This window comes from Pseudonaja textilis, chromosome 1 (assembly GCF_049901715.1).
Source record: "Pseudonaja textilis isolate UNSWEBS1 chromosome 1, rPseTex1.2, whole genome shotgun sequence".
Taxonomy (NCBI): Eukaryota; Metazoa; Chordata; class Lepidosauria; order Squamata; family Elapidae; genus Pseudonaja; species Pseudonaja textilis.
The window spans coordinates 154,423,911-154,545,806 of NC_141990.1; the positions used below are offsets into that span (position 1 = coordinate 154,423,911).

Genomic DNA, 121,896 nt, shown 5'->3' on the forward strand with positions numbered 1-121,896 from the left:
CACCTATGTAAACAATGTAACTATTTTAAACAGAGGCTAAATATTATGGTTTGAAAGAACTTTCTCGAACTACCAGCCCTTGGGGTTGTAATTTGTAACTGGTTGGAAATTCTGAGGTTTGTAATCTGAAGGTCTTCGGAGGACACCAAGCTGAAGAAGGGCAGTTTAAAGTGTAAAGTTATTTTATGTTTGGATTTCTACAAATAGTCAATAAGCCATTTAATAATGTCATGAGAATATATGTGTATGGTAAATACACGCAATACACAGTTCTTTAAGTGTTTATTTCTCTAATGTTAATGAGCTTGATGAGTGTTTATAGGATTTGAGAATACCAAAAGACAGAAATAGACAGTAATAGATCAACTTCTGCAAATTATTTTGTTTGTACCTGCATAGATACTGATTTTCTAAAAAGAGCTATTGCAGATTTTATTCAGATCACTTGAGAAGTCATTAGTTTATATTGCATAATATCAGGGTGGATACTATGATATCTACCATAGTATAGTACACTATGGTATAAATCACCACATAGGAATATGACTGCTTGGTATAAAAGAAGATACTGTGTATTGTACAGATAGTCTGGTAGACAAGATATTAAAAAAACTCAATAGCTGTATCGTCAAGTGGAAAGCACATGTTCTGGAAGAAACATTTCAAGGCTAGTTTCTAAGGTAACATTTAAAAATAAGATCTGTTTTTCAGAGGACCAAGCTGAATAGCACAAGAAAACTAAATGGAAGAGAAGGTGGTTTGGCATAAAAGAATTTAGATTGGAAGCATTAAGACATTCTAGATTTGATATCCATTTCTTATTAATGTTTTGTCCATATATTCTACATTTTCAATAAATTCTGAAGTATTCAATACCATACTGCTGAGATAATGAAACAGTTAATGCTGAAAATGCTTGTGAATACATACAATATTTACTTTCTATTGCAAATGAATGCTATATAGCTTTTTTAAGATGACCACCTTTTGTTATAGTGTCTATAACTAGGTTTTGTGCTACAGAGATGGAAGATGTATTGTACCGTAATGCAACAGAATAGTTAATAACTAAAGAATTATTTCTAACATGGAATCTACAATTTCCCACAAGGTCCCAGAAAGAGAAGATGAAACTAAAATACACTGCTGTTTCATTTTCTTCAAGTAACAACACTTTCTGAACTGATGAAAATATGAAGCAAATAAGAAAGACAATTTTTTTTAATGGAATTCCCTCTCCTGGTTCTACAAATATACAGCAGCCATTGCTACAAATGGTTTTTCAGTGGCTGGATAAATAAATCACACAGTGATGTCAATAATGGAAAGGTGAATATATTTGCTCTTTTATTATACAAATTCTACATTTTTCTGGAGCAGTAGTTTCTTTCAATGAATCCAGCGATGTTCTTTTGTTTTAATATGTACATCAGTTTGAATGCCTCAGTTATATTTTTTCTTCTTCTTTGATCCCATATTTATAAGTTTTCAAATACTGCTGAAAGAACAGCATGATGTCCAGGATAATGTACACGTGTAACTAAGGCCAACCTTATGCATACACTGTATGAATCAAACACTGTTTTAACTGAAAAGTCAGGGTGCTTGGGTCAGAGAAATAATGCTGTCTTCAATCTCTGAAAGTTTCTTCAACATTTCATTCAATTCAGTCTCATCAAATTCCATGGTCAAAAGCTCAGATTCCTACAATAAAAAGGAAGAAAAACAATAGGTTTAGATACAGTAACTTTTTAACGTGAAAATGAAATCAACACTCTATTCAATTAATGATGTTCCCTGCCTAAAATCATATTTTGCATGCTTTTGTTTTATTATTAAATCTGTTTGCTGTCCATCTCGCTTTTATGGACATTAGAGTAATATACACACAACTACACTTTTATAGACTTCCTGAAGTTGCAGCACCTGGTTTCTCAACTAAATGGTACACTTGGTGCATCATGTGCTCTGCCAAGTAGCATCTTGAGTATCTTGCATTCTGAGAACAGAATGTCCTTATTTTTATACTTTCCACATTCAGCAATGCTTCTCTTAAGAATAAAAATATGATAAAAATGCTTGCATATTTGCCATAAACTCCTTGTTACGTTGCTATTCTTAGCCAGGCCTCCTAAACATAATTTTTGTTTTTGAAAATGTTATCGAAGTCCAGTAAACATCCCAACATTCTCCGCTTGAATATAAATTGTATAGCTTGACAACTTCCAAGATTTCTTTTAGGGAATGTGTTCTCTATTAGTATAATTTTACTTTAGTCAGCCTAGATAAATTTGCTATCAATCAAGTGCTAGTAGAACAGTCAAAAGTCAAACCAGAAAGCTTGCAAATTATTTCAGAATACGTTGTGTGATGGTTTGAATAATATGTGGAAGAAACAATTGATCTTTATATTGCCCAATATTTATTTCTTATTCTTACTAAGAGAGATAAATACATCTGTAACAATAGTTATAGAACTATTATGTACTGGTAGTTGATTATTTGTTTTTCTTTGAATAGTACTATTTTAATGGGTTTGGAATTTTTTTCCAAAATTCTTTTTTGTGTGTGTATTGTTCACCTCCGGAGTTATATACATAAGATGGGCAGTTGTATAAATTTTCTAAATAAGTGAACAAAGAATGTGCAAGTATCCTGGCCCATTCAAAACAAAATTTGTAGAAAGGCAAGAACAAGCTATTTGCGCATCAAATCTAAATGATACAAATATTGTGTCTGATCATAGAAATGTATAAATTTCTCTGGATGGACTTGTTTTCAGCTGTATAATATATAATGTATAGTCAAAATTTAACAAAGAGACAAAAACAACAAAACCCTGGGCTGCTTTTCTTTAGTAAACAAAAAAACCCCAAATCCTTTATAAATCACACACAAACCACTCAATCATAATGAGCATCTTCCTCAAATAATATGGTTGTTTGGTTTCAGTGGAGCATGCTTCATGAACCCAATTGTTGCGACTTATAAACAATGATTTATAGATTAATGTATTGTGTGAATCTGGCTAAGGCTTATTCAAAAGCCGATGGTTAAAAAACAATGATTTATAGTGCAACGATTTATACTGCAAGATGTGCAATAGCAAACATGAATTCTTGTTTATAGGGTTCATGACAGTGAGACCTTGCATGAGAATCCCTGAAGTGAGCTAGATAGGAAGCTGGATGGATTCACCTCTATCTCTTTATCCTTTTAAAGTCAGGGAAAATAGCTGAAACAATTCAAGCTTTATTTATTAGAGACAGAGAATGCTTTTGAAAGCTGCATGATGGACAGCAAAACAACAGTTGCAATTTCTTCCTTTACTTTCTTACAGGCTTAGGATGCTACATAACTAGCAAGAAGTATAAAAGACATAGGAGCTCTGCTGGAAAATAAAAGGAGGCAATGTTACAGAAGAATGCCATCAGAGCCACTGGGAATCAAGCAGCATACAAATTAAATACATATATACACACATACTGTACATCTACATTCATGCTGGTTACTGTGCTGACAGATCAATCTGCAGTTTGTACGATGCTATGAGAGTGGAAAACACTCTTGCTATTGCCCCTATTAGCTGCCTAGGTGTAAAGAATAAAAGAGGGAAGGAGGAAGTAGTAAACAACCTTTTTGTCAGGGGTATTAAGTGTATAGTTGGAACTGATAGGTAGTAGTTAGCAGTTTGGTGATTTTCCTGCACATTTGAGTCTCATCTTCTTGTAAAGACTGAAATCAGCTGCTCAGGCCAGGTAGAACTATTGTGTAAGATCAAATGAGGGGGTTGCAATCTCAATTTTGGGAAACAAGTGATGTAAAGTCCTTCTGCTGGAAGGAGCAGATGGAAAAGGTTTAGGATTTGACTCTGGGCAAACACACAAACATCATGCAATTTGATCACTAAGCAAAATGTGATGGTGATGGACTTAAGTCATTTTTGCTGCGGTTGTTGAGAGAATCACTTGAGGTTGGTTAAGTGAGACATTACACAACCGTAACCTACTTCTCCATTGACTCTGCTTGTTGGAATCAGGTATGAAGTTCACAAATAGCAATCATGTGACCATAAGATGCTGCAATGGTGATAAACACACACCAATTGTGAAGCACCTGAATGCCAATCATATGACTGGAATGATGGTTGTAAATGTGTGGACCAATTGTAAAGGTACTTTTTCAGTGGTGTCATAAATTCGAATGGTGATTAAATAGGTCAGTCATTAAACAAGGTCTATCTATAAGCAGATCTTGTGTGTGTGTGTGTGTGTGTGTGTGTGTATTCCTACATGTGCAAATAAAAATACCTTACAGTATCAAATTTGTGACACTTCTCCTGTTAAGTAGTCACTGATGTAAGGTTGAGTTTCAGTAGAATGAAGACTTATCACTGTCCCATAGGCTATAATTGGCTTTAAGGAAAAAATGTGTGTTCTATACTCGGTGGTTGCTCTAGGTTCAGAACAGATGAAACCAATGAGATGGTGTTTCTTAGTTGTCTACCGAGTTAAAAAATGCATAATGCCAATTGAATTCTTCATTTACTAGTTTTTATAGTATACTATATTGATAAGCCCTATCTGCTTCAGCAGAGTCAGGTATGTTTCTTATCAAAACCTTCAAAATGGAACTCTCTTGCCAAGTTTCTTACACTCCCATATTTTTCCAATGACATTTAACAGTTTTCAAAAAGAACAAAGACACCCTTTGGTTAATCCTATTTTAAAGACTGGTACTTCTCTATTCCTTGATGCTCCAATCCTACACAACAGTAGTTCCTCCACTTTGTAAGAGGCCCAGATTCACATTTAACAGAAAAAGTGTGAAATAACTTTCATTGCATCCTTTCTTTCATTTCTCATTTCCAAAATGTTCTTACTAATGTTGATAAAATAGCAACTAAGGTAGGGCATGTTTTAACATGTAATACCAATTCTGGATGATATTTATTTTGCTTGATCTTATTATGTTTTTTGTTACTAGAAATCCAAAAGGCTGCAATGTAGCTAAAATAATTTTCAGTACTTTGGTATGCCAGTGACAAAATCCACCTGCATTCTGTTCCAAACCTCTCTTTTCTTTGGTTTCCTAAGCTTCTCTGGATTAATCCTAAAGCTTGAACTGGTTACTAGCTTTCCTCCAAATGGTGAGAAATGCAAAGTCATCATGTGATCTGTGGGTTCTGAGATCTGGCAGCAGTACAGCTGGTATCTGGAAAATACTGCATCTAGAATTAGTAGCCTGGGGGAAGTCAGCTGCTGAGTTTCAATATGGTCATGTGTGATATTTTCATATTAATGCTAAAGAAAATAACGCTCAAGTTCTGTTATTTGAAATCCATATACTCAGTACCTCTAGAATTTAATAGCATAAAGTAGAGGTTGTATTACAAGAAGCCTGAAAGGTAACACTCCTAACTGGATTCTTTTAATGATGCAATTAAGTGGTAGAGTTTAGGACTGCATTGTATCATCTTGTAATGCGAGTATTTATAAACCTTAGGCAAACAATTGTTTAGGACGGTAGGCAATGAGGCACATGAAAGAGGATCTGCAGACATGATATTGGTATACATAGGGCTTCAGAAAGAAGTCCTGTTGATATAAATGCTTTTGTTGATAGCAGCTGAAATATATCTTGTAGGGGTACAAATCTAAGACAGTTAAGTTACTTTTCTCTGTCCTCTCTATAAAAGTGTTATGTATTTTAGCTTTAATTGCAGGGGTCTTTCTGATTATGTCCTATGACAAATTTGAAAAAAAAAAAAAAGGTAGTGTTCTACATTTTGGAAAATAGGTTGCTTTCCTTTAGGTGTAAAAAAATATCCAGCTATTTAAATAGGGCTTTAGGTAACTAGTTGCTGTTTAGCTAAGATTTTTTTCACCCTATAGGCTTGCCTAGAATCGATAAGCTATGGCTTTAAATCCACATGGATGACAAAAACAAATACATAACTATTAAAAATGATACAGTATCACCCCCTTTGTAATAAATACAAGAAATAAAGGATATGCAAGTAATCTTTGATGTATAACCACAATTGAGCCTGTAGTTTCTGTTATTAAGCGAGACAGTTGTTAAGTAAGTTTTGCCCCATTTTTCTTGCCACAATTAAATGAACCTGGCTCTCCTATTGACTTTGCTTGTCAGAAGGTTGCAAAAGGTGAGCATATGACTCTGGGACACTGCAACCATCATAAGTATGAGTCAGTTGACAAGTGTCCAAATGTTGACTACGCAACCATGGCAGCAGTGGGATCCTGCCTGTTCCACTACTGGTTCGGTGATCACGTGCACGGGCTCCTAACGTGCCCGTGCAGCTTTCTGCACACCAGCTGAGGCCTGCAGTGCCAATCAGCTGAGGGTGGGGGAATCCTGCACTTTTCTCTTCTTTCTCCTCTCAGCTGATTGTCAGGAGGCTTTTTTTACTCCTGGTTTGGCCGAACTGGTCACATACTGAACCATGGGGATGCTGCAACAGTCGTAAGTGTGAAAAATGGTCATTAGGTTACTGTTTTGAGTGCCATTGTAACTTCAAACAACCACTAAATGAATTGTTGTAAGTCTAAATGAATTGTTGTAGATGCTTTCTGACAATTTATTATTCTTGCTTTATCTTAAGTGATAGACTAATGAAGACAAACTAGAATCATCAATAACCCAGATTGAGTCTTTCATATGAAATCTCAAGTAAGAGAGATTAGTATGCATTAATTTCTTTAAAAATAATATTGCACCCACAACAACCCATTGCCTTTACAAGACACAAAGATACCTGAAAGTTGGTTACTATCTTAAACGTCTAAGTAATGTGTAATCACTACGTCCAAATATGATCGTCAAATAAGAAAATATCGGAAAGCACTGCAGTAATTCTATTTGCCCAATTGCCTGTATTTTTGGCAGCAACTTTTTCTTTCTGTCAATCTACCTATCTATGATAGTTTGTGCCTGTAATTTGGCACAAATATTGCAACATTTGAAATATCTAAAGTAATGCTTATTTCAACAATTCATTTTCATTGATGGAAAAATGAAAATATATACTTAATATGCCAAATATATTTGGTCTACATGTATTTGCTTTAGGGTATACAATCTGAAAGGCAGTATCATTTTTTGTGCCATATTATAAAGTGAGACAATAGTATTTTTTTCTTTAATTCTTTTTAATGAAATAGATGTCACTGGAAATTAAGTAGAAAAGATTGGAGCAAACCCAAGGAATACTTTCCATCTGGTATAGCGCAGCTGATTTAATTTCATTGCTTTTATAATATTAAGTTCTATTTTTTCAATCCATTTTTATCACACAAATCAAAGAAGGATTACTTTATGGAATAGAATCGAATAATTTATTGGCCAAGTGTGATTGGACACACAAGGAATTTGTCTTGGTGTAAATACTCTCAGTATACAGAAAGAAAAGGTACATTCATTAAGAATCAAGAATCATAACGTACAACACTTAATGATAGTCATAGGGTACAATCAACAATCAAATCATACTAGGAAACAGTAAAGTGGGAGGGGATGGGTGATAAGGAGTGGTGAGAAGATTAACAGTAATAGTAGTGTACACTTTGTAAATAGTTGAACAGTGTTGAGGGAATTATTTGTTTAGCAGAGTGATGGCTTTCGGGGGAAAAACTGTTCTTTAGCAGCTCTCAAAACAAGTTAACCTTTTTTTTTTTTTTTTGGACTTCGCTCCATATAGTACGTGCAAAGTATCAGATACACACATAATGGAAATTAACAGCAAAAATAATAAGAGTTTGGCTGTGTCCCTGAATAACTCTCAGTTAACAGCAGTTTTTCTGCCCTAACAATGAAAAAACATAACTGCACAGGAATAGCTTGTCAATAAAAGCTGTCAAATAAGCTTTATATTGTAATGAATGAAGGGAAATTTCCATTTGAAGAGGAATACTTTGAGATACTAAATGAGCTAAAGGAAAGTAGCTGACTTGTCAGTTCAAGTAAATGGAAGGCCAGGAAAATGAATGCTGAGAAGGCATTCAGGAGAGAGGGTTTCTCCTGGTAGGTATGCTTTTGCGAGAAGAGAGGAAAATCTCTATTTTGTCTTTGTGGTTTGGTTGTCCCGTTCCCCCACCCCCCTTGCTTTGAGCTTGGCTGAAAGGAAGAGAAAAGTAAACATTTCAACCAGCAGCAACTGGACTGGAATCTCATTAGGAGCAGATTCTTTAGAAAGCAATAGGTCATCTCTTCTTTACCTTTTCTTTTCTCCTTTCTTCTAAGCCTTTGACCTTGATATCTAAAATAAAGATTCTTTCTGTTGAACTATGGGGCAGAGAATTCCCTCTGGAGTAAAGTGGTTGGTAGCAGCACACAGCTGTCAGTTTTTCAAAAGTTGCACTAAGATGCAGCAGAGTTGTGGGAGAAGGCATTGGTGACTCCTCATAGGACCCATTGGGGTCCAAGCTACTATATCCTTTGCATGTTCACCCCTGCACCTTGTAACACCTATACATTTTTTCCTTACGTGTCTCTTAAGCACCTTCCTTTTGCTGTCAGCCTCTGCTTCACCTATTTAGGTCAGCACATTGTGTATTTCTTCATGGTGTTTGGCCTTGGACAAACACACTGTGACTGATGGATAGTTCCTTGTGTGAATTGTTTAGAGAAAACAGCATTAGGTAAGGCTAAGCAGATCATAACCTCCCATCACCTTTCCTGACTCATTAAAAGAAGCAATAACATTGGCAGGATAGCCATAATGATGTTTAGAAGGAAAGGTGATAACGAGAAGGGATCCTTGGAAGTGAGGAAGGTTGTGAGAAACAAGGGTAAGAGAGATCATGGGGAAAAAGTAAGACATTAACTGTTACCAATAAAGGAGAATATTGGTAGCTCAGGTTCGACATGAGGGATCCTTGGTGCTCTCTGAGCATTCTTGTTTTCTTGCAGATGCTTCATTACCCTAAGTAGGTAACATCGTCAGTACTCACAGCATTGATGATGTTGTCGAGTTTGGGTAATGAAAAGTCTGCAAGAAAACAAGCACGCTCAGAGAGCACTAAGGACCTCACATTAACTGTTATTCTACCATATCTTCTCTGTATTAATAAAATAATTGCCTCTGCAATCCCTCATTAAACTACTTTTAGCCTCCTGGATTATATATATACACTTTGATTTGCATAAATCTCTCCTGCTCTTTTTCAGATTTGCCACTGCAGCCTCTAAAACCAAAATAAACACAATTTGTATTTCTATCTGGGGCTTCTAGTTATTACTATTACTCATAAAGGATTTTTTTTTCTTACACTGTAAGAACTAATGATGCACATATTTAGTTTGCTACCTACATTTAAACATTATGCTATTTCTACTTTATGTATTCATTACTTTATAAAGATTTGGATATGAAAAACAACAAATACATATTTAAAATTAATAGTTTTACATTTTGATCTTCCACGTCACGTTTATCTACATGACTAAAAGGTGCTTTGTCATAATAACTGTGAAAAGTTCTTAGAGTTCCTAGGATACCGTTCATTCATAATTGATTTGGCTTCGTTTATTTTAAAGATAAATATTTCAGAACAAATAAAAACTGTTAAAGTACTCAGTTTAAAATTTCACAGACTTACTAATGATGACATGGAAAACTCATGAAATTTAAAGCAACTTCTGAATATGTCATTTATTTTTCTGGTAAACAGAGACTTACCACAAAAGATGGAATTTGGGAAAAGATAAATACATATGCATTTGGGGCTCCTTTGAAACACTTGCTAATAAACCTTAATACACTAGATCATGTTCTTTTGGTTTCAGAGTGCCAAGGTTATATTTGTTCATATTTCATAAAATATGAACTACTCATATATGTAAGTCTACCCTTGTTTATATCTGTAGTACCAAGAGTGTATGGCAGAGTTAAACCAGGGGTGTCTTATTCATGGCCTGTGGGTCAAATGCATCATGTGCTGGCTCCGCCCCTGCCTGGTTTAGCTAAGGGGAAAAAGTCCCAATACATCACGTGACACCACGAGTTTGACACGCCTGATTTAAACACATGGTAGCAACTCAACTAGGCATTTTGATAAAATATGTGTGTAAACCTAACAGGTTAATTCTTGAAGGCTTTCTGAGCAGGGTCATTTTCAAAGCTAACTTCTCAAAATAACTGAGATAAATTGCAACAATGTTTTACTGATCACATGTTTACTTTGGCTTAGAGGGCCTGATTCTTAGAACAAAATTTGAGCAGCTGTTCAAAGGCTCTATTGTCCTCTCTCTCATCTCCTTGAAGGACCTACTAAATGTTTTTGGCACAAAAGACGGGAAACATGTTCAATGAAATGTGATCCAATTCCTTTCTGAAATGTCCTTCCCACCAAGCAAGGGACTGGGACTATAAGGCCTAACAGGAAGAAGACACTATTCTTGCTGATATAAATCTCACATGAAAACAACTGAAATGTCAGGTTTCCTTCTTTTCAAATAATTTCAAACACTATTTAATGCTTAAAATGATTTAAAAATATTTAGCATTTACCACATGATGGCTGCTTTTAAGATTGTTATAGATATTTAGTTTTATCAGGAAGTGATTATAATATATAGCAAGGTGGTCCCCCAAAGTGATCATTATCAATCCCCAACAGAAAATGTCTGGGGGTCAATAAGTGGTTGATAAATGATGCTCAATTGTATCAATTAATCTTTTGGGGTCTCTGTAGAGCTCTACACCAGTCCCTAATCCTGAAGGTAAGTTGTTACCTGCAAGAGAATGTTACCTGGGCTTGAACCACCAGTGACAGCGGCCTTGAGTTGCCTTTATTATTATGCTTGGTCACACAGTTAGACAGATGTTTAGTCTGAATTTGGCATCTTTGTGCACCTATTGAGTCCTTCTCAAGGACCAGTGATAGGCAGATTTGTTTAATATTAAATTTATTGTTGCAAGATGTCAGCTATTCCAAGTAAAGCTGCCTGTTGCAATTGATTGATAGTTATTGTGTCAATGGCAATGTTGTTCAGGTGATACTGCAGATGTTTTGGAGCAGCACTCAAGGCACCTACAGGTAGTTCTCAATTTACAACCAAAATTAAGACCAGAATTTGTATTGCTAAGCAAGGTGGTTGCTAAGTGAGTTGCAACATATTTTATGACTTTTTTTCAGTGGTGTTTTAACTTTAAACAGTTGCTAAACAAATGGTTGTAAATTGAGGACTACATGTATTATCGTTAGTACTATCTTTGCTTTTGTTTGCCACAGTCATTCTATTTCTATTTGCAGGACTTTATATTTTACAATTTTACTCCATTTCTTTCTTTTTTATTCTGCTGTATCCCAGGTATTGTAGGGTCCACTATCCTCACTCTTATGTCTTATCAACAATTATCAAGTCGGGGTGGGGTACTGTGTGGCAGACACTTGTCTGTTTAATATTATTATAACATACACAACAATGTGAAATTACGGCTGCTAGTTCTTTAACTGGTGTCTGCAATCATACAAATCCATTTCTTCTAAAAAAAAACCTTGGATGTTGTAATGTATTGGCATAGAATATGTGCAGATCCAAGCAGCGTGGCCTTTTGTAACTGATTATGGAAACTTTGGCAACGTGCAGATTTTCTAACTTGTTCTTGGCTTTTATGTGCAGTAAGCATCCAAAACGTGTTTTTCTTCTTTGACAGTTTGTTTGACTTCTGTGGGCCACGTTTAATCTATCCATATTATTACAGGTATGTAAATGCATTGAGAACAGCTGTTAGCTTTGTTGTTTTTTGCTCCAAACTGTCCACTTCCGCTTGAGTCTAATAATTCCAGCAGGGTATCATATTACAGGTCTGGATGGCTTTGATGCTGCTTCCACCATTTTATTTTGTTTTTAGCATTTTTCTCCCTGTTTGGTTGTATTCTTTGCTAATCAAATCTTGTGGTGTTTTTTTTTTCCAAATGTAAAATGGCCAAATATGTGTAGCTTCATCCTGATTGCGCCTGATAGTTTGGCCATTCGGCATTTCAATCCCATTACTGTTCTTGATTTTACCCCGATTTATTGCTCCCGTAGCACATTTTTAGGCCAAAATCCATTGCTATATCTACATTAAAAATTATTATATTTGTCAATGGTTGAATTTTGATTTCTGATATTCCATAAAGTTTCACATCATTCATATAAAGCAGATGTGAATTTTTGGTAACCAATATTTGTTTTCTTCAAAATCACTGAAAGTGGGATCAGAGCAGAGGTCATATTCAGTCAGTTCTGCCAGGTTCTGGAGAACTGGTAGCAGAAATTTTGAGTAGTTCAGAGAACAGGCAAATCCCACCTCTGACTGGCCCCGCCCCCATCTATTCTCTGCCTCTCGAGTCCTAGCTGATCGGCTGGGTCTTCTTTTGTTGCCCTGCACAGAAGAACGGAGCTGGAAAGCAGGTTAGTGGGGTGGGGAGGGAATGGAGATTTTGCAGTATATCCTTCCTCTGGAGTGGGGTGGAAATGGAGATTTTACAATATCCTTCCCCTGCCATGCTCACCAAGCCACACCACACCCACCAAGCCATGCCCACAGAACTGGTACTAAAAAAACCTGACTACCACCACTGGATCAAAGTAATAACAAATAATAAGGGTTATGAGGCATTTTGGAAGATGCCTCTCCTAATGTTTGACAAGCATCTTCAACCACCAATTCTGTCTATCACTGCTTTGTTATTTTTTCTGTAACTATTCTAACTTGCATCTGATTTTAATTCCTTTCTCTTGGCTTCCAGCTTGATCCTCCTTTGTGGAATTGAGTATGATTTTGCTTTCATTTTTAAATTTTGATAATCCATTCTTCTGTAACCACTAGGGCTGTATTCTAGGGAAGCAGATTGTTCTGTTTAATATGGGGGTATCAAATTCAAGGCCTGCAGGCCAGATCCAGCCTGTGATATAGTCGGGCCTATCCTGGAAAATGTAAGGGGCTGGCTCATGTTGCTTCAGCCCGGTTTACCCACGTTGTTTTGGCATAGTCTATCCACGTTGCTTTGGCCTGGTCTATACCAATGCAAAGAGGAAACATCAGGCCAACATGGCTTCAGCCCAGTCTACCCAATGCAAAGAGGAAACATGCCAGCAGTTTGGGGATGGCGTCAAGCTGGCCACGCCTACCCAGCTGGTCACACCCACCCAGTTGGCCATGTCCCCAATGTCAACCACAGCCCTGATACAGCCCTCAATGAAATTGAGTTTGACACCTTTGGTTTAATAGATATTACTGTAATCCTTGCAAGTACCTTAGTCACATCCTTCATTATAGGTGCTAGTGTTACAAAGTTACTACTTTCAATACGGCAGCCTTTGTCTGTACTGGTAATTCTGCAATACTATTGTTGGTATTGTTGGAGGGTCACTTATAGGTTGTTTCAGTGCTGGCTTATATTGGCTCCCTTGTTATTACTAATTCTAAGTTATTTCTGTAGTTCAAGTCAAGTTTTTATTTTGTATTTGCAATTGTGGTTATCTGAAGTTCTTCTACTGTTCTATTGCTATTTTGGAGTCTTCAAAATATTGTTGTATCATTATTTGTAATATTATTTAAAGTAGCATTTATTATATACTTTCATATAATACATGTTTGGAGGCTGGTGAATAACTTAAACTTCATGATGGTGGGGGCGGTCAATGAACTAAAGAATTTGGATTACTTGATTTATACTATAACTGAATATAATTTTCTTCAATCTAATGTCCTCCAATCATCATGTCAATTGGGAGTAGCATATTTAAGAAAATTTGGGAATACTAATATAACAAATAGTATACAAATTTAACCACAAAGGATGAGACAGAGACTATGCTAAAATGACCACAATATGAAGACAAATACTGTAGAGAAACTATTGTTAAATTCTATGGAACATTCCCAAAGTAAGTTTATAAACAAGTACAGAAAGCACGAGGTCTGTAATTCTTTCTAACTCCTTGAAAATAACAATGCCTGAATATTGTGACCAGGAGGAAGAAGGACTTAGAAAGGGCAGGCAGAAATTGACCAGCTGCCTAACTGACTCTCCTGTAGAGATGCACTTTTTTTCGATTTTGCAACCTGTAGCCAGATAGAAGCTATTTCAACTTGAACTTTCTTTTGCTGAATTTCTTGCCATATCAAATTTGGTTGCTTACCCATAGTCCATTGGGCTAGAAAGAATAACAGTAACCATGTATAATAAAAAGCTATATTGACACATGATTTAATACTTTTCTGGGATTTTCTAATGTGTAAGGTGCTAAGGAACTGGTTATAATGACAGATAACTAGTAAGCTAGATGATGTATATTAGGCATAATAGTTGCCCTATTAGAGCTGAATGAATACTTGCTCAGTGCATTTTAAGTAAATGATGAATCATAAGGCAATTACCCCCCTTCATGACATCCTGTGGCATAGGAAAAACTATTATACTTTACATGAAGTTATCCACTGCTTCCTTGTGTCATATAAAAAAGCCCCGCATTGCTAATCAATATCATTGACATTATTCTTCCTGTTATTTTTCTCAAGTCTGCAACAAGCAGCACCTAATTTTACACATCCCACCATTAAACACCAACTTCATAATTGTAAGAAAAATCTTGCTGGATAGTTCCAAAATCTTTGCAAAAAAAGAGAGAGATTACAAAAGCTATGAGTGCTGAATGCCTTTCCTCCCTTTAATCTACTTTTATTTGCACTCTGAGGTTGAAACATTTTCTCCTCTTGCCTTGAAAAGGTTCCTCAAATTCTTCACTCTGTCATCAGTTATTTTTACTTTCTATATCTAGATACTGAATAGGTTTCTTCCACAGTACTATCATTTTACTACTCTCCGTAACTAAGTTGAAAGCCTTTTGTAAATTATACTCTGAAAAAATAGTTTGACACTTGAGACCTCCTTTCTGATTACACAGAAATAGCCAAAATAATAACAAACACACCAATATCTTCCAGGAAAAAAATTCTTTGCCTGAGATTTGAACACATATGTATGGGATGGGGGTTGTTGCACTATGCAGAAGAAGATACAGAACATAAAACCAAGTCATACTCAGCAAGGGTAGTTATTCTAAGGAGGAAAACTGCTTGCCCTCACCAATGGCTGGGCCTTCTTTCCTCTGTTACCCAGTTTTCTATCAAGATGCCATAAACAGGCGTTTGATTTAATATACAGTTTTCCTTGTCTGAAAAGGGCCATAGTTTTCCATGTTTTTACAGCCAAACAGCATGATTACATATTTTGTATAAGAAGGAAGACATCTAAAAATATATATGAATACAAAAAAAGCCATTAATTGACACATCTACAAAGGAAGCAAGCCTGTTGGCAACATATAAAGGTAGAATATTCAAAGCTAAAGTATTTGAAATACTACTCCCCTTTAATAAACAAACATACTATAGTTAAAATATTCATTGTTCTCTCAACAGTACTTCTTGAATTTGCCATGCTTTCTTTTCATTTGCTGTATTTTACTAAAAGTGCAAACTTATATATACATAAAGTAGAGACTTATTATTGGCCGCCATTACAACTGATTACAATTTTCCTCAGCTCAGCTAGTGTGACTAATGATGAGGAATGTTGGATTTTATATTTTAGCATCACCTCAACCCTGAATTAAGGTAGTCAGAAGCATACAGATTTGGGCATGTGGAACCTCTGCAATGAAAGCAGCTTTCTCTTGATCACTATAGCAGCAGCAATCTTGATCTAGCATTACTAACTTGATAATGATGCCAATACTCTAAGGAAAGAGCTTATTTATGCCATTTTACTAACTGCAATTTCACAACTCTATGCCAATGGACTGAACTGTGAAACTGACCACAGCGTTAGCTACTGGTCTAAGAGATAAAAGGACCTGTCGATTTTTGGTTATTTTCATTTATCATTTTTAAGCCAGTTCTAGCCTAAATTTAAAAGGAAAAATGCATGAACATGTTTATCCACAAGTACCCAATTCTGTAAGTACCTTATTATATGATATGGATTCATAAATGCATACTGTAACACTTTTAGAGCTGGAAAATATTTTAAATATTCACAGAAATCAAAAGACAACTGCATCCTGATCTGCCTGTTAAAGAAATCATATCAGGATGTGGGTTTTTAAAGTGGTTGTATAAAGAAAAAAAAACATTCAGTAGGATTATTCACTGAACAACAAAATATTTTAGTTTGAATTTTATAATTAGTTGTATGTGATGTTTTACAAAGACTTGAAGTAAGGAATAAACCGATTTTAAAATTGCTAAATTATTAAATAAAAATCTATAAAATCAATAGAATAATTTTATTTTATGTTACTTAAATATGAATCTATAGAAGTTTCACCTTGAGAATTGATTTTTGAACTTTATTTCTTTTTAACAATTTGCAATGTATTTTTCAACAGTTCATATTTGAGAATATGAATCAAGAAATGCATATTTAAATAACAATCCATATGTATATCTATATTTGTAAAGAAACATTTGGGGGCAGACTTTCAAAAATAGACATGAGAATATGCATGATATAAATGAGTAAATATAAGGAAAAGAAATTTTTTGGAAAAGTGAGGAAGTTACATTTTTCCTTGTTATATGTCTTGTTCTTTTGTATTCCATCTCCCAAACTAAACTAAAAATCACTTTTATATAGAATTATTTTAATTTTTTACACAGTACTTAGAATTTTGAGAGTTCAGTGAACAAATTATCATAATAACAACCATCAAGAATAGCACGCTTATATTAAAAATGAGAAAGGCATTTGATTAAAAGTGTCAAGAACCTGAAGTACAAATGAAGAAATAACAAGTGTAGGTACAGTATAGCAAAGCCAATTAAAATTTTACCATAATTCTTGGCCTATATTCTTAGCACTAAGCTAAATATAACTGAAGTATACATTTTTAATAGTGTTGGTCAAAATGATACTAAGCTGAATGATACTAAGCAGTTTAATATAGAGCAAGGGTGTCAAACTCATGAAGTCACGGCAGTATCACTTGAAGTATCGGGACTTTTCCCCCCTTCGCTACACTGGGTGGGGCATGGCCAGCATGTGATGTATCTGGCCCACGGGCTGGAAGTTTGACAGTCCTGATATAGATTACAGTGGTCCCCAACCTTTTTTGTGCCACGGCCCGGTACCGGCATCACAAAATCATCCTTGGCCTGGTACCGGCATCAGCACGCATGGCAAGGCGAGCCGAGTGACCGGCCAGCCAGCTGTCCCCCGCTTCTCCCCGCCACCTTTAACTCCTCCTTTGTACCTGTGTCAATCGGCTTCGCGATGGTCGCTCGGCTCGCCTTGCCATGCGTGCTGAAAGAATCCTCGTGCCTTAGTTTTGTTCGAAGCCCCCCCCCTCGATGAAACTAAGGCGCGAGGATTCTTTCAGCACCCAAATGCCGCTTTCTACCCGGAAAAGCTCACCGGAAGCACTTTTTCATCAAAACAAGATGGCGGCGCCCAGCAAACCGGTGGCCCGGTAGAAATTGTTCCACGGACCGGTACCGGTCCGGGGACCGGTGGTTGGGGACCCCTGGATTAGAGTATACAGTATAGAAAAATACCGCTGCAGCCAGTTGCCTACAATTTGGTTCAAATCCCACCAGGCTCAAGGTTGACTCAGCCTTCCATCCTTCTGAGGTGGGTAAAATGAGGACCCAAATTGTTGGGGGTAATATGCTGACTCTGTAAACTGCTTAGAGAGGGCTGGAAAACACTATGAAATGGTATATAAGTCTAAGTGCTATTGCTATATTTAGCTGTATGCAGGTACTGTTTACTGTTTCAATGTAGTTATAAACAAATGGATGGCTTATTTCAGTATAGTCATTTTTTTATTTCCTGCACTATTTTTGGAGTTGCAAATTGCTTATTCTCTAGCAACTACTGCATACCAAAGGCATATTTTTAATAAATCAAGATTGCCGAAAAATCCCAGTGACTAAACTCCTCCTAATCAACAGGAGTTGCCTTTACTTGTACAAATTTGCAATTATATTATAGGGATTCTAAAGGCCTTAATTAAGTCTATGACTATAGCCAGTGAGCAGTTTTTTTTTAATAGTAATATAATTATGCTACCAAATAAAGAAGGGATTAAATCAGAACTGGTTTCTATGCATCCCAACCACGTCATTTTATATTCTGAAAGCTTTATGGATTGAAGTGTTAATGCCTTACAACTAAACTGTCAGAGACCTTGAAAAAACATAATGATGGGAAATGTAGGTAAAAAAGAGTTCTGTGATCTAACAAAAATTAAGAGAATACTTCTACTAAATAGGCAAAGATACCATAAATTCTTTGGTTATGTTTCTAACTAACTAGGTTTTGCACATTTCTAAGTAGGTTTTGCTAAGTTTAATGAATGAATGGAACAAATTCTTTCAAACATAGTACAATCAAATGATAGATGTGTGCATAATGATGCAGCCATAAAAATAAGAGGTGGCTGTGTCTATCATTGTAGGTGAAGCATTTAAGAGTGTGGGGACCATTACTGAAAAAAAAGGTCATCTTGTCCACACCACATATATTTCTTTGGCAAGGGGAACAATCTCAATAGGCCTTCTCTTGATGGCTCACCCAGATCGTTATAAGAAAAACCTCAAGACTGTTCAACTTGATTCTTTTTATGCAGAAAGAGAGAGAAAATCTTTTAAGCTTTTAAGATTTTGTCATTATATTCTATAATTATTAGAATTCCAACAGTTCATAAGACTGTTTCTTCACTGGTCTATCTCAAATGGATGACAGATGGGCAGAACCCTTTTTGACATATTCCAATATATATACCAGCATCACACTGTACAGATCTTTTTAGACAATGACCAGTACTTTGAATTGAATCTGGAAGCCTTTTGAATTCAGTGACCTAATAGATGTAATCCTCTAATAGTAGGCTTCCTGAGCTAGCAGCCTTACTGCTGCATTCTGAATCTGTGGCAGTTCAGAGTCATCTTCCAAGGCAGACCCAAGTAGAGTGAATTGCGATAGGACAGTTATATGACACTCAATTCAGACTCCAAAGGGCATGACAGTGACTCAAGCCCATCAGAGTCCCAATCCGAGGAGGAAGACAAACAGCTGACAGGGAGCAGGAGTGTGGCTCTGTTGGCTGTGGAGGAAACTGGGGAAGGGCAAAGTCCGGCTGGGCAGAGGAGGGGAGAGGTAGAACAAGGGAGAGGGAATTCAGAGGAAGACCCAGGCCCACCCCCCTCTTCATCCTAGGGCACGCAGGGAGGAACGGAGAAGAGAGCAACGTGGGTTGCGTGGGAAGAAAGTTTAAAAGAGATGCAAGCTTTGGTTGTCTGTGTTCCTGGCATCCTCCCAACTGGGTTGAATTACTGCTGTTCCTTCATATCTGGAATTCCTGCTCTTGCCTTACCGGACTAATTACTTCATCTTGCCTTGATTGGATTTATAGTTACAGTTTTTGTTAATGTTTTGGACTTGAATCTCTGCAGCCAAAGGCTGTTCCCGGAAGAGTTTTTCTCCAGCCTAGAAGGTAACCAGGACATTGGGGGCAAAGTTGGAGCAAATAAAGGGACTCTTACTTATTATTTGACTGTATTGCCTTTGTGCCATGCCCTGGATCATCACAGTCACTATCACCAGAGCATCCTCATCCAGACAGTGCTATAATGGCCATGGCTTCCACCTGCTGTTCCAGCAAGACTCTTTAGTCCAGGAGAATCTCCAAATCATGGACCAGAGACAGAACCTATACTAGAGTGAATCTTATGCATTTCCCCAGGTTCCACAAACTCAGAACAATCCTATGTCATAATCCAAGATATTGCCCTTTGCCTCACTTGGAGCAGTCCAACTGAAATCTAAATAGAAGCGACTTGATCAATAAGAAAAACTGCAAAACTCTGCATTTCCCTAAAATGCTCATACTTTCAGTGAACAGGGAGTCCATGGATACAATAAGTGTTGATATGTCATCACTGTCAGGACACTTATTGAGAAGGATCCAACATGATCTTATACTTGCAATGCTCACTTTTGCTTTTTTTATCATTGTCAGTCTCATAATTTTTTCTGTCACTTAATTCCACATTTAATGAAAAACAAACAAACATGGAGTTACTTGGAATTGATGGTTAGAGAGATACTTCTATATTCCAGAAATTGAATAAATCAGCCCGTAAATCAGAGCTGCCAACTAAATTGTTGGAAAAATTACCAAGTACCTTCTGGATCCATCAAATCCTTGCAGAGGTCCAGAAGGCTACAATCCACAATTTAATCAGCAAAGCATCTAACAATGGTAAAAGGACATTTTAAAGTTCTGCTTCTCATGTCCAGATCCCATCTGATCTGTTCTGAAGTAAAGAAGATATCAAGCATCTGCTTATGTGGACCTAAGTTGCAATTGCTTCTGCTTAGGCCCATGGCTGTCATGGAGGCCATAAATTCATGAGCCATTCTAGAATTCCCTCCTGTAATGGCTTATCCAGTGCCCTTTGCCCTTGACTTTCCTACCCCACTACCAGTTTCTCTCTCTCTCTCTCTGTGTGCGTGCGTGTGTGTATATATGTGTGTATATGTGTGTGTGTGTGTGTGTGTGTGTGTGTATATATATATATTTGTTTTCTGAGGTTCTCGCGGGTATTTGCATGTGGATCTTTGGTTGTTCGGGTTTTCTCCCGCGTAAGATTCAAGTGTCTAGGCAACGCTTCGATGAAGTCTCATTCATCATCTTCAGGCTTCTGTCTCCGGCTCTGTGCTTCTCAGAGTAATTGAGATTGCAGCTGCTTCCTTCCTTTTAACTGCCAGTGGGGGTGGGTGGGGGGCTTGGCTGTGTTCTGATTGGGTGGGGGTGTGTTCTCATTGGTAGGGGGTTTGGCTGTGTTCTGATTGGTTGGGGGTTAGCCGTGTTCTGATTGGTTGGAGGCGTGTTCTGTTCAGGTGGGGGCTTGGTTGTGCTCAGGTTAGTCTTAGTTGCTGGGGATTTGAGCTGGTGAGCTGTGATCTTGCTGTTTGGCTTCGAGTTCGTGGTCGTGCTGCATCTTCATAGTGGGTGTCGGTTTGCTTCATGTATGGCTCGGAGGGGTTTGAAGTGGGTAGTGATGCAGCTGCAGTGCAGCTTCTGGTCCATGGTCGTGTCTCATCTTCTGAGTGGGTGTGAGTCTGTTTTCTACATGGAAGTGTGGTGGTGGCATCTTGTGTGGCTCTCATGGGTGTGGGTCTGGTGTCCTTCTTCATGTTAGGTACTCGCCTGTTCATGAGGGCGGGTTTCCAAATGGCTGGAAGGCGGGAGGTGTCATCTCGTTTGTTCATGCTGTGTGGGCGTTTTTCTATCTCTATGGCTTCTCTGATTATTCTGCTGTTGAAGTGTTCGGTTTTGGCGATGGTTCTGGTATTTTTAAAATCAATTTCATGTCCTGTGGCTTTGAGGTGTTGGACCAGGGAAGAGGTCGCTTCTTCTTTTTTGATTGAGTTCTTATGTTCTTCAATGCGTGCACTTATTCTTCTGTTAGTTTGTCCAATGTATGTGGTAGGGCAGGCAGTGCAGGGGATTTCAATACTCCTTGGTTTTCTAATTCGATTTTGTCTTTGGGGTTTCTTAGGATGGTGGATATTTTTTTGTTTGTTTGTGCAGAATGCTGTTTTGATGTTGTGTTTTTGGAGGATCTTGCTAATTTTGTCTGTAGTGCCTTTTATATATGGGAGGAGGGCTTTGCCGCTTTTCTTGTTCTCTGTCTTGGATTTTGGTTGGGGTTTCTTTTTGGATTAGGTGGGTAATCTTCTTTCTTTGGAATCCATTGGCTGTAAGTACGTTGGTGAGAGTGTGTAGTTCGGTTTTTGGTGGTGTTCATCGGCTAAGCATTTTGTTCTGGAGATGAGTGTCTTGGCTACTGGAATTGATCTGTGCTGGGTGGTGGTGTGAGAGTGCATGTAGATAGCGGTTTGTATGTGTTTTCTTCTGGTAGATGGTGTGTCCTAGGGAGCCATTGGATCTTTTGTATACCAAGACATCTAGGAAAGGAAGTTGATTGTTGGCTTCTGTTTCCATGGTGAATTGTATTTTGGGGTGTAGGCTGTTGAGGTGTGTGAGGAAGTTGTTCAGTTTTTCTTTCCCATGTGGCCAGATTATGAAGGTGTCATCTACGTATCTGAGCCAGAGTTTGGGTTTGTGGTCGTATTTTTCTAGAGCTTGTGTTTCAAAGTGTTCCATGTAGAGGTTTGCGATGACAGGTGAGAGGGGTGATCCCATGGGTGCTCCTTCTATTTGTTTGTATTTTTGTTCATTGTAGGTGAAGTATGTATTGGATAGGCAGTGGTTGGTCAGATCTAGGATGTGCTTGGGGGGGGTTGTATTTGTTTCGGATGGCTGTCAAGGCTTCTTTTATTGGCACTTGGGTGAAGAGGGATATGACATCGAAGCTTACTAGTAGGTCGTTAGGTTGTAAGTTTTGTTTCTTTATGATCTCGATGAACTGGAATGAGTTTCTTACGTGTGAGTTGATGGATTCTGCATAGGGTTGTAGTTGTTTGGCAAGAAATTTGGCCAGGTTTTGTAGGGGTGAGCCTATGGAGCTGACTATTGGTCTGAGTGGGGTTCCTTCTTTGTGTATCTTGGGAGACCATAAAGCTTGGGACATCTGGATGATTTCTCTCTGGGTATGATTCGTTGCTGGATTTCTTCACTGATGGGGGAGGCTTTATTTTGGATTTGGTAGTTTTTTCTAGGTAGGTGGTGGGGTCTGTCTTTAGGGGTTTGTATGCGGGGTCTTGGAGTAGGTTGGTTAACTTGGTTTCGTAGTCAGATGTGTTCATAACCACTGTCGCATTGCCCTTGTCTGCTGGTAGGATTATTATGCTGGTGTCTTCTTTCAGGTTAAGTAGTGCAGTTTGTTCTTCTTTGGATAAGTTGCTTTTGGGTGGTTTGCTAGTGCAGAGGATGTTGGTGATTTCAAGTCTGATTTTGTTAGCATCATCAGGGTTGGTTCTGGTCAGGCTGGTTTCAACTCCGCATATGATGGTTTCTGTGGGGATGTGTTTGGGAGCGACAGCAAAGTTGAATCCTTTTGAAAGGACCTTGGTTTCAGCTTCAGTGAGGATCTTGTCTGAGATGTTGTGCACTGTTTGTTTCATGTGTGGCTGTGGTGGGGGGAGGAGTTGGTTTCTGGCGTTGTTGTAGTTTCCTGAGTTTGTTGGTGTGTGTGTCTGTCTTGAGGGTGGTCTGTGTTTCAGCTCTCCAGACAGCGAGTTGTTTGGATTTGTCCCAAAGTAGGGGGTGAATCTTGTTGCTGAGTCTGAGGTGGAGTGTGAGGAAATCTTTGTTGATTTGGTCTAGGAGAAACCTTTTTGTGTGAAGTTCATTTCTAATTAGGGCCAGTTCTGTTCTTTTTAGGATGCGTTTGGTGGCTGCTGTGTTGGTGTGGAATTTCAATTGGAAGCTTGTGGGAATTAAATTTTGATCTCGGCAGTTGCATAGGAATGCAAGGTCACATAAAATTCGAAACTATGTTGAATTTGCTAACAAAGTTGACAAAAGGCCTAAGAATCCATCATCATGAACAGAATTTGTTATTTTCATTAAGTGCACAATTAATAGCACTAGTTGGGTAATGAAATGTCTGCAGGAATGAACCAAAAATGGAGCTGATGACCATGGCCGAATGAAAAGGGGGCAAGTAAGACTTTGTAATTCAAGAGGACTTGAAATCACCCTAAAATGCTCCATATGTTTGCTCCTTGGGAGAAGACCAGAAAAAGGACACTGAATATTAATGCCCAATATTCAAAGTCTCCTTTTATTAGTCTTCTCACAAGGAGAACCCATATTTGAGGGTGATCAGGGATTGAGAGAATCGCAAGCAACTAAAGTTCAGAATTAAAGGAGAAGAACACTTAAATTTGACATACTTTACAGAATGAAGCAAGATATTTTATTGAAAGATATTTTTAAATACTAGATGCAGAAGTTAATTTTAAGAGTGTTTGTTATTGTAGACAGACTGTGTTTAAAAAATGTTCTGGAAGAACATCTACTGGACCTTGGGCCAGTCACTCTAGTCCAACTCAGCTCATAGAATTGTTCAGAGGGAAATAGGAGGAGGGAATAATATTATGCATGTTTGCTACCTTGAATTACTTATAAAGTAAAAAAGGCAAGATAAAAATTTAATAATAATTTAATAAATAAATAAGTGTGAGCTTCATTTGAAAGCAGACTTAAAAATGACAGGCTATAAAATGATATGGACAAAGATGCTATACTGGACATACAAATGAAACTAGCTGATGTCTTAATAATTAAAAGTGACATACAAATAGCAAAATAAAAGAGTGACCTGGATAATATTCCTATATTGGATACGAAATTACAGAAGTGTTAAAGTGTTAACAATTTTGTGAAAAAGTACAAAAAAAAACTGAAAAGAAATAAAATTCTAGGATATTATTTGAAGGGACCAGAGAAGTTAATACTATTTTGACCCGGTTCTTTCTTCCTGTGTCCTCCCTTCAACTCATTCTCAATTCAGTTAGCTCTTTCAACTGCACTAATGGAGCCCGGCAAAAGCAATAGACTAGGATGTACCAACAAGAAAAGGATGCCTCTCCCTTATAGTCTTAATCTCTTCTTTTGTGCAACCTTATTAGAGCTCTCACTTTTTCTTGCAGTGAGTATTTTGGTAAAATGAGAAAAAAGCAGGAAAGCAAAGTTCAGAGAAATTAATGGCTATGGTGCCCTAGTTTTGCATACTGCATCTTGATGCATGAAGCAGATGTTAAAAAAGAACTCTACTATATTGCTTGCATAACTAATTGGGTCTTTATGAAAGAAGCATTTTAGAAAAACAAATAACATTAAATTGTGGATTAATGTTTTAATAATGATTAGCAGCCATGTGTTCATAACCATCTGGTAAAAATCTTTTTACATTTTGCTTTGGACCATTTTCTAATCTCTCCTAGTCGATAGCAGGGCAGTGTACTATTGATTTAAAATAAAGCATACTCCATTTAAAACTTTTCAGTGACAAATATTCTACTGAACAGCAGAACCTGTTTGATCGGTTAGTTTTCACTCCATTACTCTGGCATTAGGCAACTTTTCAATAATTGCCTTATCAAGTTTTATAAAAATGTATAGTTACAAAGCAGAACACATGCCTAAATTGCTGTACAGAAGAAATATAAACAGTTTTCCATCCTTATGTTGTCCTCTAAATGAAGTGATATTAAACCTGTTATCAAGTTTGGTGACTCTGTGACAAAAAAGTATAGAAACCTAGCATCTTTTGAGGGATCTGAATGCACACTTTTGTACTCCTATTTTTATGCTTTTTTATTATGCTTGTTACTTGTCACAATCCTGGCAGTTTGCAGAATAATCTAAAATATTAATTATCCATAATATGATAATATAAAAACAATCATATAACAAAATACATAAAAATTACAAAAACAATAAAAAATAAATGGGTAACAAAAATCACAATGCAAATACTCTTCTAAATAACTCAGTTTTAAGCATGCACAAGTCAAGAAACTACAGTACAGATATATAGATTGGCTCCAAGTTGCCAAAGGAGTGAGACAAGGATGTATATTTCCCACTTACTATTCAATATATATGTGGAATTCATATAGAAGGAAACTGGATTGGAAGATGAATGTAGTTTAAAACTGGAAGAAGCAATATCGAAGACCTGTGCTATGCCAATACTACTCTGATGGCTGAAAATGCAAATGGACTGCAAGCTGTAGTAATGAAAAGGTGCACAGTGAAAAATTGGGGTTAAAATTAAATACAAAGATCAAATTAATGACAATAGGTACAACAATTGGCCTTAGAATTGACAAGAACTTAAATCTTTTAGAATTGATTATAAAAGGAGCCAGCCATCAAAAAATATGCCACATAGTAGCCCTTGCTAGAAATAATAAAGACATTGAAAAAGGTATTTAGATGCCAGATACTTCGTCTATACTTACAAAGATCAGAATCAGTAAGGGATTGGTTTTCCCTGTGATACCACATAGAAGTGAAAATTGAAGTTTGAAGACTTTTGAATTTTGATGTTGGAGAAGACTCTTGAATATACCATAAATGGCCAAGAAAATATACCAATGGATCATAGAAAAAATAAACCATGTTGTTCACTCAAGGCATAAATGATGAGGCTCAAATTATCATATTTTGGATACATTATGAAAGGGAGTTTCTATTTCTGTAAGATGGATTTGGTCAGATGTCCTGTTGGCATAGTCAGCACTCTATTAAATAGGATGATAACTAACGTTGGCACATAGAGTAATTTGATTACACAAATACCTTATCTGATCTTGAGAAAGAAACGTGTTTTAGTTCAGATAAATATACTTTAGACTAGGCCTCCACAAACCTGTTGCCAGTAAAAGCTAGCCTTCTAATCAAACCTCACTTCCCATCCCTATGACTTTTATTTTAGAATATTTTAAACACGGCATTTCTCTTCCATGTTTGAAGGGGTCTATTACCAAGACACAATGAATTAAATTCTCAGAATATTTCAGTACCTAAATCATAATATAGTAATTCATACCAGTGCAAATCTTCAGCCATAATATTATGGTACTGCAACTGACAAGCAGAACAAAAGAATATATCAGTTCCATCTGAATGAGGTAGCCTCTTTTGTATATGCCACAGAATAGGATATGATATTCTGATATTTCTAATGATAACAAGAGGCTAGTTTTGTATCATCCAAGAGTCATCTGAAATGTATTCTGAGGCCCCTTCTTATTTTGATGAGTTTTTTAATGCTTTGTCGGATTGTTCACAATTTTAGCCAGCAGAAAATGTACTTTTATATATGCTGCCTATATGAAGACAGGTTTTTCCTCCTTATTTAAATAATAATTGAGGTTGTGCACATTTTATATAAGTTGAGAAGAATAGAAGATGCTACTGAAAACAAATGAAATGGAGTAAACTGATGAATGCAACTACTACTATTGGGAAAAGTGTGTTTTTGCATTGAAAGGATTGTTCTCTGAATTTTTTTTTTTTTTTTTTGTAAAAGTGAGAAGTGTTTGCTTTGGTTCCTCTTTTCTTGTTCAGGTCCATCCTATTTTCTATCTTACTCCCCTGCCATTTACTTCCCCTTTTTTAGTGTAGCTATTCCTTCCCTTCACCCTGTTTCCGTTCTATCACATTGACATATAAATAAATGCTGGTAACTCTTACTGCACTCATGCAGCTATAAATAAAAGTCCCACATGCGTTTTTAGTTGCTATGGGATTCTACAGAATGGTTTCTTCCAAAAAAATTTCAGGTACTTAAGAATCTATAACAAAGTTTACTGGTTATTTCTGGATCTTGCTTAATTTATTCCAAGTATTTCAGTTTGTAGAAGTGGTAATGATGCATCTTATGTACCAGAAAACTGTTCCCCAATCAAGAAAAATGGCTAGATTTCAGTCATTAAACATACATTCTGCCATGCCTAAATTTATTTTGTTTAAAATGTAGAATCACAGACCAAACATACAAAAAACAAACAAACAAAAGTAATGGAGATATTCCTTAGAAGCCTATTCATATCTAAACAAAACATACTTGGAAGAATAATTAAGTCCATAAATCTTTAACAGTCTAATTTCTACACTCGTGTCTTCTAAGCAACTGCATTATTTGGAATGACTTGCCTCAAAAAAAACAAAAAAAAAAACCCCACAGGCCCCGGGTTTCCTGCCTGAACAGAAGTTCTCCAAGGTCCCTTCCAACTCTGCTATTTATTCTGTTCTCTTTTATTTCCTTCGACACATTAACATTGGAGTTTGAATTGAATAGTGCATCATTAAATTTGTTTGAAACATATTGGAAGAATTTTTATACTTTTTATTCTCTTTGTGTTATTCTTTGGACTTAGCAACAAGAAAAGGAAAAATAAAGAGGCAGGTAGCCCTATGTTAGAAATATAATGCCAATTATTTCAGGCATCTTAAAACACCTAACTACCCCAGAGAGTAAAACAAACAGCTGCTGATGGAGCTTGTGATAAGGTTAAAGTGGTTGGTGTGGCTGGACGTTGAAGAAATTAATAACTGAATTCCAGAGAAAATAAAGTTGTTCTGCTTCATTAAACTTCGAAGTCACAGTACTAATTATTGTTATGAAAAAAAAAAACCAGTGAAATAGATACCAAATAAATAATACTAAAAGGAAAATGACCCTGAATTTAAGAAAGCATGTCCCTCCTAAAGGAAAAACAGCCAGAAACAACAACAAAACTCCACAAATGAATAGGGTTACTCTGGGCAGAGTACAACAGAAACAAGCAACCAACAAAGAAAAATAACCATACAACATGAAAAGGAACAACTCAAAATAAAACAGTGATCAAACAGGATAATTGGACTTTCTAAAGGTGACTCCACTCAGCTAGACCTAAAAGCCTGGGGAAAAAACAGGTCTCAATTACCTTTTTAAAGGTAAGCAGTGTTGGGGCCTGTTCTTTTGTGTGTGTGTGAGGGTTCAAGAGGCAGCCACTGATAAGGAATGCATTCTGCTGTAGGTCTCACAAGATGGCAGTATTAAAGTGAGGAAAACTGGAGCATGCCATCCATATGGGAATGCATGGGGCAGGCAGAGGTTGATGGAAGCAGGCAGTCCTGCAAGTAGCGCGATCCTATGGCATCTAAAGCTTTAAAGACAATAACCAGGAAACTTGAATTGCACGTGACAATCTGTTGGGAGCCAATGTAGCTTGTGGAATACTGGTATCACATGGGCACAATGAGCTAGTCTCGTAACTATCTGCACAGCTACATTCTGGACCAATGGAAGCTTCTGGATAGTTGAAGGGCAGCCCACATAAAGTGTTATTAGCCATGGCGAGTTCTCGTGTAGTGAGTTGGCCATGGTAAAATGGCCGTGAGGTGGCTGTGGAGAGCTGGCCATGGTGAGATGGCTGCAGCAACTAGGCCCTGGTGAATTGTCCCATTCCAGGCTTGGTAGAGTAGAACTACAGCTTGTTCTTTCCCCTTCAGATTCTCCCAGCCTCCAAACATTGGGAAAGAACCTCAATGGCTTCATTTGGACTTTCAACTGGCTTCACATATGGCAGATGTGTATGAGCAACAACAACATTAATTGAATAAATGCTGATTAAAAACATTTGCCTGTAAAATAATGTATCCTACATGTAAAATTAATTGACCTTCCATTTACAAGTACTTTGTAGTCAACAGTTTTCTCTCTCACAGAAACATCTCTGACAGAGGGAAACATGTTCTCCTGACATAAAAGCACATCCCCTCTCCTGTAATCTACAGAAGTAAAATCCACTAAAACAGGAAAGATGGGGTAAGAATGTAAAAGTAAATCATAAAATAGGAAAGGGAACTCCTAACATCTTATATATTTTTCTTTCAGAACAGTTAGTAAACATCCTTAGAGCAAATATGGATGCTTTTAAAATTAAAAAATGCACATGCAAAAATATACACACTTTACAACTAGAATTAGTTCAACTAATCTTACTAATAACTGAGCAATTCATATTGACTGAAGTTATTTGACAAATACTTATTAGCTTTAGCAAAATGGTATTTCATTGGAATGCAGATGGTTGATGAGAAATTTCAGCAACGTGGAGGAATTTTAAGTACCAACTTGATCTACTTGGAGAGATTGAAAGGACAACAACAAAAAATACTCTTGCAAGCTACTTTGGGAAAAGACAGGCTCAGTATTAAGTTACTTTCATGACAAGCTAGCCTGAAGGTCAAACTATATATTATATTAAAATGCTTTTCAATTTAATAGGACTACTTTAAAAACTAAAATAGTCAGCATGCACTGCAAAGGGAGTAGATTCAGAATCATCCCCACATGGCAGTTTCTTATCTCTCTTTTAAACTGCTATATCTTCAGAACAGAACACATCTTTGTCACTAATCAAGTCAGCCATGGAACTGCAGTCCACTTAGATTAATGGACCATCTTACAAAAGCAGATTTGGCATGGTTCTGCACATGCTGCTGATGGTTTCTGGAAATTAAAATTAATGACTTTTGTTAGTTTCTTACTGTTGAAAGTCTGGCACAGGTGCACTTTCTGTCCTTTGTTGCAATTATCCCCCCAGTATTGTAAGGATGATTGCTTGCAGCAGGAAGGCTGCTCCCATTTTATAAAAAGAATCTTCCCAACCTGACTTCTTAGATATTTAGACATAGAATAACAGAGCTGGAAGAGACCTTGGAGGTCATCTAGTCCAACCCCCTGCTCAAGAAGGAGAGTCTATTCCAAATATTAGTCTCTACCTAGGATCAACTCACAGCCTCCTGATTGTGAGGCGACCGTTGTGACTCCAGTTTCATAATTCTATGAATGTCCATTAATTCCAGTTGTCCTTCAATGTCATTTTTGGTACAAAATGGAAATGTCTGATGAAATTCTGTCCACTTATATAATACAATTTGGTGTGGTTTTTAAAATGCTGGACTAGAAAGCGCAGGGCTATAAGTTAAAAATGCCTGGTGGTTTGTTCCATATAATGGATTGGCTTCCTTGAAAAAGGAGAGCTATCCCTTCACTTTTGAAGAAGATTGTGGTGTGCCCTCCCCTCAAGAAGCAATTGCTATACTCAAGAGTTCTGGAGAATTTCCATCTAATGTCCATTAAATTCATTCAGCTAAGCTTATGCTTACAGTTGGCTCTATTGCTCTTCTGGTTAGCTATAATCTATTTTTAGTTTTGATTTTTATTTGTAAGCTGCCGATAACTGCTAAAGAATCAAGTGGCCTCAAAATTGGATGGATGCATGGATAGATAAATAAGAATTACAATCATTTTAGTAATAGTGAAATTATGTTATGAAAATATAATATGGAATATAAAATACAATAAATAAAAAGTAATAGCAAGCAACAATAATGTGATTGTGTAAAATATAGGAAACAATCTTATATTTAAAACTAAAATATGCATTGTAATATCATTAACATTCTTAGTTCAGCTACATTATCTGCAGGCAGGTTCTTATCTGCTTCCAGTAAAGAGTTACTAGCTACCACCTATTGGTTGTTACCACCTATTTTGGCAGCTCAGATGTCAAAAAGAGGTAACTTTATTGTAACAGTAACTTGGTTAAAGAGTTCAGAATACATTTATGGATACATTATTATGGAGCCATAAATTCTCTGTTAACCTGTACCTTATTGCTTCAACAAGGGAGGGCATTTTATTGTATGAGACAAAGGCAGAGAAAAGTTTGTATTATACTGTCATGTCTGAAAACCACTCTAACAGGAGAAGTAAATGACAGGAGTTGCCTCTTTTGAAATGCTAGCAGACTAAATTTCCCATTTCCTTGCAACCAACTTTGGACTCCTAAAGTTGGTCTGTGGGATTAAGAGAGCTTAATGGAGGGAAATAATGGGTTTAACATGAACTTAAGTCAGAGTTAAAGAATCTGCTCTTCAGACCAGTGAGAAAGCTCAGAAGTTGTTGTTCAAGACTATGAAAAATGGAATTCTAATCTCTATGGAAAATATTTGTGGTTGCCTTCATTTGGAAACTTATTGTAGTTGTTGTATCTTAGATTTTTTTTAAAAAAGTAAATAAAATCTGAGCATTAAGATTGATATACCTAAACATGAGGGTTGCCTAAAATGTTTGAACAAGAAGCTTCTCAAAGCACATTTTGTGAGAAAAGCACTTCTCTAATCCTTAAAGCAATCATGGCTGTTGGCTGCTGCAGAGGCACTGTTTGTGCATGCATAGATAGCCAGCAGTTCTGCCAAATTCTTCCAGAGGATGTGGCTTTGAGGAGGGGCAGTTTGCTTGTAAAAAAAAACCACCCTCTTCCAAATATTTTGTACCACCTAACCAAATCTTTAATGCCACCTCAGCTGGTTTTCATCAAATAAGGTGACTGGTCCAAATTACATGTCATTGGCCACAATGGCATATTCACTGATGAGCAATTTGGAAACATTAAGGTTTAATTTTGCACACATACACAAACACACACTGCATTTAAAAACAAAAATAACAGGTGAGATAGGTACATTAGTGAATACCAAAGGAAGTGAATTAATGGATATAAATGCCAGGTATTATCTTTAAGCATCATGTTGAAGATATCATCTTCAACATAGCATATGATACTATTCCATGTCATTAATGAAAACGTTGATGGATCCCTATGAACTGCTTATTGTAGATATTGGATAAACATAGTGGAATTCTATTGGGCGACAGCGGTCTGCCACCTCCAAGTGGTGTCCCCTGGATGCGCGAAGCCGTCAACGCTGACCGTAACTGAGAGCAGACCCTCCGGCGACAGGCCCACGCGACAGGCCGGCTGGAGTACTCAAATGCCGCATCAACATGATGGAAACGTCCACTACAAAACACACGTCCAATGCTACCGCGTTCGGGAACCCGACGGGCGCAGGAGACCATTGGCCTGCGCCAAAATCAACGAAATGGTCCACGCGGAAAGCACGGCCGTGTGAAAAACGCATAGCGGGAACAGAGGGACTGCCAGACGCTCAAGGTGGCCACCTGGGCGTGGATTCGCTGACTGGACGCCGACCGAGATCGTCAGGGCCATGCGGGACAGGAAGCTGGACATCTGCTGCCTCCAGGAAACTCGCTGGAAGGGCAACAAGGCTACGACTATAGACGGCTACAAGATCATATACACCAGCTGTAAGGAAAACCGCGGCGGTGTAGCTGTGGTTGTCAGTCCAAGCTGGCAAAGTTCCGTCGCAGAAGTTAAGCGCCTCACAGAACGACTGATGATAATCGTCGTAGCGACCGAGAGGCAGCGCCACACATCTTGTCCGCCTCTACGCCCCTCAGACCGGATGTCACGAGGAGAGAAGGATACCTTCTGGGAACTGCTCGACATCCAACTCAGGCAGATCCCACACGAAGACGACATCATCATCTCGGGCGACCTGAATGGTCATGTAGGGCGGGACAAAAACGGACACCAGTGCCACGGTGGGCACGGCACAGGCGATACGAATGAGAATGGCCAGAGGATCCTGGACTTTGCCGACTCCATGATATGACCATCACGAATACCTGCTTCATTAGGCGAGAATCTCAACTCCTCACCTACCATAGCAGAAACGGAGCCACCACACACAGATCGACTACATCATCGATACGACGAAGAGCCGCTAAAAACGTGCTCAACGCCAAGGCGTACCCGCACGAATCGAGCAGTCAGCACAGGCCGCTGATGGCGAAGATCAGGATCAGCAAGCCCAAGACCAGGATTGACAAAAGGAATGCAGACCAGCCACGAATCAAGTGGTGGAACCAGAAGAAGATGGCGGGACCCCTCATCAAACCGAGCAGTTCCTGCAGATGGTCGACGGGCCACAGGAAGCGTGGTCCATGCTGAAGAGCACTGTTCACACTGCCGGCTGCCAACAGCTTGGTTGCACCAAGCCAGGACGGAGACGCATCGAACGAGATACATGGCTCTGGACACCGGAAGTACAAGATGCCGTACACCTGAAGAAACGGCTCTACAAGGCCTTTCTTCAGGACAAGACCAGCAGAAGCTCTGCGATGAATACAAGGCGGCCAAAAAGGCAGCCAAGTAAGCAGTAGCGACAACCAGAAGCTCCCACTACGATGACATCTACGAGAAGCTGAACACGCGAGAAGCGAGAATGAGATCTACCGCCTAGCCAAAAGCAGACACAGGAAGACCCTGGACATTGACCAGTTTCATGGGATCAACGACGAAAGGGGAAATTTGATCGTCAACCCCAGAGACGCTGCAGAGAGGTGGCGGCAATACTTGAGAAGATCTCCACCGAGGAGTTCCCACACCCACGAACCCCGCGAGGTGACCCAGTTGAAGGCCCAGTCTCAGGCATTTATGCCAGCGAGGTCGCCGACGCCATCAAGGCCATGAAAAACGGTAAGGCAACAGGACCAGACGACATCCCTGCCGACTTCTGGAAAAAGGCACTACCGGGCTCGGCATTGTGGCTGTGCGAGCTGTTCAACAACATCGTCTCCACGGGAAAAGTGCCACACGACTGGTACCGCAGCACCACTGTTCCGATCTGGAAGAGAAAGGGCAGCCCAGCGGACTGCTCCAACTACAGACCGGTCAGGTTACTGTCACACTACTATGAAGATCTTTGAACGCGTCCTTGATAAGCGCATTCGGGACATCGTCGACATCAGCGTCAACCAGGCTGGATTCATCAAGAACTGCGGCACCACCGACGCCATCTTCGGTGTGCGGATGCTGATGGAGGCTCACAGAGAGAAGAAAATCCCGCCCCACACCGCCTTCCTAGACTTGGAAAAGGCCTTCGACCGAGTCCCGCACGATCTCATCTGGTACGCACTGCGGGGCCCACGGCGTGCCTGAGCTGCTCAGTACAATGGGTCCAACTCCTATACAGATGTCACAAAAGCCGTGTAAAAGCGGCAGCTGGGATATCAGAGGAGTTTAATATTACCGTCCGGCGTACACCAGGGCTCTGCTCTCTCACCACTGCTGTTCATTCTGGTGATGGACACAATTACACACGACCTGTACACGCCCGCCCCATGGACGCTGCTCTCACGCCGATGATGTGTTCCTGGCCAACCTGTGCAAGGCTGAACTAGAGCACCGAGTCCAACAGTGGCACGACCGCCTCGAGCAGTTCGGGCTCCGGCTGAACCTAAAGAAGTCCGAATACCTGACCACTGACAATGAAATGACAGGCTCCATCCACGTGAACGGGCAGGAGCTACCGCGCGCCTCCACCATCAAGTACCTGGGAACTACTCTTGGGGAAGAAGGCCTACTACAAACTGAGGTGGCAGCCAGGATCAATGCAGCGTGGGGCAAATGGAAGTCCGTCACGGCGTCCCTGTGACAAGAAGATGCCGATGCGCCTGAAGGCGAAAATCTATAACTCTGTGGTGCGCCCGTGGCCATATACGGCGCAGAGTGCTGGCCGACGACCAAAGAAGTCGAAAGCAGACTCCAGATAATGGAGATGCGAATGTTCCGATGGTCGGTAGGCCTCACCCTACTCGATCGCGTCAGGAACGAAGAAGTGCGTGACGGTTCAACGTCGTGCCCATCCCCACGGTCATGAGGCAGTCCGGCTACGATGGTTCGGCCACGTGAGCCGCGCCAAGGAAGAATCCATCATCAAATCTGTAATGAAGGTGACTGTCGGAGGAGCGAGACCGCGTGGTAGACCTAAACAACGCTGGATGGACACGATCAAGGCCGATCTAGAGATCGCGAAGGCAGACCCGACACACGTGGCAGACAGAGAGGTGTGGAAGCAGTACTCAAGGACATTAGCGGACCTCGCCCGAGCGCGAGACAAACGCTGAAAAGAAAAAGAAGAAGAAGAAGATAGTGGAATTCTATCACTTTTAACTGTTTACAAAATTAGTGGTGTGGGAATTTTTTTCATATGCAAAAGAAAATCTAGGAGTTCTCCATTCTTAATTTTAATAATTTCTAGAATGTATTTTCACAGAAAACAGGATCTAGGACAACAGAAAACAAGATTCAGAGAATTTCAAATAATGTATATTATACTTGTGCATAGCATTTTAGTTTATCAAGTTGCTGTCATGGTCCAGTTTCAAATTATGAATCAAGGCCACAAATAATTGACAATACTGATCTGCTGGTTTAAGGAAATAATATATTGTTTTTTATTTTCCCAACAATCTAATTTGGTATGAACCCCACTTACGGGAAATTAGTGGACAGCTTATCAAAATTATACAGAGTACTAAAAAGATGCACGTGGTGAACAAAACTTAGAAATGAGTTATTTGGCATCAAAAACCAAAATGTCAACCATATTACAGTATAATAGTCCAAAATAGCCATCTTAAAAACATAGCAGAAAACAAGAAAATAAAGAATCATTACAATTAAAATTATTTTTATTATATTTGTGATTAAAAGGCAAAGTATACAAAGCAAAACTAAGATACCACATATGTGAAAAGACAGAAGAATAAGTAAAAAGCATTTTAGAAATTAATGTGAAATAATTTAGAAAAAAAAGATCAGGGCTGCTAGACAATTAATCATCTTGCAGTAACATAGTAGTGACAGCAAGAAATTTGGCAGTCCTCCTACAAATGTTTCCTGAGTTGTCAGCTAAAAGGAAGCAAGTGATCTCCCCATCTAATCCCTGACTTTGAATCAGATGAAGGTTATTAATTCAATGTGCCATCTCCTGTAAAAATGGCACAGCAAGAAAATATACTATGTTTTTAAAAAATTTCTCTAGGGTTCATGGGCAAATTCATGCTGCAACATTTCAAAGTATAATGGGAGAAAGGCATATTATAATATTGGGCCAGGGTAATGGATCTTATTTGGGATAGAAAAAAATGGTACTTTCTAAGTATTTTGCATAAGATAGTTGTCCAAAACAGATCTCTGGCATACCAACTGTTGTAGATGTATACATTGTAGTTGTATACATCCTGCATAGCTGAACTCTAAGTTTTAGAAATCAATTCTGCATGGCTATATTCTAAGTCTCAAAAATCAAGACTTAGCTCAAGAACCATGGACTTTCTGTGCAAAGGAAAACAAAATGATCCATTTGATCATCTTTAGTGATGAGTCTATTCATCTTATTTCCTCTGTTACACATTGCCAACCTTTCTAGATATGGCATCTTATATCTAAGGTGCAGATATTGATGCAGCGTAAGAAATTATTCAAGAAACTTTGTTAGTTGAAAAACTTTGGAACATTTAAATACATCTATCACTATTTAAACATAAGCAGTCCCACATGACAGTTTGAATGACAATTAATCACCAACTAATATTTCTGAGAATGATCTAACTATACTGTAACAAAATTAGTGTAATTAATGTAAAAGAGGTTCATATGCAAAATTAGGATAATTTTTCCCCCTTTGTGCACTAGAAATATACATGTTCTTATTTACTATCCATAAACTACAACCTTGGTTTTCCTTTTCATGCATCATACTCCTCCGCCCCCAGCTAAAAAGAACAGAGAGCATTCTCTGTTTGCACCAATCCATTAATAAATACACAGTTGCAAAACTGAGGCACATATTTTTCTACTGTACTAATAGTAAGAACTGTTTTTCAGTCAATTTCAAATTTTATAACACGGTGGGCAGATTTGGTTTGTGAAAGCTGATTGATTTTTGCTGACTGATGTCTAATGGACGTTGTTACAAATTCTCTACCCAATACTCATTATCACAGAGCAGATAAATAAAAATCAGTCTGATAAAATCCAGACTAACTATAATTATGAAAACTAATAATGAAAAAGTCATTAATTTGGACAAGTCAAGTTATAATTGATATGCATTGGTGGGATAATAAAATGAAGCATGGAGTAGACTAAGAAAATATCTAGCCACATTATGGGCACTAATGCAGTGTCAGTGACTCAACAATGAATCCAAAGGGGGAAAAATACATACCAATAGGAATTCAGTTGCGAAGACAAAATCACAGGTTAAATATCACAGATATTTGGCATTTAGTACTAGAGTTAGTCCTTGTTTAATGACCACAACTGGGATCAGCAAGCTAGTCATTAAGCAGTGTAGCTAAGAGAAATGTTGTTATCTAATTTCAGATTTCCATTTCCTTTACAGACCTGCGAATGTTGTAAATACAAGGTAGCAAAGTTACGTTCTCATGATAATTGCACATGGTCATTTAATGAGGTAGTTGGTAGGCAAGGGTTCATTTCATTCAATTCCATTCTTCAGATGAGTTGATGGAGATAAGTAAAAATAGAACTTACCTGCTACTTTATTATATAAAAGATATAATATAAAAAGAAACTGGACGAAAAGTATATATAAATCTGCCTCTAAATGTAGATAACTATGGCCTGTACTCCAACCAACTGGAATGGAGATAATTCAAAGCAATGGTTGACAACATTTTTGGGGGGTGGGTGGGGTGGGGGCTGATAACACATTGTACTCATGGATTTTCTCACAAATATTTTTCCCTGAGAGAAGGATGTGTATACTTGTCAGTGGCTGCAGTGGAGGAGGTAACTTTAAGCAATTACATTGGAAGAATGTTCCCTGCCAATGTTCAACTTTCTGAATGGATGTTTTCTATCCACTCTATTAATCTTTGTCTTTGTTTCTGTGTGGATTAGAATTCTTTCAAACTGGTCTGTAATCATTAAGTTTTTTTTAAGGTTACTGAACCATTTTTGGAACCAAGAAATATTCTTGGGTGTGAAAATTTTGCTGACATTCCAACTATATTTTTAAACTTGTGCAACAAAATGATAATTATGTAACTAGAAGGTCCGAGGGAATGTTTATGACAACTATTATTAATTAATAATAGTTAATTAATTAATTAATCTTCTCATCACTCCTTATCACCCATCCCCTCCCACTTGTGACTGTATGACAGTAACTTTGCTGCTTGTATCCTTACGATTTATATTGACTGTTTCCTAGTATGATTTGATTGCTTATTGTACCCTATGATTATTAATAAGTGTTGTACCTATAATTCTTGACTCTTGATGAATGTATCTTTTCTTTTATGTACACTGAGAGCATTTGCACCAAGACAAATTCCTTGTATGTCCTATCACATTTGGCCAATAAAGAATTCTATTTTCTTCTATTCTTGTGGTCCTCATTCAAGGAAATGTAGGCAAAGGGAGAGGCAGAACAACTGTAAATAGAATTAATCTGGCAGCAGAGCAGTCAGAGTACTTTGATCTCTTCCTCAGCTTGTACCTTAATGAAATGACTAATATGCAAAAAAATTGGTACAGGAAGGATTAATGATTAGTAATATATTTATAGTTTTATGTATTGAAAAATGCATTCTTCTCACTGAGAGTATAGAGACAGCTTACCTAAGCAAGCTAGCAAATCAATGATTCAGCAATTACAGCCAATTCAAAACCTCAGTGTTTTGAAATAGAAAAAGCAAAAACAGACAAGCAATAGCACTCCAGTTATTTTTCCTATCCTTAGGGGAGAAAAAGTTTGCTGAGGTATTGAAACCGCATGAGGTATATTCACTGAAATGTTGCCAGAAGAAAATAGGATTAAATTTCAAGAGAAAACCAACAGACTCTTCTTTCATGGTATTATCTTCTCCTAAGAGAAAGAGCAAATTTGGTTGAAAAATTCAAAAGTAATGTCAGTTTATTTAACAAGTAGAAAATATTTAGCAACTAGTTGCATTCATATATAGTAAAAAATAGGCCAGTATGAATGTTACGCTGATCCTCTGTTATCAGTGAAAAGAACTTGTTGACAAAAATCTGTTATAAACTATTAAAGTTACAAAAACTAGTGTCATTATATAATAAGAAAATGTCCTTTTAATTACATTAAAAGGTTGATGTTTGAAAACAAGACAATAGTCAGCATTTTATAGGAGAGAAACAGCTGACAGGAAAAAAATGGCTAACATGCCAATATTTATTAATGAAGTCAAGAGAACAATAGACTTCAGAAGGATATAGTTTCCAATGCTCAGAAGAAAGCTTTAATATGGATAAAAAGATAATTGCAACTGAAAAACATAAACTGGAATTTGAAATTGAATGTACAAAGAACAAATAATAGCAAAAAAGTATAAACTTTTGTTAAGATTTAAAACAGAAGAAGAACATGTCTGCAATGCCAAATGGCTATTAATTTTGGACATAATATACAGATGGGCACTTGGGAGAAAATGTGGGTCACTGGTGTTAAATTTACACTGTGTCAGGAACCTAAGATAAATATTGTGAAGAAACCAAAATCTTTTTTACTATGACTTACAGACAATGAATCTGAACAGAATGAAAGAAAGGAACATTGATTTATGGGTTTGAAGATTTTAAAAGAGATTGATTAAGTGAGGGGTTGAAGGGATTTATATAACATCTAAGAGGAATGGGGAATCGTAAGTTTTTAATTATCTGCTGAAAAGATGGTCAGAAGCTATTATATATCATAACTTAGTTTCTTTTCCTTCCTTCATTTCTTTGCATTTATCTTTATATTAAATTACACACACATTACAAACACACTCACAAGCACACACTTCTCGGATCCACTCTAAAGCGAGAGATCTGTTTAAGCCTTGGTAATTTAAATGGTATTAGCTAGACTTGCTTAACTTGCTCTGGTTTTATGTATTCTAGTTATTTTTATAATATAAAGTAAATATATATTCTCTTGTCTTTTTCTTTAAATAGCTGAACTTTTTAAGTCTAGGCTAACAGATTTCCACTGTATGATGTTCTTATTTTAAGGATTTTATATTTTTGTATAATAATTCTTTAGCTAACAGCTGTAAATATATTTGAATAAGACATAAGTACCCAGGAAAAGCAGATGAGCTTAATAACTATTATTCTTTATCCACACAATTAACTAAGAGAACATATCATGAGTATTATTGGTCAACATTCATAAATCTCTACCATTTCAGTGTATCCGAGATGTATGTACTGAGATTTTTCCAAGCAAAAGAACTTAAGTGAATTGGTTTGCAGGCAAGATTTGCAGAGTAAACAACGGCATACTCTTAAGCATTTCCTACATGGGCAGCATAGAAAGTGTACTATTGTTATGTACCTTTATCAGCAACTACAGATGAAATACCCAATGACTATCAGAATACATACTATATAAAGAGGCAATCATTCTATCAAACTATCCATCAAAGGCTGACCTAGCTTTTTTTTAATCTAAAAGAAGCACTGTACTATCTATTTTTTTCTCTATCACTAAATCTCAATGGTAATTTAGAATATGAAGTCCCGTGTTTTCCAAAAATATCTGTACTAAACAGAGTGGGAAAAACTAAAAATAAGATTTATAATTTTGCAAGATTTAGAAAAAAATAATGGTCTTGCATTTCTAATAATAAACGATATTACACTGCCTGTCTTTCAGAATATATACAATACCTAAAGAGTAGGCCATTAATTATAGAAGGAGCTGGTACAGCTGATGGACTTCACAGGTAACTATGGTATAAGGAAATGAAAGAAAGAATGTGAAAGGATGTATTATAAAACAAACTTTGATTATAAATATGAAATCCTTTAAAAACAAGAAATCAGGTGAGTCACCATAAGCTTCAACATCAAATGCATTTTACTTCAGGAACAATCTTAAGAAAGAATCATTATATGCCAATATCGTACTTCTAGACTCAAGAAAAAGGCTAAACACACAGCAAGAGCTGCTCAATAAAGATATTTAAAATTTCTAGAAATAGAAAAAGTAATCTCACAAGAAATATCACAATTTACTAACCTACATGTTGACAGCTGCAAAAACACATTTGGCACAACACTGGAAAAGATGAACTTTGTCAATGATTTCAGATCTAGAGAGCAAAATTGGACACAAAGGCAAAATTGACAGTATATATTCCTAATAGTCGAACCACATTAAAGCAGGAATAGCTTTATATATGTAGTATAATATGTAGTGTGCAGTATATTTAAGCTCCATATACTGTACACTACATATTTAGACATTTGGAATATAGTTGAAATAAGACCAATAAAATAGATGAAAGGATTTAAAAAGATTCTAGCAATAAACTTTAATTTTTAATGTAAAGTATAAATACCTAGGTTTTGGTCAGCAGTATGGCATATAAATAGAAGAGAAATGAATATGTGTTATTACAAAGTTTTGCCCTAATATTTTTTTTACTAAATTTTATAGTTAGTAAATTGTTTTTGTGTGTGTATTATTCAACTGATACTATCTATTGTAGACCTTTTTTCTCCACTCGTACTTCATCATTCTTTTTTTTTTTTGTAAATTTTATTTGAGTTTTCACAAAGAAATACAAATAAAACATCTTTTTTGAAAGTAGCGTAATCCCACGTTACATTTCTTCGTACAGACACAAATTCAATTTCATGCTCATTTTTATGTTCTATTCCATATCTTATTACTGTTTTACATTTTCTACATAGCTTCTCACCTCTTTTAATTTTCTCAATTTTATTTTAATTATCTCATCTCAATTCAAGTCATTATATTTATACTTTTTGTCTGTCCTGTTTCAATTTCATATTATCTTTTCTCATTAAACAAAGTTTCTCCTGTAATTGCTGACTGGAGTATGACACCTTTATATTTTTTAATTTTATCCATTTAACTCTTATCTAAGCTTCAATATATACCTTAAAGTTATAACATTCAATATAATACATAACTTCCATTTGGGTTCTGCTTGGTACATTCTTAAAATACACACTATATTCTTAAAAAAAAAAAGATTATAAATGTATGTAGTTAAAACAACACATTCCATTCCAATTCAATTCTATCATTAATGTTAATATTCATTAAAATCTTAACTGCTTTAACATTACTTTTCAATTAAATATCATACTTCTTTGGGAACAGTTATAAGCTTTCCATAATTAATTCCCCCCATCACTTATATTTTATAAAACATTAACTAATTAATCCAATTCTCCTAATCCAATTCTCCCATTTATTTTATTTCATTTGTTTTGTTAACAAACATTTCACTAGAATACAATAACTATTTTATCCCTCATTTTAATTATACATTGTTTCCAATTTTCTAAAAATTATTTCTATTACTAATATAACAATACAATCTTATGTATCTTTACAGAATCCCTTTTTCAGTTAAATTTTCACTAAATAGGCCCTGTTTCTCTATATCTTGTGTCTGTCCTTTGTAACTTCTTTTCCCTTCCTTCTTCCCTCTCTTCTTCTCTCTCCCCTTTTTACCCCCTTGTCTCTCTGCCTCTATTTCTCTCTTCTGTATTCCCCTCTTCTGTTGCTTTCCAATATTATACTTACTTTTCGAACTATTTTTCTTTTCTTTGGTTGTTTTTTTAAGTTTTAAATTCTCCATTCTCTTTCCCCCCTTTCCTTTTTTCCCCTCACATAGAATTACTTGTTCATTAAAGATGGCTTCTTCTTTGTCCCAGTCTTCTTGTTTTGCAGGCGTTCCTTGTTGTTTCTCATAGTTCCAAATCTCCATTTCTAAGAATTGAAAAACGAAGCCAAAAGAACCTCTCCCTTCTTGTGCATCTTCTTTATACTTTTTAAGTTCATTTTCAATTCATGCAGAAGTAGTGCCATTGTATAAATTTTTAAACAACCACCTGATTGATATTAGTCATTCAAATGCAATAACCAAGAATCGAAAGATCACCAAGTAATCCAAATACACGCAAGCTGTTTCTTTTTGCTTTTTTTCACTTTCTCTTCCTGGGGTTCTACAATTTAGTTGCCAGGTTTCAGTTAAAATGTAACTTTTAGAAGTCTTATTGAAGTTTTACTGTAAATTCCTTTTAATTCCAGGCAATCTCCTCCCTTTTTTCCAGATTCTGCCATTTTATTCTTTTTCTCTCCTTTCCTGCTTTTAAAAGCTTTTAAGTATCCAGAAATCTTTATTATCCCTTTGACATTTTATTTTCAGCTTCAATGCCTATTGATGTCAAAGTTGATTTTTTCCCCAATTTCTTGCTTAAATCTCTTAGCTGTCAATATAGGGAAAGGGAGAAGAAAAAAACCCCCAAATCCTTTCCCTTCTCTCTCCTTCGCTGCTTCAAAGTCTTCTTTGGGAATGTAACGTTTTTTTTTTTAGTTTAAATTCCGGGGTACCTTAGTTGTTGCTTTTACAATTTAACCCGGTCAGCCAGAACTTTCAATTCTCATCCTCCTCTTGCACATTCTTTTCTGGTCGAGTTCTTCTTTGAGGTGGCCATTTCTGACCACCGCTGCAACCGCCTTTGGGAAAGGGAGTAATGGCCAGCTGAGGAGGAGAGATGCAGCTCTCCTCAACCCTGCTGGCAGTCTCCCCCCTCTTCACCACCACTACGAACCAGCCAGCTTGGGGCGCTCCAGCAGCGAGCCCAGACAGAAACCGCGCATGATCGCGGATTTCTGTCTGTCGCCGAAGACGCTCAAACCGGAAGTCCTCGTACTTCATCATTCTAATAATCTTTTTAAAAACAGCATATGCATTGGTCAACTTCTATTCTTAATGATGTCTTGCTGCCATTATCATTATCATAATCAAACCTGATTTAACAAGTAAGTTTTTATTGCCTCCCCAACACTTCCTCTATCAACATAGAAAATATGTATTAGTCATCAAGTACAGTGCCTATTTCTGTCTAGGCACCAAATATCTAAGATTCCGTAAAATATTGAAAATAAAGATATTGGGAATCATAATTTTAATTCATTTTATTTAAATGTTTAATTAGGGATGAAAGTACATTTTGTGAAAAAAAAACAAGATCAGAAATATAAGAGCCTGCCTTATAGGACAATAAGCCCACTGGGTCGTGAAGGTTGAGATTGTCTATCTGAAACCCAGTGGTTGTCCTGGATATGAGACATGATTTTGCTTGCTTAACAGTTAAATCATTGTCATTTCATGACATGTAACTTTCCTTATAAAGCTCTTACGGATGAAGAATATTTATCCTGGGAAAAGTTTATCAACCCTTTCAACATCAATTCTTTCTAGATCTCTCATCCTATTCCTTTGAGTTCTTGATCAATGCAATTTCAGAAAACACTTTCCAAAATAATAAGAACATTTTTAAAAATGGTCTTTTATACAATCGGATTATGGTATTAAACGGATTGGGAATTAATGTATTTTGAATCACTTAGCAAAAGTTATTTGCCTAAACTAAATTCATCCACTATGCTTCTATTTAATGATTGAAAACTGAAAAATATAGGAGAAAAAAGTATTAACCAGAGTTTTTCAATATTTTCAATTTTTCAATATTATTTTTATAATAGGGGTACATAGAAAAGAATTAACCAGGCCTAACTTTCTAAACAAAGGGATGGAATGTATATAACATTCTATATGAGTGCATAGTTGATGTACAAGATAACCAGTTCAAAGGTGCATATAATTCAAGTGCACAAAAATACTTTAAAATAGAGGTGACTGGATATGAAAATAATGTATTTCAGTGAGGATCTGTTGTGTTTCATTATTTCATCCAGGCTCAGACGTTTCAGGTCACTTTGATGTGGTATGAAATGTAAGACAGGAATTCTCCTTGAATCAAATCTTTTAAGATACTATTTCGTTCAATATGCTTGTTTTGTTCAAATGCTATATTCTATTTGCAAGCAGAGACTGAAATACCTAGAATAATGGACCAAATCAACCTCTGCGTAGCTAGTTACTTTCAGTTTGATGGACAAATATATTAAAAAAATTAGACTTAAAATTAGCAATTCAAAACATCAGAAAGATGACAGACTGCCTGTACAATCTCTTCCAAAAAAATGGATACCTACACAACTTTATCCAAAAGTGCCTGGCCATTCAACGTGCTACAGCATGATCAACATAAGCTATGAAAAGGATAACACTGCCACACATCAGAAACATGTCAGAAACTATCAACAGACTATTACAACTACTTGGTATTACTATAGCACACAAACCAACTAGAGCCCTTCAAAACATACTAAAGACCATTAATCCAAGAAGAAAGAAAACAAGAGTAATCTGCAAAGTAGATTGTAAACACTGCAACAATCATTATGTAGAACAGACAGGCAGAAGTCCAGCTTAGTGCATCCATGCACATCAACAAATCAAGCATGATGAAAACTCCTTAATCTAACAATGACGGACAAACTCAACCATAATTTCAACCATGAAAATCCTAGATCAAGCTACATTGAATAACACTAGAGAATTCCTGGAAGCTTGGCACTCAGACAAATCAGCTATCTAAAGACACATAGAGATAAACCTCATTTATACACCATTCAAAAGAGACAATAAAAAAACCTAAGAAGGAAACAAAAAGACTAGAACACATCTTCTACCTGACTCTGTGGTTTCTTCCCCAAACCCCAAAAACTTTATCCTTAGACTGTCTACTGTTGACCTCACCCCTTTCCTAAGAGGTCTGTAGGGGGCGTGCATAAGCGCACCAACGTGCCTACCGTCCATGTCCTATTGTTTCTTTTATTTTTCTTATGTGTATCCATGTATTCATAGCTATGTTTATACTTATACCTATTATCTTGTAAGCAATTGACAAATCAAATCAATCAAATAAAAAATAAAATAAAATAAATAAAATCCTCCTTGGAAGCCTATACCCAGATAAGCAGGGATTTATTACCAGGCAAGCAACCAAGCAGAAAATCATACTCCCATCAACACTGACAGGGCAAGATACTGTATATAAAGAGGGAGCAACTCCACAATCACTAGCATGGATGATATTATCTAGTCAGATAATAAAATGATTGCCACCAAACAACCAAGCTCAGAGAGCACCAAGGACTCCATAAGAAAGCAACTGCTTAGAAATAAATGGCAATATAACATATTAAAGATGTTTTTGCTCTCACATATTTATTGTGAATATATTATTTTTATACTTTTATACTTTATACTTTTTATACTTATATAATATGTCTACGTATATATACATGTTTTCTTAAGTTTTTGCAGGTATTTATATGTATGGTATTCAGCTTTATGTGTATGGTATTCTTATATGTATGGTATTCAGCTGACTCACAGACAAACACTATACAGAAGCCTGATGATGGCAGGTGAGATTCTGACGAAACGTTGCTACAACTTTAAAAGCACAACTATAATGACATGGGAAAATACCCGAACAAAGCTGAATACCATACATATATATACATATATATATGTATATACACCCACATGCACACACAAACACATATATACATACATACATACATGAATATATGAATGAAGAATTGATAAAAATAATGCCTGACAGGGAACAACTGTATTTTTAAAATGTTTGGAATTCTAAATCAGTTCTTTTCCTCATTTCTCCCTGAGCTATATAAACCTTGTCCTTTCGGGTTTTTTTCTTTTTGTTCACAGGTCACTTTTTCCAGTTACATAACTGTTCTATTCAGTATTTATGCCTTCAAGGTGAACAATAGTCATGTGATTGCATTTGTCCTAGTCACCAAAATGACCAATGCTAATATTTTTTTTCCCTTTGGAGAATGATACTTTTAATAACTTGCTGGATATATGCTAGTCACCTAACTCAGCTGCAAATTATTTTTACAGGAATCTCATTTTTGTTAAGTAAGATAAACAATGAAACAATGATTAAGCTAGATTAAAATACATGATAATAAGAAACTATTTTAAAGCTTTAATATTAATATATTGATGAGTCACACTTATTTTTAATTAAATGAGGCCTAAATTAAAGTATGCATGAAAAAACTCTTTAAAACTTCACTGGCTACAGCAAATCTCCTTCCCAGGCAGAAGGAAATCAACAACTAGCAGATATCCTGAATGTGTTTTACTGCAGGTCTGAAAGGAAATGACAGCCACCTATCTCTACAACCACCATCTCAAACACACCAACAACAGCCAAGCCTCCTACAACTGACCACAACCCATTGGATTCACAACCTCTGGTGATCACAGAAAAAGAAGTGCAAGATCTATTGCACAGACAAAGGCCAGGAAAAGCACCAGGGCCAGACAAGATAACACCTTCTTGCTTAAAAGTCTGTGCTGACCAATTGGCCCCCATCTTAACCCAAATTTTCAATAAATCACTAGAGATGTGTTATGTTCTTTCTTGCTTCAAATGCTCTACTATCATCCTGGTGCCAAAGAAGTTCTCCATCAAGGAATTGAATGACTACAGACCAGTTGCTCTAACATCGGTAGTTATTAAAATCTTTGAAAGGCTAGTGCTATCCCACCTGAAAACCATCACGGATCTGCTGTTAGATCCCATGCAATTTGCATACCGAGAAAATAGATCGACAGATGATGCTGTTAATATGGCTCTGCACTACATCCTACAACAACTTGAATCTCCAAAGACCTATGCAAGGGTCCTCTTTGTAGGCTTCAGTTCTGCATTCAATACCATCATTCGAGATATTCTTCTAACTAAACTAAATCAGCTAGCTGTACCTGACCACACTTGCAAGTGGATCAAAAGCTTCCTAACAGACAGGAAGCAGCAGGTGAAGCTAGGGAGAATCACATCTGATTCTGATACTGTACAATTAGCACAGCCCCCCCCCCCCCCAAGGCTGTGTGCTTTCTCCACTTCTCCCTATATACCAATGACTGCATCTTAAACAACCCATCTGTTAAAATACTGAAGTTTGTAGATGACACAACAGTGATTGGTCTCATTCGAGACAATGACAAATCTGCATACAGACAGGAGGTTGTACAACTTGCCTCATGGTGTAACCGGAACAATCTGGAACTGAACACACTCAAAACCGTAGAAATGGTGGTAGATTTTACAAGAAACCCTCCCATACTACCACCTCTTACAATACTAGACCACACAGTATCAACAGTAAATACCTTCAAATTTCTATGTTCTACTATATCACATGACCTAAAATGGACACCTAACATCAAAAACACCATCAAAAAAGCACAACAAAGAATGTTCTTTCTACACCAACTCGGAAAGCTCAAACTGCCCAAGGAGCTGCTGATCCAGTTCTACAGAGGAATTATTGAGTCTATCATCTGCACCTCTATAACTGTCTGGTTTGGTTCTGCAACCCAACAGGACAGACACAGACTTCAGAGGATAATTAGGACTACAGAAAAAACAATTACTACCAACCTGCCTTCAATCGAGGACTTGTATACTGCACGAGTCAAAAAGAGGGCTGTGAAAATATTTACAGACCCCTCACATCCTGGACATAAACTGTTTCAACTCCTTCCCTCAAAATGATGCTATAGAGCACTACACACCAGAACAACTAGACACAAGAATAGTTTTTCCCCCGAACACCATCACTCTGCTAAACAAATAATTCCCTCAACATTGTCCAACTATTTACGAAGTCTGCACTACTATTACTATTAATCTTCTCATCACTCCTTATCACCCATCCCCTCCCACTTGTGACTGTATGACTGTAACTTTGTTGCTCGTATCCTTACGATGTATATTGAGACAGCATAAAAATCATTAAAAAAAACCCTATGTGCCACTTCCTATCATTTATCTCTACCTCATTTGCTTCCAAATTGTGGCTGACTTTTTTCTTTTATTTAAGTCTTTTTCTTATAACATTGTTTTTACACAGGTAAGACAATGATGTCCTCTCATGTATCCCATTCTCTCTTTTCTCTATATCAAATACAGTATATATAAAAGGTCTATTTTGTAGTATGTTGCTTTTTTAAAATAGTTGTGATTACTGGAGAATAAACACATCATTTCACTTCTCAAATCACTATGTAGGTTAATCTTTTTCAAAGTTATTGGGAGATTAAAAATGTTCTTCTCAATTCCTTGGGTGAAAAAGTTGAGTACCAGTATGAATTTGGGCAACTTTTTTAAAAAAAGTTCTCTTTGCATCTATTAATATTCTATTACAGATAGATTAAAGAATCCATTGGTATATTATAGCATGGATTATTACTAATAATATAATTATTAATAACTATAATTGTTATCTAATAGAGTTATTAATAATGTCATTATTATTAATAAGTTATATTATTATAACTTTCTACTTGAATTGAGGCATTAACTATTTTATTAATGGAATCTTTTTTATAGAGTCTTTAACTTATTAAAGAACTGCTCAAGCCTACTTATACAATATCTTTTAAAAATAACCTCATTCTGTTTTTAGATTCATCCTAATTACAGATTACTTTTATATTCTCTGCTCCTCTCAACAGTTACATCATCATAAGTAACTTCTTTCAATTTTTTTTAGATTAGGATAGGCAATCTAAATTGTCAGGTTAAGAATCAAAAGCTGTCCATGTGCACATTATTTCTCTACCTTATTAACATACAAGCATATGCATGTTCATTCCTTCTATCCTAAACAACAAGCAACAGTCCGACTCAGGATAAGTGGTTTATTCAGTTTTTTCTAGGTCTCATGGATGTTCTATAAAATCTTTCCTGCATAATTTTCAATACAGAAATACAGTTAAATGTATTAAATTGAAACTCAAATTTTATTTGGTCAAGAACCAGTATAGAAATAATTTACTGAATGAATTGCATGGGTGGTGGGCAAATGAAAAGATGTTATAATCCAATTTATTTTTTATTTACTGCACAAATTCTGTGCAGCCATGTATTCTTTCCAGCAAAGTTCTTCAGGAGACTGTCCAGGCTGAAAATAGAGTCAGGAGGGCTGCAAGTGCCGCCCCACCCGTAGCCCATTTTGGCCAGCAGGGTGCTGCAGGAGGCATCCATCCCATCTTCCCCACAGCTGGCCCGTGGAGAACTATAATGCTGATTCGGCCCGTGAAGAAATCCAGTTTGACACCCCAGCCTAGAAGATCTACAAGGTCCCTTCCAACTCTATTATTTGGTTAAGTGTGTAATATGTGTAAGATTTTCTGTTTCCTAATTTCAGTATGTTGAATCCATAGCAATTCATGATTTTGTCAAAATAGCAACATGTGCATTGCAACATCATAATGCAACTTCTACCACCTGAGTGCAATTTTGTGACACACAGAGAAAAATAAGCTTATAAATCATAACAAAATTTTACCTTTTGCACCCTCCATGCCACCCATGTTTTTAAATATCTTTTTCCATATTAAATCTTAATCCTATTAAAATTGCCCCCCTTTCTCTCTGTGCTCACATACAATTGTCATCATGTGTTTTGTATTCTGCTTTGTTCAGGGACGCAGCTCTACGAAAGAGTTTCTGCTTTTTAAAAAAATGTTTGGGGTTCAAATGCAAAATATCTCCTCTTCCCATCTAATCCTTTCCATTTTCTCCACAAAATCTTATTACACACAACAATCTTTTTGAAGAATAATGAGAATTTGGAGATCAGAAACAAAATGAATCTTTCTTCTTTAAGACTGATCAAAGTAGAAAGGATACAATCCTGAATTTGTGTTGCTTCAAACAGGAAACTGTTTATATTGTTGCTTTATTTTTGTGCCCTCCCCCCATTCTTCCACTCCTGGGGAAGGCCATGGTGTATTTGGATATTTTCAGAAGTGGTTTGCCACTGCCTATTTCCTAGGGCTAACCTGGTGACTTAAACCATTACGTCAAATTGGCTTTCATTGTTCATTTAAATGTTCTTCTGCAAAGCAACAATGACTGTTATATTTTGTTAGTTATGTTGTGTTTCATCGACTGCCAGCAGTGATGGCAGATGAGTGGAAGGAGATAGAAGGGATGCCTGGGCTACCATCAGAGCTGGCAGAAGGCTCTGAGGAATAGGAAGTCTCAGAGCCAGAGGCAGAGCAGGGCCCATCAACTAACGCAGCTGTTTTCGGGGGCCTGAGATGAGCAAGGGGGAGAACAGCTGGGCCCTGTCCCAGATGTGCATATGAAGTGCAGGACTGAGGGCCAGCTATCCAGGAAAAGAAGACATTAACAAGCCCCACCCTGGATGGGATATAAGGAGGAGGAATGTGGGAGGCTTGGTTGTCGGAGACTTCCATTTAGAGTTCACTCCGGCGGATTCCTTGCCAGATTTCCTTGCCACCAGATTGGTCAGGACTCTTTGTGTTGGGATTGAAGTGCTAACTGACACCCCCTGCAGGGAACTCAGAGACTGCCTATGGCTTGTGAATCACCTTCGGTTGCGTGATCTGGACCTTTGTCAGTTAATGCTGTGTATTCCTGCCTTTCTGGCTTGTGAAGACTGGGTTAGAACAAGTTACAGTTGGTTAAAGTTAGAAGCAGATGATGGGAAATACTTTTTCTTGTAATCCTCTACAATCTGAGTTGCCAATGCTAGGTTGTATTAGTCATTAATACATAGGAAGATATAAATTCCCATTATATAAATCCCCCTCTTGTAATGACACAAATCTCAACAGACACGACAGTCCAGCTAAATTCACACAATCATTTGAGTCATAATCTGCTTTACTTTTTGTTGTGAATAGCTGGATTTACACATGAAGCTAAGCTTTAACCTGCAGGTTACCAACCACAACACCAGGCGAACAATGTAATAAATATTAGAGTGATGTAATAAAAGTTAATGGAATGGAGAATATTCTTATAAATGTCAGATGCCTCAGAGGATTCATGGTTTTATTGGTCTATAGAAAATTTGTAGAAAGAGCTTTGCAAACATAGTGAACACGTGTTTGAGAAAACAGATCAGTCTGGGACACGTTTATTGCAATCACGTGTTATTTTCCATAACTATTTAATTTAGTTTAAATATTTCTCTTCTGAAGAAGTAATCGTAATTTGCAATGAGAAAAAAATGGATGTCATAACTTGTTTTCTTTCTCTGAACTTTTTCTTTCTCTTATTTTTCTTTTGTTTTTTTCCATATTTTTATTTTATAATGAAACTTAATAAACATTTTATAAATCAAAGAGAAGCAGTGCCTTGTTAAATGCTTAGAACTGAATGTTCTCTACCAAGTTAACTGCTGCTACTACTCAATCAGTGCACAAATTTACAAATGCTTTATGCAAACTAAAAATAGAAGTTCATATGATCTGAGATCATGCCTTTCTGCTGATAGTTCAGTAAAGCTTTAAATGTATATTTTCTGCAAGTTAACAAGAATAATTTCCTTTTGGGGGAGGGGTGGAATCAGCATTCTGTAGGAAGAGAAGTAAAACATCTTTTAATAAATTATGGAAAATAATATTTTGCTATGTGGGCTTCTGTAGGAATCAGAATAATCACTTTGATTAGATTTACCATATCAACAGTAACATATAAATCAAACAATGAATAAAGGGCTATAATTTTTCTTTTTGTTCTTGCAGTTTTAAGACATCTCTTCAGATCATGCAGGAGTTTCCATCTGAATAATATAAGTTACTCTGCTTTGGAGACAATCTACATCTTGACTGGCTTCCTGAAGTTTATACGCCCATATTTTGAAAAACATTGCCCCGAAGAACCATGGCCAATGATCCAAGCTTGAGATATTAAACTTAAAGAAATCTGCATTATAGTGATTTGTAATAGTATAAGCTGTAATCTGCAGAATTCCTTTTCTTTTCCTTCATCTTTAGGAAGCAAACACTAACACATAACATTCACATTGGTAAAATAAGATAAAATGTTCTTACCTGTCCATTTTTCTCAAGTTCCATTTCAACTATTGCCACAGGACTGTTCATCTGGTCAATGTGTCTTGACTGTGTTTTTAAATCTACTCTCCAGCTTATGTTTTTCAAGCTGTTTTCCCACTTGCTTTGATTTATCAGACTCTCATGAATTTTTGCTCGCTGGTTCTTCCAAAATTTTGCAATAACTATAGCATGATCGGTTGTGATTCCCCCTGGTTTCTTTGTTTGTGCAGTCAGAAAAGCTTCTAGTTGATTTGAATCCATGTCAGCTGAAGCTATTGACTGAAACAAAATGACAATTTTACAATTTTACAATTCCACATTCTTTGATAGAGTAAGTACAATTCTCAAATAACATATTATCCAAAAATCATTATCCTTCTATCAAAACAAGCCTAGACGGAATTATCCAATTCTCAACATGAAAAGCAAGCATTTCTGGGTTCAATGAGGATGGGGGAGGAAACAAAGAAGACACAAGTTTTACTGATGTGCGTATTAAATACTTAATATAAGATACCTAGCTCTGTATTTATACAGAGGTGATATCAACACAAAATTTTATAATAAGAACACTGAGTTCTTACTCTTTAACTGTCTCTTAGCTGGAACAGTAAAAAAATTATGTTTCCTGGGTGACACATAAGATTTTTCACTTTAGGATAATAGAAAATTGAAAACATCCCAAAAGAAAGCAATTGTAAATTAATTTTGTGCTACATGGTTTTTGGATAGTCACCAGGAGCTAAGCTTGAGTGTGTTTTACTTCAACTAATCCATAAATGTTTTCAATGGTTTGGCTCAGCAAAATGACAATAGCTTTTAAAATAACTTTGAGTACTAAACTGACAAAACATAAGAAATATCTTGTTTAGAATAAAATATTTCTTGAGGATGAAATATTAAACATATTTAATATAAACCAAATGGGTATAAATTAAAACTATAATGAGCATATAGTACTATATGGCATGGTGAAAAACTTATAATAGGAAATGATTATGATAATTATTTGTAACAGATGTAATTGATTCATACTTATAGTGCTAGAAGACTCTATACTCTATTTGATTTCCTGGTCCATATTATCTGTAAAGTAATTATAGTCTGAAGGAGATAGTAGTAGTATTGAACTGATTGGGAATAATTATGACATTTAGCATAAAGGTTACCGCAAAATTGCCAAGAATGATTAACATAAGTGAAACCATACAACAATTGATTTGACTTCCCCATCTCAAAAAACCCCTAAAACTCTTTAAAAAAATGTGGCTAATGAAAAATGAGAGGATGTATCTATATATGGATACTTATTATGTAAAAGTGCCATTAATAAAATGTCAACTAGAATATATGATGCAGATTTGTCAAGTCCAAAAAGATCCTAGTGTGATTAATATGCAAGGTCAAAGCAGTCAGAAGGAAAAAGAACTATTGCCCAGAATTAGAGAATTAAAAGTAATACAAACACTGGCCAAATCAATACAAGATGAAAGATGCAGCAAAATATTTTTAAAAAATATATTACCACTAAATAATCATGTAAAGAGCTTCGCTAATTAGATCAAGGAGTGAAAGGTATATAAACATACTAAAAAGACTAAAAGAAGCTGAACAACTTGTTACTTATCATTAGGAACAAAAACAAATGTAAAACTAGCCTGCTTTGGAAGGAATTAAAAAAAGGAAATAAATAAGAGATAAAATAAAATAAAGGAACGGATGTCATGCACAAAGAGTTCCCGAAGAACTCAAAATATTAAATTATTCATCTTCAATCAAATATGCTACTGATCTTTCAATTCAAATTCAAAACAACATGTAACTTTTTTTCCAGAGGAAACCGGAAATAAAAATCAACTTAGGGCCCACAGTGTTTGTGTTTAACATTTTTATTGGGTTATAAAATAAAATAAGATGCATAGTATGAAAATAGGAAAATGGTAGGGAGTAAGAGGGGGAAGAGATGTGAGGGAGGATAAAAGAAAAAAGAAAAAGGAACATTGACTTCCAACTCTCTCTGTTGCAGTAGAATAAGGCATTAATATTAAATCACAACTTTTTGTTTTTTTCATAATAACATGAACAAGCCATTTCTATAAAGATCTATTAATCTAATTGGCAAAATCCAAAATCACAGGGCCTATGGTGTTGATTAATCAGAGATACCTGTAAAAAGCTCTGAAAGGATATCCCCAAAGCAGATCAGCAACCACAACATGATAAAGATAAATTATATAAATAATCAATAATTCATCGCAGAAACTTCTAACTTTACCTAGCCACTGTGGTCTAGCAATTTAATAAAAATGCCAATCCACTGGGCAGCAATTTCACACAAGCCCATGTAGAGCATTGGGAAATTTAATAGCAAAGAAGAATATTACTTCAGCATATTCTTCCTTTTGTTCAATACCCAACTTTAAGTGGCAGTTTATGTGCTATTGCTTTTGAATTTGAAAACCAATACCAAAATCCCCAATCACCTATGAAACTTATGGAGACAAATTAAATTCCATCTGATCTATTTCCCAGGACTGCCACATCTATCTGAAATCTCCAGAAGTAGGAATAGCACCTGGGAATGGGGCAACAAAATATTTGCCTCGGCTTGGATATAAGGCTAGAATTATGGTTAAGGCTGGTAGTTAAGGCTCCTAGAACTGGTTTACAGAAATCTAGCTGGTCTCTATACAGCAGCAGTGTTGGGATTCTGTATCTCTCTTTTCTGACATTTAGTGGTCATCCAGATTTTTCCAACCCAAATCTGATAGTCCTAATAACCTACCTTCCTCTTGTGTAAAACTATGTTAAAAAGGAAGCAAGTAAACACCTCCCCCCCATTTTCTATAATGATATCATAAGGAAAACAAATGTGGTTTCGTTTCCAACAAAGCTTTTCTTCTTGGCAGAAAAGAAAGTAAACCTGCAACAGTGAACTGGCAAGTTGATAACCCTGAACCCTAGTTATTTTATATTTTAGGAGAAGAATCATAAGATCTTAAAACCGAGGAAAGCATTGTTTACTGCTATAAGAATAATTTCATTATGATACTTTATTTTGTTCCAACAGCAGCCTTCTGATAAGTAAGTCAGTAGAATATGAAAATTCCAAATGCCATTTCTATTATGAATTTTTTTTTGATTAATAAGATGGCTTCCCATAGCCTAATACTATAATTTTATTACATCCAAAAGGAAAGTGGGCCTAGTATCTGAAAGCCACAGAAAATATTTATGTATATTGTGTTCTCTGAGAAAGATATGTAACAATTGTGTTTTAAAATATGACAAGCATGTAATATAAGTGAAAAAGGACAACTGACAATTTCAAATGGAAAACTTCCACTGTTTCCAGAATAGATTTTTAGTTGTCAATTACAATAGTGGTGATCTAAGATTTTTTTTTACCACAAACCATCTAAGCTTTTTTCTTAGCAAATCCTCAAAACTGTATATCTATGCTGATAAGAAATAAATTGAAGTCAAAGGCTCAGAGAAACTGTAATTCAACTGCATGCATTATGGCAATTTCTAACTTTCCAATTCTTTAATAGTGAAGAAAAAAACTTTGTTAAAGATTTATTTATTTATTAAATGTATTTGCTTAGGACTTAGGAGAGGAAAGAATTATTCTATCAAAATGTTTTAACTGGAAATTTGCCAATGAAATTATCTGACCTGGCGCACAGGCAGTTTTGGGTGCTTTGTTATATATCTATAGGACATTGCTGTTTCTGTGAGTTGTGCTGGCTCTCTGTGGGCTTCAGGGTCCAATTCAAAGTGCTGGTTTGCACCTACCTAGTATGGTGCCAGTTTACCTGCAAGACTATATGTCCTAAATCAGTTCTACTTCCTGCAGCAGAATTGACAGTTAGCATGCTCCAGGTTCCTTCCATTAGGAATTGTCATCTTGTGTAACCTAGAAACTGTGTCTTCACTGCCGTAGTGCCAAAGATCAGGATGCCCCCAACCCTCCTGGCTTTTCACAAAGCATTCAGGATCTGGATGTTCCCTCAGACTGTATGGCTGGGAGGTTGGATCTGTTTGGTTTGGTCTGTGTGGACTCCGAATGGACTGTTTTGTTTCTGGGTGTATGCAATATTTTTTGCTTATTATTTCAATCTATATAGTTTCGCATCTCAAATTCATGTTTCTGGACAGCTAACAGTGTTAAAAGAAAACAGAATACACTCCTCTCCAAACCCTCACCCCAACACACACAGAAATAGCAGCTAAGGTAAAAACATAGTGTTTACCGAGTCTGCTTTAATGCTGTGTAAAAGATTCCTAATTCTACAGAACAAGGCAACTCTCTTTTGTTACACTTCCATCTGGTCGCTGAGTTAAGTAACTATTTGGCAGCACTATCTGGGCTGCAAGAGAGACCGGAGCTATAGCTTCTGCAGCCATTTCCTTTTTTAATTTGTTTAAACAGGTTGGACAACCAGCTGACTTAGAGTTCAAAGCTCTGAAACTGAACAGCTTTCCTTGGCATAATGTATATTCCGGTAATTGACAGGACTTGGCTCTTAAGCTTCTGCAGCTGCATGATGGGGAATTCCCTTAGCAATGACTGCTGCTCTTTAGAAGACATGGCTGTTTGCTAGACAGAAGGTTATTTTAGGAAAGTTATCATAAAATGCAGTCTGGTATAGATATGGCCTAGCATATAGCTGCAATAACATACATACATAATCAAAGCTGTATGTATATAATGACTTGTCAGAAGAATCAATAAATTCATTTCTCAAACTCCACCTCTTCAACAACATTTATCTGGATTACTGCTAGCTACAGAGGCAAAACTCTTAACTCTTTCTGCCACCAGAAAGATCAATTAGAAAAAAAACATACAGATGCACCCAGGACCATCCCATAATGAGTGTATCTCTCACTCACATCAAAATCTTTTCTTGAGTTCCAAGGACGCTTTCACAATAGCTGCATCTGGGTTACACACATACAGGGAAACAGTAGAATCACTTAAAGATGAACTCCTTGCTGGCATCTAGTGATCATACATTGACAGGATAATAGTCCTTTGGAGAAAACACTGATTGCATGAGACACCCAGATCTTACAAACACCACTGCAGCACACATTATGTATGGCAATGAGTGGCAGCTTTCCCCGAAGCTGGCAATGTCTGAATGCTAGCCAGGGGAAATCACCATTCACTGCCTTTGTAATGCCATGCAGAGAAACTATTAGAACAGTAATAGTTCATATTAAGGTCATGCTGCATGCAATTTATGCCGACAATTCTTCTCTCCTAGCTTTGGGTTGAAAGAAAAGCTTGAGAGAGCAACTGAATGGATAAGGTCCATGCCAAGGCTCTGTAAGATCATGCTCCAGGTCCTTATATGATTGGAGGCAATCCAGCCTCTGATGCGCATAGCATGGATATCTGATGATAAATTCCTGGAAGACAATGTCAGATTCTGGTGTTCCCAGGTACTCTAGACTTAACATACATAAATCTAATTTTCATGTGCACACACACGCGCACATTATATTCATCTCTAGGAGAATGCTGATTTTATGGACATTAAGCATTCATATAATTGTTTGCAAGGCTTCGGCAGCGGCAGGGATTTGCGACTCTGCGCGATCTCTGCTGCGCTCGCCGCCGAGGTGCCTCCGATCCGCTTGGATCTGGAGGATATAGCTGCCCCGTAGAGGCAGCTGAAGATAGGGGGGATCCAGACAGGGGTTTGGGGGTGTCGCAGACCCCCACCCCAGCCGGCAAAACCCCCTTTTCCCAAGGCAGTGGAGCGGCGGTCATATCCTATCCCAGCTTCTCTTTGTTTCTCCCTTTCCTTCTATTAGTAATGGCTGCCACAAGAAGCCTGCAGCTGGATAAGATCGTGCAGGAGGAAGAAGGTGAAAGTTTTTTTTTCTGGCTGAACCGGACAAAGAGGAGCTTTTAAAACCTGGAGATTTGCCTTTTTTATTGCTACATTGTTTCCCAGAAGGACTGTGCAAGTGGCCCGAAAGCTGTGAAAGGGAAAGTTATTTCTTCTCACTCTCCTTCCCTATGGAATAGCAGACGGAAATCTGGAAATCCTGCTTGGGCAAGAAGGTAAATAAACCTAAAAATTAAAGCCAAGGGGATAAAAGATTTTGGAACATTGGAATTAAAAATCAAAGCTTATTGCTATAAGTGGGAAGGAAGAGGTAAAAAACTTATTCTAAGACTCTATTGAAGAAGACTGCTTGAAGGTTTTTAAGATTAGAAATTAATGACAATAAAGCTTCTAAAAAATCATTTTGAAATTGTTTAATTGACTCTCACCCCAGGAGGAGGGGGAAAAAAAAAGAAGGAGAAGAAGAAAGTGTTAACGGAACAGTTTGTGCTGACTTGGATTGCTTTGTGACTTTCTGACTTTGGGATTTTGGGGGGACTATTCTTTGAAGGACTAAAATCAATTGGGTTGCTCTTTTAAAAAACAAATAAACAATAATAATAAAACATGGCATTATCTGTGCAAGAATTACAAATAGAATTTCAAAAGCTACAACAAGAGACAAGAAGGTAAGGGCTCTCTTGGATCTATCTTTTGTTTTGGGGAAATGGCGATTTCTACATACCAAGAAATACAAGAACAAGAGGACCTGGATGAAGAAGGAGAAGCCATCTTTAATGGACAAAAAATTACAGCTGAAAAGAACAAGGGGGGAAAGAAAATGGAAAATTTAGAACCTAAAAAAGCAACCAAGAAAGGGAAAAATAAGATGAAAAATCGATACAATGCCAGAAAGCAACAGAAAAGAGAAACACTACAGAGAGGCAAGATTCAAAAAGTGGAATTTGAGAGATGTGGGGGCAAAAAGATCCAAAAGATCAGAATTGATAAGAAAGGAAGGGAAAAAGGAAAGAGAAGCCATAAAGGTTCAAAACAAGATGGAAAAAAAAAGGCTTTTTTCAGAGACAAAGGGTAAAATTTAAATTAAAAAATATATGATTCTGCAAAAATACATAAGATTGTATTGTAGATATTAGCATTTGAAATCGAGTCAGAAAACTGAAATATCATATGAGTTAATAATGTATTAAAGGGAATATATAAAATGTTTAAGAGTAAATAATAGAGTTTAATTTTCTGTGGAATGCTGTTTTGATTATACTATAAACTTAAGCTTCTTTTTATTTTTTGTTTTATTATCTTACTTTGTGTTAAGCAGAATCAGTATGGAAAGTATGTATTACTTTAAGTATCAAATTTAGGGGAAAGATAAAAGTGGTCATGCTTCAACTAGTGATTACAGGAGAAATATTGTATTGGAAAGAAAAGACAAATAGATAATTGAAGAAGACAGACAAAAGATACAAGTATAATTATTTAAAATGAGATGAAATAAATATAATAAAATTATGAGAGTGAATAGAGAAGAGAAAATAAATAGAAAATACTGAATGTTAATAAGATATGAAGTAGTGTATTGAGTGAGTATGAACTTGATTTATGTCTGTATAAAAAGAGGTAACCCGGGGTAAGCCGCTTTCCCAAAAGAAGTTTTAGGTATGTACGTTTTGTGTTTTGTATGTCCATGTTTGAAATCTTAGAAGAATGTAAGAAGACTGTTGGAAGAGAATAATGAAATTGTAAATAAGACAGATGGATATAAAGAATGTATACAAGTTAAAATAAAAGAAATATAATTTGAATAATAGAAGGAAAGGGAGAAACAAAGAGAAGCTGGGATAGGATATGAAGTTGAGCAGATGGGGCAAATATATATGTTAAATTGTGCTTGTATGGAAATGTGATAATTTGGAATTATTCTGTCTTTAAATAAGGTGTTTTATTGAGGTGTTTTATTGATTTCCTCAGAAGGGATCTCTTATGTTATTATATTCTATGCTTTGTGTATTGTTTTGTAAAACTTAATAAAATTTGTTTTTTTTTTAAAAAAGCATTTATATAATTAAATAATTATAAACATTAGATACATCAGTATAATACAGGTACGTGATACTGTTCGGTTTGTATTTATTAATGAAACAAAGAATGGAACTGAAAGATACGTTGGGTGCTATTAGTATAGATCAACAAAACTTCAATTTTTCCCCCCTTTAAAGTGATTCAGGAATTGTGATTAACCAGTCCTGATATTTAGGATCAATAGTGTTTTGTGTGAAAGGTTCAGTTTGAAGAGAAAAAAAAATAATTCTAGCTATTGACAAAACAAAAAACAGTATTTAACCAGTAAGAGAGGATTCTCATATCGATAACAAGCCTCATCCCAGTTATATAAGCAAACCCTAAAGGTACACTGGTTTGCCTTCTCAGACGAGATTGAATAACAGAATAACAGCCCTGGAAGGGGCCTTGGAGGTTGTCCAGCTCAACCTCCTGCTCAATCAGGAGACCTTATACCATTTCGGAAAAATGGTTATTCAATCTCTTCTTAAAAAATTTCCCCACAACTTCTGAAGGCAAGCTGTTCCACTGGTTGTCCTGTTAGGAAATTTCTCTTTAGTTCTAGGTTGCTTCTCCCTTGATTAGTTTTCATCCATTGTGCACCGTTAGTTTTTATTTAAAACCTTTATAAATTTATTTACAAATAAAGCATTTAGTTTTATAATAGGAACATATTAGTTTCCATACCATTGCGATGGGTATCCCCCTGCACAGTTTCCAAACATGAGAGGAAGACTGACAGAATCTACAGCTCTGAAATGTCTATAAATAGCCTTTACGCTTGAAAATAGGTTATTTACTGGATTTCCTGTATTATCATTTCAACAGTATTCCTAATAAATCATAATTACAAAAACTGCATAGATAATTGTTTCTTGTTGTTCTTGTTTGGTCCAGATTGTATGCGATCACCCTAGCAACAATCTGTTCTGAATATTATACTTCTACACAGACTGTATTCATAGAAGGTGGCAGTTTTAATATTTACTTGTCTAACTAATTAGCAGTTCTGCCCTTAGTCCAACTTTGCTTAGAGCTCTAGCTTTCCCTTTTGGAGTAGGCTAGTATGATTAAATTAGTTATGCCACATACAATAAGAGCTAGGTTGAATGATTAGTTTCGTTTCGTTTCGTTTATTGTCACTGCACCTCGTACAACGAAATCAAACACCATTTTCAGTGCACATCATGGCCATGACCATGAAAATAAACACAAACACACATCCTTCACCCTTCACACATTGAACCAGAAACCCCCAACACCACACCAACACTGCACCATACAGCAGAATTCAAAAGACCTACTGCCCTGGGATAGAAGCTGTTTTTCAGCCTATTTGTCCTTGTTTTTATTATCCTGTACCGTCTGCCAGATGGTGATAGTTCAAAAAAAGGGTTCCCAGGATGAGATGGATCTTTGAGAATGTTTTGAACTTTTTTAAGACAGCGGGAGCTATAAAGCTCTTCCAAAGAGGGGAGAGGGCAACCAATGATCTTCTGGGCAATGACATTAACCCTCTGGAGTGCTTTTCTGTTTGCCACTGTGCAATTGGCAAACCATACAGAGGTTGCAGTATGTTAAAATGCTCTCTATGGTGCAGCGGTAGAAGGTCACCAGCAGTTTTTCATTCAGTTGTTTTCTGAGAAGCCTCAGGTATTATAATCTCTGCTGGGCCCTTTTGACCAGGGCTGCAATGTGAGCACCTCAGTTCAGGTCCTTTTTTATGGTAACATGTAAAGATGTATTGGTTATTAGTACCATTTTCTTTCTTTAAAGTGTTTATAGGGTCTCTGTAGAAGAAGGGGTGGCAGAACTGGGAGCAGAATCAAAAGAGAAATCAAGGTAAATTGTGGGTCTGTTGCTACAGAGCCACAAATGGACTAAGCCCAAGTCCCCTTGAATTCTGCTGATCCTTATCTAGCACCAAAATAATGCTAATCATTAGCTGAAAACAGTCCTATACATAGGCATTAGTAATAAAACAGTTTACTGGTAATTGGAATTTCACGTGTGGTCCTGGCCTTTGGCACCTGATGTTCTCCTATATGAATTTGCTTGTTAATTTTTAGAGGCTTTTTTTATGGTTGTCCTTCTGAAATCATTTGTGTGGTCAATGGTCTCAAAGCCCCTCTTAAGATCAATTCCTAAGATCTCTGGGCTGGGAAAGTTTCCTTACTTGCATCCTTACTGTAGTCTGAATAGAGAAAACACTGGGCAAAGTAGTTTACTGCTCTAATTAATTTGCTTGCTTGCTAATGTTTAAATCTACCTTGTTCCAGATATTGTATGGGGGCTCATTTTTTTGCCTTCCTGGACCCCAGGAAAGCTTCCTGGGAGAAAAATAAAGCTTTATTAAGCAATAAAGTTTATACATTACACATGTGAGTCTACTGTTCACGCCTGACAGTTGATATTAGTAAATAATCAAACCTAAAAAAATTCTGGTACACACTTAAATAAAACCTGTATATCTTTTAGTTGGATACATCAAACATCAGGTGTCTATTAAATTCAGTTATTCTGTATAAGTCTTCCTTCCCTAATGTTTTTTTTTTCATACCAGTGTGTTATGATTCCCCTTCGAAATTCAAACGAACAAAACAGAAAGCAGCCGTTTCACAATTAAATCAAATGGAAAGAAGTCTTACAAGATAACGGCTGGCAGAAACCACAGCATAAATCTTTACTCTGTCCGGCAAACCAGTCCTGGCAATAAATCTCCAGTCTCAGAGCTCCTTGCTGTAACGTCCTCACTCAAATAGTCATTTTGTTCCTGGCAAAATGTACCAGCCCAGCTGTGTCCTTTTATACTCATTGAGGCAACATGCTAATTTACTGACTTGCTCTTCTCATTCGCTCCAGCTGATTTTGCCTTCTCAACCGTCTTCTATTTTTTACATTTAACCACAAATTTTCCAAGTTCTCATCTCCACTAGAAGACTCTCTCAAAACTTCCCTGTCAGCCATTCCCGGCTGTTGATCAGATAAGGAACCAGAGGAGGTCAAAGGTCCTGACAATTCTAATACATCAGGTCTGTCGTCCTTTGTCACGTCCATCTCCTCATCCTGGTTATCAGTCCAATCAGTAAGCCAGGCCGGCTCATATTTTTCTGCGATGACCTCTTCACTTGAACTCATATCAATCACAGGAGCTGAATCTAAGCCCGGAGCCACAACACCAGTGTATTACTATCAAGCTTGGGATATAGTATTTTATTGAAATCCCCTCCTATTGCCACTCTGCCATAAATATATTTAGTTTTGAAAACATTCATAAAACATAACAGAAGAATCTATATTAGATCCGTAAACAGTTATTGCAATTCATGTCATTTTAGTACATAAAATTAAACACCCATTGACAACTTGTTGTACATCAATTGTAAATCCTTCTTGAAACAAAATTGTACCTTCCAGAACCAATTAATTATGAGTACTGAGGTTATAAGTCTCTGGTAGATAGAGATGGGTTAGAGTTGAATGTTTATGTTGTTATGTTTAAAGTTGTAAGTCACCTGGAGTCACCTATAGGCAAACTGGGTGGCCTTGTACATTTGTTTAATAAATTAATGTTTTAAATATTTTAAAATTTAAATATATTATCTACTAATTTTATTTTGGCTCATTTGTCAATACTCTCCCTATAGCAATTTATTTTATTACATTTAACAAATACCCATTAATGAACTTTTCTATGTTTAAATATTTGTTTTCTAGTATTGCTCATAGAGGTAGCAACTCCATAGAAGCTTAAATTAGCACTCAAATACCATTCTATTACATACATGCATATATAGACACACACACATATATCTACATATATAATCTATACTTGAAGGGGAAAAAAAGAAAAATGTGACTAAGCAAAAAAATGAATCAGCAAGCAACATTATTAAAGAGACTAAAAGAACCTTAAGGAAAAATATGAAACTACATACATACATACATACATACATACAAACATACATTCTTAAAAGGGATAGTAGTACTATGATTACATCTCTCTAACTATAAGTGAAAAAAGACAGAACACTTTCAAACTTACTAATCAAAAACAATATATCATATGTAGATATAAACCTTAGACTTGGTAATATGCTCAGATTTGGCATATTATGCAGTTAAGGATAAAAAAATGAGAGAGGAATACAGAAAAAAAGCATAGAGGTTTTTTAAAAAAGAAAATAAGGCTGTTTCAGAGCAAACCTAAACTTCTTCCATCATCTTTATCTATCTGCAGATTTCAAATGTAAGATAAAGGGTTCTGCATTTGAAGGATTATCAAATCTGTGAATCTGATTTTGACGACCAATGCAAAATGTAGTTGGAAATGCTGAAATTGTATTGATCTGGCAAGAGTACTCGGTTTTGTGAAAAGCTTTATCTTTAGTAAATGGGTTTACCTCTTTAGTAAAATCTGATAAATCGGTATCTTATTTTGGCTAGAACCCACCATCAACAGAGACTAGCAATTCCTGCTGCAATACATATAGCATCTCATTCTTGTATTAATATGAAGGAATTGTACTGTAACGATATTGGAACTAACTCCAGTCTTCCTTCTAATTAAAGGAAGTTTAATCACATGATAAATCCATTTCCAAAGGAGAAATTTTCTGAAAAAATCCTTCATAAATTCAGCCAGATTTGATTGACTTGGGGATTTTCAATGTTAATCCCATGTAGAATTTTAATATGCAATTCTGACTTTTAAATAATTCATTTATCCAAAATATTATGACTGGCTTGCATAACAGCGGGCAGTCAATCAATCTTTATAGAGAGCCACTTTTTCCTGGCATCTGTTTTAAAATTACATTTAAGGTCTGCCAGATCTTGGTGGATCAGCTTCAGAACTTGTATCTGAGCCAGGATCTCCTTTAACAAATTAGAATCCTCCTCTGCCATCTTTCCAAGCTTGACAGATGGTGATGCAGTTGGAATTAAGCTAACTGTTGAATGTTTGGATTTAATTGCCATTCCACTGGCTCACTGAAAACAAATGAAAAGCTTTATTAACCCAGATCAAAGTCTTTATCCATACAGTGTGACAAATTGAAGTTTGGAAACACTTTAATCAGGAGACATGAGAAATGTGACACAGTGGCATCCCAAAACAGAAACCTGGTTATGCAGTTAAAGGCACTGAACAGTTGGGCCCGCCTACATTTTATTACCTTTCCTAAACTATGAGGCTACAAAAATAATGTTTGATTGCATAACTCAGCTGCCTGCCCTGTAAGTTCCAGAAATATTTCACTTTAAGTGGCATACTGCTATTGCATCTTGACTGGCAATATTATCAGTATCAATCTCACTATGTTGGTCTTATTATGGGGGACTTTTTATATGACCAGTCCTATGTGCACCATTTAGATGTAGCAGAACTATATATTTTCAATAGATTTATTTTCTATAACCTGAATGTCTTCTTAATGTTTTGTTTCTGCTTCAGAAACTGGACAATTCACTAGTTTAGTATGATTTTTGGGTCAACTGGTGGGTTTAATGGCCTGCTCTTCCATGGTGAAAATATCTGTTGGAATACAGGATCTTAATTTACTCATTGACTAATAATTAGGTGGAGGCCACACACTTTCTCAGTTAAGGTATGAAAAGATCTCCAATTAAATGGAAGTTCAAGTAGTCCTAGACTTATGATAATTAATTAATGGTCATTTGAAGATAAAATGGCCTCAGAAAGGGTGCTTTTTGACCTGTAAAATATTTCTGATTGTTGTAACTCCCCCTCCCCTGATCAACCGTTTGCAATCTGGGTGCTTGGAAATCTGTTTGCACTTACGACCTGTTATCAAGCAATTCATAATCACGTGCCTGCCGTCAGCAATCTCCTCTGGCAGATTCCTCGGTAAATCAATGGAGAAGCCGGCAGAGAAGATTGCAGGCTGTGGCTTGCCTGCCAGGAGGGTTTCCTCTCATCTCTGAGGGCTGGCCCGAAGGAGCTGCTTGCCAAGTGGAGTTCCTTCAGCAGGGTGTAGGAAAATATGAAGCACATATTTTCAGGATCTGAGCTTTCTTTCTCCATGTACCATCCCCTTCCAAATGTGTAGAGAGCCAATATCCTCCCGTGGGGTGCAGAAATTGAACTTAATCCTGAAGATTCCCTTCTGGGCATAGAGAGGATCTCGTCTCCTTCAGCAGTGTAGAAGAAACATAGTGTAGATCCAGAATTTTGAGCTCCTGAGTGGAGGGGCAGTGTACTAAGTTAAGAAGTACCGGGTAGGTAGGCATTGAGAGGCCTGACTTAGGCCGCACATTTATCTCCCCCCAGGGCTGAGGATCAAAGGTGGTATTCAGCAGGTTCTGACCAGTTCTGGAGAACTGGTAGCGGAAATTTTGAGTAGTTTGGAGAACCATCAAATACCACCTCTGACTGGAGATTTTACAGTATCCTTCCTCTGCCAAGCCCACCAAGCCATGCCCACAGAAATAGTAGTAAAATTTTTTGAATCCCACCATTGCTGAGGATCCTGCTTGGATTTAAGACAGAAAGGATTTTCAGCTCCTGAGGAGAGCTTTCAAGGTCTCCCCACCTCCAAGAGGCATTCTAGGTTTCTTACCATTTAATGACCACAACCAGGACTGATGGAATTGTAGTAGTTGAGTGAAGCAGTCACAAGATGTCTTATTTAATGACTATTTCATTCAGCATCCAAGATTCAGGTCCAAATTGTCGTTAAGCAAGTACTACCTGTATATCAATGTTAATACATTTCTGTGGAACAGAGAGTGGAGGATGGTGAGAATAAATCAAGTTGTCTCCTTTGAATGTTTTTTATTGCGTGGCTCTTCAGAATTAATTAAGGGTCTTGTCCTGGTTTCATCAACCATCACTGCAATGCTTTATATAAAACTATTACCATAAATTAATTCTGATTTATATTGTTTACAGTGTATTTAAAGCACTATTGTTTTTACAGCAATAGTTTAGTCAAGGAAAGTGAAATATCACTTTGCATAATTTGTCGAACTCTCATGTAGTGCATATATAATTAATGGTATTACCACATGGAGATGAGGCTTTAAAAATTGAACTAGAGTGAAAATTAGAAATTTGAAAATTTGATCAAAATGAAAATTAGCAAATTTTTAAAAAAGCAAAACTTTTGGCTGAAAAAAACCATTGCCTTTGAACAAACTTTTGGGGAAAAAATTTGACACTGTATCTTAATGTTTTTGTCGTTTCACTTAAAATGCTAAAAATAGAAACAGCTCTTGTTTTCAAGACACGAGGAACAAAACTTGTAGCTTAGTTTGGTTAAAATTAGCATATAGACACTTGAGGTTGATATGTAATTACCGCATATTTAAAAAGTGCTTTTTATTGCACAGTAACAGACAAAATATGTGTATTTTGTTTCATAATACAATGGGCAAATCATACTATTCCAAAAAGGTAAGAAAAGAAGGTAACTTTCATTATGTAAGATAAATTCAGAGAAACTATTTTGCACTTACCAAAAGGAACCATAATGAGCAAAAATTCTGTTATTATTTTCAGACCATAGCTAAACATGAAGACGAACAGAATATATTACAAACCTCATATTTCTACTCTTTAAGGATCTGCAAGCTCTAGTAAAAGTCAGTGAAAAAATAGGGCTATTTAAAAATAACAGATTCGGCAGCCCATGTTAGAATAGACAGTGAAGATAGTGCAGTGGTTAATAGCTTCTGCTTTTTGTGATCAAGCACCAACAGTAAAGGAACAAGCAGCCAAGAAATATACTACAAACTAGAAAGTGGTAGGCAGCCATGAAAGCCTTGGAAAAGATATTCAAAGTTGCAGACATTGATCACATTGATCAATGGACATTGACCATTGGATGCTGCAACCATAGTAATTGCAAATTGGTTGCCAAGGGCCTGACTCACAATCATGTGACTGCAGGAACGCTGCAATGGCCAACTTCAAGGACCGGTCATAAGTTCTTCTCTTTTGGTGCCACTATAACTTTGAACAGTCACTGAACTAGTGCTTGTAACCTAAGGGCTACCTATACAGTGGATTACTGGAAAAAAACCAATGAAGTAACTAATTGCAACTGCAATGTATTTTAAGTTCTTCCATTTTGTAGATTATCTCCTAAAAAGCAAACATCATACAACTTTAAAACTGCCACATTTGTGGAAAATTCTGACCTTGTGCATCTCAGGGCTGGTCCTTTATAAGTGCAAGTATCTTCAAACAGATATAGGAACATAAATAATCATTAGATTACTACCTACCAGATAGTATATTATGTAAGGATTAGGGAAACGTTGGGTTTAAATCCTCAATTTGCTCCTTAGTTCTCTAAGTGATTGCTCTGATCTACTTGGGACTTCATTCTTTGCTCCTTTCCACAGTTCAATCAAGACTACCAAATGAATTAAACAGAACAAGGTCTTAGTTAGCAGGTCTGAGACACTAAATTCAGGATTAAGAAGAGAACTATAGCACTACCAGGATTTTATGGCACTTGTTAAAGTTTCTATAGCAACTTAACCTTGCCTGCACTGAGTTAAAAAGATATGGATTCTTCTTAGATCAGGATGGAGAATATCTCAGAGCTACAGTTCAACCTTCCATATCCCCAGTCGAGCTGGGATTGAACTTTTCTGGCCTAGTTTTTAGCATTCCTTTCAGGATGGGAAGGGAAGCAGGAAGTCATGGAGAGGCAAATTGCTTCCATAGATTCCCTAGATTTAAAATCCTACCAAAATTTAGTATTTTGAGTGGGGTAGGAAATATGGGCCTTTGGCTGTAAGGGATACGAGGCAGGGAGGAAATGGCTTGCCTTTTAGACTGCTACCACTATTATTCCTAGTGTTAAACATTACCCTGCACCCCCCCAAGAAATCTGTTAAAAAATAAGATTAAAATAGGTCTCAAAAGGTGGTTTGGGGGAAAAAGATGAAGAAATCACATTATAAATTGGCTGTAACTTAAATGATACAATACTGGATATCTGGGAGGGCACAGGGAACATACTTTTTATTATTATTACCTTTATTGTCAGATTACAACATGTGTACAATGAATTTGGCTACAGGACTTTTTTTTTTTTTGCCAACTTCAATTTTACATGCTAAGGGCTGGAGATTAGATAAGATCAGAGTACTGCAAGCTTGCCAGGTTATGTAGTTCTATTGTAAGATTCAAGAGAGAGACCTGTTTTTCAAAGCTGCTGTCACTAAGACCTGGACATGGCAATAATATTGAATCCGCTGCCAACTGAGCCTAGTACATATAACATAAGTAAATGGGTTTGGGAGAGTATGGATGTAGCAGATGACCCGGATGAGCCCAAGGGCAGGGTTAAAACATCATCAGTATGGAGTTTCTACGTCATCCTAAGACTTAAGTCCAGCCCCCCCTTGAAGTCTGTTGACTCTTATTTGAAGCCAATTTGCTTTGATCATTAATATGTCAGATTCTTGTGTATTGGTAGAATGAAATAAACTTGCAGTGCTTTTGAACTCTATCCTGGCTCCTGATTTCTTATATCTGATAATGTTGTTCAAACTCACAAAATGGATTGTTTAATGAATCAAAGGAGGCTAGGTTCATCCCTAAACAGGGACAATCTGCTTTAAGGCTAAATTAATTCCATATTTTGCCTATGGCTTACTTAGGAGTTAACTGACTCTCTTCACTGCTTAGACAATGCCCTAAAAAGCTCAGCAAAGGATTTTCTCCTTGGTTATTTTTTCTTACTGATCACACCACTGACAAGGCACAGTTGTACACATAATTTTCTTTAATGAAGTTCTGATAACTGACTTGAAAATTATCAGCTAAATAATTAAAGGACTTAATAATGTTCCATCTTTCTCTTTTCATACATCTGAAAAATTTCAAGAATTTATTGTGAAGATTCTTAGATTAATAGTGAAACAAACATTTGTTGTATCAGCAGGATGCTTAAAAGGTTGAAAATCTCATGCCCAGACTATATTAAAAAGATATTACAGAAGATGTGATGGTCAGGGACATGGTAGGAAACTTCTGTATTTATCCTTTTTCTACTTATTATACCTTGACAATAAGAAAAAGCTTTTCCTGTGTTTCCTACCTAAGAAAATTATACTCTTTTTTAAAGCATTCCACTAGCGAAGCCTCTACAAATTTATTAAAATCTTCTATTTTGCTATTCTTTTAACTCCAGGTGACCAAAACTTTTATTTGGCATCTAACTAGACATTTGCTTGTTTTTATAAACTCTACAAACTTTGTTTACAAAATACTTGAAAAAATGATCATCTGCTGTCTTCTCTGCATGTGTGATTTATAAACAAAACCCCTATAATCATTTTTTAACTTTTTAAAAAAGTTAAGCAGAAAGGGAATATTTTTAATCTCTATTTTTTCCTTTCTACTTTTAGTAGTGAATATAAGGTGCTGAACATATCCCTTAATCCTCTGTGAAGCTCTTTTACAATTTATTTCAACCAAGTGATTTGCAAGGCAACACTATTCACTTTGACAAAACAATGTGGTTAGCCTTGAGCTGCTTTGGATCAATGCCATGGGAGAAGACTCAACTCAGCCTTCTTTTGCAGTGCTGGCTGGAGTTTTTTTTTTTTTTAATCTTGAAAAACATGTTGTGTTTAGTCCCTTGATTACAAGGGATTGTCAATTACATGCTTCTGCCTTTTTTTGTGGTTGAACTTTCATCAAGGCCTGTATCAGCTTGGTTTCAGAATTCTTCACGTCATTAAAAAATTCAGAAATTCACTTTACTTATTAGATTGATATCCTGTCTTTACATTCCGGAGGTCATTTTACAAAAAATGCAGACACTAGGGCAGTGGTGGCTAAACTTTTTGGACTCCTGTGCCAAAATTGTGCACGTGCTTGCACGCTCGTGCTCGTGTGCCAGACCCAGAAGGCAATGCGCGCCCCCCCACACCCCCTACACATGCGCGCGCAATCCCACCCACCCCCACCGCCCCATTACCTGCACTGTGCCTCCCAATGGAACCGGAAGTGATGAACAGGGCTCAATTTTGGCCTACAAAGCTTGTAGAAGCCTGAAGAAGCCTTCCTCAAGCCTTTGGGAGGCCAAAAAAGGCCTCAAACATGCTGAAAATCAGCTGTGAGGCACGCACATGCGCAGTGAGGTAAGTTTGCCTGTAGCTCGCGTGCCAACACAAATGACTCTGCGTGCCACCTGTGGCACACATGCCATTAGGTTCGCCATCATGGCAATAGGGTATTGAATCATGTAAGCTATAAGAGGTTTCACAGCTATGCAGGAAACATGTATCCCTAATCTTTTGTTAAGACATATTTTGTTTGGAATATTTGTCCTTTAATTTTATAATACCATGCTTTCTTCATCTTGTTTACATAGAAAAGCAAGTAATTGGTGCACATCCAAATTAGTAAAGATAATAAGCATTAACAAATCCTTTAGAGTAGAAACTGGGGTGTCATATAGTAGATCTGCACAATTTGAAAAAATGGGAAAACCTACAATTGTCATTAATAGGAAGGATTTCAACAATTAAGATGAACATTCTACCCAGAATTTTATTTTTGTTTCAAACAATACCAATTAGGCTTGGAAAAGAATATTTTGAGGATTTAAATAAAATTGTTTTGAAGTATATATGGCAAGGCAAGAAAGCAAGGATAAAGTTAAAGCTTTTACAGGATGCTAGATTTAGAGGAGGGTTTGGCCTGCCTAATTGGGAGTTGTACTACCAAGCTGCAAACTTGATGTGGGTTAAAGAATGGATAACATTAAGGAAAACTAGATTGTTGACATTAGAAGGTCATGATTTGTTGTTGGGTTGGCATGCTTTTTTATGGTATAAGGGAACCAAAACACAGGGGTATTTTAGAAGACATTATATACGGGAGTCTCTGTGGTTAAATTGGGAGAAGACAAGAAAACAATGTTATTTGAAAATTCCAGTTTGGTTATCGACGATAGAAGTGTTTTCTTATCCTATAATCTATAAAAAGGAACAAACAGTTAGCTATGGGGAATTACTAGATGAAAAGGGTGAACTTAAATAGATGCAAAAATTAGAGGAACAAGGTATACAAATGAATTGGTTTTCATATCTGCAAATACATTCAAAGTATTATGAGGATTCCAAAGCAGAGGGATTTTATGATAAACAAACTGATTTAGATAAGATTTTGATGGGTACTGATGAAAAGGTGATTTAAAAATTATATGGTTACTTATTGGAAATTAAGCTGGAGGAAGAACAAGTTAAAGAAACTATGATTGCTTGGGGGAGGAATTTTGGATATGGGATTGACTTAGAGAAATGGCAGAAATTATGGTTGCAAAATTATAAAATGACAATGTCTACAGCCTTTAAAGAAAATTTGTATAAGATGTTTTACAGGTGGCATTTTCCCCTGACAAGGATAGCAAGAATGTTCAAGAACAAATCCGAAAAATGCTGGAAATGTCATCAGAAACCTGGTTCATACTACCATATGTGGTGGACTTGTGAGGACGCTAGAAAATATTGGACTAAAATCCACATGTGGTTGGAAAAAATGACAAAGAAGCACATAGACTTGAAACCGGAGCTTTTTTTATTGGGAATCTTACCAGATGTCTATAGTAAAGAGCTGAAATATTTGATTGTAAATGTATTGACTGCGGCTAGGATTGTATTTGCAAAAAATTGGAAAAATGAGAAAATTCCATTGCAGGAAGAAGTCATAAAGAAAATATTGGAATGTGCTGAGATGAGTAGATTGACTTTTGAAATCAGAGAGCAAGAAGATAAACAATTTTATATAGTTTGGGATCTTTTCTATCAATGGTTGAATGATGAAATACAAAAGTAGAAATGTTAGACAATAAGGAATAATATTGATTTCATTTTTCTTTTCTCTTTTTTGGTACTGGATATTATATTTATATAATAGTTTTCTGTTTCCTTTTTTTCTCTTATTTAGGATAGAATTGGCACGATTATATGATTTGTTTTAGAATAAATTACTTAAAATATAGTTATCTCACAAAGGCATGATCGAACAAAAGTTTAGTCAAATTTCTTTTTTTAATAGTGATATTATGATTTATAAGTTTGTATTGACAATAAGAGTTATTATACAAGGTAATTGTAATTGTGACTATGAGAGGAGTGCACAAAACTGATGAACCAACCGACTCACTGTTTGTATATAAATATGGGGGAGCTGATGTTTTTATGTTTTGTCTGTTTGTTTGTATGTCAAAAAACAATAAAAAATTAAAAAAAAAGTTATAGGTAATCCTCAATTTACAACTATTCATTTAGTGACCGTTGGAATTTGCAATGGCACTGAAAAAAGTGACATGAGTTTTTCATACTTACAACCATTGCAGCATCCCAATGGCCATGTGATCAAAATTCAGATACTTGGCAACTGGTTCATATTTATAGTTACAGTGTACCAAAGTCATGTGATCACCTTTTGCGACCTTCTGACAAGCAAAGTCAATGGAGAAGCCAGATTCACTTAACAACTGGGGAAAGAAAGATCATAAAATGGGGAAAATCTCACTTAGTAACAGAACGTTGAGCTCAATTGTGGTTGAAAGTTGAGGACTACACCTTCCTTTCTACTACAGAGGTCAAAAGAGAAATAATACTAAAAGCAGGCTAAGGGAAACAAGATTGGAAGAAATGCTGCAAGACAAAAATTTAGTTAGACTCAAGTTCAATAATGCCTAAGAAACTATTATCTATTTATCGGATGAGTTTCTCTACAATGATTACATAATTTCAAAGAAAATGTTAAAAAAAACTTCAAGATATAGTATTTTTATAATAATTTCATAAAATAAATATTCTTAAAATATGTTTCATATTGAGAATTGATTATTCTATGTGAATGCTTTCCAAGGCCTGAACATACCACAACATAGAAAATCTGTTCATTTGCTTTATTGCAGCAAATATCTTTCCCAACAACAGACTATTGCTTTGGGACACTCTACCCTTTTAGGATTTGCAAACAGCTGTTGCCATGTGAACATATCTTCGGTCCTTTAATACTCAGTTCAAACAGAAGTCTCAACATTAATTAAAGTAGAAGGCAATTTGCCTTCTTCAAAAGCTGTCACATTACTTCGGATGAGGAGCTGCCAGGGCATAGTTGTTTGTTTGTAATTGCTGCCAAGCTCCAAGCAAAGCTCCAAGTAGGACTCCCACCAGATATGCTTAGCTTGTGGTCTGGCAGCTCCTTTTGCTTACTTGTAATAGCTGACAGTCTCCAGATGTTGCTTCTGCTTCCTTGTCTGTATGTTTCCTTAATACTTTTCTATCTATATTCTTCTTCACTCTGTCTTAGCATTGCTTTTGTAAACTAATAGCCAAAGGTGGGATAAGGCTGCCTATGGACATCACCCACATGTTCTAGAAAATGCCAGGGTGTGTGACAATTTGGATGCTAGTAAAGTTATGAGTTACTGTATGAATCAACATAGGAACTGGGGATGGTGTAGCAGATGGAATGGCAAAATCTGGGGGTGCAGTAAAAGGGGGGACGAGAGAACTAAGTCTAACCCTCCTTCAGTGCTGCTGACCCTTATCTAACTCTAACCAAGTGCAGACATTAGTTTAGAAGATTCCTGTGAATAGGTTTTTAGCAATAAAACAGTTAAACCGAACTTTCACGTGAGGTCTTGGTCTTTTTTACCTGATGGAAAGTGTTTCTGCCTGGTTATAGCTGTTTTTCCAAAGTGTGGACAGGAGCCCCAACTTCACTCCCTTACACTGTAACAAACATTTGATTGGTCAATTTGAAATAAGATTAAATCTTAAGAGAAGATAGGTCCTGGTATTTTAATAAACTTGGTGCAGTATTTTTAAAAGAATAACTAGGCAACAGATATTACAAATTGCTTTCACACTGCTTTCTTTGCTTTCAGTTCCAGGGATTTGTTAAACTGCATATTTTATCATTTATTTAGATTATGTCAACTTATACTTGCAATTAATTTTTGATCCTTAATTTCTGTCTTAAAAATAGAATAGTACTAAATGCACAATTGAGAGTCAGTTGTCAACTTTGACAACTTTTAAGATGTGTGGACTTCAACTCCCAGAATTCTCAATGCAACTCATCTCACAGGGTTGTTGTGGGAAAACAAGAAGGAGGGAGGAGTATGGGAATGTTTCTGCCTTAAGTTTTGTGTGTGTGTGTGTGTGTGTGTGTGTAAAAAGCAATTAATATATATGTTGTATATGAGCTTTCTTCCATTTCTGTCTACTTGGTCATTGGATCAAGACAAAATCTCCACAAAAGAAAGGAGTTGTAAAACAAGCACAAAGAACAACCCAACCGAATCATGAACTTTATCTACTTCAGGAGCTGGAAAAATTACTCAGGCAAATTTTCATACACAATCTGAAAGCTGCCTATTACTGCATTTTACAAGAATCAAAATCTATAGCAATTATTTGTGATGGCTTTATTTACTCTACTAATTAATAAATCCCAGTAAATGAAAACATTACATCATTTATATTTATTGACAGGCTTCTCCAAACTGGGATCATCTGCATATACCAAGATTGTAGTTCCTAAGCCAGGGTTCTGCTAGCTCTATAAGCTAGAGAATTCTGGAAACTGCAGTCTGATTTTTTTTTTAGAAAATACACTGAAAACCTTCTAGAAAGATTCTTTCAAGAACAAGAGAACTATTGAAGATATGGACATATTTATATAATCCTCCTGGCAACAATACAGAAGTTAGAAACATGGAAATATAAGAAAAGTACCAATGAAAAAGGGAGTTTGTTAAAATAGACAAGCATTATTATTATTTAATTAATATCAATGTAATGAACATTGTTGTAAAACTGATGAATATTTTCTAAAACTATTTGTACCCAGGCAACAGAGTTGAAGCAAAAATGGAATTTTTATGTGTTATAAATAAAAAAATCTTTATGCAAAAAACCCCAAACAAATCCCAATATGGAAATTGCTTACCTGAGATTTTTTTTTTTAATCTCTCAGGCAAGCCTACTGCCTAGACCAGGGGTCACCAACCTTTTGGATCTCAGGGACCACCAAACTCAATTTTAAATCCCAGGGACTACTAACCAGTTCTGTGGGCATGGCCTAATTTGTGGGTGTGGCTTGGTGGTCATGTGACTGGCTCGGCATGGCTTATATGCAAATATTATAAATATTTATATAAATATTGAGTTTTTTATTAAAAAAGAGCAACTTTTACCCAAAATCAGGCAAAGCAGGCAGGCAGATTAAATTGCTTACAGAATCAGATTCATTCAGAGATCTATCTATCTGCCATCGGCTAGCTCAGGCTGTCACATAAAATTTGCTTGCAAGCAAACTCACAAAATTAACTCACAACACACCATGTATGCAAATATTGATTTTTTTATAAAAAAAGAGAGCAACTTTTACCCAAAATCAGGCAAAGCAGACAGGCAGATTGAGTTGCTCACAGAATTATTTAGTGATCTATCTATCTGCCATCGGCTACCTGAGTCTGTCCCATCAAATTTCCTTGCCGTGAGTCTGCACTGAATAATAGAACCTTCAGTCCTAAGGGAGGTTTGGCTGTGTTTAAAAGCAGAGCCGAAGATCTAAGGGCTATCTAGAAAGCAAGAAATTTAATAATTTCCTGCTTCCTAGCTAATCTAAATCTCCTGGCACAGCCGAATAGCTGATGGTTGAGGAAAAAAAAAAAGGAAAAATAGCAATTTAGCAGGCAAGTTTGCCGAGTAAGGAGTGAGTGGGCAGGGAGGGTTCCCGCAGGCCATGTGGGCAGCGCAGCCTTGTGTTTCTGTGCAGCCTAGATTAGTTGCTTTGGGGGGGGCTCTGGCGGTAAGATTTCTCTGCAGCCCACCAACATTTTCTCATGGCCCACCGGTTGGCGACCGCTGCCCTAGACTGCTCCCTGGAAGTGACTCATTCCTGTTCTAACTAGGTCTGAGTTGCTTTCTTCCTGATCTCAGGGGTGGTTAGTAAAGTATTACCATCCACTGAAGATATAGATACTTCTAAATATAAAACCAATAAATATATTCTGTGTCCATAAATACAACCTAATATAGACATTGTCTACTATAGTACATTTCTGTTTAAGGGCATCTAGACTCTGGAATTATAAAACAAATAGGGAGAAGACATATGTTATGAAGGATCGCTATATGTAATCCTACACTTATTTGTATCTTTCAGCTTTATCTGTTTGGCTGTAATGTACTTTGTTGTGAGACTTCAGCAAAGACAGGACATTAAAATGTTTCACCAAGGCAAGTGTTACTTTGTTATGTACTCTTTCTTACTTTGATAGGATAGACTAAAGAACATTTTGTGTTGTTTCATTTTTCTCTTGGTCGACCAACATCAATAAACTGAGACAGTTATTTGGCACAGGATGTATTGTAAAGACCACAAATTAAATGAGGTACGATAACAGCAGAAACAAATTAAAAGAGGTATTATAACAGTAGAAACAAAACAGTTTCAATTAAATTAAGTACACAGCATCTAAAAGAACACCCTGACTCTCCACAGCATCTTCATTATTTGTTTGCAAGAGATTGTTGAATATGAATGTCTGTTCTGTGAAGACTTAATTAATAGCTAGACATAATAGTTTAGCCTCCAGTCCCCTAATCATCTTTGTTGCTCTTCTCTGCATTCTTTCTAGAATCTCAGGCTTTTAAAATATATATCTTAGTGGCCAAAACTGGATGCAATAATATTCCAAGTATGGCCTTACCAAGGCATTACAAAGTGGTAATAACAATTCACGTGATCTTAGAAAAGGTCCCAAATTTTATAAAATTGTTTATCCTCTTGTTCTCTAATTTCAAATGTCCATCTACTCATTTCAGCACATTCCAATATTTTCTTAATGATTTCTTCCTGCGATGGTATTTTCTCATTTCTCCAATTTTTAGCAAATACAATCCTAGCCGCTGTTAACACATTTACAATCAAGTATTTCAATTCTTTACTGTATGTATCAGGTAAAATTCCCAATAAAAAAATCTCTGGTATCAAGTCTATATGTTTCTTTGTCATTTTTTCCAGCCACATGCGAATTTTAGTCCAGTACTTTCTAGCATCCTCACAAGTCCACCACATAATTTACACAATAATAGAATATCTAGAATTTCAGAAAATAACGAATATATAAAGACATATTTTTTTCCCCGATATCTATAAAATGTTTTTAGGATAGATCGGGTAGGATTATATGAATTGTTATAAATTAAACTAAGTAAATTATAGTTATCTCGCAAAGTATGAATGAATAAAATTATAGTCAAATGATTGTTTAATAGTGATACCGGGGTATTTAATTTTTGATTGATAATATGAGTTATTATGCGATGTAATTGTAATTGAGACTACGAAATGGATGCACAAAAAATTGATAAACCAATCGACACACTGCTTGTATATTTATGGAAGAAAGCTGGATGTTTTTATGTTTTGTTTGTTTTGTTTGTCTTCAAAAACCAATAAAATTGTTTACAAAAAACCCCCCACAACAATTCACGTGATCTTGATTCTATCCCTCTGTTAATGCAGCCTAGTACTGTATTGGCTTTTTTTGGCAGCTGTTTGCACTCTGCTGGCTCATATTTAAGTGATTGTCCACTAGGACTCCAAGATCCACCTCAAAGTTACTACTATTGAGTCAGGTGCTACCTATTCTATACCTATGCATTTGGTTTTACTTTTCTTAGCATTTAATTTCATTTTGTTAGACAGGGCCCAGTGTTCAAGTCTGCTGACCCCCTCTGTATGTTGAGTCTATCTTCTGGAGTGTTGGCTATTCCTGCCCACTTGGTGTTGTCTGCAAATTTGATGAGTTTCCCTTCTATCCCCTTGTCTAATTTAATCTTGGAAATATTAAAGAGCACTGGCCCTAAGACAGAGTCTTAGAGTACCAGTACATATCAGCATTATATAATGGTACCCCAGTTATATTATATGTCCCATATTATGTCAGTATGATTCATAGTAATAAGCTTTGTATAACTCAGTTTAAAATGAAGTTTTTAACTATTTCCACAAGCAAACATATCAGATAAACGTTAGTGCTATTACTTTGCTTTGCATTTTTCAAAAGACTATTTTGCAAAGTTGAAAATCATTTATTCATATTATATAATCTTTTATTACAAGATTTTATACATTTTAAATTCGTATTCCATCATGGAATTTAAGGAGTATGGTTGTCCATCCAAATGATGGCCTGATTTTTAGATTAGCAGCAATATTGTCAGATCATTTACTATGGTATCATACCCTGTCTCAGTCTTAACTTCCTAAATTCCATATTTAAATACCTACATCAGATGGAAGTCTAAATGTTCATTCTTTGTAATATCTCAAACATCTGGTATTCCAGAAGCTTTTCATCCTTGTGATCCATAATAAAATGTAAAACAGAAAAGCAGAATTAAATGCCATAAATACCTCAATAGGAAAAATTTAGTAATGAGTTCTTACATTTAAGCGCTTGCTTATCTCTTTGCCCCCTTTATATCAACATATGAAGTAGCTTTAGACTTAGAAGTGAGGTTAAAGCATGACCTTTAAGGTAAGGGAAATTGAAAAACAAGTTTAACCAGAGTGACTCTAATTGAGTTCCTGACGCTCCAAACTTAGTATCAATTTCTGAACCATGTGTAAAGGTATATTTAACACTGTTACTATGAAAGTAGCTTTTCCCAAAAATTCTATCTTCAAACTCATATTCTTTCCTTCTTCACCAAATTGCTGCAGCACTGTATTGCTTTTTAATCACCACTGTCATTTTGTTCATTCAGTGCACTATCAAATAAAAGAATTAGAATGCACATTTTAAGGAAATTTGAATAAGCTGCTGTATTTATAAATTTGAGTACCTTCTGAGAAAAGGATTGAAATTGGAAAAAAAAATCCATTGAGCTCCATATATGTTTTCACTTGAGCCTGATAACACCTAATTTAAAGAATAATATACAGGACACTACAATAATAGAATTGTCTTCATGATTTTATCCTAGCATGGAGAGAGGGGCTCAGAATAGGAGATGTTATTAACTCTCCTCTCCAATGTGCATGAGGGCACAACATTAAATGTCCTTTTGTGTGGGAAGAAGTGAATGATAAATTAGATAGACCAAAAGATCTGCTACAGAGACCCTTGTAATAATGATTGAATTTTTGATTTAAAGACTCTGTGTTTGACCTTTACCATGGCCAACTCTGGTACAAGCATTAGCAAGGATAATGTTGAAAGACCACATTGAGTAATTTTAGACTACATTTTTCCCTAGGAGGTAAATGCCTTGACTAAATCAAGGATCCACCCCAAGAAATTAGTTTTCAGCAATATATAATGAAACAGATTCTCATGTTAGCCTCATAGCAATACAGAATAATTCCAACTGAGTATGTATGTTTGGCAGAAACTGAGGCATACAAATATAGTAATAGCACCTAGGACTTATATACCGCTTCACAGTGCTTTACAACTTTCTCAAAGTGGTTTACAGTATCAGCATATTGCCCCCAACAATCTGGGTCCTCATTTTAGCAACCTGGGAAGGATGGAAGGCTGAGTCAACCATGAGCTGTCAAACTGTTGGCAGCCAGCAGTCAGCAGAAGGAGCCTGCAATACTACATTCTAACCACTGTGCCACCATGGCTCATATAATTCTTATACATTTTAATTGAGTTGCTACTAAAAATCCTTTTATCACTGTAAGTGCAAAGTTGTGCAGGAGACTCAGTAGCCTAGCACTAAATAATTTACCTCCTGCAGAAGGTAAGTTACTGTTACAACTAGCAAGTCTGGGCATTGAAAGTCTGCTTGGTAGGAGCTGTAATTAGTCCCACTTATTGTTTCCAAAAAAGAACAGACTGAAAATAAATTTCTAGAGATGTAAAAATCTTAATCTGTTCAATTTGAATGCCATTGATTTTCCAACTGTGAAAGCAGTTATGTTGCACAGGAAACAAAACCACTTTTGTTTTCAAATAACTTCTAAATTTTCATTATGACCACATGTTGCTTGAACTCATAGACTCCATCAAAAACTGATCTGCCTTGTAAGACAATGATGGCATCCAGAGGGTACAGAGTATATAAAAATATTGTCCAATAACAAAAGGTGGAATTCTGAGAATGCCTGCACTTTGGAGTCAATATGAACTTCAAATAATGGAGAGTGGAGAGGGCAATGATACAACCCTGTTGGGCTCCTTTTACTATGAGAACAGGTGCAATAATACCTCCTATGGCAACATATTTAACCTGTATGTATAGATTTCTTAAGCAATTTTATCAGTCAATCAGTAATCTATGAAAAAAACAATCCTTTCCAAGTTTAGTTAGCAATTAGAGGGATGTTTGAGGCCCCAATATCCTAAACCTGCAGTGCCCAAATCCATCAAACTTAGTGGCACAATTTTAGCTTTTGTTGGGGAATCTAAGATGATGTAATGGATAGGACTGGGAACAGACTGTTTTTGGAAGACCATCTATAAAGTCCTCTCCAAAGACTCCCCCAAATCAGTTCCATTTCTTTTCGTTATGTTGCACTACTGCATGACTTCCTGCACCTCCACAATCCATGAACTATGCACTTTTGGGGACAGAATTAGACTTTGCTGTTGCAACTATAAACTGGTGGCAGAGTGTGCAAGAAATGTCTTTATAGATTTTAGGAAATAAGGAATTTTTTTTTTAGTTTCCTGAACAAAATGTATGTAAAATATTGATGAAATTAATATATGCGCACTGCTTGCAAAGATGTATGTAAAAGACAAATATATAAGTGAATTAGGAAAGGAACAAAATAAAAATGAGAAACAAACCAGAACTGATTATTTCAGGATGCAGTCACATGTTGTTTTGCTTATCCTATTGCAAATATTACAATTTAGAAGCATAAACTGACCAACAACCAAAGTGCTAGAAAACTCCAAATGAATTGCAGACATTATCAAGAGGCTGAAAATCACAAAAGTATTGTATCGTTTGGCATTTTTATTTAGGGGAAAAAACTAATGCAGAGAAGAAAGTTCTTAAATTGAGAGATTGATAGATTATGGTGAATAAAAATGGTTTTGTTTAGCATTCATAATTTCACAGATTCTCCTTAATATTTATAGTTTTAGATACTTTCAAACAAATTTTCAAACTAAATCAAGGAATGATGTATTTGGGTAAGGTCTGAATAGACTTCTTTCTTGCTTTTATGCTTCTCTTAATTTCTGACTATTCCATTTTCTCTCCCCTGTGCCAGTTGATTTTTTTTCTTTCACCTTCATTGATTTCTCTGGGTGTCCATTGAGTCTAATTTTATTTAATAGTAGAAAGCTTGTATTATATGAATAATTAATTGCCTTAAGGACTGGATCTGCAGTAAAATCACCTTAAAAAGAAAGGTCAAAGAAGAGAGCATCAAGAACGAGACAATGTCTAGGGCAAATATTACAAGCTATTCTAACAAACTATAAGATAGGAATAAGATACCGTAATTCTACTAATGTGAGAAGTAATTTAAGTCTATACTGTGAATTGCAACGTACAACCAGTTGTATACATTACCTTACCAACCTTTTTAAAATAAATTTCTCCCTTAACAATCACATGCAGATAGATGCATGCATTCTTTTGATTCATACCTTATTTCCTGTCTGTATATATGTGTGTGTTTATATATATATATATATATATATTAATAAACCTAAAGATATTTGTACAGACTCCTTTGTACTATCATATGACTGCTTCTTATAAGACTGTGATGGTGAACTTCAGGTGCGTGTACCGGAAGTGGCATGCAGAGCCACTTTTGCCGGCATGCGAGAGATTGCCTGGAAGAGCTCCACTGCATATGCGTGCACGCCGCCACCTGACAGCTGATTGTCGGGAATCTGGAGTGCATGCGCAGGGGCCAGGGCTGCATCGGAGATGTGCAGTGCACATGGGGGGTCACGTGTGCATGCACAAGGGGCATGGGAGGGCCAGCACGCATTGCCTTTTGGGTGCTGGCATATGAGCATGCGCGCACACAATTTTCGGCACAGGAGCCGAAAAAGATTAGCAACCACTGTTATAAGATCCTCAAAATAGTTTTTATTTATAGTAAAGATTTGGGGGAAAATATTCTGGAATAATAATTGACACTATTATTGCCAATTACCTGCAAACTTAAATATTGTACTCTAAGATCTGACTTAAAACTTTTTCAGAAAATTCTCATTACATACAACATAAAATGTCTACAAAATTGTCTAACTTCACATTTTCTATCTTGCCCACATAATAGATTATTTACTTTATACTCTATTTGCCTCACAAACACTGCTTAACTGCAATTATTTGGATCCTTCATTAATTATATTTCGATATATTGCAGAAACAAAGGCCTTTCTTAATCCCATGCTTTTGGTATTGTGCAAATAGCAAGCCTTTAACAACTGTGTTTCATTTATTGAAACCAGTCTTGCAACTGAAAAGATTAAAGTGCAAGATAAAAATCTGGCAATACACCTTGTGTAAAATATTTCTTGCATTTTAAGGAAGGTTGTTGTATAATTTAATGTGTTATAGCTATTAGCAGAGAGGTCATATGCTAAATCACAGTGTAAATCATACCAGATTTGAAAAGGAGAACTGGAAAGAAAACAAACATGCAGCAATTTTTGCACCAAAGCTGATATTGTATATTACATTGCCATCTAGCGGAGGAAAGTGAAATAACCCAAATACTAATTATTTAAGTTAAAAACAACAGGGGTGTCAAACTCATGTCATCACGTGACATATAGGGATTCCCCCCCTTTGCTAAACCGGCCGTGGCCAAGGTGTGACATATCTGGCCTGCAGGCTACAAGTTTGACAGCCCTGATCTACAGTACTTGCACTGAATCACACCATGCAAGTGTTCAAATTCAGTATAAATTTATATGTCTTTTATTTATGAAATATTGTTTTGAAATTTAGAATAAGATCCTCATTACCTAAATATGATTTTGTCAGTAAACTGACTTATTCAATGAAACAGCCAGAAATCAAGTAGGAAAGGAAGACTATTATTTCCATGGATAATCTTATTTCTGTTTACCCAAAGGAGAATAAAGGGCAATCCAATGTTCAGAGGCACAGCGTCACCCACTATGGGAAGGCACAAACACCATCAGCTGGTTTGCTCCAAATTCAAGGTGACAGGCATTATCTTTATTTACATATAAGCAACCAGGTTGCATGCAATTACGTTTGTATAGGTAGTATTTATGTTACAACATTGTAATGCAAATATGAAACAGTGGAGCTCACATTATGACATCACAATGTACATTTAATCATTTTGGCACCACAATAGTTAGAAATTGATCTATATTTCTATTTACATAAGAACTGCAATGTTCAGAAACAAAATATTTAAGTGTTGTGAATTATTATATTTTGCTTTTAATTTTCATGTCCCTTTTGTTCAAGCAAAAAGATCTGAATAAAGGTTCTAGCATGTAATCTTTAAACAAGAATGAATCGAATATTTTATTATCTCAAATTATGTTCCCTTTCACTAAAAGTGTTACTTTTTCTTAGTTTTGTATGCCGATTGTATTATTGTTAATTTGCTACTGCAAGTTAAAACTAAATGCCATATGTCTAAGAATGAAACCAGGACAATATGTATGTAGGGTTTTATGTTATATAAACTTTTCAGACAGAAGTGGTCTGAAAATATACATTGTACATACATATACATATGCTATCTATACACATATAAATAAAATTAAAATTAAATTAAAAGCAATTTTTAAGAAATGAAAAACAGAACTACCGTTGGTGGTGACATCAAAGATGGCACCGCTGATGGCAGCCTTGATGAAATGTTCTCTGACAGTTTTTCCGTTTTTTATCGTTCTCTGTGATTTTCTATGGATTTCATACTCAAGAGACCAACTACTAAGCATCAGGGAATGTTTTTTGATGGCACTTTTCTGTGACTTCACCCCCTCCCACATCTTTACAAATGCAGAAGAGTTTCTAACACAGGAAGAAGCAACGTCCTCTGAACAATGGATAAACAAAAACAAATGGAGAAGCTGAAGGCAAAGAAGGGGTAAGCGGCCTCTCTCTCTTCACTCTTTCTGACTAATTTACATTCACTCACTAATAGGATGGATGAAATACTTCTTTTAAATAGATGCAATTCTGATTTTTACAACTTAGCAGCTCTCTGCTTCACTGAAACCTGGCTAAATGAGTCAATTGATGATAGTAGCCTGCATATCCCAGGATTTCAGATACAAAGAGCAGGCACAACTGTAGAAACATTTGGTAAAAAGAAGGGAGGAGGCTTATATTTATATAGTAACAGGCGTTGGTCCAGAGATATAGCTATATTAAAGAAATTCTGTGATGTGGACTTAGAGACATTAATTATCAATTGCAAACCATTCTATTCTCCATGAGAATTCTCATTTCTCCTAATTGCTGTGTATGTTTCTCCACAAGCTTGTGTAAACAATGCATTACGAACTCTATCTGATCAGATTATATGGGTTGAAGTTTGATACCCAGATTCATTTCAAATTATTTTAGGAGATTTTAAGAAAGCAAACTTAAGGAAAGAGCTACCAAAAATATTTTCAGCATGTCAATTGTCTCACTGAAGGCAAGAATATTTTAGACCATTGCTATACAACATTAAAAGATGCTTTTTGGTCTTTACCACGAGCAGCTGTGGGACATTCTAATCATCTGTCATCTGCACCTCTGTAACTAACTGGTTTGGCTCTGCAACCAAACAAAGCAGACACAGACTTCAATGGATAATTATAACTGCAGAAAAAACAATTGCTACCAACCTGCCTTCCATCGAGGACCTGTATACTTCACGAGTCAAAAAGAGGGCTGTGAAAAATATCTACAGACCCCTCACATCCGGACATAAATTGTTTCAGCTTCTACCCTCAAAACGATGCTATAGGGCACTGCACACCAGAACAACTAGACATAAGGACAGTTTTTCCCAAATGCCGTCACTCTGCTAAACAACTAATTCCCACAATACTATCAAATTATTTACTAAGACTGTATTACTATTATTCGTCTCATCCTTCCTAGTACCTATCTCTTCCCACTTATGACAATAATTGTGTTGCTTGTATCTTTACAATTTATAGTTTTGTTTCCTACTATGATTTGATTGCTTATCAGTAACCTATGACTATCACTAAGTGTTACATCTTATGGTTCTTGATGAATGTATTTTATGTTTTCTTTTATGTACACTGAGAGCATATGCACCAAAGACAAATTCCTGTGTCCAATCACACTTGGCCAATAAAGAATTCTATCCTATTCTATTCTATTCTATTCTATTCTATTCTATTCTATTCTATAAGATAGTTCTTTATTTGAATTTCTGTTGATATTTTCTATAAAATATCAAAATAATTTTATTAAATTATCTATGCTTTCTTTGCAATTATGCAAAGGGTAATAAAATCCCTGGAAGGTGTTTGGTTTCAAATCAGGCTTGGGAGATAAATACTGGCTAGATTCATGCTTTCTTACAAATAGTTGGCTCAATTCATACAATGTATTTAACAATATGTCTTAGTTTAAAAGTTACACTGGCTGGGTTTCAATAATACGTTTAATCAAAATGAATAAAATAACATTTATACCTTAAACTATCATGTCATACCATAAATATCAATGCAACATTTATAGCATAATTGCCTTTTGTAAACCTTCCCAAGAGGCTTCCAACAGGCAAAGTCATTGGGGGAAACCATATTCAATTAACAACCACAGCAAAAGTCATAAAATCATGGCAAGGCTCATTTAACTACCACATCATTTAGCAACAGAAGTTCCATTCTCAATTGTGGTTGTAAGTGTAGGACTACCAGTGGTTTTGTAGCAGTCCTTCTATTGATGGCAGAAAAAAGATACAAACTTTTTACATACAATATACTCAGGGAAAGCCCTATAACTCTCTCCAAATGTGTATTTAATTTTTTTCAAAAAGCCTTTTCTCAACATTATTTTAAACAGATGAAAATAGCTCACTAAAATTGGAAAAATACTTTATTCAGGGCTAAAAGAACCTTCATTCAAAACTGAATTCTCACCAGAAATTCCCTTTGGGCATTCTCAAAGTATCGCTGGACATTCTTGAAGCAAAAAATATTGAAAGTTAGATGTAGAAATTATATTTCAAATTCTAAGAAAAGCTGCATGCATTTCAAATTCTAGCTTCAAGTTAGAAAAAGATGTTACAAGCTTTAAAATCCAAGATTGCACCGACCCAAGGAACAAATGTAGGAAATTCTGGCAATTGAGATCTGTCAGTGCCAACACTGGAGATCAATGCATGGAAAGAACTGCCATTCCTCTAAGAACAATGTGGCAAGGAGAAATGACTTCCACACACAGCACCCTTGGGGAGAAGAGAGTGAAATGGAGCAAATGGCATTTCCTCCAGTCAGGTCACGCCTTGAGCAAGAGTGTTAAGAGCCCTGATCAGATCTGAGTCAACTCCAGTAAGGAAAAAGCCTGCAGGGTCTCTCTGAATTATGGCAGCAGGAGGCCTGGCCTTGACAAGTGAGCAAGCTGTAGATAAGCACAGATAAGTGAGAAGAGGCAGCGGCTGCTCTGAGGAGGAAAAGCTACTCCTCTGGCTGCATTTGGAAGAGAACAAGGGATTGAAGTTCAGGGATTTCCTCCTTGCTGCCCTTTCCAGAAGAGGAGAAATAAACCCCCAAAAGACATTCTTTTCTTCAGGGCAGGCACCCCCTAAACTTGCGCTCTCTAGAAGCATTGCTACCAGGGTATCTGACCAGAACTGCTTTATATAAGTGGTCTAAGTGATACTGGATTTGGGAAAATAAATCTACCCCGATCCTGCCTCTCATCCGCATCTGAGTTGCCGTGAGCATCGGGTACCTCTTTTAGCCAGCTGGTCCTATCTCTTGCCCCCACTTCGACATGCAAGGAAAGTGTGCTTAATTCGCGTGCTTTTGAAAAGCGCGGGCATGGCAAAGATTTTTATTGTGTTATTTCGTACCCAGATGCCCAACCGGCCTCTCTGCGACCACCGCAGCCCCGCTCCCGTCCCCCCGCCCCCGTTTGCACCGCTCTGCTCCACCCCAACCAACCTAGCAGCCCCGCCTCCGTTACCTTGACGATTCCTTTCATTTTAGCCAGCAGAACCCCAAATTCCTGCGACGCCGTTTCCGGGTAAAGCTGCTCCCGCAGCAGCTCCTCCGTGATCTCTGTGTTGCCATAAAAGGTGGCCTGAGCGATACCATTTAGAAGCCCGAGTAAGGGCTTGGCAGGCTCAGGCAAGGGATGCTCCGCGGAAGCCGCCATCTTGTTTGAAGAGGCTCAACTGGACCTGAAATGACTTGGATGATGGGAGCCGGGCGGGGACAAAAACTCTTCTTTGGAAGGCGACCGCTCTTTCCTGGGGATAGCTGCGCCCCCTTTTGGTGACGGGAATTAAAAGCCGAGTTCCTTGTATGCATGGCATACGAGTTCTATAGCATGTTTTTCTGACCTACAAGCCTGCGAGGTTTTTTTTACATGTTTGCGTGACGTTACTTATTAATCAAATTTATACAGGTGCTTATCTCCTCCTAGAGGGACTTATTATACCTTGCACATATAAATATTGTACAATCTAGTTCAGTGGTGGGATTCAAATTTTTTTTACTACTGGTTCTGTGGGCATGGCTTGGAGGGCGAGGCAGAGGAAGGATACTGTAAAATCTCCAGTCAGAGGTGGGATTTGCTGGTTCTCTGAACAACTCAAAATTTCCACTACCGGTTCTCCAGAACTGGTCAGAACCTTCTGAATACCACCTCTGGTCCAGTGTCTCTAGCATTTTTCCATGAGAACATAAGTATATGTTGTATAAATGTATTATTCTTACTTTCTTTACTACATCCATTTTATTGGCATTATGATTATTCTGTTGCCTTGCATATACACTGAGTGATTCTGCATCGGAGACAAACTTTTCTTTGGGAAAAGTTCAGAGAAGAGCAACTAAAAGGCCTGGAGACTAAACCATATGAAGACCGGTTGCAGGTTTTGGGTCTAGCTTGTCTAAAGAAAAGAATTAGGGGTGACATGATAGCAATATTTCAGGATTTGAGGGGCTGCCACAAAAAAGAGGATGTCTAATTATTCTCCAATAATTCTTTCTAACTAAGGACAATTAACCAGTGGAATAGCTTGCTTTTAGAAATCATGGGCGCTTCCTCACTGGAGTTTTTAAGAAGAGACTGGACAGTCACTTGTCTGAGCAGAGGGCTGGAATAGATACTAGAACACCTCCAAGGTCCCTTCCAGCTTCTGTGCTATGCTATTCTCTATTCTATTCCATATATTCTATTCTCTATTCTATTCCATTCCATTGTGTCTCTAATCACACTTGGTCAAATAAAAGTAGTGTAGCACAAGGGTCTTCAAACTTGGCAAGTTTAAGACTTGTGAATGTTAACTCCCGGAATTCCTGTGCTAACATGACTGGAGGAGGAATTCTGGGAGTTGATGTCCACAAGTCTTAAAGCTGTCAAGTTTGAAGACCCTTGGTGTAGCAGCGTATAGTGTATATAGTATAGTATTTTACAGTATAATATTCTACTAAAATTGTGGAAGATTTTGTGAAGAGCAATTTACTTTCAATCCCTCGTTAGTCAGTTTATAATTGTTTGAAAATGCTCCTGAACAGAATTCTCTCTCACTTTATCTTTGCTTTGTAATAAAATAGTTTAAAAAAAATTCCTCACATATGAAGCTGGGATGAAAAGAATCATCAAACGGATCTATATACTTCTTCTAGTATTATAATTTTGTAATATTAAAATGATACATTTAGTTGCAACAATTCTGAAACAATTCTTTCAGACCACTGCAATAAAATAAAATATACATTTGATAAGTAAAACAAAGATGTTTTACACTTAAGAATTTGTGGCATAAAGAAACCTCCCAATATTAATGATTTGCTTGCGGTAGTTATGTAACATTTGTTGCTTTTGAAAGTATTCTTCCCATTTGAAAAGTTAAGCTGATTTTTTAAAACTTGGTTCTTAAATCTCATTTATCTCTACTAGTCTGTATTTTTATGCAGATTTACTCTGAAATCCCATTCATTTTATATCGGATTATTTTCAAGAGAAAGAAAACAAAATTGTAGAATAAATATGTGGATTTTTCTCTCTATTTTGTGCTTTGCAATTTACAACATTTGATTTTCTTTAATTATTTTATTAATTATAAATTCAATAATTTAGCTTCCATTACCGTCTATGAATATTCTCCTTTCTTGTAGCAAAACTCTTCTTCCATTTCGTGGTAGTTAAATTTAATGCTTCCAATTGTATTCCGCGCCAATAGAAGAGAATTCAGCATTCAGCGATTTAGAATGACACTGCAGCCTGTGGCTTTTGACGCCTATCCTATTCGCTGTTTGGTATTATTGCCCTATATAAAATAGTTGACTTCAGCTTCTGGAAGACATTTATGCACACAAGCCAAATTCGTTCTTTCCTTTCTCAGAGGAAAGACCTGAAAAAACGCTTTCCGGTGTTTTATTGGAACTCAGGCACTTTACAAAGACAGCCCTCTACGAAACGTCATTCTCAGCGCCGGCCTGAGGGACCGATGAAAGGCCCTTTCTTCTCCAACTGCTGCCGCGCGCTTTCTGGAAGCTTCGGATCGGCGTTGGTGGTTCAGGTTCCGGGACTGGGGGAAAAGAATCCATCTCCATCGGAAGACTGAGCGGCCATCCGGGCGCAGACATGCCGGAGAACGCAAGCACAAAGGGGGCCTTTCTGAATGCGGCCACAGGGAACCGCAACCACGGCGGCAATCGCGGTTCTTACCAGGATAAAGATAAGCCCGCTCAGATCCGCTTCAGCAACATTTCTGCGGGCAAAGGTGATGGGAGATCCCACGGCCTTTATAGGAAGGGGGTGGCGGGGAGAGGGTGAATGGACTGGTCTGTTGACATCTGGCGGGCTCGGGCAGGGGCTCCCAGCCCTAAAGCACCCAGACCACACCCTCGGCCCTCCGCTTCTTCTGTTGGAATGAACTGAGGCTCTTCCGGAGTCTCGTTGAAGATAAAGAGGGGCGAGCAGCAATAATTTATGATTTGCTGTTTATAACCCTGTTTTTTGTTTTTTTTTTTGATGAAAGGGAAGATGCATTGCATTCGTTTCGTGGTAGTTAATGCTTCCAATTGTATTCCGCGCCAGTAGAAGAGAATACAATATTCAGACTGTTGAGCGATTTCGAATGACACTGCAGCCTGTGGCCACGAAGATTGCTATCATCCCTTCCTATTCTTTTCCACTTTTAGAAAGTGTAATGGGTGTCATTGTCCTGAATGTTTCCAATGTGATTTGAAACAAAAGACAAACGTTTGTACAAGAAAATATTTCTTGGATTGCATAGCGCAGTAAACCATAATGTTGTCACTTTGATTAAAGGTTAAGATTGAGGGCATTAAGTGGAAAAGGCTTGGAACAAACCTGAGTGTTTTTCCAGAAAGGTGATGGGTGGCCTGTGGCTTGTTAGATTCATGGATCCTCCTCCGGGTGATGTCAGATGCAAGTAAAACTAAAACTGAGGATCAAAAGCAAATTCATATGGGGAGAATGATCCTTTAATCAGATTTTAGTTTTTTAGTGTTCATATTGAATGTGAGTTGCATGTTATTGTCAAATAACATTTGTTTTTAAGTAATAAAATATATAATTAAATTGAATTGAAATGGTCCTCTCACACTATCCAACATATTAAAATATAATTAATATAAGACAGCATTATAAAATAACATTATTTTACTATTACTGTTGCTATTTTTGGGGTAGTATTGGTTTTCTTTCTATACAGTGATTGAGTCCATACATTATACAAAAGCAGGATTTGTTCCACTTTAGTTTGCTACATGAATAAGCTATGACAGCTGATACATGGAATCAGTATAAAAATCACTTTGAAATATTTTTTGAGTTAGTATACTTTGAAAATTTGGCATGCATATTGTGATTTTTCATTTTTGGTCCATGTGATGTGAACTAAAGAAGGTGGAATTTATTGAGCAAACCATAAACGTCATGGCTTAATAATATAAATCAGTTTATTGTATTTTTGTGGAAGCCAGCATTTTAAACATCCTAAAGGGTTTAGTGTCAAATTTATTACGTTATATCATATTGTGGTCAGTTGAAGTGGCAGCCATAACAAATCCAATAAATGAAATTGCATTTGAAGTAAATTTCTTTGGGTATATAAATTTATTTTCATCTATTTTAGCGGTTGCGGATGCTGTCAGGACAAGTCTTGGGCCAAAGGGAATGGATAAAATGGTGAGTTTTGAGCTTGGAGGTTTTTTTGTGTGTGTATGTAATTTGTGCTTATAATAAGGCTGTGCAGAACATTTGAAAGATATTTTGCAGAATGCTTTAGGAAAAACAAAACATTCTGGAATCAGTAAATTAACTGTTTCCAGGAAGGCTTGATGAACTACTTCAAAAGCTTTCACCAGTTGTCTTCCCATTCATTCATAGACAGCATTTTTACTGGACCAAAAAATAAGCAACTCTGCATATGCACTCACCCTTTGATTCAGCCATGTCAAATTTTCCTGAAGATGCAGTTTTATTAATACTTTCTGCAACTTTTATTAATATTTTCTGTACACTCATAGTAGCGTACTTTCAAATATTTTGCAGAGGCTTAATAGTAATTGAGTTATGTGTAGACCCATTGAAAACTGATATGAAGTTGCTGAATATTTGTATATGTTTTCAGAAGTAATAAAGGGAAGGGCTTAGAACAGGGCTGTCAAACTCGTGGCCCAGGGGCTGAATGCATTACGAGCTGGCCACGCCCTCACCCGGTTTAACAAACGGGGAAAAAGTCCCAATATGTCGTGATGCCGCTATGACGATGTGAGTTTGAAACCCCTGGCTTAAAATATTGTAGTAAAATAGATATTGGGCAGCTATTCTAGTTAATGTAACTACATGCACTTTAAAAAGTTAAAGGGAGTGTCGTGAGAAACAAAGAATAGAAATTTTATTTGGTATGTACCATATTTATAAAAAGAACTGCCAATAAATCTTTGGCAGATGATTTTTACATGAAATAAAATGAAAGGAATGTACTTTCATTCAACCTCAAGTACATCCATCTTGTACACTTTGCCATGTAACAAGTGAATGGTAAGAAGCATGAGAAGGTGTATGGGAGGCAACTGTAGAGAGCTAAATTAACAAGGCAAACAATTGGGAATCTATGAGATACGGAAACCTTAATAAAGAATGGGTACTGAAAACAGCAAAGGTTACATTATCAGTCTGGTGCCATTCGTTGGTGTCTGTTGAATCTAACATTGAAATTATTAAAAATAATTTAGCTAAAATATTCTAAGATAGGAAATTTCATGAGGTTTCATGCTTTTGAAATTTCCTTGGATGTAGCAGTGCCCATGAACATTACTGAAAATATTTCTAACCCTAGGCTAAATAGTAATTTGCTACGTTTGTACCAATGGTTTGTACTTTATAATGCGTAATATAAATTGATGCTTCAACTTGTATTCTGTTTGTAGATTTTCTCTTTTTTGAGTTGGTGTCCAAAAACTTGATTGTGCTTTTGTAGATCCAAGATGGTAAAGGTGATGTGACAATCACAAATGATGGTGCAACAATTCTGAAGCAGATGCAGGTTCTTCATCCTGCAGCCAAAATGGTAAGTAATACATAGTTTTTAAATTTATGTCAATGCAAAAACTAAAACCAAATTACACTAGCTACTATGATGGTTATATTCCTTATAGCAGGGGTCCCCAACCACCGGTCCCTGGACCGGTACCGGTCCGTGGAACAGTTTCTACTGGGCTGCCGGTTTGCTGGGCACTGCCATCTTGTTTTGATGAAAAAGTGCTTCCGGTGAGCTTTTCCGGGTAGAAAGCGGCGTTTGGGTGCTGAAAGAATCCTCGTGCCTTAGTTTTATCGAGGGGGAGGGCGGCTTCGAACAAAACTAAGGCACGCGGATTCTTTCAGCATGCATGGCAAGGTGAGCCGAGTGACCGTCCCGAAGCCGTCGCAAAGCCCATCGACACAGGTACAAAGGAGGAGTTGAAGGTGGCGGGGAGAAGCGGGGGACGGCTGGCTGGCCGGTCGCTCGGCTCGCCTTGCCATGCGTGCTGATGCCGGTACCGGGCCGCGGATGATTTTGTGATGCTGGTACTGGGCCACAGCACAAAAAAGGTTGGGGGCCACTGCCTTATAGAAAAAATTACTATGGTACATTGACATGCAGCCTAGAAATGTGTGCATTTGTATATTGCATGATTTTTGTTAATGAAAACCTCTAATAGTGTTTTAGAGGAATTTACACTTTTTCTTTCAACATTTGACAATGTATAGCTGGTGGAATTATCAAAAGCACAAGATATTGAAGCTGGAGATGGCACTACATCAGTTGTGATCATTGCAGGTGCTCTCCTGGATGCTTGTTCCAGACTTCTTCAGAAAGGTACGTTTATGTACAGTTTTACATATGGAAATGTAATGTGAAATAATAAAATATAGCCTGGATGATCTTTTGTAATAAGCTTGGCTGTCATGGCTGCATCTCACCTGTTCAAACTCCATGTGCTGTCACTTGGACTTTGGGAGGGGAGATTGGGGAGAAGTGGATGATGGAAACCCAGCTGAATTATATGAAAAGCTACAGCCCGCCAAGATCAAATAACAAGTTGCAGAGCTGGGAACTGAGCACCTGTTTCCTAAACAATGTGCAAGCACCTGATTAGACATTTTCAGATAATGGGGCGGGGGGAGAGGGAACCCAAAGTACAACAACGAGAAATTTTAGTATAACAAAATGGCTTCATTGTTTATATGACTAAAGCAACCAGTTATCCCTTCCACAAGAACATGAAAAGAAAGAGTTTTGTGGATTAAAAATAATAATTCTCTGTGTGTTTTATATGGCTAATGTAGGCTTAATAGTTTTAGAGATAAATTGGAAGACTGGGTATAGTATGCTACGTATGGATGAAAGCTATATTATGTTCCTGTTGAATTTGTATTATATTATTGTTACGATTTATTTTTATGCCATTTTTTTTGCTTCCAAAATGAAGCATTTTTAAAATCAGTCTTTTTAGTAGCCTTAGCTATTCTAAGCTTGGTTTTATCCATCTATCTACTACTTATGCAATTATTTTACAGACAGCTTGATTTGAAATCATTCTGTGAGATCAAATCATTGAAATCAATATATGAGATCAGATTGTTGATATCGTAGATCAATATCTGTGTATTGATGATAGATTGAATAAATTTGTATTCTAAACTCTGCTTAGGAATTCATCCCACCATCATTTCGGAGTCATTCCAGAAGGCATTGGAAAAAGGCATTGAAGTCTTGACCAGCATGGGACAGCCTGTTGAACTGAGTGACAGAGAAACCCTCCTTAACAGTGCAACTACTGCATTGAATTCTAAGGTGGGTATTGGAAAGAAAACACTTGATAAGTTTTTATTTTTGTTTATTTGGTACATATATACTTTTGTTTATTATATATATATATATATATATATATATATATATATATATATATATATATATATATATATATATATATATATATATATATTTGTTTTCTGAGGTTCTGGTATTTGTATGTGGATCTTTGGTTGTTCGGGTTTCTCCAGCGTAAGATTCAAGTATCTAGGCAGCGTTTCGATGAAGTCTCATTCATCATCTTCAGGCTTCTGTCTCGGCTCTGTGCTTCTCAGAGTAATGTGAGATTGCAGCTGCTTCCTCCTTTAACTGCCAGTGGGGTGGGACTTGAATCACTATGAAGATGCAGCAGGAGCCAAACTAGAAGCAAACAGCAAGATCACAACCTGCTCATCCCCAGCAACTAAGACTAACCGAGCACAACAAGCCCCACCTGAACAGAACACGCCTCAACCAATCAGACAACCCCCAACCAATCAGAACACAGCAAACCCCTACCATGAGAACACACCCCACCCAATCAGAACACAGAGCCCCACCAATCAAGATCCCACACTGGCAGTTAAAGGAGGAAGCAAAATCTCCATTACTCTGAGAAGCACAGAGCCGAGACAGAAGCCTGAAGATGATGAATGAGACTTCATATATATATCATATATATATATATATATATATATATATTTTTTATGTACAATTTATAAGATTAATAAGAGACTAATGTCTTCTAAAACAGTTTGCAGATTGCTACTTTTTTTTAGCTAGGTATCAATCAGTATTGTATAAGAGTGTGCAGGATATGTTTAGTTTCAAATTGATTATGAAGATCTCAACCTTCAACAAACATTCAGCATCATTTCCTATTGAATGCTAGTGATATAATTCTCATAGTAATTTAATAACTTAATTTCCATGACTTCATCAAAATATACCTATCAACATTTTTACAATTATTTGAGGTACAAAAACTTTTGTCATTCCATTTGCTGACTTGATTAGATTTAATGAAGTCATCCTGTGTGTAAAATTTGCACAATATATAATACTTATAACTAAGATGCAGTTATGAGAATCTATAGAAATCATGGCACAAGCACTAAAGAAATGAATGAGAAAGATTCTTCCTCTTTGCCCACCAATATAATCTCATCAGAATGTTGTCTGTTCCCTCCTCTCCTGGATTGCTTAAACATATAAGATTAAACATAGAAGTCTTTTGCCTTGTTATGGTTCCTTTGTCTGGACAAAATACATTCATTTGGAGATGCTGATGCCATTTCATACACGAAAGAAAGAAGAATCATACATCCATAATGAGTATTGTAGGAAAGGAAGCTTTGCAGCTGTCCCCTTGGAGTTCAGCTAATTACCTCCAGTCTTGACTTTAAGCTTCACTGAGCTTGCTTCAGGAGACCTATTGAGAGAGTCAACTGGATGGTGTGGCTTAGATTCTATGTAAACAATTGGATAAATTAATTCCTGTTGCAGTTTTGAATAATTAAAAAGATAAAGTTGTGTGAAATTCTTATACAATGGACAAACAAAAGGCATGTTAAGTAAATCTTTACTGCTCCTTCAGGTTGTGTCGCAGTATTCTAGTCTCCTTTCTCCAATGAGTGTTGAAGCTGTGATGAAGGTGATAGATCCAACTACAGCTAGCAGCGTGGATCTTAGAGACATTAAAATTGTTAAAAAACTTGGGTAAGAGTTAGACAAATTCTGAATATTTGTATTTTTATTTTGTATTGCTTGTTCACTGAATATTTATTTTTAGGGGCACAATTGATGACTGTGAACTCATTGAAGGGCTGGTCCTTACACAAAGAGTGGCCAATACTGGAGTGACCAGAGTGGAAAAAGCTAAAATAGGTCTCATTCAGTTTTGCTTATCTGCTCCAAAAACAGATGTAAGTTGCTTAATTTGTTCTTTTGAATCAATTATAGGGAGTCTTCTACTTACAATCGTTCATTTAATGACGTTGAAAGTTACAATGGCACTGAAAAATGTGACAAAGACTGTTTTTCACACTTAATGACCATTGTAGCATCCCCATTGTCACATGATCAAAATTCAGATGCTTGGCAACTGATTCATATTTATGACAGTTGCAGTGTCCCGGGCTGATGTGATCACCTTTTGCAACCTGACAAGCAAAGTCAACGGGGAAGCCAGATTCATTCAACAACTGTGTTACTAATTTTAACTATAGTGATTCAACGGTGACAAGAAAGGTCATAAAGTGGGGCAAAACTCACTTAAGAACTGTCTCAGAATAGAAATTTAGGGCTCAATTGTGATTGTAAGTTGAGACCTACCTGTAACTTAAAAAAAGTTTCTAAAGTATTGATCTTGTATTTGATTAGTAAAAATTAAACAGTATGTAAGATTGTATTGCAGATTGCCTATCTGTGCTTGTTAAAGAATACATTAGGTTCACAAAGCAAGATCTGTCCAATTTGTTTTGAGCAATCCTCTCAACATAAGACTAAATGCAGTATTATGCAAGTTGACATTGTCTCATACAACTAAAGCATTCTTCCTTTCCTACAACTATCCATAACTACAGCAGATTTCTGGGGACAGACAATTTACAGAATTTGCAAGTTAGAATTCAGTCTTGTTAACTATTTCATTGATGAAAATCACAGTTTATCCATCCACTAAAAGAATTGTTTTTGGAAGTCACTCAAGGCACCCTAATGTAGTGTTCTATAGAAATGAAACAAATTGACAAGAACTATAATGCCTATAAATAGATCTTTTGTGCCTAAAATAATTAAAATGTCAGCTGTAATTTACTACTTTGCCAAGCCTTTATTTTCATGTAATTGGTTTGTGGCATAGCTATTAAATTGTCTATTATGTACGAGTATACTTAACATTCTTTTTAAATTTTTCTCCTAGATGGATAACCAGATTGTTGTTTCTGACTACACTCAAATGGATAGAGTCTTGCGTGAAGAGAGAGCCTACATTCTGAATTTAGTTAAGCAAATTAAGAAGACAGGTTGCAATGTATTACTCATTCAGAAATCCATTTTACGGTATGTTTATTTCAATGATTCATATTTCATTCATTTTTAACTAGAGCTTTTTCTTAGATTTAAAATTGTTCTTGTCATACCTAATATATGCAAACTCCCTAGAGTTTGCATACTGCTAAAGCTATAAGTTAAAAACAATGGAAATGAGACTTTTTTAACACTATAGTATTTTCCAGTACTTGGTAATGAGATGGGGAAGCAAAATAATTAATTTCATGGTTCCAGAACGCTTGGGAAATATCTAAAACCCATGTTTGATAGTAGGATTAGAGTAGGAAGAAAACAAAATTCTGTTCTAAAGTTTTGAAATCATTTTATGCCAGATCAGAATAGTTCTGATAATGCAGTGCTGTGATGGTATGTATTAATAAACCACATCAAATGTATTGGTTGTAGGGATGCTCTAAGTGATCTGGCTCTACATTTCCTGAACAAAATGAAGATTATGGTGATAAAAGATATTGAAAGAGAAGACATTGAATTTATATGTAAGGTGAGATAATAAGGTTTTTGAAAAGAATTAATTCTCAAGTAATGGAATATAATAATCCTGACAGTGTCATGAGTAATCATGAATTGAAATTGATTGTAACAGTGAATGAATCTGTCTTGGCATTTGTAATGCTATAATAAAAAGCAGTCTATAAATAGCTATTTTCTTAAAAGGTAGCTTCTCTGAAGATTTCTAAGACCTTTTACAGAATAATCTTCTCGGAAGCTGTGTCATTAATTTATAATGGGTCTTATTTCCAAACAAATTGATTGAGGTTCGGTGGTAAGGCACTTCCAGTGCACATATATTTATCAAATATTCACATGTGCTTTGTAGAATTGTTCCCATTCTGCTCCCTCAGTTGTGCTCTCTTACAAACAGCTAGGTAGTTGAGGTTACAAATACATGTATTTTCCACATTAATGCATTTTCTTAATTGCTTAGTTGTAAGCAAAGGGAATGAGCGAGAAGCTACTTTGGGAGACGCATAATCAGCCCAGATATTGTAACTCTGAAGTATCTGCTTCTTTACACTATTTTGTTCATATCTATGATGCATCTTGATAGATTTGACTCACCACTGAGGACTTTAAAATAGTATATATGTGGCTATGGTCCTGTATATGGCCAATGTATGTGTTTTCATAGAAGACAAGGTGGCAGTGGTGGGTAGGAAAATGAATAAACTGTTTTCTCACTCCCTCAGTCTTGCAGTTTGTCCCTGCTTTTAAAGGAATGAAATAGCTACTGTTTTGCATTCCTCTCAGAGAAGATTTCCGCTCTTCTTTGAGCAAAAATAATGTCTCTGGAAGTGAGGAGAGGCTGCTTCTGCATGTTAGGGTACATTTGTCTCTGTTATGAACAAATAAGCAAGAGTGTATGCTTATCATTTTTGGGGGATGGGGAAGCTGTGTCATCATGGAGCTGTATGCACATTTATTTTCATTCAGGCCTGGAAGTAGATTTGACATCTGCTTGGGAAGTTTACCTGCCTTTTGATTTCCAATTGCTTGCACACTACAGAACATTCTGAAAAAAATTACATATCTAACCTAAGATGTATTTGTGTATTTTTTTTTAAAGACTATTGGAACTAAGCCAGTTGCTCATATTGATCAGTTCACTGGTGACATGCTGGGATCTGCAGAACTTGCAGAAGAAGTTAATTTAAATGGATCTGGAAAGCTAGTTAAGGTAGGATAAATCTAGTCATCTTGTTCTGAAGTTAAAGCAAATTTTTAAAACTGTTTGAATGGATTCTATAGGATAACAAGAAACAAAAGCCCTCCTTGCTAAGAACTAAAGGAAAACTCTTGAAAAGGAAACTGAGACTGTCATTTTGTTGTTATCAGTGCTTTCATAGCTCTAAAATGTGACCCCAAAAGCAGTAAGCTTTCTTATCTGAATATTCAGCATAGAGCCTGTTTTGTATTTCAGATTACAGGCTGTGCTAGCCCTGGAAAAACAGTAACAATTGTGGTACGAGGGTCTAATAAACTGGTGATCGAGGAGGCTGAGCGTTCCATCCATGATGCTTTGTGTGTTGTCCGTTGTTTGGTCAAGAAAAGGTACTGCATCATCTTTTTGGACCAATAAAATCATCATTCAAGTTAGCAAACTACATCTTAAGATGCATCTTAATTTTAATTTCAGAGCCCTAATTGCAGGTGGTGGAGCACCAGAAATAGAGTTGGCATTACGCTTGAATGAATATTCTCGTATTTTAAGTGGCATGGAATCTTACTGTGTTCGTGGCTATGGAGAGGCTCTGGAAATTATTCCATCTACCCTGGCTGAAAATGCAGGCCTTAATCCGATATCCACTGTTACAGAGTTGAGAAACAGACATGCACAAGGAGAGAAGACTGCTGGCATTAATGTCAGAAAGGTAATCTGCAAACTAATAAAATAAGTGATGTACCACATTTGATATTTGTAAAATTCTGCACCAGTGTTATTTTTCATATTTATTGCATTGTGCATAATTCAGTGGATTGATATTACAATATAAATTGCAGCAATGCAGAGAAGTGCAATAGGTTTGTAGTTATATTGTGTTGGTTTGGGTGACTCAAGTTAGAAATGTCAGTTAAACAAAATCCTTTTTGCTCTTAGAATATTAGATATTTTAGCAAGTGGCAATATAACTGAAGTAGTTTTTCAAGTTCCCATAATGGAAATTGTGACTGAATGTTTTTTTTTATAGCCATGTCTATACAAACAGGCAGCTAAATAGCAATTCACTTCAACAATCCCACAAGTCACATAATAGCAACTTAAATGCATGTCTCTGGCTTTTGTCCTGATGCTTCTTTCTAATACATATACAATTTTTGCAATTAGCATTTCAACAAAGAATACTATTTTTGCCCTTGACACTGTGGAAGTCGGAGCATTCTAGCATGATCTGTAATGCAACTTGCACGTTCCACGTATGAAAATAAAGTGCATAAAGGCACAAGGGTGGCAACATTTCAATATAACTCATAGACTTTATTCTGCTGTTTAACAATAGTTGCTATTCAGGCAGATAGTCGTTTTCTTATGTCTGCCACATTGGCCATCCGAAACTGCTGATTCTGTTGTGTGTATGGCTTCAAACCTATCTGGCCAAAGTAAATCAGTGTCATCAAACTTGATGGGGGAGTCGTGTTTGCTTATAGGGGAAGGTAGGGAAGGAAGGTAGGGAAAGAGGCTGGGTCTTAGTCACTCTTCAATAGCTAGTCAAGTATGTGCGGTGTTAATACATCATATATGAACATCCACACTAATTCCTCATGAATTAAATTCCATTAAAGAGCCCTTATTTTGAGAAGGGATATTTCATTCAAAAAGAAATACTGAATTATGCATAATTTAATGGGAATAGAAAATGGGGAGGGGATTTTTAAAAACATCTTCTCTTCATTAGTCCCTTCACTAGTCAACTAATTAAAATATATAGTATTATTAAGTATAAGTATGCTTCTGGGTCCAATTCAGGGTGTTGGTTACCACCTTAAAGCCAATCATGACATGGTCTAGGTTATCTGAGGAACCACTTCACCCCAAAGGAATTGGCCCACCTCGCACACCATCAGAAGGGTTTTTTGAACATTGGCAAAGCTGGCTAGGAGCTGTGTCCTGCTGAAATTTTGCTAGATAGCCTTATATCTAATACTTCCTTCTATGGGTTTTAGGTATGTCAATTTAAATGGCAGTCACATAGAGAGAGTAATTGGTATATGTCAACAAAAAATAGCTTTTTAAATGTTTTAAATTATGTTAAAAGTGAAAGTGAGGAAGGGTGTTTTTTTGAATATCAGTACATGAACAGTGAGGCATCTGGGTATCATTTGGATACAAGTAATGGTAATAATATTTGTTACTTTAATAATTATGTAATTGTAATGTTATACATATTTATGCTAAAATATAGGCTTTCATTATTTAATTGTTCAGTATGTTAGAATGCCATTCTGATGACAATAACAGTATCATTAAAACATACATAGTGGCACCATCTCTCAACATCTAATCTTTACATCTAGCTTTTTAGTATATTTTATAGAAATATGCATTAATGTTCCTCCTATTTCTTGTTTCTGCCTCTGTTCTAGCTCCTAATAGAGCCAATCTTGTGTTATAAAGCATTTCCTCTATCCATCATCTCTTGTCCATTTCAGTATTTCAATTCTTATTTGTTTTTTGACTTGCCTCCCAAACTCCTCCCTTGGGTCTTTATCTCTGTCTATCCCTTTCCTGTTTAATCTAAACATTCCTTCCCTCTCTACTATCTTTTGCTACCAAGCCTCCAGAGGGTCTTCCCAAGTCCTATCTTCTTTTCAAGAGTACCTTTCTAATGATCCAATAGCATTTTTTGGTCTTTTAGTATGTATTTTCCCTGAATTATTTCATAAATCTTTATTGCCTTGTCCTTCTTGTTTTATTTGTTGATTTATCTGTTCTATCTTTTTCCCTGGTCTTTCTATTATCTCCTCTATTTCCTGGGCTTTTTGATCATTCATTATCCCTTGTTGAATATTTTCTAAAATGAGGAAGTGTTGCCCTCTGTAGTCTTGTTGATCTTATTTGCATAATTTAATAAAGTTGATGTGATTTTTCATCCTACTGTGTTGGCAATAAAATAGGCATAAAAAAACCTTTTATTTCCTGCAAAAAAAGTCTCAGGGAAACTGTTTCTATTTAAGTTGTATTTTCTCTTTGTATTTATTTACAAAATCACTAATCATCTCTGTAATTAAGGTTTATATTATATTAGTTCCCTATTTTAAATATGGAAAAAAATGGTCAGAATGTTTATTTCTTTAATTTGAAAAATGTCATTTGTCTGAGATACCTAGAAATGACTTTTAAGCTCAGTGATCTTGTATTCCTATTGGTCTGATTTTTTAAAAAGAAGTCACTCCCCTGGAATTACATACTAGTTGTAAAACTCCCAACTCTCACAGATTTAATATGTAATTTCTAATAATAGCATCATTAAAAAGAAAACAGTTGCTTGGTGTTTAAGGCAGCAGTGCTTCATATATATGTATATGTATACATATACACATGCACATGCACACATATGCATATATAAAATTTCTCACAAGAGACCTCTACTTCTTAGGAGCTATGGCTGACATTTTTTATTTTTTTTTAAAGTTCTGTAATATCCCTTTTAAAGTAAGAATTATAGCCAGTACTTTAAGGATATCCTCACCATAGATTTGTGTAACAGCAATTTCATATTGGCAGTTCTGTTTTCAATGAAGAAAGAGTTCAATCATAAATAGGGTCATTTTCTTGCTGAATAAGCAGAATCAGATTGGATACTTTTGCATAGTTGTGTGTGTGTGTGCGTGTGTGTGTGTGGCAGAATTTTGCTAATGGGTACAGCATATTGAGAAAACGTACTGGATGAGTATTTTTTAGTACAGACATTTGAAAAGGTATAAATGTATTTACCTTAAACACATGAAAGCTCTTAGAAATACATGATATCATGTTTAAGATGCTTGCCGATAATAGTTAGTACTTTGATATTGTGATTTTTAAATTATAGGGTGGCATTTCAAATATCTTGGAAGAGCTGGTGGTCCAGCCTTTATTGGTGTCGATCAGTGCTCTCACCCTAGCTACAGAAACAGTTCGCAGCATTCTGAAGATTGATGATGTGGTAAGCTATTTAACATTCTTTCAATTGCTCTAACGGCTTTTGTATCTAATTTTTGTTAATTTTTAAAATCAAAATGATAGTTCTTACCATAATATAATGGTATGTTGGGTGAAAATTATTTTGTAATTATAGTTATGGTAATCTGATGTGGATAGTTAGGCATGTGCAATTGTTTTTGAAAACAGAATACTATATTATGGAGAAAAAGGTTGACAAATTATGCTGTGGTATTATTCCTATAATATCTTATGTCTTTTTTTTTAACAGGTAAACACTCGATGAAATGACTAAAGGAAGGGGCAGTACTCTTTAACTAGTACACTATCCTATGTTTGGAACTTGGCTCCTGCATTAGACACCTACTTAACTTGTGGTTGTGTTCATGTTTTGTCAATCTAAGTTAATAAAACCTCAACTTCAAAAGACAGACTTTGTTTAAATTCTTCAATCATAAGCTTACAGAGCTAAAAACTGCTTAAATTGGCAGGATTGCGGTCTTTTTTAAAACTGATTTCAATACCTGTTTTCAATTTAAATCAAGGAATTTAAAGTAATTTAAATTTAAATAATGTAATTTTAATTTAAATAATATTTTAAAGTAAAGTATTAGTAATCTTAACTACTAATTTTCTCACCCATTCTTTAACATGCATTTCGGAGTGTTTTTTAACTTAGTGTATTTTTTTAATGCAAGAGAAATTTCCCAAACAAGTGCGAGGAGGGAGAATAGGTGCAAATCACCACACGTCATGACATGAAACAAATACCATGACTTGTATTCTGACATCAGGACACAAGAAAATAATTTCATTTGTGTGATATCATTGCCTGTGTATCATTTTGGTATCAAAAATTTACTTCCATATGCTGCTTGTGGAAACGTCAGCTTCTCTGGCCTCTTTGGTAGTTTTAGCAATAAAGTTCTTGAACAAAGCTGTTTAGGAGATTATGTGCTGTTACATTGATTTCTGAAGTGTTGGGCTGAAAACATTGCAAGATACTAGCCTTCAGTAGGAACTCTTTGAGCTCATAATTTAGTATGAACAGTATTCTGCATTTGGTTTATCCTTTGGATTGAACTGGGATAAATATTATTGAGAAAATATGTTTTGTAGAATTTTAAAACAGAATGAGTTCATAAATAAAGGGAACTTCCTAAAACAAATATTTTACTACCTGATTTTTAACCAGTTACCTCAATTCACATTTTAAGAGTGTAGTACAAACTATTTTCAGTTGTGATCTTAATGTTTTTCAATTATGTCACTATACTGATAGTTCTCAGTTAATGGCCAGTAACTCCTTTGCTAAGCAGCATGGTTGTAAAGCACAAATTTATGTGACTGTGTCAATTTATGACGTAAGTTCTGGTTGTGGTCATTAAGCAGATCATGCACAGTTAAGCACAAGTTATGGTGATGTGACTGCAATTTGTGACTTCCTGTAGGCTTCCCAATTAAGTTGGCACTGAAGATTGCAAATGGTGATCATGTGGCTACCAGATACAGATGTAATTGTATGACAGTGGCCAAGGACCTGAATTAACAAGTCTAACCATGGAGACAGTGCAACAGCTGTAACTTCTAGAATGAGTCATAAGTCTCATTAGATACCATTATAATTTTGAATGGTTGCTCAGTGAATGGTCACTAAGGGACCACTACCTATAGTTAAAACTTGAATACCGAATAGGCAGAAATATACCTAAACGACAATAAAAATACGTTACCTTTTTATATTTTAAAATCTTCATGGCAGTTGCTTTTTTCAAATTGTGCTGAAAGCACGGGAATTCAGTTTTGATCATACTTCCAGATGTGATCAGTAATGGTAGATGAGCGTTGTACTATTTCAGTACTTTTCATATCAGATTTCAGATTTGAACATGTTTTGTAAGGTAAGCTACGTATTCTAACTCAGTATATTACACACTAGAGGTTTGATAGCTCTGTTCATCAAATGGCTGACAAGTGAATGATGGAGTCAATGCACAATACACTAAAATGAAAGATAAGCTGAAAACTAAGCAGGGGTTTACAGTAAATAAAGCTGATTGCAATATAAATCACAATACCGCAAGCTTACAGCTAACTAGATTATCACTGCATTAACCGATCACTTAATGTTATATGAATTGATTTAAAAGTTAAGGTTTATATAGGTGTTCCCCACCTTCCACCTCTTGAATATAACTTAGAGACTAAATCTAAGCATTTTTTTTTTAATTTGGGAAAGTAAGAATTTGCTTCTGAAAACGGCCTGGATAATATGATGAAATTTGAAGCAGCCCCTAAATAGAAAGTGTAGTTCTTTAAAATGGCACAAAGCCATTTCCATTAGTATATTTCCTTTGGGATTAGGGATTTCATTAATGGAGAAACTAATGCAGCTTCAAATTGTAATTTTCTTGAGTGGTGACTTAAGTTCACTGACATAATCTGTGTGAGTTAAATTATTGACAGTAGCCAAATAATTAGTTACTTTAAATATTTGGCCAGGAATTTGGTAACTTGAAAATTTGTATTAGTGATTATAAACCACTTATTTACTACAGCTTTTTATAAAATGGGAAATACAGTATGGGGTGATTTTAATCTTTACATTGTAAAAATACGGTCCTGAATAAAAAAAATATCTTTCTGGTTTGGATCCTATTTTGGCAGAAGGCACACCAGGCTAAGTACCATGCCTTGTTTAAGAGCTAACATCTCTAGAATGTAATGTGAAAATGACGTAATTACGTTTTCTAATACTTCTAAAAACACTTCAGTGATCCTAATTTTTAAAAAGTAATTTTTTGATGGGACTTGATAACCTTGTCCCATTAAAATACTGCTTGGTTGCGGTTCTAGATTTTTCCCATTGTGTTCGGAAATTCTCCAGATGCCTCTTAACGTGGGAAAAGACGGGAGAGGTTTCAGAACATGAAGAATTCCAAGAAACAGATTGCACAGTGGGGAAGCCTCTTTGTACACGACCGGGAGGTTGATGTCCTCTTCGGGATGCCGTAGGGCAGAGGTGGAGAGCGACGGCCCTTTCCTGACCTGTGGACTTCAACTCCCAGAGTTCCTGAGCCAGCATGTGCATAAGTCATAAAAGGGCCATCGTTCCCTACCTCTGCCGTAGCTGTCTGAAGACTCTAAGCCAAGTAGCCGTAGCAACCAAACACGCAGGGAAGGGGCTTGGTAACCAGGCTAGCAAGGAGCTAGCTGTGGCCTCCCGTCCTTTGAAAAGCCCATGGACTCATCCCACCGAGCTGCTTTGCTTACCGCCTCCTGCCTGCATACGCCGGTGAACCCGCGCACCAAGGCGCCGGCGGCGCTTTATGAACGGGTACCAGAAGGAGCCTCGCTTAAAGATGGCGTGGGGCAGGTAGGTGGCTGTCGGACCGTCTTCGCCATCCGCGGGTTGTTGTTGCTGCTGCTGCTCCCTAGTGGCTGGAGCGTGGAATTGAGAGACGGCATTTCTGCAAGAAATAGGGGTTCAAATCCCCCTCGCCGCCTTGGCTCGTTCGGGTCATTCTCCCATCCGGATAGAAAGTGGCGCCAGCCATCGCGTGACAATAGCTTAATTATGGCGATTAGGTGCCATCAAGTTGCTCTTACCTACGCAGGTAGGTTTTCTCCTGAACTGCCCCTAACGTGGCCCTTCAGCAATCCCAGCGGTGCCTTCGGTGCTACTGTAACTTGATGCATCCACCTTGATCCTGGCCGTCCTCTTTAACTATAGCCTTCCCTTCCTTTAAAGCGCCTCGCCCAATCCTAATTTTACCCCCACGTTCAGTTTTTAATTGAATCCCATGTAGGTTATCCATTTGGATGAGAATGATTCTAACCTTATCAAGCCAAAACTTCTTAGAAAGAAAATATTTCTTTCGTCTTTTCCTCACCTCCAAGATCCTGGATTTTTTTTCCTTTGCATTCCGAACTTTCTTAATGAAAATGCCTTCGCACCATTTGCAGCTGTTAACAGCACTGAACTCAATTTTGTAGACTTGACAGATTTGGGTGATTATGTTACTGTTGTATTAAATCCCTTTTGATTAAAAAACAACACTCATTGATGCATTGGAAGCCTGTTCCAAAATTCGCCTGTATTTGGGAAGAGCTTCAGATTTCAGACCTTTATATGATATAGGAGATATTCTGTACTAATTTGCAGGAAATTTTGAACCATTTGCCATCCAGAATTATCTATTGATTTTAGGCTTTGTCAAGTTTGTAATTTGGGTTAATCAGCACCAGGACTTTTTACTCTGCAAATCCAAGCAAATAGAGAAGTCTTATATGTTTCTTAACTGCCTTTAGGACACCAAACTTATTAAATTGCCAGTAATTTAATAAATATATCTTTTTCAAACAGAAGTAAAACAAACTTTGACCATCTTTTATTTTAGCAATCCTTAAGTCCAGAGAGAGAATACAGTTCCATCATGTGTGCTGATTGTAAAGATTGGCTAGATCTCTCAAACATGTACCTCTCGAATCAGGAATATTATTTAAAGCTGGAAGAACTTAAGAATGCTCACCTGGAAACCATGGCAAAATTGGAAGAAATGTATCAGAATAAGCTGTTTCTAAAAGATGTTCAACCTTTAACTAACACAGATGTGGTTTATTCTAAGACTTACAGGTAATTTTTACAATAATCTACACTTAAAATTATCTTTTGTCTCAAAATGTATATATTGTATATATTAAATGCATTGATCATTGCAACAAGATATTATTAAATATGTTAAATACATAAGAGGAATATAAAAATGTCTGATGGAAAATAAAACTAAAAAGAATCCTTAGCTCTTGTAGACAATGACCTTAGCCTGAACTATATCCAGGTACAGAAAAAAAAACCCAGAAGAAAGATTGAAATTATTTGTTTCTAGTCTTTTTAAAAATTATTAGTAAATCATTAATTTTTCTGCATTTTCTAAATGTTTTGCTTTTAATAGCTAGTATTTGTTTTAAAGTATCATTATTTGTGAAACATACAGATGTGAAAATTATACCAGCCAGAATTACACTCTTGCAATTTACAGTGAGATGGATCCTTGATTTAGGACAGGGGTGTCAAACTCACGCTGTTATGGTGGTGTCACGTGACTATCACAACTTTTTTCCTTTTCCTAAACGGTATGGGTGTGGCCAGCATGTGATGCATCCGACCTGCGGGGCTTGAGTTTAACAGCCCTGATTTAGGAAATAGATTAAGAGGCAACAATTTCTTTTCCTGCCGTTCTATAATTTTCCAAAAAGCTTGTCCAGCAGGAAATGTACTTCTCAAATCAGGAATATTATTTAATATTCTGGAAGAATTTAAGATTCTCACCTGAAAACCATAGCAAAATTGGGAAATATGTATCAGGATTTCAGAATTCCTAAAAAACATTTAATCTTTAATTAACTCAGTGTGATTTGGTTAGGTAAGCAAGAGTAAAATGAATCACTGAGAGATACTGTATTTTTTGCACTATAAGACGCTCCAGACTATAAGACACACCTAGCTTATGGGGAGGAAAACAAGAAAAAAAAATCTGCCTCCCAGCAATTTGCCTCCTTGCAGCAAACAGCCTGGTCAGCTTCAGCACAATCTGATTTAGCACAAGCAGCTGATTGGCGGTTGGATCAGGCTCCCAGAATACCACTGATCAGCTGTTCCAGGCTGTAGGGCTCGCTGCCGCCCATCCGCCACTGACTGCCGCCGCCTATTGCTGCTTCTGCGTGCCCCATTTTTTGCCTCCGCACATCCCATTTTTGGCCCATTCCAGATGGCGAGGATCGATCCGATCTATCTGGAAAAAGTGCGTCTTATAGTGTGAAAAATTCAGTAATTATTTATCTTTCTCAGGCTTTATAGGTTAGTGAAGGCTTAACAACACTGATTTCTTGACCAGTTCTAAAGAAAAACAGAAGAGGGAATCAGACTGCTTATATTTTCTCCTCCATTTTTGTTTTGAAGTGTGATTAAACATACTATTGGCTGTGACTTTGACTGGTATTAAAACTGAATATATAATATGAAGCCGTAACTAAAAACTGGCTCTTCATCATAGGTATAAAAGTAATTGTAACCCTAATTAAGTATTGTCTTAGCATTGTTTTTGTCATTATACATATTAGCAACATGTATAAAGTGTAAATATTAGGAGAGTATGAGATGTCCAGAAGGATCAGATTAAAGGCTCATCACGTTTATCCCGTATCTTACAGTGGCCAATCAAAATCTATAAAAATATCTAAGAATAGATGTAATGCCTGATTATATGAATGTTTATTAGTTTTCATTTTGGCAGTTCCTGCTCTCTGTTTAAAAGTCCAAAACAATCCAAACATTCCTTAAAAGAATTACTATAACTTTTTTTTATTTTGTTTGTGATTTTCACATTTCCAGATTTACGTTTTATCAGTTGGATTAATGAATTTTATTAGAAGTATAATTGTTAATTATAGCCTGATAGTGGGCATATTTGTCCTCCAAGAAAAATATGGAGAAAGGAGTACATGAATCAGAAACCAGTTTAACATTGTTTTAGAATTGGTATTCTTGTAGTCTAAAGGTTAATATATTCATAAACAAATAATTATTTTATACATTCTCTTTTATTCAGTTTGACAAGAGATTCCACAACTATTACTAAATCAGGTTAATTTGTGCCATTACTAGACAACTAAGCATTACATTTGTGTTATGTTTAGATCAGCATGGGAAACTAAACCACTTCAACTTCAGAACATGCATCGATCATTTTCTGCATCTGATCTGAACAGTTCATTCCATTCATTAAATTTCTCTGATGTAACTGATGAAAAACTAGAGCTAGAAACAAGTGACAGTGATGTTGGATCACTATCACTGGATAAGACTGAAAATGCATGGGATGGCTGTTTTGGGGAGGATTATTCACTCTGCCCTAAAACTATTTTACCCAAATTAAATGTTTTGAAGCTAAGCAAGAAAAAGAAAAAATGGTTCCCAAAGATCACAGTACCAGAACCTTTCCAGATGACTATTAGAGAAGCTAAAAGGAAGCAACAGAACATCAAGTCCAAGTCACTCATGGAGCTGGAAAATAACTTGTTGAAGAAACAATTAGAGGAGGAGGCAGAATGTCAAAAACAATTTCGAGCTAATCCGGTACCTGCACATGTTTTTGTCCCTCTTTATCATGAAATAATGCAGGAAAATGAAGAACGTAGAAAGTCATTTAGAGAAAGTAGAGGAAATTTTCTTCTGGCTACACAAAAGCCATTTCAATTTATTGAAAGAGAAGCGCAAAAGAAAGAACTGAGAAAGATGCAGTTTTCCTCACCAGAAAAAAAAGCAAAAACGTTTAAAGCTAAACCAGTTCCTAAATTTGTTTCCAGTTCAGAAATGAGAGAGAAACTAAAGGAAGAAGAACTCTATAGAGACATTAGAATTCAAGTTAGATCTGAAGAGCTCCTACGTAATTCATCACTTCCCAATAGCAGATTAGGAAATAAAAGCACCATTAGGCCTGTTCAAAACTGCTTTGAACAAAGTGAAGAATCAATATGTAAGCCAAATACCAAAGTTAAAGTCCCTGATTTTGAAACATTACATAAAAAATTCCAGAAGCAGCTTCAAACACATAAGAATGTGAAAAGTATCACAATCAGTGAACCTTTCAAACTCCGTACACCAAATATTTCATCCAATAAAGAGAAAATTCTTGAGGACATAGACATGGATGAAAAAACATTAAAAGAAACACGCTGGCCTTATGTCTCTACAAGATGTCCCCCTCGAACCTTGAATGCAAGTTCATATCCTTCAGGCTGTATACTGTCTCCATCTCCAAGAACTACAGCATCTACTAGAAAACGGCTAGAGGCTGTAAGGTAAGACTTTAATATGCTGGGCATTTAATCCCAAATTCTTTGTGGTAAGTAAAACATGCAGATGTTGAAAATACAAACACCTGTTTTACAAGAGTATGGAAAATGTTTCCATGTCAAGGATGTTCCAACTTCAGAATTGCCATTGTGACTGTTTCCAAGTGTGAAAAAAATCCTATGTGAGAGCTTTTAAAGAAAGAATGCATTATTTTTTCCTAGTGTTTGAGGGTTCCACTTATGCTATTTTTGCTGTTGTTCCTGGAGTTGAAAAGGGCATGTGGCTTTTGTTGTGAAACCACCTTACTGATGCTTCAAACTCCCAGCCTCTCATCCTAGTCTATCAGCTCCTAGTCTATATGTCATCCAGGCTGCAAACATTTTGAATATATCTTTATCTACATGTACATCTACACATACATCTATATCATCTACATCAATATTTGTACTTGTATGTGTATATGTATCTATCTCTATCTCTTTGTCTCTGTATCTATCTCCTGTACATCTTTTATTTCAAGCACGAGTGACCACTTACCAGAATTTAGGCCATAGAAATCCTCTCAACTCTGCTTCTCTTTTGAAAGGAAAATAGTTTTTGTTTAAATCCAAGCAGTGGAAAACAGCAGACTGAGATAAGGAAAAGGACCCTAAAAGCCATTGCAAATCTATAAGAAACGGGGGAAATTCAAGGAAGCAATGTGGATCCAGTTCTTCACACTGTTTGTTTCTAATGAATAGATGGAGGCGGGGAGAGAGAAGATAAAAGGAGGGAGTTTTGGCGGGAAAAGTAGAGGAGCAAGAGGGACAGAAGGCGATAGGGAGGAGAGGCTTCTGTGAAGCAAGCCTGAGGGAGAGAAGAGTTGGAGTGAAAGGGAAGCAAGCAGAGGAACCAACAAAGGAGCAGAAGCTGTGGAAGGAGAACCAGCAGGCAGTGCAAGAGAGTGAGAGAGGAGAGAGAGAGAGAGAGAGAGAGAGAGAGAGAGAGAGAGAGAGAGGAAGAAGGGCCGATCAGCCACCTGAATACCATCCCATCATGTGACCTACCTGCTGGGAGAGACTGACCACTACCATCACATGACCTGTAGCCCCCAGACTTAGACATAATGCACTTCTGAACTAATATGATACATAGTCTCACATGCAACTGGCCTTTGAGGCCAACCATAATGCTGATGTGGCTGTCAATGAAATTGAGTTTGACACCTCAGACCAAATTTGATGGGGCTGAAAGATTTGCCAATCACAACAGAATTAATTTGGCAGCAGATTCAGGTTCATGTACCAAATACTACAAGGTCACCTGTGTAGGCTTGGAATAGATGTAGATATAGATATGGTATTCAGCTTTGTTCGGGTATTTTCCCATGTCATTATAGTTGTGCTTTTAAAGTTGTAGCAATGTTTCGGCAGAATCTCATCTGCCATTATCAGGCTTCTGTATTGTGTTCGTCTGTGAGTCAGACTTTTACAGTTGTTTCAGTTTTAAATTTGGGGCTAGCCTACTGCTGTGCCAGAATGGTTTTTTTCTTCATCCTGATTGGTTGGGAGTCTTGGTCTGTGTTTATTGGTCTTGGAGTTTGCTGTGTTCTGCTTGATTGGTGCTTCTAATATCTTCTGTCTGTTTTGTGGCTTTTTTTGTCTTGATTTGCTGGCAACATTGTGTTTCCTGTATTGGAGGCTTTTAGTGCAGATTGGCTCCGAGCAAATGGACGGCTATCATTTATTAGGAAGCTAGGTTTCATCTGGGTGCCTGGTTGGGGTGTGTTTGAGCTGGAGGTATCAGGGGGGATCTGTTTGTGCCCAGGTGTTTGCCTGGCTTGTGATGTGGAGATTTTTTTTGTTTGTGAGTGCAGGCTTCCAAATAATTGACAGTCTGGTGGAATCATCTCTTCTATTCATGCTTTCAGGTCTTTTTTCAATCTCCGTGGCTTCTCCAATAATTCTGTGACTAGGGTTTTCTATAGTGGCTAGGGTTTTGGTGCCATTGAAGTTGATGCTGTGACCTGTGGCTTTCATGTGTTGGACTAGTGAGGAAGTGTGTTCCAGCTTTTTGACTGCATTTTTGTGTTCATCCAGGCGGGTACTTCTTTTTCTATTGGTCTGTCCAATGTATGTGGCAGGGCATGATGCACAGGGGACTTCATATATGCCTTGGTTTTCCAGGTCAATTTTATCTTTGGGGTTTCTTAGGATGGCTGTTATTTTTCTGTCTGTTTTGAAGGCAGTCTTGATGTGATGCCTGTGTAGTATCTTACTGATTTTGTCTGTAGTACCTCTTATGTAGGGCAGAACAGCTGTTCCATAGGTCTGTTCATCTTCTAGGTCTCCATTATGTCTAGAAGATGAACAGACCTATGGAACAGCTGTCCTGCCCTACAAGGCATATATGAACCAAAGCATATATGAAGTCCCCTGTGCATCATGCCCTGCCACATACATTGGACAGACCAATAGAAGAAGTACCCGCCTGGATGAACACAAAAATGCAGTAAAAAATTTGGAACACACTTCCTCACTAGTTCAACACACGAAAGCCACAGGTCATAGCATCAACTTCAATGGCACCAAAACCCTAGCCACTATAGAAAACCTCAGCCACAGAATTATCGGAGAAGCCATAGAGACTGAAAAAAAGACCGGAAAGCATGAATAGAAGAGATGATTCCACCAGACTGTCAGTTATTTGGAAGCCTGCACTCACAAACAAAAAAATCTTCACACCACAAGCCAGGCAAACACCTGGGCACAAACAGATCCCCCCTGATACCTCCAGCTCAAACACACCTCAACCAGGCACCCAGATGAAACCTAGCTTCCTAATAAATGATAGCCGTCCATTTACTCTGAGCCAAGCTGCACTAAAAGCCTCCAATACAAGAACACAATGTTGCCAGCCAATCAAGACAAAAAAAGCCACTATACAGACAGAAGATATTAGAAACACCAATCAAGCAGAACACAGCAAACTCCAAGACCAATAAACACAGTCTCCCAACTAATCAGGATGAAGAAAAAACCATTCTGGCACAGCAGTAGGCTAGCCCCAAATTTAAAACTGAAATAACTGTAAAAGTCTGACTCACAGACGAACACAATACAGAAGCCTGATGATGGCAGATGAGATTCTGTTGAAACGTTGCTACAACTTTAAAAGCACAACTATAATGACGAAGCCTCCGCAGGTGACCTTGTAGTATTGATCCATACAGGTATTTTGAGAAAGAGGGCCACAAAGGTTGTTATGCATTAGCTAGACTTAAGTTTATTTTCTTATTCAGGAAATCGGCTGAGGAAAAAAAGAAGGTCGAAGAAGAGCATAAAAGAAGAGAAGCAAAACAAAGAGAGAGAGCAAGAAAGCTGCAAAGGCTTATAGCTACTCGGGCTGAGGCAAATGATCCACATCAGAGCCTAGCCAAGATGCTTAACTCAAAGTTAAAATTGTTTAGGTATTCTGCAATGTATCCCCTGATTCCTGACCCTTTAGATACATTATCCATAGTTTAGTAATAGTAGGCAGATCCATATAGTCTTGCTCCTTCCATTTTTATTTTGCTAAAAGATTCATATTTAAATTCCATACCAATTCCATGTCATGGTATATTAAAAAAACAGGAAACATGAAAAACAGAGAAAGAAAGAGTATCTGCAGGAACTGGAAGAAATTGAAGAAAGGGTGGAAAAGAGGCCTCTATTGTTGGAACAAGCGACACAGGTTATTGACCTCTCTAATATTTCTATATATCTATTCATTAAATTGCTACCTTTTGGTGATATTTTTCTCCTTGATAGCAGAAGAAGCCATTTGCAGCTGATAGCATGGAATCTGGATATATAATATGTTTGCCAGCTTAAGGCTGTAATTGAGAAATTAAAAATGTCAAGATGTAAAGCTGTCTGAACAATTTATTTAGATTTCAATCAAGTGACCTGCAGATTTGGAATCGTTTATTTTGTAAAATAAAAGACATTTAGAAACACAAGAGATATAAAGAAATAGAGTGATTTCTTTAAACTTGGAGATATCTTTCAGATGTGTTAATTTTGTTTTCTTTTTAAATGTAGAAGAATGCACGGCTAGCAACAACGAAGCATTATTCTGATTTGCTGCGAGAGCTGGGACTGTGTGGAGACTTTATTTCAAAGAAAGGCCAAACTGTTACTGAAGAGTTTTTGCAGGATTCTTCCTACAGTAATAGTTTTGAAAGCTTGGCAGCAAATGTAGAAAGGTAGATATTTTAGCTTGGAAGATTATAATACTATTTTTGAGCTTCCTAATATGTTTTATTCTAAATATGAAATGTTTACCGTGTTTCTCATATAATAAGGCTGGGTCTTATTTTTTTTTGAGCCCCGAAAAAATGGCTAGGCCGTCTTTTTGGGGGTGACTTAATTCCCCCCCTTGCTTCTTTGGGCGGGTGGCGACGGCTTGGATGTTGACCTCGGCACTGGTGGGGTACTTCGTATCGGGGTCAACGCAGGCAGCACCATATCCAGGTGTGCAACAAAAGTACTTCCTAATGGCAAGCCCCCCACCATTCCCCCCCATTTTGCATGTTTTAATATAGGCCTTAATTCTGGGGGAGGGGCTTAATTTCATTTCATGCCTATAAAACATGCTGGGACTTCCTATTGGGGGAGGCCGTATTGTTGGAGAAACAGGGTATATAGTTGGTTGTGGTTAGGAAAAGCTGACCTTTCAGAGGAAGAATGCATAATCTGTCAATAACCGATAAATAACTCTTGAAGAGTTACCTTGTTTTGCTCTCCATGAATTAGTGTACGGCAGGGGGCCCAATCCCCTGGGCACAGCCCAGCACCGGGCTGTGACCCATTTGGAACTGGGCTGTGTGAATGCTTGCAGCTCCTGCTTGCAGCTCCATTTGTGTGAGTGCACAAATCCACCGCTTGTGCAAGTGGAGCTGCACAAAGCCAGAAAGGTTGGAGACCACCAATGTACAGTATTGTTTCTTTCCTTGCTAAACATAGTTAATAGCTGATTGTTCAGGGACATAAAAACACCATGAATGACTGCACATTTCTTATTTAATAAATTTTTTATTAATTTTCAATAAACAAACATACACAAACAAAACACAAAACATAAAAACATAAACATGACTGCACATTTTTTTGTGTATTATATTTACTTATTTATTTGAGTATATGTTTTTACATTTGGAAAAAAGTTTATTGTACTCTTTAAACTGGATAGAATAAAAATTTGGAAAAAGATCAATTTCCCATATATAATTCATTCCAGTTTATAAGCTTGAAGTCAAGTCTATCTTATACAGCCTTTTTTAAATTGTAAAGCAGGATAAAAATGTAATAAATTGTTCACTCCTGTTAAATATTTTACTTTTTTCTACCCCTTATAACATTCAGCAGTTTAAAATTAGATAAATTATTGGTTTGCCCCTGAAACAGTGAAAACTACTTGCTGAGTTTGAAAAGGGGACCTTATTGCTTATACTCCCAGATCCAATGTGTTTCTAAAGCAGTGGTTCCTAAACTTTTTAAGTCCACCGCACCCTTGGTGCTACAAACTCATCCTCGGTGTCCCCCACCCAGGGGTGGGATTCAAATTTCTGTGGGCGTGGCCTAATTGGAGGGCTTGACTTGCTGGTCAAGTGAATGGGTAGGCGTGGCTTGCTGGTCACGTGACTGGGTGGGTGTAGCCAGGTGACTAGCAAACCAAATACAAGTGGTCCTTACTTAATGGCCGGTTGTTTAGCAAGTGTTCTAATTTATGACTGGCCTCCCCAGAGCTATTTGACCTGTTTTGGAGTTTTGACAGCTTTAGATCAGGGGTCTAAATCCCACCCCTGCCTGTGTGTGTGAGAGAGAGGGAGAGAGAGAAAGGTTGGATCAGATCTCTCTTTCTCTCTCTCTCCCATCAACGCCAGAACGCCACCGTCAGTCAAAATTCATATTGGTGGTCTCTGGATTTAAAATTATAAGTTTGGTAGTCCCTGAGGTCCAAAAATTTGGTGACCCCTGATCTAAAGTGGTGAGCCTGAGAGAGGGAAAGAGAAAGAGAAAAGAAAGAGAAGAGGGAAAGAAAGAAAAAGGGACAGACAAAGAAGTGGGGATGGAAGGAAGGGACAGAAAGAAAAAGAAATAAAGAAGGAAAGAGGGAGGGGGAGAAAGATAATGAGATATCTATTCTAGTCCAATCACCTGCTCCAGCAGGGTTAGAAGGGAGTGTGTGTGTGTTCTTGTAATTTACCAGTACATTTTGGTTTTGCCTTCTTCAGAATTGGCACTGTAATACATTGGGGAAAAGTAATTTTTAGGGTGGAGATCTGGTCTAATGGATCCTGTTTAAAGCCTCAACAAAATGTGAGAGCTTCCTGATAGTCTTGACCATGTTTCGTCCCCAAAGCTTTAATAGAAGCCAAAGAGGTTTCAATGTGGAAAAGGGCCTCAGTCTAAGCTAGGCCTCATTCAATCTGATGCATCAGCTCTCTCTCTCTCTCTCTCTCTCTCTCTCTCTCTCTCTCTCTCTCTCCCTCCCTCTCCCTCTCCCTCTCCCTCTCCCCCTCCCTCCCTCCCCTCCTTCCCTTCGAGACTGGCTTTGCTCTACTTTCCCGATGTGCCTACGGGGCCAATGCTTCGAACATGGATGGATGGATATATAGGTAGATAGATTGAGAGAGAGAGGCAGGCAGGCAGGTAGGTGGTAGGCAGGCAGGCAGGCAGACCTTCTGGATGGATGGATGGATGGATGGATGGGTACGTAGGTAGGTAGATAGATATATCTATATTGGTAGATAGGTAGGCAGGCAGGCAGGCAGGCAGGCAGACCTTTTGGATGAATGTATGGATAGATAGGTAGGTAGGCAGGCAAGCAGGCAGGCAAGCAGGCAGGAAGATAGACATACCTTTTAGATGGATGTATGGATAGGTAGATAGGTAGGTAGGTAGATAGATCTATATGGTAGGTAGGTAGACAGAAAGACAGACAGGCAGGTAGGTAGACAGAATGGCAGACAGGCCAAGAGACAGGCCTTTTGGATGGATGGATGGATGGATGGACAGATGGACAGACAGATGGACAGAATGCAACAGCGGCGGCACTTTGGGAAAGCAGTGCCAGCAGCTTTTCCCAACGTGCTGCCGCATTGGAGGCGCCAGTTCCGGTGAGGTACAACAGTCAATGGGGTGAGCCTCTAGGGCTGGCACCTCGAACGCACCCCTGCCACCTCTTAGCACCCCACTGCCATCCCACTTGTCTCTTAACGCCCCTCTAAGGCATCCCACCGCCCCCAGGGGGCGGTACTGCCCATTTTGGGAACCACTATTCTAAAGCAATACATTATTATTCAGTGGACCTATTGTTTCCCCCTTTGACACAGTGATAATGAACATGAAGAAAAAAGAGAATCTGAAGGAGAAGATAATTCCCAGTCCCAGTCAGCTCAGCTTAGTGGAGAGGAGGAGGAGGAGAAGGAAGAAGAGAAAGAGGAAGAGAAAGAAGATGAAGATGAAGATACTGCCACTCAATCAGAGCATGCTGATCAAGAAACTCCTGAGCATGAAAGTGAAAATGATGACAAAGATTCAGTAGAAAAATCCAGTGATTATGAGGGCTGATTAAAATATATTGCTACTACTTTGAGTCTTGATGCTCATAATTTATTTATTGGACCTAATACAGGTAATCCTTGATTTACATAACCTACTTACTTGCATAACTAGCGTTTACAATCTCACGTCACATTTGAATTCCTTTCTGATTGTTCTTAGTGTTGTTATATTTTGCTCTTGATCTTTTTCAAATGATGTACATTTTGACTAAAATCAGGATTGCTTTGTGATATTTAAAAAACAAAAACAAATCATGAATTCTGAATGTTTTACAACACTGAATATTCTTCGGTATTGTTCTTGATTGAACTGCACTGAGAAATAATTAATAAACCAAAATAATAGCATTACAAAACTGACCTTCCCTCAAATTACCCATGGCCTCACAGGTATGCTGTTTCAGCTTCCATTTTCCTTATATGGATAATGCCATTTTTCAATATGTAAATGCTACACACCTTTACTCAAAATATAATTTTGGCAACCATAGGCCTGGGAGGATCAAATATTTCGTGATTGATTTTTGAAAATGCGCAGTGTGTTATGCTGGATTTTCCACATAGTTTGTTTCCATAAACAAGAGATTGATTGGTCAAAAGGAAGTATTGTTAACAAATAATACATTGTGAATTAGATTGGAAAAGAACAAGTAGAGTCTAAATATTCATGAACAGTACTTTCTAGCATTGTGCACCTGCCTCAGACTACACAAAGTAATTGTTCCTGTTTCAAGCTGTCTGGCTGGTGTAACAAGGCTTCTCTAGCTGTTGTGGGATCTTTGAGAGAGACACAGCTGCCTTAAATCAGTTGCAGAGAAGCTGTGTTTGTGCTGCCATGAGTTCTGAAGCATCTCTTATGAATCTAATCCAAATTACTGCACAGTTTTATGCTTTGTAGGCTTAACAATAATTTTACTAGAACAGGTGTTCTTCAATTCATCGACCCCTTCAAGTTTGATTATGCATCCATTCCCAAAATTTATTTGTTAAAGTAATTTACTAAATACCATTATAATTGTCAGCATTATGAATAATAATGATCATCAACCTCTTGAACAATACCATCCACCCATCCATCAATATTGAACACTTTGGGGAACCTGAGGGTCTAGTAGCCTTGCGGTTACTGGGTTTGTCAACAAAAACTTTGGCAGTTTGAGACCCACTGATGGGGTGAGCTCCTGTTCCTGTCCCAGCTTCGGCCAACCTAGCAG

General features: G+C 36.8%; 3 protein-coding genes across 7 annotated transcripts; 2 read left to right on the forward strand and 1 right to left on the reverse strand.

Annotated features, from left to right (window-relative positions):
• Positions 1-1,322: 1,322 nt before the first annotated feature.
• On the reverse strand, positions 1,323-89,371 carry COMMD1 (copper metabolism domain containing 1). Of its 2 annotated transcripts, none has more exons than XM_026712854.2 (3): positions 89,167-89,371; positions 53,072-53,353; positions 1,323-1,704 (listed from the first exon to the last, which is right to left on the reverse strand). In XM_026712854.2, exons 1-3 carry the CDS (start codon positions 89,356-89,358, stop codon positions 1,597-1,599), a joined length of 582 nt encoding a protein of 193 aa, XP_026568639.1. In that variant the 5' UTR covers positions 89,359-89,371; the 3' UTR covers positions 1,323-1,596. The 2 variants fall into 2 exon arrangements, with proteins under 2 accessions (XP_026568639.1, XP_087795460.1); XM_087939334.1 differs by lacking the exon at positions 1,323-1,704 and adding an exon at positions 52,042-52,591.
• A 2,258-nt stretch (positions 89,372-91,629) lies between these two features.
• CCT4 (chaperonin containing TCP1 subunit 4) lies at positions 91,630-105,660 on the forward strand. Its single transcript, XM_087938638.1, has 14 exons — positions 91,630-91,936; positions 93,317-93,369; positions 94,667-94,756; positions 95,437-95,545; positions 96,381-96,523; positions 98,118-98,239; positions 98,313-98,445; positions 99,444-99,583; positions 99,980-100,076; positions 101,160-101,270; positions 101,514-101,644; positions 101,730-101,964; positions 105,124-105,237; positions 105,505-105,660. The coding sequence occupies exons 1-14, from the start codon at positions 91,798-91,800 to the stop codon at positions 105,517-105,519; spliced, it is 1,632 nt and encodes a 543-aa protein (XP_087794764.1). The 5' UTR covers positions 91,630-91,797; the 3' UTR covers positions 105,520-105,660.
• Positions 105,661-108,235: 2,575 nt separating this feature from the next.
• FAM161A (FAM161 centrosomal protein A) lies at positions 108,236-120,946 on the forward strand. 4 transcript variants are annotated; one of them, XM_087938424.1, is made up of 7 exons: positions 108,236-108,609; positions 109,634-109,869; positions 111,933-113,096; positions 116,372-116,539; positions 116,706-116,805; positions 117,156-117,319; positions 120,452-120,946. In XM_087938424.1, exons 1-7 carry the CDS (start codon positions 108,475-108,477, stop codon positions 120,687-120,689), a joined length of 2,205 nt encoding a protein of 734 aa, XP_087794550.1. In that variant the 5' UTR covers positions 108,236-108,474; the 3' UTR covers positions 120,690-120,946. The 4 variants fall into 4 exon arrangements, with proteins under 4 accessions (XP_087794550.1, XP_026568628.1, XP_087794697.1 ...); XM_087938522.1 differs by lacking the exon at positions 108,236-108,609 and adding an exon at positions 108,741-108,850; XM_026712843.2 differs by lacking the exon at positions 116,372-116,539.
• The last annotated feature ends 950 nt before the right edge of the window (positions 120,947-121,896 follow it).

Coding starts and splice junctions, on each gene's coding strand:
- CCT4 (XM_087938638.1), top strand. CDS start 91,798: ATGCCGGAGAACGCAAGCACAAAGGGGGCCTTTCTGAATGCGGCCACA. Junction 94,757..95,436: donor TTCATCCTGCAGCCAAAATG/GTAAGTAATACA, acceptor GACAATGTATAG/CTGGTGGAATTATCAAAAGC. Junction 95,546..96,380: donor TTCCAGACTTCTTCAGAAAG/GTACGTTTATGT, acceptor AACTCTGCTTAG/GAATTCATCCCACCATCATT.
- COMMD1 (XM_026712854.2), bottom strand. CDS start 89,358: ATGGCGGCTTCCGCGGAGCATCCCTTGCCTGAGCCTGCCAAGCCCTTA. Junction 53,354..89,166: donor AAATGAAAGGAATCGTCAAG/GTAACGGAGGCG, acceptor ATTTTGTTTCAG/TCAATAGCTTCAGCTGACAT. Junction 1,705..53,071: donor AACTTGAGAAAAATGGACAG/GTAAGAACATTT, acceptor TTTTTATTGTAG/GAATCTGAGCTTTTGACCAT.
- FAM161A (XM_087938424.1), top strand. CDS start 108,475: ATGGACTCATCCCACCGAGCTGCTTTGCTTACCGCCTCCTGCCTGCAT. Junction 116,806..117,155: donor TGTTGGAACAAGCGACACAG/GTTATTGACCTC, acceptor TTTTAAATGTAG/AAGAATGCACGGCTAGCAAC. Junction 117,320..120,451: donor TTGGCAGCAAATGTAGAAAG/GTAGATATTTTA, acceptor CCTTTGACACAG/TGATAATGAACATGAAGAAA.